The sequence below is a fragment of the Xyrauchen texanus genome, chromosome 30 (assembly GCF_025860055.1).
Source record: "Xyrauchen texanus isolate HMW12.3.18 chromosome 30, RBS_HiC_50CHRs, whole genome shotgun sequence".
NCBI classification, from domain to species: domain Eukaryota; kingdom Metazoa; phylum Chordata; class Actinopteri; order Cypriniformes; family Catostomidae; genus Xyrauchen; species Xyrauchen texanus.
In genome coordinates this window covers 10,331,120-10,445,828 of record NC_068305.1, presented here as the reverse complement: position 1 = coordinate 10,445,828, position 114,709 = coordinate 10,331,120, and the positions used below count along the sequence as shown (strand labels likewise).

General features: G+C 38.3%; 4 protein-coding genes across 4 annotated transcripts in view; all 4 read right to left on the bottom strand.

The window, feature by feature from the left end:
- Positions 1-10,218, bottom strand: part of rd3 (retinal degeneration 3, GUCY2D regulator) — a 12,516-nt gene extending 2,298 nt beyond the window's left edge. The window contains exons 1-2 of the mRNA XM_052099226.1: positions 10,075-10,218; positions 6,567-6,910 (exon numbers count right to left, since the gene is read on the bottom strand). Coding sequence (XP_051955186.1) covers positions 6,567-6,853 — 287 coding nt within the window. The 5' untranslated portion in view covers positions 6,854-6,910; positions 10,075-10,218. The remainder of the gene's footprint in view (positions 1-6,566; positions 6,911-10,074) is intronic.
- Positions 10,219-25,548: 15,330 nt separating this feature from the next.
- On the bottom strand, positions 25,549-33,001 carry LOC127624154 (zinc transporter 1-like). The gene is made up of 2 exons (XM_052098837.1): positions 32,187-33,001; positions 25,549-28,037 (listed from the first exon to the last, which is right to left on the bottom strand). Exons 1-2 carry the CDS (start codon positions 32,767-32,769, stop codon positions 27,127-27,129), a joined length of 1,494 nt encoding a protein of 497 aa, XP_051954797.1. The 5' UTR covers positions 32,770-33,001; the 3' UTR covers positions 25,549-27,126.
- Positions 33,002-33,261: 260 nt separating this feature from the next.
- Positions 33,262-51,737, bottom strand: nek2 (NIMA-related kinase 2). Its single transcript, XM_052099225.1, has 10 exons — positions 51,601-51,737; positions 51,391-51,504; positions 49,023-49,240; positions 42,719-42,959; positions 41,679-41,761; positions 41,438-41,564; positions 40,663-40,885; positions 34,057-34,111; positions 33,820-33,890; positions 33,262-33,716 (listed from the first exon to the last, which is right to left on the bottom strand). The coding sequence occupies exons 2-10, from the start codon at positions 51,487-51,489 to the stop codon at positions 33,505-33,507; spliced, it is 1,329 nt and encodes a 442-aa protein (XP_051955185.1). The 5' UTR covers positions 51,490-51,504; positions 51,601-51,737; the 3' UTR covers positions 33,262-33,504.
- A 2,681-nt stretch (positions 51,738-54,418) lies between these two features.
- lpgat1 (lysophosphatidylglycerol acyltransferase 1) lies at positions 54,419-114,392 on the bottom strand. Its single transcript, XM_052098668.1, has 8 exons — positions 113,443-114,392; positions 110,052-110,304; positions 96,363-96,481; positions 87,340-87,435; positions 86,658-86,934; positions 74,073-74,199; positions 60,973-61,079; positions 54,419-57,821 (listed from the first exon to the last, which is right to left on the bottom strand). The coding sequence occupies exons 2-8, from the start codon at positions 110,287-110,289 to the stop codon at positions 57,670-57,672; spliced, it is 1,116 nt and encodes a 371-aa protein (XP_051954628.1). The 5' UTR covers positions 110,290-110,304; positions 113,443-114,392; the 3' UTR covers positions 54,419-57,669.
- Positions 114,393-114,709: the final 317 nt, after the last annotated feature.

Below are 114,709 nucleotides of genomic sequence, written 5' to 3'. Positions count from 1 at the left end.
GACCTCCTTGGTTGAGGTCAACAGCGTCCCATCTTTGCTGTATACAGCTTGGATGGTTCCCCGTTTCCCCCTCCTAAGGTGGCGGACGGTTTTCCAGAAGCACTTTGGTGCGGACCGAAAGTCCTTCTCCATGGCTTCTCCAAACTTTTCCCACACCCACTGCTTTGCCTCCCTCATTGCCGAGGCCGCAGCCCTTTGGGCCTGTTGGTACCTTGCAACTGCCTCCGGAGACCTCCGGAGATCTCCGGGACAACAAATCCTGGAAGGCCTCTTTCTTCAGTTGGACGGATTCCCTGACCACCAGTGTCCACCACGGTGTTCGAGGGTTACCACCCCTTGCGGCACCTTAAACCTTGAGGCCGCAGCTCTCCACCGTGGCTTCGGCAATGGAAGCTTTGAAAATTGCCCACTCTGGTTCAATGTCCCCAACCTCCGCAGGGATGCCTGAAAAGCTCCCCAGGAGGTGTGAGTTGAAGTTCTTGCTGACAGGGCCCTCCTCCAAACGTTCCCAGTTGACCCACACTACTCGCTTGGGCTTCCCAGGTCTGTCCAGAGTCTTTCCCCACCCCCTGACCCAACTCACCACCAGATGGTGATCGGTTGACAGCTCTGCCCCTCTCTTCACCCGAGTGTCCAAAACATATGGCCTCAGATCCGACGACACGATTACAAAATCTATCATCGACCTTCGGCCTAGGATGTTCTGGTACCACGTACACTTATAAGAATCCTTATGTTTTAACATAGTGTTTGTTATAGATAACCCATGACTAGCACAGAAGTCTAATAACAAACATCCACTTGAGTTCAGATCGGGGAGGCTATTCCTCCCAATCACGCCTTTCCAGGTGTCCCTGTCATTTCCCACGTGCGCGTTGAAGTCACCCAGCATCAATATGGAGTCCTATTCAGGAATACGAATACTCTGAACTGCTGTTCGGTGCATATGCACAGACAACAGTCAGAGACCCCCCCCCCCCCACAACCCGTAGGCGTAGGGAGGCGACCCTCTCGTCCACCGGGGTAAACTCCAACGTAGCAGCGCTCAGCCGGGGGCTCGTGACACCCTGGGAAACTCCAGAGAATAATAGAGTCCATCCCCTATCCAGGAGTACGGATCCAGAGCCAAAACTGTGCATCAAATTAAGCCCCACCAGATCCAACTGGTAACGCTCCACCTTCCTCACCAGTTCTGGCTCCTTCCCCCCCAGTGAGGTGACATTCCACATCCCTAGAGCTAGCCTTTGCTGCCCAGGTCTGGACCGTCGAGGCCCACAGCCTTCACTGCCACCCATATGGCAGTGCACCCGACTCCAGCAGTTTCTTCAATGGGTGGTGGGCCCAAGGGATGTAGAGGAGGGTTTCACGTCGCTTCTTCAGGCTGTGCCCGGCCACCAGGCCCTCGCCGACGAGCCCTCCATCTGGGCCTGGCTCCAGACGGGGGCCCCGAGCTTCCTCCGGGCAGGGTAACTCCTCCTTTTGCCGTTTTTTCCATGGAGTCTTTGTGAAACATTCTTAGTCTGGCCCCTCACCTGAGACCACTTTGCCTTGGGAGACCCTACCAGGAGCACCTGGCTCCAGACAACACAGCCCTCAGGATCATAAGGGCGAGGCAGAACTAAAATAATTTTAGAAAATTCTGTTGGCCAACTTTTCAACACCTCCATTATTACTCAATTATTTCTCAATTATTTATACAAAAACAGCAGACTCTCTTTTCCAGTTTAATTGTCTCCTGTGTTCTCTGAGAGAGCAGAAAATGAGCACTCAGGACCTGCAGGTTCTTACTCCAAAGACTAAATTGTTCTTATGGAGTCTTAAGATTTTTCCAATTATTTCAATGAATTATTGTTTTCCTAATCTTCCTCCTCCTTTCTTACATCAATGCAAATCTCAAAATGCCATGATGGAAGGGAGTAGATTACAATTGTTTTAGCTAAGTTCTAGGACCTTATAATGTGCTTTCAGGGAAAAAATGGGAATGGGAATGATTTTAAAAGTATTTTTGAGTATTTTGAATAATGTGCATCTTAATTATCAAAGATACAATTTGTTTTGCGTGTGGTCATTATGCTTCTGGTTGCTATGCCTTTGCTATGCTCCTGCTCTCTGCACAGTGGGGTACAGTTTAGTAGGTTTGTCTGAATTTGTCAGGTGTGCATCCCGAGGGGCTTGTGTGTGATTTACAATTATCACTTCAGCACAGAGTAATAATCTCAAGTCAGAGCTGCTTGGTTGTCCAGCAAGGGAAAAACAAGGCTCTCTCTGTGCGGTGCTTAGTAAAGACATCACAAAGATGGCTTAGTAAACTAATTACCCAAGCCACCCTTCCCTGAACCTGCACTGATAAACATCCTAATGCTGTAAACAAAACGTGCAGTGTGGAGCATCCAACGAACGAGTAGTATTAACCATCTGTCTTTAGGCTGGATCACACTGCGCCAACAAACCATTTTCTTGTTTTTTCTTTTTTTTTGGAGGAAAGTATCATTCAAGTGTGGATGAGAGGAGTAAATGTAGCAAGATTACTGCATTTTCAAATAGAAACGAATCAGTGTGGACATGGCCTCAAACATTCTCATGTTGACAGTTGGATTTAGAATGTTGAACCATAACTGTCATTTTCACACTCCTCCAATAAACACCAACAGGCTTAATGGTGTGCTCATGTCATATTGGAATTACTGTAATTATGAGTTTCTGATTTGTAAAAAAAAAAAACAGTTCACATCTCTGTAGAACTCATTATTGGGTGTTTCTTCAACTTCGGCAGATTCAAGTCCAAGCCCTGATGACATACCCTGATAGTACACGAACATCACCCAGACATCTATTTGATGTGTGTTTACATCTGGAAGATGTTTTTAGGTTGTTTGCTCATCTGCAGTACATCTATAAGACGTTACCAGAAAGTAGTTTTTCTTTTGGAATTAAAGGAATATTCCGGGTTTAATATATTTTATCAGCTTATCTTATTCCCAACCACAGGACCGTTTCTAGGCATAAGCAAACTAGGCAGTTGCCTAGGGTGCCACCTGCTGGGAGGGCGCCAAAGATTTTTATTAGATTCAGTAATTAAATGGGTCCATGTAATATATTATATAATGATCCTACAATTAAAATTATGAATAATGGACATATATTAAAATATATACTTTATCAAGAGGTGGATGTCAAGGAAACCCCTTATCTGCATATTTATTTATTCTCGTTATAGAATCATTGGCTTTAAAGATCAGAAATAATCAGCCATTAAAAAGTATAAAGATGTATGTACAAGAGGCAATCATTTCTTTGTATGCTGATGACATCATTATTTTATATTAATCCAGATTATTAATAAATTAATAAATGAGTTAGATGAATTTTCAAGTTGTTCAAATGAAACAAAGATATAAGAGATACACGTGTGCTGTCTGGGAGGGGTTCATTTTTACTAAAACTAACAGATTTAAACTATTTTTTATTTTTGTTCTATGAAGGTCACGTTAATATGGTTGTTAAAACGTTTTCCCATGCCATCATCATCGTCATCATGTTCGATACTTATCTATGCCTTCCATGTATAGAGTTTACGGTTTACTGTCCTAGACCCAGACTTTCGATATAAAACTATGAAAATCCATGATAAAAATACAAATTATTTGATGTATAAAGATAATCTAAACAAAGAGTAATACACATAAACCATGTCAATATTTAGTATGTGGAAATTTATATCTATCAGTATTTTAAAAAAAATATGACTGTTCTCAGTTGTCATTTCCACCACACTAAACAATTTCACCCCTAACTACAAAAGTGTCAGTGAAGAGCATGTATGAGATACAATATGAGATCAGTGATGTTTAAAGAAAACAATGAAAAATCAAGGTAAAGATCACTTTTTGTGAGCAGAATATTCAAGAATATCAAGCTGTAATTTTGTCAAATTATGCAAAAAGTGTTAAAATACTTTTTAATTGTATTTAGGGTACATAAAATGTTTGTTATCAAATTAGCCTTAGCAAGACAAAATACTCATATTAAAATACATCACTGTTATTTACGACACAGAATTCTGTGAAACACTATACAGAATTTGAGATGTTCTGGAAATGAGGTGGGAATGTCCTTGACCTTTGAAAAAAATGACAAGTATGCCATAAATCTTCGGAGGTGCATGTACATACTTTACACTGTTAGACATTGTTAATAGACAAATTAAAAAAATATTGAGTGTGTGAAAATTTTTTACGTTTCTAAGGAAACTTAAAGGGATAGTTCAGAAGAATATCTCAGCTCTGTTGGTCCATAAAATGCAAGTGAATGGGTGCCAAAATTTTGAAATCCATATGTCTCCAGTGGTTAAATCCATATTTATTCAATAAATCCAATATTTAAGTCATTTTTATCATAAATTCCCCCTTGCCCAGTAGGGGGCGATATGCACGAAGAATGTGAATCACTAAAAACAGAAGAAAGAGAAAGTGAAAGTGAAGGAAAAAGGACTTAAATATTTATCCGGTTCTCACCCACACATATTATATTGCTTCAGAAGATTTGGATTTAACCACCAGAGTCATCTGGAGTACTTTTACATTGCCCTTATGTGGATTTTGGAACTTCAAAATTTTTGCACCCATTCACTTGCTTTGTATGGACCAAAAGAGCTGAGATATTATTCTAAAATTCTATGTTTGTGTTCTGCAGTTGAAAAAAAGTAATCTGAGATGGTATGAGAGTGAGTAAATGATGAGAGAATTTTTAATTTTGTGTTAACTAACCCTTTAATTAAAAAAAAAAAAAATGTTTTACGAAAGCTCAACAGTTTAAGGTAGTTTTTACACATACAGTATTTCTGTTTGATATGACATTGTATTACAACCTATGTTATCTGGTGTGCTTTGTTTTTGCAATGATATACAGAGATCTTATGAGAATTAATGTAGTGAATAAATACCTTCTTTGCTGTCATCAACAAAAAAAAGGCCATATACACTCACCTAAAGGATTATTAGGAACACCATACTAATACTGTGTTTGACCCCCTTTCGCCTTCAGACCTGCCTTAATTCTACGTGGCATTGATTCAACAAGGTGCTGAAAGCATTCTTTAGAAATGTTGGCCCATATTGATAGGATAGCATCTTGCAGTTGATGGAGATTTGTGGGATGCACATCCAGGGCACGAAGCTCCCGTTCCACCACATCCCAAAGATGCTCTATTGGGTTGAGATCTGGTGACTGTGGGGGCCATTTTAGTACAGTGAACTCATTGTCATGTTCAAGAAACCAATTTGAAATGATTCGAGCTTTGTGACATGGTGCATTATCCTGCTGGAAGTAGCCATCAGAGGATGGGTACATGGTGGTCATAAAGGGATGGACATTGTCAGAAACAATGCTCAGGTAGGCCGTGGCATTTAAACGATGCCCAATTGGCACTAAGGGGCCTAAAGTGTGCCAAGAAAACATCCCCACACCATTACACCACCACCAGCCTGCACAGTGGTAACAAGGCATGATGGATCCATGTTCTCATTCTGTTTACACCAAATTCTGACTCTACCATCTGAATGTCTCAACAGAAATCGAGACTCATCAGACCAGGCAACATTTTTCCAGTCTTCATCTGTCCAATTTTGGTGAGCTCTTGCAAATTGTAGCCTCTTTTTCCTATTTGTAGTGGAGATGAGTGGTACCCGGTGGGGTCTTCTGCTGTTGTAGCCCATCCGCCTCAAGGTTGTGCGTGTTGTGGCTTCAAAAATGCTTTGCTGCATACCTCGGTTGTAACGAGTGCATATTTCAGGCAAAGTTGCTCTTCTATCAGCTTGAATCAGTCGGCCCATTCTCCTCTGACCTCTAGCATCAACAAGGCATTTTCGCCCACAGGACTGCCGCATACTGGATGTTTTTCCCTTTTCACACCATTCTTTGTAAATCCTAGAAATGGTTGTGCGTGAAAATCCCAGTAACTGAGCAGATTGTGAAATACTCAGACTGGCCCGTCTGGCACCAACAACCATGCCACGCTCAAAATTGCTTAAATCACCTTTCTTTCCCATTCTGACATTCAGTTTTGAGTTCAGGAGATTGTCTTGACCAGGACCACACCCCTAAATGCATTGAAGCAACTGCCATGTGATTGGTTGATTAGATAATTGCATTAATGAGAAATTGAACAGGTGTTCCTAAAAATCCTTTAGGTGAGTGTATTTCTGAGGACATTCACAGTGGTCATGTCAAGAAGAGAAGCCTCAATTTGTGAACAGTCTTTCAAGAGTCCTGCAGAAACCTAGTCTCGTGTAGCCAGACCTTTGACTAGTGCACAGACTGTGGTCATGTCGTCTGAGGCTGAGACTAACAGAAACCCTACACCTACCCTTTCCCCTAAACCCAACCAGAGAAGGAGCAAATATAGCTCTCATAAGACACAGGTGAAGGCTTGCCTTCTGGACACAACCGTGAATCACTTAGAGTAAAATCTCTGAGTTTACATTTATTTATTTATTTCTATAATTCTGACATAAAACAGTGATCCAATGAAACCCAACAACCATGCTTGTGTGTGAATTAGCCTTTACCTCTGTATTACAGATCCACAGTATGATGGTGGCACTTTGCTACAAAGGTCTTCAAGGCCCAGTCTTTCTCCTTGGCTGATGTTATATGTGCTGCGCGGGGTGCTCATGAGCCAGCTATAGTCCACGCCACTCTTCAGTCTCCGGTATTCATTGTCCCGCTCGTGGTGCAGCCTCTCAGCCTCTCTCATCTGCCAGCTCAGCTCCAACATCAGGGTGTCCGTCACCACTTCAGATGGCTCTCGTCGAGGGCTCCGACAATATGGCTCACTCCAGCTGAACCACGACATGCTTGTTTATATACCTGCCTCTGACACCTGCCCTCTCCAGCTCAATTTCACTCTTACCTGTAGAGGTGCAGTAAAGGTTGTCATGGTTACACAAAACAAAAAGCAATCTGAAAAAAAAGTTACAGGGCTAAAATAGATGCTTGCTGTCTTATGTCACTTATGCGATATGGGAATTGTATTTTTGTTTTGGTTTATTTTCATGAGGCCTTTAAATTTTAGTTAGTTCCATCTCATCAAATGTGTCCCAAAATATGTTCCTGTTTACAGGTTTAAAGGTGCACTCAGTCATTTTCCCTCATTTAAAATGTGTAACCCTTAAAAGTGCAGTATGTAAGATTCAGAACCCCTTGTTATTAATGACACCTGTGGCTGTTAAGTGAACTGCAGCCTGTTGCTCGTCCTCAAGCTCGTGCACACACCCCGTAGGGATGCGACTAAAACAATGACGTAATGTACAAAGAGACTGAACTTGATTTACCAGCATCATGCTGACAGATTAGGTAGCATAATTATAATGACACAGTACATGGATCGGGACCCATGACCAACTGAATTCTACTCACTTTATCTTGGTAATCCCCGTTATTGGACACTTTCGCTTTTAAAACACTATTTCAGAAAATAAATTCCATCCCTGTCCTCTAAGGGGCTCTGTACAATTTGAGCAATGGCTTTAGATAACATTTGCTTGGTGCTGCATCCATACTGCCTGATGTCAGTATGAGTCCAAGATGACTGCCATAATGGTCAGCACAGCATAAACCAAAAATGACTGAGTGTACATTTAAGATCTGCTTCACTAAACATGCAAAAATAATATTTGTTTTTAAATTGGTTTCTTGAACACTAGCTCCATCAGTCATTGGTTGGACAACCACATGTTATTGTTTAAGCCAATGTTGCTGGTCGCTTTACACTTTTTTAAACTTTTGTGTTTATACTTTTCGAATTAGTCAACCTATAAAATGGCTATCTTATAGATGTCACTGCATATTAAGCTGAAGAAAGAATTTTAATATAGAAATTATCCAATTCAGCTTCAAGGTTCTTCACATTTTCAACATCATGTTGTTTACCTCTTGATGTGGTTAAATGTTACTGTAGAGCGGAGGAGGGTCGGGGCAGGGCTGGAACAACGCACGCCCAGTCCCCAATCCTCCTCCTCTGTACAGTTACTAAACCCAAACCCTCAGTGCACAGATGTTGACAGACAGGCATTGAGATCTCCACTTATTTCAGTCGAAGACTCGGAGAGAATGGTAAACAAACCCATTTCTTTCTAAAGGTTTGGATAGTATATTTACCTTCACAGTGTAAAACATTAGTTCTCAACTGGTTTTGCTTCAGGAACCAGCTTATATACTGTATTACAGTACTCTAATTGAGTTGGTTGGTGACCCAACACAGTGCCAAAATTATTTAAATGCATTCATATTACCATAAAGTGCACAGGCCCAACAATATGCCAAATTATATGATATACTGAATAGTAAACATTTTAAATTTTTGTAAATGTATTAACAAACATATATTCCAAATGCAAGGTCAAATGTTCCATTAGTATTAGGAAAATTATCAACTGACATATGTGTCTGATATGATACATGGCCATTGACGTCAACAACAAAAGATATGGGAAGTGTTTTCTCTACCCTTTTAAGTGTTGAAGATCATATTTATTTTATTATTTAATATAAAACAGTTAGTTCCGGCCCTCGAATTTGATTGGACGAGAGATGTTCCATGAGCACTGACACCATCAGTACTCCCTACGCTTCACTGTGTGTGTATCACTCCGATAGTGTTCATGCTGTTCTAAACTAAAGTGTATCTGTTAGGAGTTACTGGCTTTATTTTTTAAATTACATATGTTAGCCAGCAGGTGGTGGCAAAGGATCATTTTTGTGTGTAATATGAGCCAGTTGGTGACATGAAGTGAATCCGTTAGTCATTGTTTACATAGAACTGTGCTCCATGATCGCTCGTATTACCAATATATTACCAAAACTAGAAAATAGCTTTAAACGGCTTTAAACTGACAACTTCAGGATTAAGGCTCATGCTAAGAGACACAACAGACTGATTTATAACAGAACTCAAGTGCTTACCTTTTATCTGAGTTTCCACATTGGCTACATACTGTTTAAAATGGCGGAGGACATCGCTGTTTCTATAGTGAATGACTCTTGTGGTCCAGCTACTACGAAATAGAGAGGAATACCCCCTCTTGGATGTCTATTTTCCACTGTTAAAGCTGACAGCATCTCTGATTGGGTGTGGCAACATGTGATTGCACACGCTCTCTCTCTCTCTCTCTCTCACACACACACACACACACACACACATCCAACCGTCTATCCTTGTTTATCCAATAACTTGTTAGAAACAGCAGAAGCCGTGATACTATTTCTGAAGTGAACTTTTTGAATGACTAATGAAGTCTTGCAAGCATCATTTTATTTGAACCAGCAACAGCAGATTCTGATCCGTCGCGTAATAAAGTAGCTCCATGCACAAATGCGTTTTTATGACCAGACTCGTTTTTTCCTATATTTTTTTTTATGTACTTGTTCATTGAACTGTTGTATTTAAGCAATATCACACTCGCAATCATGCTATATGGCCCTACATCAGCACTGCTGTAATTACCTACGGCACTCGGCCAAATCACAGCAGTGCTGATGTAGGGCCATATCACACTCTTGCTCGTGTGATATTGCTTAATTAACAATGCACAATTATATGGTTAGTTGCATTCTATAATAAGCATTTATCGTTGTTTTGTTTTTGGGCCTTTCAGAACAAACCTGTAACCCACCGATGAGAACCACTGATGTACAATTAAAGCAGATCAATACTTCTCATAGACTTAGTAACAAAAAACAAAAAAAACATGTTTCCTTAAATGGAAACCCAGATTAGAATGAGAGTACAGCACAGTCAAAATGTCAAAGCATGTAAAAATAAGATTATTGTAAATGCATTTAGATACATTAATAACATCGCTTGACAGTTTGACAAAGCAGTGATTTTCTAAATGACGGTAAAGAATAGTTCACCCAAAATTATAATTCTGTCATCAATTTATCACCCTCATGTTGTTCCAAACACATGTTTTCTTAAATTGTCCTTTTCTAAGCCCAAACTCCCACCCCTTCTATCTGCTCTTTCTCTTTTCCTCTCTCCTCTATGTTTATTTCTCAATCGCTCTTTGTCCCTACCTTTAGAAGTGATCCAGTTGTCTTGTAGGGCTTGTAGATGTGTAATGGCCCAGGTCACATTTCCTCTCGGAGCTTGCTCTGAAGTGACTTACAGTTTGCGGTTGCTATAGTGATGCTCCCCAAGCCTATTCTGCAACGTGCATCATCAGCTTAAAGGCAGGCAGAAGTGAGGGGGAGGAGGGGTCATGCACTGTATAAAGAGATTATGAGCAAGTGTGGGCTATAAGGTCATGTGACAGAGGTGTTATCTGTTAAAAGGCTAATGCTGAAACCTTTTTCTCTTTTTTCACAATAAACAACATTTACAGGGAACTACTTGAGAAAACTGGCACTTTAGAAAACAATCATGTCATTTAAACTGCAAATTGAAATATGTAGCCACTAGCCACCATAGATGTCAAAAGAGACACGTTAAACTTTAAGATTTGTTCCCCAGCTTTCTTGAATATCTTTTTACCTCCTGGGGCCCTTAACATATGGGGTTCAAAAGTCTGAGACCACATTGAAAATATAGGATTTAAATTATAATTTAAAACTGGAAATTTAAACCTTGTATGACTAATTGCTTATGATCCTTATAGTGTAAGTCTCTTTGGATAAAAGCATCTGCTAAATGACTAAATTTAAATGTAAGTGAAATAAACAGGAAATATTGGGATTTTGAACCATTTAAAATAAAAGAATTTTATGATGTAAAAATGTATGTACTAATAGACACTAGTCACTAATCAAATCAAATAATTTGTGGCATTGGACATATAAATTCAGATCCATTTCTTCCAGTAAAGCACACAAAATGCTATTTTTTCTCTTTTTTCTCAAACCTTGCTAAAAAAAACATGGATCATCTGCGTTTGCACAAACTTGAAGTACCAAACTCTACTATCTACTATCTCTATTATCTCTTGACCAGCCCCGACCAGTAGGTGGCGATATGCATGAAAAATGTGAACTGCCAAAAAACAAAGAAGAATGTGAAAGTGAAGTGAAATGCATTAATTATATTGATCTGTTTCTCACCCACACCTATCATATCACTTCAGAAGAAATGTATTAACCAGTCACAATATCAAATCATATGGATTCATTTTGTGCTGCCTTTTATGTGCTTTTTGGAGCTTCAAAATGTTGGCACCCATACATTTGCATTGTGAGGACCTACAGCGCTGAAATATTCCTCTAAAAAGCTTTGTGCTCAGCAGATGAAAGAAAGTCATACATATATGGGATGGCTTGAGGGTGAGAAGATTATGATAGAAAATTCTGGTGAACTATCTCTTTAATAATTATAATATGTATTTAGTGAAAATGCAAAGTAGAAGCATTATCTCTAGTGGATTCCTAATGGATTTGGATCCCACTCTATATATTTCTAATGATTAGTAATTGGTAATATAGTGTATGTTGTCATTTTTAAGGGCTGATGTAATGTTTCCACTACCAAGAAAACAGATTGGCTCAGATGTGTTTACAGTATTTTACAGTGGACTGGAGGACAGCAGATGGAAAGGGTTTAATCCAAGCAGATGTCTCAGCTTAGCTACAGCAGTAAAGCCATGACACAGATGAGGCCAGTCACTCAGTTTGGGTCCCTTAATAAGTCTAACAAAAACACACAGCTTGCAGGAGGTTTATTGTTGTCTTTATTAAAGGAGTAATTTGCAATTTTTTAAGGTTTCTGTTTGATGCTAATGTAATGTTTTGACTTTCATTTTAAGTAATTGCTCAAAACTATCATAATTCACTTACCCTCATGCCTTTCCAAAGCCCATGACATGGCACCGCCCAGTGGTTGCTCAGGAAAACTGTGGATACAATAATAGTAAATGGGGACCTAGGAAATTCATGTCACCATTCACCCTTCACTTTATCTATTTAATTTATTTTTCTTGTAAGGACTGTAATTTGTAATCCCTCTCTCAGATTCTGATTCTATCTATATATTTTTTGTTAATCTTAACATAATCATTTATTCATAGACACACATATTATTAATATTTACCCTTCCTTCCTACCACAGTCCACTAATTATTGTCGAGCCAATCAGGATCCCACCTCTATTGAGAAAGAAAGAAAGAAAGAAAGAAAGAAAGAAAGAAGTGATTTTCCATTTCCCTATCACTAGAGGGAGACATTTACCACAATTACACAGTGACAGCAGTTACCAGTTGGCTCTGGTATTGGTTGTTTTGAAGTTGTGGTTGAGAGAAAGTATATCAAGCCAGGATCAAAGGAATACGAGCTGGGTTTAAAGGGATAGTTCACCTAAAAAATTAAAATAAATCTCTCATAATTTTCTCACCCTCATGCCATCCCAGATTTGTATGACTTACTTTCTTCTCCTGAAAAAAAAAAGATTTTTAGAAAAATATTTCAGCTCTGCAGGTCCATACAATTCAAGTGAATAGTGACCATTTGACTCCAAAAGTAATCCATTTGACTCCAGTTGTTAAATCCATGTGTAAAGAAGCTATATGATAGGTGTGGGTAGGTGCATAAATAGCCCTGGGCTTCCGGGGCTGTAGTGCTGAATCTTTTTCTCTTATACCCAACAGTTTCTACCTCATTCCCGTGGCGTGCATCTATTTTCCCTATGGTTGCAAGGTGCTGTAGCATTGCCCCTCCCCGCTTGAACACGAGCAGAAAGTTGCTGCACAGACTCAGTTTCTGTGTTCACAATAGCATACAACAATAGGATAAAATGAGGTAAGAATAGGGGGTCAGGAATTGGCTGGTTAGCAGGTCCCTGTTTCCACCTGCTGGTAGATGCTGGAACTACACCACCTGATGGCAAAAAGCATATTTCTCCATAGACAGCCATTCAATGTTTTATGATGAAATAAAAACAATTTCCAAGAACCATTTCAATTTCAATTATTTCATTACATTATAGCACATCGTCATCCAGTGACAGATTGTTTTTGAAGGGCTCTTAAAAGCGTGAAATTGATTTATATTTTTCCCTATCTATTCCCATTGACGAGTGATCAGTCACATGACACCCGATCCCAGAACTGAGCACACATGAGCAAAGATGGTAGCCTCCATTTCACTAACATTCTGGGAATCCTGCGCTAGCTGAGCACAGTCATAGAGATGAATGGGTATGCTAACAGATAGTTCTCTCCAGGTATTTTATAGCTCCATGGGTAAGATTCCCCCCTTAAGAACGATGTTCATTTACTTTCAAATTGTAACATATATAAACTTTTACCATGTGCAGGATGATAATGCATCATCCAACATATTACCAAGGGAAATAAATAGAAACATTTGCTAAATTTGATGTCATAGCACAAAATTAAAAATAATGAAAAGGGGCCATCTTACCCCACTAATGGGGTGTCAAATTGGGAGTCTCACTCCCTAGGTGTCAAAGACTGAAGCTGTGTTCACACTGCAATCTACAGATGACAAAGGGCCCTCTGGCGTCAGTTTGACGACGCATCCGGAAAGTGCGTTCTTTTCACATCTTACACTGTTGAATTGACCCGTTTCATTCCGGGTGTATTCTGAGTCTGACAATCATTTTATGTGAAGAACAAACCTAAATGTATGTTTTTAGTCACCGATCACGGTCACCTGGCATCCACTGTAACACATCCTGCACAAGTTTTGGGGAGGTCCCGGGTGTCCCGGCAGGCATCTTACCCTACTGTTTCTGCTATATACAGATATAGCCAAAATAGTAAGAGATATATGTTAGTATGCGGTTCCAAATGGTGAAAGAGACACTACCACATGCACCCATTGCTCTCGAGTTTTTGAATGAGAGACTGAAAGCAGAGTGCATTGGAGAAAAAAGGCGATCAGAAATCGATATCCAACTGTTTTGTGTTAAAAAAATACACACCACACAACTCATCAGATGAGAAAAACAATAAAAACCTCCTCATGGTTCGGACAGCTTCATCCCCAGCCTGAAGATTCATCTGACAGGTAGACTGTGCTCGGGCAGGTTAGCGTGTTGTTCCAGAGCAGCTTTAGTAGGGTTCAAAGCTAAGGATTTTTTCTACTGGCCCTTGAAGTGTTGCTTAATGGTATATTTTTGTTCTTAGTTCAGCTGTGAAATTTCACTGGTATTGATACCGACTACTGAAATTTTGGAACCGTGACAACAATACTCTGTACTGTGATGAGGCCTAAATCCTGACTGAAATTGTTCATATATACTATTTCTCTGTAGAAATGAACATATTTGGGAGGATACTACCTTTTCTAGTATTTTCGACATAAACGGGAGATTTGAAATCTGTGTTTAATTAGCCAGTTCTCCAGGATCAAGTTGTGGCTTCTTAATAAGCGGTTACTTGGGACATGTCCTATGGATAGCGAGGAATTAATAATATTAAGGAGATGTTCTGAAATTACAGGAGATACCTCTTTTAAGAACCTAGTTGGTATTGGATCTAACAAACATGTTGTGACTTTTGATGTGTCGATTAGTTTTGTTAGCTCTTCTTGACCTATGACAGCAAAGTATTGAAGTTGCAGGTGAGGAAAATTATTAGACACTGTTTTCTGAGGTGCTATGACAGATGATTGCGTAACTCGCAATCTCAGATTAATTTCAGATTATTTATATTATTTCTGTAAATAAATTCATGAAGTCATTACTCTACTTGTGCTCTACTATTCCAAACTAATTTAGCCACAGTAATGAATAAACACCTAGGATTGTTGTGGTTATTTTATATGAGTTTACAAAAATATGCTGACCTGGCAGCCTTTAGTGCCTCTCTGTAGCTACAGACACTATCCTTCCATGCACCACAAAATACTTCTAATTTTGTGTTGTTCCACATGCGCTCCATTTTCCGAGCTGCTCTCTTTTTTTGATCTCGGTTTGCTCACCGTATGATATGATGCGACACTCACTATAGGGAAGTGGTTACGCATAATGTGTGTGCTTTGAAGAGGAAAAAGGGGCTCTTTATTGAGAATGTGTGAGCATCTCGTGCATTTGCAACAAATGTTGTATTCTTTTTTTCACTTATTGCATTTTTTATTGCATTTATTTGAGTGCAAGCCACAGAAACAACATTTTGAACAACAATATCCCTAGTGGGGAGATGGGGAAAAGTGTTTTGTGTCTTTCCAATTGAGCCTTTTTTGGAGCAGACCCGGTGGGAATTGCGGGCTCTGCTTTCTGCTTCAAAGGATTTTGCCTGTCAGGAGCGCTTTTGCTGTGCTTACTGATACATAGGTGCCTGTTAGGCAGCAGGTATGGGCTTTTAGTCAGGTGCTGGCTCAAAACAGAGTGAGGGCGATCCGGCTGTGATATACTCTGTGTGGGCATAAAGTGTCACATAGCCTGTGACTGCTGCTGAATCATGACATAACGCTCAGCAAACCAATTCATAGAGCCGCCCAAAAGGCCAGCTGGAGACACTGGAGCATCCAAAAGAGTGGCTTTTTCCTTATCACTCATTTCTGCCATGGAGCACCACCATTGTGTGAAGTGCTGATACAGCTTGTTCTGCTGCTGAGTAAGCTTTTCCCGCCAGTGCGGACGTTTGTCGACATGGTTTGGAAGGATATATATGTTACTCGCTGGGCAGAGGTGTGCCGCTACCGCCTCCTCCACAGGGGGTAATTGGGCATAACCGTTTTCTTTCCCTTGATCCACATTAAAGAGGATGGTGTCACTGCGTGAGCATACCATATAAGGTCGCATGCCAGGACTTATATAGTTTGTGAACTTCGGGGAAGCATTGTGCAGGATGCGTCCGGACTGCTGAAACCATTCATCGAGGCGAGACTGTTCAGGTTCCTCTGGGGGAGACCAGTCAGGGTGAAGCTCTTCGACTGCCCTTGCAAGGACATGGAGCATCTCCCTGTCAGTGGCGCATGCTTGTTCCTCACCCTCGCTGGGGAAGGAGCGGAAGCATCATCATCCACTGACCATTTGCCTGATGCAGCGAGAGACATGACATCAGCATCATCCCCAGCTTCAGATCCACCAAATGAGACGAGGCCGCACGCTCCTTCAGAGGGTCGGAGCTCACCTCGCACATAGCGTATGGAGAAATATGCACTACATGGAGATTGAGGGGCTCGTGGGGCGTGTCCCAGCATGACATTCACCTCAAGTTCGTCCTCGCGGCACCTCGTGTGGACACTCAGGTATCACAGAAAAGGTGGGTGGGAGGGCGCGAGAGGCTGAATCATCCCTCAGAACGAGGGCGATTCATGAGCGAAGCGACTTGAGACTCATGTCCTCACAGTGAGGACAGTCTGTCTCCATGAGAGCTGACTCTGTGTGGGCACGGCCCAGACAGAAAATGCAGCTCTCATGCTTGTCTGACGGCGGGACGTGTCTCTCGCACAAGGAACACTTATGGAATGACATCTTGAAAAAGACGCGATCACGTAAGTGGCACTTCTAGATATATAAATATAAATATAGATTTATATTTATTTATATAACTTATCTAACTTATATTTATAACAAACAAGTAACATTTTGCTTTAAAAGGATACTCTACACCTGCCGACGTACTGCAGAGAATCAGGATGCTGAGGTACGTTCACCAGAGAAGCGTCAAGCGGCTAGGCGGAGTGATGTTCGCCGGAGCACTGCAGGGGAGCGGAGAGTCTTCTCGCTGCCGTGAAGATTCCGTCCACTGACCGGTGTGTATTGGTAGGGAATTGTTGTCTTGAAGAAATTCTGAGGAAATGGTGTCTGTGAACCTGTTTTATAGTGGTCAGTTCATGCCGAAACGAGCGGTCAGTTTCGCGCTAAAACAGGCGGGTCTCAAACGCCATAGCCAGAGAGGTAGAGAGGTTTCAAATAGGTTGTGTATGAAGGCACTCCCCATATGCGTTAGTAAACGCAATGTCAAGTGGACTGAAGTCGTAAGGCAACCATGCTTCGCTTTCACCAAAGTGAGCTTCCCTCCCTCCAGGACATATATAACAGGCGGTGTGTGAAAAAAGTTTGGAGGATCATCAGAGACTCCAGCCACCCGAGTCATGGGCTGTTATCACTGCTACCATCAGGCAGGCGGTATCGCAGCATCAGGACACGCACCAGCCGACTATATGATAGCTTCTTCCCCCAAGCAATCAGACTTTTGAACACTTGATCTCTCATGATCAATATACATCAGCACTGCACTTTATTATTCTTATATCTCACACTGGACTGTCTTAATTATATTCTCCACAATACAACTACTGTATATATATTTTTTATATACTCTTTATTTATTTATTTTTTATTGTATGTGTATTCTATATTGTGTGTATTGTTTACTGTACATTGTATATTATTATTGTGTTGTGTAAATATGTTGTTTATTGTAATTGGTATATGTCTCGTCACTGTCATGACTGCTATGTTGCTCGGAACTGCACACAAGACTTTCACCTACTGTTGCACTTGTGTACATGGTTGTGTGACAATAAAGTGATTTGATTTGAAATTGAACTTCTTCTCTCCTCTTTCCTGGCTTTATACAAGAGGAGGAATGCAACATAGAGTCCCCTAGTGCATGGTAGTGGCATTACACTTAAAAACCACATCAACCAAATTCTGGGTGGTTACAAAACACTAGGGCAAGTGCTATAGCCCTTTTATAAAAGATACTTCTCCTCTTCCACAGTTTACATTCGTCCTCATACATAAGATTAATATCTGTTTTTGGAGTATTTCTCTTCTTATGTCTGTATAATTACAGACAAAAGAATAGAAATACTCCAAAAACAGTTCCCTTTTTTACTGTAGGATAGTCTAAACCCTGTGGTTTATTATTATTTATCTATCATTAAGACCTCTCGTGCACCAAATAACTTTCGGCGGGAAATGTTCATTCATGTAATATTATACATTGATGTACAGATATATTACTACTATTACTATTACTATATTACTACAGTGGAAGTGACCTTTGTCTTTCATTACCCCCTTCATCAAGGGTATTCCAAACGGCCATACATGAGACCTGAGTGCCATGCTCCCTCCAGAGTTCCCACTTCATGGACTCAGCCCTTCGGAAGGAGTATGGCATAGTGATGCTCACTCAGTGGTTAGCACTTTCGCTCAACTGGATCTTGTTTCCTCTGGGTGCTCTGGTTTCCCCCACAAGTCAAAAACATGCAGGTTAAGTGAACTGGAGACTCTAAATTGCCCCATAGGTGTGAGTGAGAGACTTCCAGCTACTGGGGGTTGCATCAGGAAGGGCATCTGGCACAAAACCTGTGCCAAGACAAATATGCAGATCACTGATGGTCCGCTGTGGTTACCCCTAACAGGTACAGCCGAAAGAAGATATTTTAAAAGAAGAGTTGTCTACTCATGTCATGTAACATGTTCAGTGTGGTGATGATTCAGACTTGTGAAGTGCCTGCATCAAATAGCAAAAGACATTGTGCTGAAATATGTACATGTCACTGAAATATGTAAGTCAACTGGTGTCTTCTCTTTAATTAGTGTTGACGTAGTTCCAGAAGTGATTGTGAACCCCACCTCCCTTAGTCCTGTGAGGTTTTGATGGAAATGTTAGAGAAAGAGAGCAAAATGAAGTTCATTTTCTCATTTATAAGCTTGAAATTCTCACCAGGTTTCAATGCCATATTAATACAACATATTCATATTCTTGTAACCATTTCCATTAATATTATATTTACAGCAGGGTTTTTAGGATTATGTCATTTACAAAAGTGTACTATATCATTTATTGTTTAAATAAATGTGGATAATATTTTAGGGTACAATAGTCAAATTAATAAATTAAAAACCTTGCATGAGAGATAGGAAGTGTGAATGTAGATCATGGGAGCAGTTTGTGCCTGTGATTGAGGGGGTTCCCAGCATTTGCTGACATTAGTTTTTTCATTGGCCTTTGCCCAAGGACCAGTTTCATCTACAAACTGAGCCATTTATGATCCTGAATGGAGCATTTGAGCTTTATCACACTGATCGTTGATAATGGGGAATGATTAGGCATACACTGAGTAAACGATAATATACGGTATGGAACTGTAAAGGTACCATAATGAATCTATAGGTACACTATAGTCACTGTTGGGTTTTAAAGTGTTTTAAATGTTTCCTCGACAAATGTAGAACCAAGTGTTACTCAATATGGACCAATAGAGCTTTTCGTCATCTGACGACGTGAAAACTAATCCATTCAATTTATTTCACCATTCCTATTAAAAACTCTAGATTTTGCAATTCTGACTCATTAAAATTGACTAACCAGGAAGAAAGAACTTGTGATTTCTAAACACTTCAGGGCTTTCTCATCTCAGATAATTTTGTTGCATAACTCTTGAGAAGAAATTCATAGATAAAATGCCTTTCACTTTATGCCTACAGCTTTATCAGTGAAATTGGGTTTGTGGCGTTTTTTTATGGCCAATGCAACTCTATGCTGAGGTTGACAACAATGAGTCTCTGTGGTTTGTTTTGAGCAACTGGTCCAGCTTGACATAGCAACATTGACTCGTTAGTGGGCGGGACTACCTATTTTTTGATCAATGGCAGTTAGGGGAAGTAGTCGGGAAAGCTGTTCGAAAACAATGTTTATTTTTGCAATTCCATTTGGTGGCACAGCGAAAATGCTCTAGTCCTTTGCATCACAAAAAATTGAATTACGTATTTATTCATGTAGTTGGTTATGTAATGCAAACATTGAAATTATCACCTTACAAGTGTATCGCTTTAGTGCATGAATTCAAATTAATTACATTTTCTTGACAAACAATTATTTTGTCAGAATACGCAGCTCCTTTTGTATTGCTGTTTGATGTGGGGTAACTGCCTGTACTAACTTTGATCCCTGAGTGGAGCAGTAACTTTGGGTGGTCTGCTTTGGTTTGCTAACATGCGGCTTTACACTCAGAATCTGATTCTAAGCTTTTGTCTCTCCAGACTTACCATGTTTATTTTGTTTGTGTGAAAGCTGATCACTATGAACTTCTTGGACCTACTGTGATTTGACACTGTAATCTTAATCTGTGTCTCTCATATCAGCTGTGAGAGGAATGTGTGAGATTGGATGAGGTTCTATCGCTAAATCTCCCGTTCATTGTGATGCATTTACATACAGTGAATATCAACGCACTACTTGAATAATCTAATAAATGGTCTTGAAAGTTAGGACACATCAACTCATTTTTCATTATGACTATTTTTTATATTTACATATAACAGAAAAGTCCTAAAAATTTAGTAGCACAAATGGAAGAATAAGAATTGCATTGTAACCAAAAAATGACACAAATGAAAACAATCTTATATTTTATCTTTTTCAAAGTAGCCAGCCTTTAGATTACAGCTCTGCAAACTGTGGGCACTCTCTAAAACAACTTTGTGGTACTTTTTACAACAGCATTGAAGGAGTTCCCATATATACTACTATTATGTCCAACTAATAAAAAATAAATAATAATACTAATAATTAATAATAATAATTTTTTGCAAGATCTTAAGTAATCTTAAACGTATTTTAACTAGTTAGTTCTCAATTTCATAGTAAGTCAATGTACACTTCGAGCTAGGGATTAGAGGAATTCCTCAATTGTGTTACATGATTAGATCTGAAAACTGATGTTCTGGCATGTTATGTCACATGAAGGTTGTACTCGTTAACCTCAGTGTGTGATCAAAGTCTGTAGATGACTGAGGTTATCAGCAGGCTGTGAAGTCTAATCTCTTATTATTACTCTCCTCTGATTTCACCGTCTATACCAGAGACTACTTGTCAATCTGATCAAATTCTTCTCTTTTTAGCAGTATAATAGGTGTGGGTGAGAAACAGAACAATATTTGAAACTTTTTTTTACTCTAAATCTTTACTCTAACTTTCACTTTCAGATGTTAAAGTGAAAGTAAAAGTGGAGATTTAGAGTAAAAAAAAAAATAAAAAAAATAAAAACCTTTGATCTGTTTCTCACCCACACCTATTAAATCACTTCTGAAGGTATTAATTTAATAACTGGAGTCAGTATGGATTACTTTTATGTTTCCTTTATGGGATTTTTAGGGCTACACAGTTCTGGCAGCCTTTCACTTGCATTGTATGGACCTATAGGGGTTAAATATACTTCTTAAAATCTTAATTTGTGTTGAGCAGAAGAAAGAAAGTCTTACACATCTGGGATGGCATGAGGGTGAGTAAATGATGAGAGAATTTTCATTTTTGGGTGAACTATTCCTTTTATATAAAGATTTGGGCAGATGGTGCTTGGCCATTATAAAGCAGGCATTTGCTAGACCCCCTCGGTTAAGAGAGATGTGTCATTGTGACATGGCTTTGATGAGGGCAGAGTGCTGCTGTGTGGGATTAATTATCAGGCTGCATATGGCTTTCATGACTCTATAACAGTGGAAAGACCTCTATCTCTCTCCTGTTCTTTTAAATGCTCTAGAGCTAGTTTCCATCATGACTCGAGATTCTGCAATAACTGGCTGAATGGATTCTTTGTCTCTCAGATTTCAATCACACTTCCTCAAAACAGAGTAATACTAGTAGTCTAGGCCAACAAACATACTGACAAAACTAGAGGTGACACATACGTTACAACTGGTGACAGTTTTCTATAACTGCAAACCATATACCTTACCTACTGTTTTTCGTTAAAGTTACTAAAAAATGTAATGTATTCTGCATTCTAACACAGATCATGTAGCATCATTTTTCTCCTGTCGTTGTACCTAGAATCCTAACCTAAAAGCCCTTTTATTAAATCATTTTAATTCATTTTTATTATTACTTTACAGGCAGACTTTGCTGTATTTGCATTCTCCCAAATCGGAGCTGGTTGTTTTTATGCTATGTTGCAGATTTCACTTCATGCTTCCCATTGTTTAGTGAAAATTGGAAAACCTGAATAAATATAATGTTTAAAAAGCATTTTCACAAAAATAGAGCATACTGTGTATCTGTTCATTTCGCATGTTTTTCAAAGACATTAGATTGTTCAAAACAGTTAAAGTCAGTGGCCCTCTGAAGTGCCATTGTGTTCCTGAAACTGCATTTTCTGCTGAAAAAAAAAAACTTGAAGCTGAAATGTAATGCTAACACATTCAGCTCTTAAGAAAGAAAAAAAAAAAAAACACTGACTTCCTCATAAAAGTTGTTATTGTTATTAAAATGGTTTTCAGTGAAATGTCACAATGACCTATCCTTAAAGAGTGTTAAGCCAATCATCTTCCACCACTCAACTGTCCAATGAGAGCAGGTCATCTGGTAAATGGATCTCACCTGAGTGAGTAAATCATATGCAAAGAATGGGAATGTTTTTGGGGCAGAGGACAAAGTAGGAATACAATACTGGCAGTAACCAATGACAGAACTGATCTTACAGGCTGAATTCACGGAAGAGTTAATATTGCTATACATTTACTAACATGAGGCGTCATAGTGTCAACGAGTCATGGGTGATCTGACAGCCATTAAAGAGTTACAGGTTTTGTTAACAGTATTTTATTCATAAAGGGATGGTGTATGAAAAGAACTCATTCGACAATTCATTCTGCATCATTAAAAGTCATCATATACTGTAATATTGCTTACCACTACATAACTATCTACTATCAGTATCATATCATTGGACTTGAGTCCAAGTCAACTCTCAATGGGAAGTCTATGTCAAGTATTTTGTCATCCTTCCAAGTTAAGTCTCAAATCTACACTGCTAAAAATGTCTGTAATTGTATTGGTAAAAGAAAAAAGTGAACTGATTAACATGTATTAACTGTAAAATATACAGTAACATTTTTACGTATTTTAAAAGACTATACAGTAGTTTTTACAATAAAATGTCAATTTTTTAGATGTAATAAGTATGATTTTCCTGTATAATTAATGGTAAAAATTTAAATTTTGTTTAACAACAGAGTACATGTCGTTTTTACAGTAAATTATTGTTAAAATTACAGTAAAAAAATAATCGGACATTGCCTGCATGACCATCATATTTCATTATATTTTATGGGAATAGTTATGTTTTTTCTTATTTTTAATATCAGTTACATACATCGGGGTGTTTTGTGTTATATATAATGTAGTTTAGTTAATGTTTATTGCATGATTTGAATTGCCCTGATTATGTTTAGTGTTTGTGTGAGTCACTCTGAGCAATGTCTCTACAAGTTTATTGATCATTGCTCCTGGAAGAGTCACTATTGATGAACTTCATGTCATCGTGTGCTCTTCTGTAGTTACTACAGTGATTACAAAATACCTTATAAAGTAAAAAGCAGATCAGAAGGTTAATATCAAGTTTATGATGTTTTTTTTATAGTGCCAGCGTGGTCATGTAAATTACAACAGTTTTAAACTGTAAAATGTACAGGTTGTATTTTTTACATAATTATTCTGGCAATCACAGCTGCCAGAGTAGTGTCAGTGTAAGACTGTCAATTAAAAAGATAATTACATCATATGGTGAGTAACAATCAAATTAATAAAATTTTTGGTTTGTCTCACAGTGGTTGCGTCACATTCCACTGGGTTTCAATGTCTCTGGCCATAATTGCCACATTTTTAGAATACTGTGTCAAGTTAAATGTAGTTTAAAGCTTAAAAATCAAATAAAAAAAAACTTGTCTCGAGACCCCTGCATTTCACTTCATCCAGCGATCAGTTTGTTGTCTGTACTTCTGCACTTGAACTTACTGCCCCCTGCAGATTGAGGCTCACAAAAACATGGAGGTGGAACTTCATGTTTGAACTGCTCTGTTGGAAGAAAAATCCCTTGTTTACGTAGCGTGATTAATTATGTTATTATTTTAGTAACTGATTGCACTGAATAACACATAAAATATTTACAGCCTTACTCAAATCCCTTTTGATAATAGTTATTAATACACGATTGGTTACATTTCTAAACCTTGTCTAACAGCAATCAATTTTATGTTTTCTGTTTGCAAATCTCGAATTTGGAATCTAAGTCAAGTCTCACATCAACTTGTTTACGAGTTTATTCTGCTTGAGTCGCAAATTCAAGTTTCTTTTCTTTTTGGAACACAAAAAGGGAAGTCTGAAATCATTGTAAACAGTAAAATCAAGACATATTTGAAAGTTTTTCCACATTTTCTGGAGCATGTCCAGAAAATTTCTCAATACCTCAACACTCATAACTCTGGCCAGAAACATAAGTAGCTGATTAGTTTGAAAAATAAATCAAATTGATTTATTTACATGCCAACCTTTAATAGATGTTCTAAACAATCCTTACTCACCAAATTTGATAAAAAACAATTTATCTCATTACCAAAACACACCTACCAATTTCACACCATGTTTCTTTAGACGAACCCAAACACATTTAAAAAGGTTAATGTGTAATTAGCATAATTGTCAATTAATTATTGTTCAAGTTTCTTGGCTGTGTTAATTAGGTATGTTAGGTATTTTTATGTGTTTCGGTAATGATAAAAAAGTTTTGGTAATGAGAATTCAATTCACGCTTTAGTTCAATACTATTAAAAAAACTGATAAGACCTTCAGTCCACCCTGAAGCACCTAAATCATTGTATGCACATTAGTGGCTGTTAATATAAATATGAGAGGATTTTGTCAACCTGATACCTGTTGAACATGTTACAACCAGATCACTTGGATAGCCTTTAGAAATTGTAATATCTCAAAGCACACAAGTTTTATAAAAAAACAAACTTGGTATGTTTACAGTAGAGAAGCTAATGACTTTTAATGAAAAGGTTAAATTACAGCACTATCTGAACTTTTTTACATTTAAATACAGATTACTGATACAATTTTCAAAGAAACAGGTCTTTCCACAGGGCCTAGTTAGGATGATGAGCGACATCGGAATGTTTTGCTAACAGTAAATAAGCTAATGACTCAGCAAAATAGTCAATTTATGTTTTTTCTTTATTTAAAAAAAAACAAAAAACATTTAGTATGACATGGATAAGTTTGATTTATTATTTGGTGTCACATATGGAGACATTGTTTAAATGAGAGTTTTATTGAAAAATATCAATTTATAAAAATGGGCAAGACAAAATACATGACTATGTATAATTGTATTCAAATTTTTTGGGTAAACATACATTATTGAAATTTCTTTAAGTTGTTTATTTTGATTATACTACATTTTCTAGTTCTAATTTTGAAGCTGGACACGTACCGGCAATGAGAATTTAACCAGGAAATGCTTTCAAAATCTAAAATAAAACATGACATCCTTTGTCATTTTTGCAGCACATGTATATCTATTGTATTTAATTATCAGAATATAATATTTATTGATTTTTAGATTGTTGAAATCCTCATCTAATCCTTTGCTAACAAAACTGTGAGAAAACTACAATTTGTTATGTGTAGGCAAACTATACATGAGTACACATTACATCACTCTAATAAACAAACTATTGAATTGACCTGTAAGCTGATCCTCATTTCAATTAGTTGTTCAATAGCATTATAATTTCTTAAATGGATTAGACTCTTAAATCATGATCAATGTCATTTAAGATCTTAAATTGGTCAAATTAAGTCTGGTGTCCCCCAAGATTCAGTATTGGGTCCTCTCTATTTTGAATTTACCTCTTGGTTAGCTTAGTTCATTTTGCCCAAGTTCTATTCATTGTAAGATGTTATAGTCTCTTGTTCTATTCATTATTTTAAAAGCCAAAAAACTGCGATAACTGTGCATGTCAAAATAAACTCGGACTGAATCAGCTCCCTTCAAAAAGTCACAAAACAAGCATGTGGATTGAACAGTATCAAACAAGCATGTTTAATTCACAATGACACATTTGACAGGAATATATCAAAAACATTGGGACACTTCAAATCCTCAGTGATTCAAACACTCTTGTCTGCACATATATACTGTGAGCTGTGAGTTTACAGACTTTTAAGGAAGTCACTAAACAACTAATAAAGATGCCTTTGTCATGTTTTTCATGAATTGCATATTTTTACCCACATATTAACAAATGCTAGTGTTTGCAGATATAAACTGTGTTGTGAAGAGCTGATTATCTATTGTCCAACGAAGGCCACTGAGAAGATTGTGCGATACCAAAAATCACGATCAACCCAAGCCTGTGTACTTCCCTGTGTGAAAGAATCTCCTTTGTCTTATGGTTTACAAAAGTTGCTTGGTTTCTCCCTCAAAGATTTCATTACAAACTATTATATTTGGTCATGCACAGTTGCCATATGAATGTTTGCAACAAGTCTGAAAAGTTCCATTCATTTTAAATAACTCGTGGAAAATCTCCCGTCGCCCTCCTGCAGTTTGACAACATATACACATTTTTCAGCATTTTCAACACTGGTTTTGATTGACAAAACAACAGAATGAACAAGGCATCAGTTTTTATGAAAACCAATAAGAGAGGGTTGTCTAATCCCTACCCTGATTAGATTCAGTGTTATAACAGCAGTTTGAATTATAGGCTTGAAGAACTGTTGACACATCTTCTGAGGTCTAATAAAAGAGATCATCTAAAAAGAGTGAAAGATTTAACAGCAATATTTAAAAACATCATATCTAAAAATACTCTGGGTTAAAGCATAGATCATTTGTGTGGAGAGGCAAAAAGAAAATCCACATTTTCTTTACCTTTAATATCATATAACCAAATCTAAATCTTACAAACAGCTCTTTGAAAAAAATAATAATACAAATAATTACCAATAACTTAAATACATAAATTACTACATCTCTCACAAAATTTTAATGTTGAATATGACTGAGAAAACAAATATGTGAAAGATAAAACGGAACAGATGGGTAGAAAATGTGGTCCAGCAGACAAACTTGGAAATTGCATGTCATTGCATTACATCAACAGGAATGAATGTCTGAAATCTTGTATGAAGAGAAGCTTTGGCACAAACACCAATTAGACGATGCGGTAAACACACATGCAGAAGGCCTGGCTCTCCCGTCTTTTCATATTGTCTTCGTTGAATTGGTGGCGTGGAGACAGGACAGTGTGTGTAATGATGAAAGTGTGTTTGGACCCTTCTCACAGCACTGTAGGAATCAGTCAGCTGATCCAAAACACACCGGTACCCTTAACCAAAACTATTATTTTCCATCTAAACTGCTATTTCACAGCGATGACTCCACTTCCTTGGTGATGATCACAGGCCCACTTGTGGTCTCCACAGACTCATTGATGACCTCTAGAGCAGAAGCTTCTCCTGGGACTATCGGGATTTTGGCCTCACTTGGTTTCTTTTGGTCCGGAGCACCATCAGGTTGCTTTACGGTATCAGCTGCGCCACAGCAGAGCTTTGGTGCGCACTGTGTTCGGCAGGACAGCTCGCAAAGTGACGCTCGAGACTCAGAGTTCATTGTGACAAATTCCGGTTGAATGGTCGTGGCGTGGATGCCCTCGTCATGGAAAAAGTCCTTGATGCGCTTAGCAACGTCCATATAGGAGGTGGGGTCGTGGCATTTGATGTGCGCTGTGGCAATAATTCGACTGCCCGCCAGCTGCCAGATATGCAGCTCATGCACCGCCAACACACCCTCCAGGTCCTGCAGCCGGGTGTTGAGCTGATGCATGTCGATCTGCTTGGGCACGGTTTGCAGCAGGATCAGCGCAGACTCTTTCAGCAGTGGGTAAGTGGTGTAGAGGAGGATACAGACCATGATGACACAAAGTGTGGGGTCAAGATAAAGCACCCAGCAAGGCCCTACTTTGAACATCGTGTGGTTGGTTCCTGCACTGCTGATATTCTCAACGGCATCCTGAAGGGAGGAGCCGAACGAGTGGTCTGCGCAATGGTTATCAGCACAAGGGTTCTCGCAGACCGTGCCGGGGGCACATGGCTTCCATACGAAGGTGAAAATGAGGGCGTTGACCACCACGATTACAGAGCCGAGAGCATCACCCAGGACGTGAAGGAAAACACCCCGCATGTTGAGCTGGGAGGACGAGTCGTGTCCTTTTTCAAGTTCTTCGTACGGAGCGTTCCCGTTAATCTGCAAATCAAGGCTGTTGCTAAGACACACCTCTGCAAGACAGAAAGAAAAGCACGTGTGACTCATCCTGCAAAGCCAAATACATCAACATGATGCAAGTCAATCTTTAAAGGTTTAATTCACCCAAAAATGAAAATTCTCTCATGATTTACTTACTTTTAAGCCAACCCAGATGTCTATGACTTTTCTTCAGAACAGAAATGAAGATTTTTATAAGAAGATTTCAGCTCTGTTTGTCCATACAATGCAAGTAAACGGATACCATGAGACTGCTGGCTGTTTGATGGTCCAAAAGGCATATTTAAGCAACATAAAAATAATCCACACGACTCCGGTTGATCAATTAATGTCTATTGAAGCAAACCGATAGGTTGGTGTAAGAAACAAAATGATAACTAAAACGTTTTGAAATTGTTGCTTTTGACCAGCACTGGATAGGCATTTGAAATGACCCAAACCTCGCATGACGTTCGATCCTCCGTTGTGCACAGTGTGCGCGTCCAACTTCTCGCATGAACGCGCCATTGGGCTTAAGCCACGCAATGCCAACATGATGAGTCGACTGCTGGCAGGAAGTGATTTTTTAAAGTGAATTAAGTTTTAATGATCAATTTATTTTTTACACAAACGCTGAAATGTGCTTATAAAAATTTTCATTTTTCAAGAAAGTCATACACATCTGGGATGGCTTAAAAGTAAATCATAAGAGAATTTCGAATTTTGGATGAACTAACCATTTAAATACCCATTGAATCTGGCAATCGAACCTTACTACAAAATAGCAAATCTCTTAGTTTTAAAATAAATTAACATACATTAAAGCAATAGAACACACAAAAATAAAACTTCGATAGCATTCCCACCCTTTCTGACTTATGAAATTCCATAACTTTTCCAGTCATTTGTAATTTCTGGAAATTTCAATTTCCGATTTTTTTAAAATCATGTTGATTCAGATGTATACTTTATTTGTGTGTGTTCTGGATCGGATTGCACTGCCTTGCAAAGTATACTTTTCTGTAATAATATGAATGCATTTGACGCATGCATACTACAACTTCTTTGTGATGCTCTTTTGGTAAAGATGCGCACAGACGAGGACTGTCCGCATGTTGATAAAATCGGCCATGCACAGACGGTGCCGATAATGAAACTTGCATCACCCATACAGTACTGTGGGTGGAGCAATCAACATGGACAACCAAAGTATAATTTGTCCTCAACTGAAAAAAATAAACTACTCAAAAGGCAGATTCACTCACAAACTGGATAGAACTATTGCTTGCGAGCAACTTCTACAAGCTCAGGAAGATTCAGAAAGCCGTTTTGAAAACCAAGTTTATTTCCGTTTGGTGACAGAGAAATAACACATTTCAGATTAACCAAGGTACAGTATATTTAAATGTGTATTTTCAGACCCTACAATACTGAAAATGTCTATAGGCGATATCACATTTGTTGTAACTTGTACTCTGAATTACTAAGTTATTTGCATTTTTGTTTTTATTATTTATAACTAAATTTTACTGTAAAGAAATAGTTCACCCAAAAATTTTAAGTCTCTCATAATTTTCTCACCCTCAAGCCATCCCAGATGTGTACGACTCTCTTTCATCTGCTGAACACAAGTAAAGCATTTCTCAGCTATTTTGGCCCAAACAATTCAAGTGAATGGGTGCCACAAGTTTGAAACACCAAAATTCACATAAAGGCAATGGGGCTGCGTGGTTTACTGGTACTAAAGAAGTATCGCAAAACTAGAATAATATAAACGGTATGATATCATCTTGTTGCTAATTTCAGTCACATATTACAGTATGCTGTCAATAGCAAAATTATATGAGATGTGATGAGATGAAATCAATGACAATTTGAAAATAAAATAAAAATCCTCTGGATATGGCCAAGTGTGATCATTAAACAGCAGAAGGATGTAGCTAATGTAATGAAATATTATACAGTCCCATGCGCTGCGCACTACAGAATGAACAAGAGGTGCCGCTCTGCTCCGTTATCTGCTTCACACACTGGTGCTTCATTTTCATGCAGTGTGTTTAGAGTATAAACGGCTGTTAACACTTAAATGAACTCCTCCGGTGCAGCTCAAAGATTTCAGCTGGAGTCGCAACGGAAGTATCCCAGCATTAATGGGAACTTAGATATATCTAATCCGTAAAAACAGGAACAACTCAAAGGTCTGTCAAAATAAAAGTCCCACTAAAATGAAAGCCCTCTTCAACTGGATGCGTGAAATTGAAGACAGAAAAATTTAACTACTGTATAAAAATTTTATATTCATAAAGTAGCAATAATACTCATAATAAATTAGATAATATTAAATGGTTGTTTTATTATTATTTGTAATCAATATCATAAATACAAGTGCTTTTCAGCATGTTGGGATTCAGTCAGAGCAGCCTTGTGCCACAGGTAATTAGATTTTTTATCATTAATGTTTTCATGAATACTGTTAAGCTCTGTTGTGCAGTATTTTATTTTACCAAAAGTAAAATTACAATTAAAAAAAATATAGATATATATTTATATTATTATATTTTTATTTGATTAAACACCATTTGATCATAACGTTTATTTAAAACATATAACATGGAATCCAGAAAAATTTTACCAGAAAACTGTGAGACTTTATGCATTTCTTTTAATCAAGTCATTTTCTGTGTAATTGCACCAAATATTTTTGTCTTTTTATTTGTGGATTATAGTCTCGATATACTACTGATACCGAGGTACCAGCGCTGTTATTGTACTGAAGCCAAAATTTTGGTATTGAAGCAACCCTAAAACGGAACATAAAAGTACTTCAGACGACTCTGGTGGTTAAATTAATATATTCTGAATATGAATATGAAGTGATATGATAGGTGAGAATCAGATCAATATTTAAGTCCTTTTATACTTTTTCTCCCTGCTTAGACAATCTCCACTTAAACTTTCTCCTGTTCTTGGGGATTCACACTCGTGCATATCGCCACCTACTGGGCAGGGAGGAAAATTTATAATAAATTACCTAAATATTGATGCATCTCAGCCACACCTTTCATATTGTATCTGAACACATGGACTTAACCACTGGAGTCTTATGGATAACTTTTATGCTGCCTTTATGTGGATTTCGGAGCTTCAAATTATTGGCACCCATTCACTTGCATTGTATAGACCTACAGAGCTGAAATATTCTCCTAAAATAATTAAAATTTGTGTTCTGCAGAAGAAAGTCATACACATCTGGAATGGCATGAGGGTGTGTAAATGATGGTTTGATGCAACACAAGTTGAACTCTATCATAAATGATGACTGACCTAGGCTATGCCACCTATGCAGTTTTTCACAGAACAGCTCTCAATACTAACAGTCAAATACACAGAAGTCTGAGGATGTGGCTACTATTCCAGACTTTGTCCATAATATAACAGATCTATAGCGAGTTGATCATTGATGCCTGGGGTGATGTAACCCAACTATTCATGTCTCATCTGGGCTGTTGTTTGTGTGAAATTCCTCTAGATAAGCACAGTTACTGGCTGTTTTAACTTGTATTCAGAACAATCTGTATTTTTCCTCAAGGAACCTATCAAGTAAAGGCACCACTATCAGATAAAACCTGATAAAAGGAAAGAAAGTGTTTGCACACACACAAAAAAATATATATATAGTATGTGATGATAGACTTTTAAGAAATGAATTGTCAGCTGACCAGAAGACTGCACTGGTTAGACTGGAGGCATTATTTGATAGTTGTTAATTCGGATAAAATTATAAATTAAGGGATGTCATAACACTTAAATGGGTTTTCAGTCTCTTGCAGTCATTTCAGTTAATTTTTGATGAAAATACCAGTTAATCAGTTGACTGTAGGAAGACTGGCCTGTTGTGGCTAACGGTAACTATGGTTACCACAGCACAATTTTGTCAGGGCCTGTTTTTAAAACATGTCCAACGAGAAACAAAAGTCATTTTAGGGCAGATTTGCACACGTTTCACAAGATCCTGTGCGCAAACAGTAAAGACACCCGCGCCATCACCACATATTTAATACATAATACACATTTAATCACGTGTGATATCATCAAGTCTATTAGGGATGACGAACTATATATTTCCATTATAAATCAGTCGGCTCAGGTTTCAGAAAACGGTCTTTAATTATAAATAAATTTACCAGCTCTCCTCCGGTCCGGATTAACGCCGTTCGGGCTGCTATTGTGATTCCCGACCAGGTTGTTGGTCTCGTCCCCCGCGGACCGGCTATCCTCCAGCGTCGTCTTGTGTTTTTTGTGTCCCCCGTGGCTATGGCCATGTCCTCCGTGTGAATGGCCGTGTCCACCGCCTCCAGCGTGCCCGTGGAAGAGACAGAGCCCAAGCAGGTTGACCACCAGCCCGGCGGCGCCCACCCCGATCACCACCCAGGGCTTCTCGATCTCATGCGGCTCCGTGAAGCGCTCGATGGCCTCCAGAATGATGGTGAAACAGAGCGCGGTGAGGAACACGGCGTTGACCAGCGCGCCCATCACCTCGGCCCGGATCCAGCCGAACGTGTTCTTGTTGGTAGATTGGGTCTGCTCGGCGAAGCGTACCGCCACCAGAGCCACGACCAGCGCGATCACGTCCGATAACATATGAAATGAGTCCGACAGCATCGCTAGCGACGACGTGACCCGGCTCACCACAACCTCCACGATAAAGAACCCGAAGGTGAGCGACAGCATGCATAGCAGGCGGACCCGGTTCGGCGTGCAGGCCATGATTCCAGCGTAAAGCGAACACAAAACAATGAAGCTTTATCTAAACACCGTTATCCGTGGGCTAAAATCTCATGTCTGGACTCGTTCCGACCGATAGACCGTAAGCAATGCGTCGATCCGTGTTAAATGAGCGCTGGGCACCGGAGAATAGTCCGGTTATACTGACCCGCAACTCCAGATGGATGAAACTTTGCACCCGGACCGGCGAACTTTCCACACGGAACTCGCTCGGCATCAGGCCACGCCCCTCCTCGACCGTGATTGGTTAAATTAGGGATCGAGGAAAACTCCATCACTTGATTTTTTTCCAGCATCTCCCTTAACACTGAACAGCAGTTTGTTTTTGAACTTGTACTGACATTTATTCCACGTTTTTTTTTTTTTTATGATGAAAAACAAGAAAAAAAAAAAAGAAAAAAAAAATCCCAAAAGGCCAATACAATAACTTTATTCCAAAGAAACAATGAATCCATATACATAAAAAAAAGTCTCAGTAATACACTTATAAAATGGCAAGAATGTTAGCTCATTATCATTTAATAAAATCGTCTGGTGTGATTCCCATCTCAAATGCATTAAATGAAAATCAACAGCCTTATACTTTTGCCGCTGTACTGTACAAATGCTGTCGCAAATAAATTAAAGCGTCCTAATGTACACTGCTAAAAAGCCTCTTCACTTGATTGACAGCATCAATGTTTTCAGTAGTAAATTGCTCTCGTTTGATGCATGCGGTTAGCGAATGCCCTGCATTTCTCTGGGCTTTAGTGGGTACAGCTTTTCCTTTTCATCAAGAGCCTGGATATGCATGTTTTCCCACTGGTGCCTCTTCACAAGACACTGCTCTTGAGATTTAGCAGACGGTCTCCTTTCAGGTTTGCTGTTCTCCTTGCCGTCACCTGCAAAATGAAGCCTCTTCTTTCCTGGAGAGACATTCTCTTCATTTTCTGTTGAAACACAGAGTGATATCTCATCCAACATTTCAAAGCATTTGCTGTCAGTACAGTACTTATATGGGGTTAAATGCTTACACACAATTTTTTTTTATACCTGTGTCACTGATTAGAGATGGCGTCCTTTGCTGGCGCATCAAATTATAGGCCTTCAACAAGTTCTCAGCTCTGTTAGTAAGACACATAGAACGATAAAATAGTAATGGCTAGTTATGCAGCCCACCAGTAATGTAAGGGCAACCAGTAGTAAGAAAACCTCCAATGACCAACAACAGCAACCTCCATCGATACAATTTGACAGTGTGTCAGAATTAAGCAACAGCTGTATATTTACCTGGCCAGCTTTTCATTTGATTGTTGTTCTCTGACACACAGCTCCTGTTCCCTTTCTGCAAAAAAGGGAAAGGTTAGATGCAATGAAATCGAACAAGCAGTTATTGATTTGTACATCCAACAGTTTTGAACTTTGTGTTCCACTGAGGAAAGAAATTCATGTGAGTTTAAAGGTGCCTCAAGAGATATTTTCATGGACAATTATGCCAAAAATGTTCCTACTACCTTAAAAATATTAATGAAATGAGTGTCCAGAGATCTGACTGCTGTAGATTTTGTAAACAGCAAACAATAATGTGTCCACGGACACTGGCACTTTTCACCTGTCAATCATTTTGCTTGTTCTCATAGTGTTGTATTTGAAGCGGATCGTTGAGGCTATGATTCATAATGTTTGTCAGTTGAGGGAGCTATTGTGCCACTGTTGATTTGACAGCCACAGGAACAAACAATGCTGCTCTTTTGCTCGGTTTTGTTTTCAAAATGATTTTTGAAGAAGTTTTTTTTTTTTATGAGGGGGTGTGGCTAATTCAACGGCTCAGACACGTGAAAGTTTCAGAATGCTAAAATCGCTTGCAGCACCTTTAAGGTGGCATAAAGGCCCCGGCATTATTCATAGGAAATCTAATGAACGGGTGTGACGTCATTGAAAACAAAATCTAGGGGTTCACGTGAAACGAGCGAAGCAATCATCTGCGTTCCGCAACTGCTTTCGGGTCCTTGAATAACGTATAACGTGCGAGTAAGGGCAGCCGGTGGACTTTAGGTGCCCCACGCGGACCGCGTAGTATGAGTGTAGGGAGCGGCAGTACTGACAATAGAATATTCCACCATATCAAAAGAAAAATAAATAATTTGTAAAACTGCAGCATCCCACAAATTGAAATAAATGTAAAAAAGAAGGATGCTATTACACAAGTGCATTGAAAGTTTTTAATGTATATAAACAGTGCATTTAAATGTAACGATTCAAAACGAACACAATCTGAACAACATAAGTTGGCTCCGCCCTCCCTCACGCATCTTTGTTTCATTGGTTGACGCTACGTGTCTGGTTGACAGGAAAAAAAGGTGAGGCTGTTAGTCTGAGCAGACAGTCAGAACAAATGTGTGCGCTTGAGCATTTAGGCTTATATTATTTTATTTCTTTTTTCATTCTTTGAACAAGTTATTTCTATTCATTTAAAAATTTTGATTATTCATATCTTAATTTGTAAAATATTTTAATAAATAGATTCAGCTCTTCTGATATGCGAGCCGGCTCCCAACGTTCACATACATGAGACGGCTATTAGAGCAGACTCGTTCGCGAACAACCCGTCACTAAAATGAAGGTGTTTTTGAGATAGATTCGGTGGTTCGTAACAGCTCGCCAGGGCAAATTTTTAGGAAAACTTCTTACCGGCTGCTAAACACTTAAGGCCTCGATATACTTCTGAAGAGGTGGTTCTTCGTTCTTTGTTCAGGGGTAAAAATAAGTTCTAAACAGCTGAGCAACAGTATACTGTTTCCGAACATTCAGAAAACTATGTTTTTTAAGGTTTTACATGTCAAAGTCAAAAGTAACAGTCAGTATCTTATGTGGCCATCAGCTGCATTAAGTACTGCAGTGCATCTCCTCCTCATGGACTGCACCAGATTGGCCAGTTCTTGCTGCGAGACGTTACCACACTCGCAGCAAGAATTCTAACAAGGCACTAGCGAGTTTCCGGACATTTCTGGGGGGAATGGCCCTAGCCCGGGCTCTTCGCTGGCTATGGCAGAACACTGACATTACTGTCTTGCAGGAAATCACACACAGAACAAGCAGTATGGCTGGTGGCATTGTCATGCTGGAGGGTCATGTCAGGATGAGCCAACAGGAAGGGTACCACGAGGGAGGGGGATGTCTTCCCTGTAAAGCACAGCGTTGAGATGCAACGACAACAAGCTCAGTCCGATGATGCTGTGACACACTGCCCCAGACCGTGATGGATCCTCCACCTCCAAATGGATCCCACTCCAGAGTACAGGCCTCTGTGTAACACTCATTCCTTTGAAGATAAACGCACCATCACCCCTGGTGAGACAAAACCGGGACTCGTCAGTGAAGAGCACTTTTTGCAAGTCCTGTCTGGTCCAGCGAAGGTGGGTTTGTGCCCATAGGTGACGTTGTTGCAGGTGATGTCTAGTAAGCACCAGCCTTACAAAAGGCCTACAAACCCTCAGTCCAGCCTCTCTCAGTCTATTCCTGGTGTAACTCGGGCAAATGTTGTTGCCATCCTGTACCAGGTGTGATATTCGGATGTACCGATACTGCGTAGGCGTTACACGTGGTCTGCCACTGCGAGGACAATCAGCTGTCCTTCTTGTCTCCCTGTAGCGCTGTCTCAGTAGGAACATTGCAATTTATTGCCCTGGCCACATCTGCAGTCCTCATCCCTCCATGCAGCATGCTTAAGGCATGTTCAAGCAGATGAGCAGGGAGCCTGGGCTTCTTTCGTTTGGTGTTTTTCCAGAGTCAGTAGAAAGGTCTCTTTAGTGTCCCAAGTTTTTATCTGTTATGCTACAAGCAGCCAGAATATGTGCCTGTTACACTCTGTTATTGTAATTTATTATGACACTAATACAATTGCAAAGATGTGTATAAAAGTGTTAATGTGGAGAACAAAGCATAACAATGATAGAGGCATATCTTAGTTCAGACAGATGTGTGAATGAACACTTGAGTAGGGTTGCGCGGTATACTGGTACTAATGAAATATCATGACACCAAAGAATTAAAAACGATACAATATAATTTTGTTAATTTCAGTACCATATTAAAGTATGCTGATATAAGCAAAATGAAAATGTAATGTGTGAGTTTTGAGATGAAATCAAATACCATTTGAAAATAATAATAAAAAGCCTCTATATGGCCAAGTGTGATCATTAAACAGCAGAAGGATGTCATTTAATGTAATTTAAACTGTAATATTCAAAGCAGTCACAATAAAACTCATAGTAACAATAATATAATAAATGCTATATTATTAGTATTATTATTTGTAAGCAATATTGAATAAGCAAGTGTACTGAATATCAGCATGTTGTGATTCAGCCATGGCAGCTGCATGTTAATCAGACTGTTTTCATTTAAGGTTTTCACCAATACTGTAAATCTCTGTTGTGCATCTTTTCTTTTCTTTTTTTTGCTGCCTCCGGAGGTTGTTCACTACGTTTTGGATAAGACTCATAGAATTAATCATGAAGTAATTGATCATATATTTTAATGTCACATTTCTTATTGTTTTACATCTCGTTTTGAGGGTCCTCAGTGGTATATGTTTTTGCTCAGCATTTTCTGACTTTTTGGCTCGGAGCGAAAAATTAAGTACTTGAGTATGCAGGGGCCTTAAGGGTGAGTACATGATGAGAGAATTATGCTTTTGGTGTGAACTATCCCTTTAAGAAAACCACCTCTAATACAAAAACTTTAAACCTAACGATCACTACAAGAAAGAGACAACTAGAGTCAACTAATGGGAAAACAAAAACCTTCTAGTGAGTTAAAAAATATTTTAACTTTTTTTTTCCACATTCTTACCAATAATGAACAAATTATTGACCTGAACTATAGTTGATTGAAAAGCATTGTCTTACGTAATACTGTGATGATTAAAAATACCCAAACAAGATGTTTTTATGCTCAATGACAATGAAGGGTAGGGATTTCATTTTTTAAGGGCTGAAAACTAGAAAATCAGATCTGAACCCGACTCCTCTAAACTATGGTCTACCCCAATTGGTTGAGAAGACTATTAAGAACATACTTGATAAAATTGGTTTTGAATAAATTGCGTTTATGTACACTGGCAGCCAATAGTTTGGAATAATGTACAGATTTAGCTGTTTCGGGAGGAAATTGGTACTTTAATTCACCAAAGTGGCATTCAACTGATCACAAAGTATAGTCAAGACATTATTGATGTAAAAAACAGCACCATCACTATTTGAATAAAGTCATTTTTGATCAAATCTAGACAGGCCCCATTTCCAGCAGCCATCACTACAACACCTTATCCTTGAGTATTCATGCTAAATTGCTAATATAACATCACTTGTCAATATCTCAAACACAGTTGAAAGCTATTGTTTCGACCAAAACAATAACACAACCGCTAGCTGTTAGCTACTAGCTCATTGTGCTGCATAAAGCAGTTGTTGCATGGTGATTTTGCACAAATGTAACCGATAATTTGGCCTGGTTGTTTTAGAAGCAAGCTTCCAGTAGCTGGTCAACTAAATTGAAGCTTTCAAGCAGAGTATAGAGTTAACGTAACAAAACGTATCATCCTCCATCGTGGCCAGGGCGCTCTCCCTCGCATTGCTCGCCGATTTAGATAGCGTCCATTTGGTCGAACCACTTCCACTTTTCCTTGATGGTTTTGTAGTCACAATTCATTTTATTATTTTACCTTTTCCTATACTGTTGGTAGCAGTGTGCAGCCAACAGCTGAGACACTCTCTGAAATACTTTTTCGTTACGCCCATCGCTAACGAGTGGACCGTCTGCACCTCGTTTATTGACCACGGTGTAGTTTTGCGCACAGCCATTTCTTTTTTCACAATTTGAAAGTCACGTGATCAAACGATACTGCCATCATGGTTACTAACTTTAAAACTAGCGGATTGTTTCCGGGTCAGAAATCCAGTGATTCTGGTAGTGACGATGCTCCCTGAACAAGAAGACATTTGCAGGATTTTGCGGTCACATTTAGTATCGGTTCAGCTGAAACCTCGACTGAGGTGGTACTAAAAAAGTACACTGTGGAAAACACCAAAAAAGCGAGTAGAGTCGTACTGTGTAGTGGAAAAGCCCCATGGGTGTTTGTTTTTGAGTTGCCAGAGTATGCTGTGCATAGACTGGCATGTCTTAAGGTCAATATTAAGTTTAAAAAAAGAAAAAAAAAAAGGGCACAAAAAACGGCTTTTTCAAGAAACTCAGTGTTTTGAGAAATTAAGGCTATACAATGCTTGAAATTACCTAAAAATTTCATGAACACTACAGTCTTCAAAGACAAAGGACAACTGGCTCTAACAAAGATTTTTTTTTAAATCTTATGTTGCAGCCTTATATTAAAATGCTTTAAATTATTATTTTTTTCACATCAATCTACACTCCATACCCCATTATGACAATGCTAAAAACAGATTTTTGTTAACTTTGCAAATTTATAAAAAAAATAAATAAAAAAAAACTGAAACCACATTGACAGAAGTATTTAGACCCTTAACTCAGTACAGAAACAGAACAGCGATTACAGCCTCAAGACATTTTGGGTATGATGAAACAAGCTTTGCACACCCGGATTTGTGGATTTTCTGCCATTCTTCTCTACAGATCCTCTCAAGCTCTGTCAGGTTGGATGGGACTGTTGGTGGAAAGCCATTTTCAGGTCTCAGATGTTCGATTGGGTTCAAGTCCAGGCTCTGGCAGCGCCACTCAAGGACATTCACAGAGTTGTCCCTAATCCACTCTTAAATTGTCTTGGCTGTGTGCTTGGGGATATTGTCCTGTTGGAAAGTGAACCTTCGACCCAGTCTGAGGTTGAGTGCACTGGACCGGGTTTTCATTAAAGATATCTCTGTATGCTTCAACCCTGACCAGTCCCCCTGTACTTGCTGCTGAAAAACACCTCCACAGCATGATGCTGCGACGACCATGCTTCATCATTGGGATGGAATGAGTGGTGCCTGGTTTGCTCCAGACATGATGCTTGGAATTGAGGTCAAACGGTTCAATCCTCGTTTCATCAGACCAGAAAATCTTGTTTCTCACAGTCTGAGACTCCTTTAGGTGCTTTTTGTGTCTTGCACTGAGGAGTGGCTTCTGTCTGGGCACTCTGCCATAAAGTCCAGATCGGTGGAGTGTTGCAGTGATGGTTGTCCTTCTGGCTTCTCCCATCTCCACAAATGATCTCTGGAGCTCAACCAGAGTGACCGTCGGGTTCTTGGTCACCTCTCATACCAAGGCCCTTCTCATCTGATTGCTCAGTTCTAGGAAGAGTCCTGATTGTTCCAAACTTCTGTTTAAGAATTATCGAGGCCAATGTGCTCTTGGGAATCTTCAATGCAGCCAAATTTTTTTTGTAGCCTTTCCCAGATCTGTGCCTCGACACAATCCAGTCTCTGAGCTGTGCAGGCAGTTCCTTTGACCTCATTGCTTGGTTTTTGTTCTGATATGCATTTTCAGCTGCGAGACCTTATATAGACACATGTATGCCTTTCCAAATCATGTCCAATCAATTGAATTTGCCACAGTTGGAGAAATGTGATGCACCTGAGCTAAATTTCATGTGTCATCGCAAAGGGTCTGAATACATTTGTCAATGTGATATTTCAGGTTTAATCTTTTTATTAAATGTGCAACGTTATCAAAAATCTGTTTTTTGCTTTGTCATTTTGGGGAATGGAGTGTAGATTGATGTGAAATATTATAATAATCCTTTGAAGCATTTTAGCTTCAACATAACAAAATGTGAAAAAAGCAGGGTCTGAAATCTTTATTTATAACACTGTAAAATCACATAATTCCTGTAAAACCATGTAAGCATCCAGAATGTTTAACTACAAGTGGACTCACGCTCTAATCGCTGCTCTCGTTCTTTGAGGGTCTGCTCGCGCTCACGTAGAATCTGCTCCTTCAGCCGCAGCTCTGCCAGAAGTGCCAACTCTGTCTGTTTGGGCTGCTCAACATCCACTGACTTGCGGCGCTGTTTCTCCAGCAGCTTCTTCTGTTCCTGGACCACATGTCCCGAGATCAGGCTGTTCTGCAGAATGGACTCCACCGAGGGTCTCAGGTAATCCTAACAAAAACAGCAAAGCAGTTTGGGCCAAAAGAGCTTTATAGGACAACAGAAAAAAAAAAAAAAGAAGACTTTTAGGAGAATTTAACCAGAATGTTGGGCAGGCATATTGGCTGACCCATGAGTGCTTACCAGATTCACTGTATAGGGTTGTTCGAGGAATAAATTCATTATTAAAATATTGTTTGCTCATGCAAAACTTCCACAATGCTAAGATGTTTTGAGTGGTTCCCAGGCATTGATATTTGGTTGCTAAGGTGTTCAGAGTAAGTTTTTAGCAGGCTGCAGTGTGGTTGCTAGGGTGTTCGGAGTGGTTGTTCTGTGATTTTAGAGTCCCTATATATGGATTGAGTCCCTCCTTCCATGTATGACTATAGGATTTTTTGGGCTGCTGTATGGCTGGCCAGGTGAAAATTGTACAATTGCTTAGAGAATAGCACATTTCTCAATAGCACAACAAATCCCTAAACCAATATATAGTATAAGTATTATAGTATAAGCTATAGTAATAGTGACGCTTGCCTGATCCATTTCCTGCCAAAACTATTTTACCTTTAAGTTAAGCATTCTTGACAGGAGTGTGTTCAGATCCTCAGAGTATCGGTAAGGAATTCTTCTAAACTTCCCTTCTCTGATTTTTCCGGCCAACTCAGTTTGGTTGTATGCTGTGAATGGGGGACTTAAAAAAAAAAAAAAAGAAATTTAAATTGAATCCAAATTAAAGGCAATTTATTTGAATTCAGTGTAAATCACAGTAAAAATATGATCGTAAAGATGAAGCATTTAAACTTACGATAAAGCACATAGCTCATAGAGTAAACATCCCAACGACCATATATCAGATTTTTCGTTGTAGGACATTCGATTAATCTGTTCCTGTGAAGGAAAATATTAATGTTTACATTTAACATCACAGCAATTCCAAGTCTAGACAGAAAGAAATACAATGAAGAAACTGTGGCATTTCCAAAACTTTTCATATGCAAATCAAGACATGAACATTTTACAAAGCTTTGAAATACAGCAGAAAAAAAAATTATTATTCAAAAAAGGTAGAACTCATTCCAGTCCCTCAGGAGTGTTCTTAAGGAGAGTTGGGTCAAAAAACAAAACATGCCATTGATGTGTGTAACAATATTTGTCAGTGTAAATATGACCCCACATTTGTAATGTCCTGTGCTTTGCTTTACCTGCAAAACCTTTTGCTTCTCACCAGATCCCCTGGGATATTTCATCCAACAGTAAATCCTGTTTCTCATTTTTTATTTTAACGAATTGGTGACTTAGTTTCAAAGATTTTTAGAAGAATATTTCAACTTTTTAGGGCCATACACAGCAAGTCAGAGTCAAAAACTTTGAAGCTTAAAAAGCACAGACGCAGCATAAAATAATCCATAACCGTGAGTTCACACCAGAGGTTGCGAGAGCATCAAATCGACCGGAAGTCATTCATTTTCAATGACAGCCAGCTGATTTCTCACCCACACCTATCATATCACTTCTGAAACATGAATTAAACCACTGGAGTCCTATGGATTACTTTTATGGTGCCTTAGTGTGCTTCTTGGCGCTTCAAAGTTTTGGTCACTATTCACTTGTATTGTATGGACCTACAGAGCTGAACTATTCTTCTAAAAAATTTCATTTGTGTTCAGCAGAAGAAAGTCTGTCATCTGGGATGGCATGAGGGTGACTAAAGCTAATACAAAATAATATTTTTTTATATAATAAGAAATCAGTAAACATGTTTAATAAAATCCGTAAATGGTAATAAATGGAGCATAACATCAACTTATAAAAAAAGACAATTGCTTGAGATTAAAGTACACTTACTGGTGACATATAATATGGAGTTCCTACAAATGTTTTGGCGAAGCTCGTGTCATGGTTGAGTATTCGAGCCAAACCAAAATCGCCAAGCTTTACATTCTGTTTGACATCCAAGAAGATGTTTGCAGGTTTCAGGTCACGGTGCAGAACTGTACTGCTGCCGTCACTTCTACCATGACACTCTTTTAATGCCAGAGACAACTGTGCCAAAACACGCAAGATAAATTCCTCCTCTAGGTATCGTCTGCAAAGAAAGTGTAAAAAACAATGTTGTAAAGCTCAGAAATTACTGCTCAATTCACAAATTTGTGCTGAAACAACAAAATAACCTGCAGTTTGAAAGTATTGCAGGTTGAAGCGTTCACACAACTCCAAACATTAGTAACTGCTTCAAGTTATTATACAAATCTACAAACTAAGCACAGTATAAGAGAGTAAAAACGGCTGTTTGGATGAAAATATGGTTGAGCAATTTTAGGGCAAATACATAATTTTGGAGAGATATATATATTGAAAATGGAGTTATTTTAGTTTTTTCCCCAATCAGTTTTACCAGGGACAAACTGATGAACATCCAGCAGCACATACCAGCCAATCATTTTCCAATTTAGACTATTCTGAAGTTTTGCTAGACATTTTAGCTGGAGGCGCAGCTGTGTTGTTCAAGTGCACTATGAGGCGCAAGTGAGGGAAGTGAGCTAGCATGCTGGTCATGCTCCGATTGAGATAAATACTCTGCCGTGCTGACATCGCTCTCTTCCTAACAAAACGGACTAACTACATCTCCTCACCCATACAAACAAGGACTTTTCCACCTCTGCTGCCTTGTGCTTCATAGAAACCAGCCCAAGTGAAGCCATTCCGGACAGCCCGTTACATCTGTCGGGCTTTAAACTGTTCAGAGAGAGAATCGCATTGCGGATTTAACTGGGGAAAACGAGAGGCGGGAAAACGTGTTTCTATCAATGAAAATTGGTGTATAGAGGTGACAACGTTAAAGAAGATGTGCTGTCCTAATTTGGAATTGCTTTTTATCAACTGTAAGCCGTTCAACTCGCCATGGGTGTTTTCATTCCTCCACAAACGTGTGAGCGCAGAGCTGCAACAGCTGGCTGATCAGATCACAGACATGGAACAACAATTTCCAGACTCACTTATTAATAATCTCTGTGAAATTAACATGGTCAACCTCACCCGTGAACTGCCAAAATATAGACAGCACATTACATGCCCCATCAGAGTTGAATCATTGCTACACAACAATAAAGAATGCATATCACTCTGTCCCACGTGCAGCTTTAGGACTCTCTGATCACTGTCTGGTTCATCATCTTCCAACCAACAGACAGAAACATAAATCTGCTAAACCTGTAGTAAAGATTGTAAAGAAAGACCAATGAAGCAGAGCAGGAACTACAAGCCTTCTTTGACTTAACTGATTGGAGTGTATTTGAAGCTGCAGACACCAATCTAGATGAGCTCACATATACTGTGACATCATATATCAGTTTCTGTGAGGATATGTGCATACTAGGACTTATTTAACATACAATGACAAACCATGGTTTACAGCAAAACTCAGGCAGCTTCGTCAGATCAAAGAGGATGCTTACAGAAATGGGGATAAAATCTTGTGCAATCAGGCCAGGAACACACCGAATAAGGAAATCTGAGTGGCTAAAAGAAACTGTTCTGATAAGCTGAAAAACAAGTTTAGCTAACGACGCTAGTTTGGAGAGGCCTGAAAGACTTCACCAACTTCAAGACACCATCCCCCAACACTGTAGGGAATCAACAACTGGCTGACAACTTGAATGTGTTTTACTGTAGATTTGAAAGGCCCAGTCTCACACCCCACACCCACTCAGAACTTCACTTCAAATAAACAACACCTCCTGCAACCCCCCTCCTCCTACTCAATCTGCACTTAAGATCTGTGAAGAGGTGTACCTTGTCTTCCGGAAACAAAAGACAAGGCACAGGGCCCAGATGGTGTTTCACCCACCTGTCTAAACTCCTGTGCTGACCAGCTGGTCCATATCTTCACACAGATCTTCAACAGATCATTGGAGCAGTGTGAAGTTCCCTGCTGGGTGTGCTCTCCCTACTACTCTCTTCCCTGTACACAAATGACTGCACTGCCAAGGACCCCTCTGTCAAGCTCCTGAAGTTTGCAGATGACACTACTGTCATCTGCCTCATTCAAGATGACGATGAGCCTGTATACAGAAGGGAGGTTGAACGGCTGGCTCACTGATGCTGTCAAAACAAAGTGGAGCTGAACACGCTCAAAACAATGGAGATGATAGTGGAACACCTCAGCATCGATCTCGCTCACCATTCTAAACAGCACTGTGGCAGCAGTGGAGTCATTCAGGTTTATGGGCACTACAATCTCACAGGGACATGAAGTGGGAAACCCACATTGACTCCATTGTGAAAAAGGCCCAGCAGTGGTTGTACTTCCTTCGCCAGTTGAGAAAGTTCAACCTGCCACAGACGCTGCTAATCCAGTTCTACTCAGCAGTCATTGATTCTGTCCTCTGCACGTCAATAACTGTCTGGTTTGGTTCAGCTACAAAATCGGACATCAGAAAACTAAAAGGACAGTTTAGACTGCAAATTAGTGGTTGCCTCCTGCCCTCCCTTCAAGATCTGTACACCTCCAGATTAAGGAAAAGGGCTGGAAAAATCACTCTGGGCCCCACTCACCCAGCCGACTACCTTTTTGAACTGTTGCCTTCCGGATGGTGCTAGAGCACTGAGCAACAGAACAGTCAGGCACAGGAACAGTTTTACCCCTCAGGCTATCCATCTCATGAACAGTTAAAACTGCCCCATTGAGCAAAATTTGTGCGCAATACACAGCTTAGTCTATTTATATTTATCAAACATACCCTGCCTCTTCTGCCATACATTCCATTGCATCTGTATATAACAGATTTTTATTTGTATTTCATATGTATATATACACTTGAAGTCAGAAGTTTACACACACACACCTTAGCCCAATACATTTAAACTCATTTAAACACAATTCCTGACATTTAATCATAGAAAACATTCACTGTCTTAGGTCAGTTAGGATCACTACTTTATTTTAATGGTGACATATGCTCTGTGTAACTTAGCAACTAGTCCCTAGCTACCTTATTCCATAACAATGAAGCTGTAGCTCCGTTTCAGTTACTATATAAACTGATTGGCATCATCCACTTGAGTGGTCATGCAATAAAGATTTTCCATGTAATAAAACCAGTCATTATTTCAAAAACGTTTATGAAACGATAGTGGCATTTTCGCCGTTTTTCATATTTCATAACTCAACCTTTGTTATGCAAAATACAGTAAGATGATTGACAGTGTGTTCTCTGTATTATTAATAATTTTGTTATCCCAGGTTATCCATGGCACCAGCAGGAAAGGCACAACTCCCTTCTAGAAAGGGGTATGGGGACCAGCAGCTCCTTAGCTACAGACATTAAAACAGCCCATTTGGAACAAGGGTATAACAGAGCTGAAACTTGACAGACACATTCTGGGGACACTTGAGACTTATATTACATAGTGTAAAAAGGGGCATAGTATGTCCCCTTTAAGAATGTGAAATGTCAGAATAATAGAAGAGAGAATTATTTATTACAGCTTTTATTTCTTTCATCACATTCCCAGTGGGTCAGAAGTTTACAGAGATTCCAGAAAGTATTCACAGCGCTTCACTTTTTCCACATTTTGTTGTGTTACAGCCTTACTATAAAATTTATTATATAAATTATTTTCATAAAAATTCTACAAACAATACACCATAATAACAATGTGAAAGAAGTTTGTTTGAAATCTTTGCAAAAGTATAAAAAAAAAAAAAAAAAAAAACACATGTACATAAGTATTCACAGCCTTTGCCATGACACTCAAAATTGGGCTCAGGTGCATCCTGTTTCCACTGATCATCCTTGAGATGTTTTTACAACTTGATTGGAGTCCACCTGTGGTAAATTCAGTTGATTGGACATGATTTGGAAAGGCACACACCTATCTATATAAGGTCCCACAGTTAACCGTGCATGTCAGAGCACAAACCGAGCCATGAAGTCCAAGGATTTGTCTGTAGACCTCCGAGACAGGATTGTATCGAGGCACAGATCTGGGGAAGGGTACAGAAAAATGTCTGCAGCATTGAAGGTCCCAATGAGCACAGTGACCTCCATCATCCATAAATGGAAGGCATTTGGAACCACCAGGACTCTTCCTAGAGCTGGCCGCCTGGCCAAACTGAGCAACCAGGGGAGAAGGGTTTTTCAGCAGCAGGAACTGGGAGACTAGTCAGGATCGATGGAAAGATGAATGCAGCAATGTACAGACACATCCTCTATGAAAACCTGCTCCAGAGTGCTCTGGACCTCAGACTGGGATGAAGGTTCAGCTTCCAACAGGACAACGACCATAAGCACACAGCCAAGATAACAAAAGAGTGGCTACGGGACAACTCTACGGGACACTGTGAGTGTCCTTGAGTGGCTCAGCCAGAGCCCAGACTTGAACATCTCTGGAGAGATCTGAAAATGGCTGTGCACCGACGCTCCCCATCCAACCTGATGGAGCTTGAGAGGTCCTGCAAAGAATGGGAGAAACTGCCCAAAAATAGGTGTGCCAAGCTTGTAGCATCATACACAAATAGACTTGAGGCTGTAATTGGTGCCAAAGGTGCTTAAACATAGTATTGAGCAAAGGCTGTGAATACTTATGTACATGTGATGTGATTCGTTTTTTATTTTTAATACATTTGCAAAATTTCAAACAAACTTCTTTCACGTTGTCATTATGGGGTATTGTTTGTAGAATTTTGAGAAAAACTATTAATTTTATCAATTTTGGAATAAGGCTGTAACATAACAAAATGTGGAAAAAGCGAAGTGCTGTGAATACTTTACGGATGCACTGCATGTACACTTTGTTAGTATTTGGTAGCATTGCCTTTAAATTGTTTAACTTGGGTCAAACATTTTGAGTAGCCTTCCACAAGCTTCTCAAATTAAGTTGCTGGCATTTTGGCCCATTCCTCCAGACAGAACTGGTGTAACAGAGTCATTTTTGTAGGCCTCCTTGATCACACAAGCTTTTTCATTTCTGCCCACAAATGTTCTATTGGATTGAGGTCAGGGCTTTGTGATAGCCACTCAAACACCTTGACTTTGTTGTCCTTAAGCCATTTTGCCACAACTTTGGAGGTATGCTTGGGGTCATTGTCCATTTGGAAGACCCATTTGTGACCAAGCTATAACTTCCTGGCTGATATCTTTAGATGTTGCTTCAATATATCCACATCATTTTCCTTCCTCATGATGTCATCCATTTGTGAAGTGCATCAGTCCCTCTTGCAGCAAAGCACCCCCACAACATGATGCTACCACTCCCATGCTTCACGTTTGGGATGGTGTTCTTCGGCTTGCAAGCCTCACCCTTTTTCCATTAAACATAATAATGCTCATAATGGCCAAACAGTAAGATCTTTGTCCCCATGTGAACATGGTACCTTCAGGTTTTGGAAATTACTCCCCAAGTATGAACCAGACTTATGGATGTCCACAGTTTTTTTTTTCCCGATGTCCTGGCTGATTTATTTAGATTTTTCCATGATATCAAGCAAAGAGGCACTGAGTTTAAAGGTAGGCCTTAAAATAAATCCACAGGTCAACCTGTCCTATCAGAAGTTAATTGAGTAGACATGATTTTCTGGAAATTTTGCTGCTTAAAAGGCACAGTTATCTTAATGTATGTAAACTTCTGACCCACTGGAATGGTGATATAGTCAAATAAAAGTGAAACAATCTGTAAAAAGTTACAAATAACTTGTAATGCACAAAGTAGATGTCCTAAATTAATTAATTTTTTTATTATTATAACTGTCTTGTTGTATTGTGTGTGCACAGGAACCTTCCGTCACTAAGACAGATTCCTTATGTGTAAAAATACTTGTCAATAAAGCTCGTTCTCATTCTGATCTCGTCAATAGGCTGAAAAATATCGAGATATCTTTTTTGTAGCCATACTGCCCAGCTTTGAACTGGGCCTGAATTTCATTGCATAGCTTTGGCAAAGTGGAAGATCGTTAGAGAATAACAACTTAAATTTCATATAGGCCACTTTTATGCAATAATTTTTGGAGCTTGCAAGCAGCCTACAGACTCCTCTCAAATTCTGCTTTTGGGTCGCAAGGAAAAAGCAAAAGCATACGAGTTTGAAATGACATGAGGGTGAGTAAATTAGGTTAGAATTTTCAATTTGGGGTGAACAATTCAAAGTGTACCTCTCTTTGATGCATCTGTTGATGAGACTGGCAAGATCTCCACCCTCACAGTACTCCATCACTATATATAACGTTGTATTTGTCCGGTCTATAATTCGGTCGTAATATCGAACGATATTTGGATGCTTCAACTCTCGGAGTAGATTGACCTCTGACACCAGCATCTGTTTCTCTGCCTCGGCCATGGTGCCATAGTCCAGAACCTTCCATACCAGAATCTAGAGAGATCATACCATCAAAAATAACCAGCTTAAAGACAAACCAGTGACTGCAATGCGATCATTCACAGTAGCCTCAAAACATACTTAAGCCTCAATTAGAATACAGAATTAATTCCCATATAAAGCAAAATTATAAAAGCAAATGGGGTCTGCAAACAAGACCTTTTTCATAACTATTATGAACTGCTATTATCTAATGCAATGGCATTCATACATTTATTGGAATAGTTCTCCCAAAGAATAAAGTGCTCTCCTCATTACACACCCTCATGTTGTTCCAAACCTATATGATTGTCTTTCCTCCATGGTCATTCTTTACCATATAATGAAAGTGAAATGGTACTGGGTCTGTCAAGCTCCAAAATGACAAAAACGCTTTGTACACAGACTCTTAAGGGTCGCGTCAGTCAAACACAAGCCTTTCAAAGTATACTTAATTTAGTTTATGCGCATGCATAAACAGGTGATTGGCGCATGAACGCTGCGACTGCTTTGAAATACTGGACTATTTCTCTTCAGGAGCGAAGACCGATAAAGATGTCTTCATTTTCCTTCAGAATGCAGGTATCCCCTGACCTCCTCACAAGTGCGCTCTTTACGTGCACATCCAATTATGTTGTTTCATCTTTATGCTATTATTTAACACCGATTAAAATGAGTGCTTTTTTGTGACAGAAATCCCTCAGTTGTGAGTATTGCCTCCTTTTGTACACACCAATTAGTGCAAAATATTCCAGAAATGTGCATGTTGCACGTTCAATGTAAGCAAGGATAAAAAAACAACAAAAAAAAACAAGTGTAACTGTCTGCATTCTGCAAGACTACAAGGAACACCTACTTCATGACATGCCCACTACACGTAACGCCCCCTTTGGATCATAAAGTGAATCTATTGGCTACAAGAACTTCCTATGCAATTGCTGTATGATTCATTTTCTCTTAACTCTTTAAATATGACTCTGAAATTATGTAATATCATATTATTAAACAGAAGATATAAATGGTAAACTTAACTTACTTGTAAAATGTGCATTTTTTTTGGAAGTTCTCTTTACTCTTTTCCTGAAGGTGTTTGTACAATTTCTGCTTGTTCAATAATAAAGAGACATAAATGGTAAGATAAACGTTTATCTGTTAGCTAACAGGATTATCGGTTAGCCTATTAGCTTAACATACCGCTAGCTTCTCCACTTCACTTTCATTAAATGTCACCTACTGATACGGCAGTATGAATCAATTTAAAATAACTTTTACATTTTTAAAATCTTTGTGGTTATGGTTAGGTTTAGAGTTATGAATAGGTGTAGGTGTTTATGGTTGCTGCGGGACTCAAAATAAACAACAAACAGTGTATGAATTTAGCATCTAACTGTTCCGAGATTTCAGGATCTCGTTGGTTATTTGGAGTGGGCGTAACTTGTAGTGGGCGTGTCTTGTAGTAGTCTTGCAGGATGCAGACAGACCACTCTTGAAAAATCGTGCCACGTGAGTTCAGTGCTTAAGCACAGCTGTACTGATGAAATTTGTGTCAAGCAACCTGTACGCAGAAGCCTAGTGTTTGCATCCGACTAAAACATACTTTGGAATTTTGTTGTCAATTTCAAATCTTTGGTGGAGGGGAAGATTATCAGGGAAAAGCGACTGAAAATGAAAATCTTTTCCTAACACAAAGCTATCATAGGATTTCAGAAGACCTAGAATATAGCATATAAGTCATATACACTACTTTCAAAGATATTATTTTGTCATTTTGGAGCTTGATAGATCCACTCCCTAATCATGTTCATTATATTTTCTTCAAAATTCAGCTTTTCTGTTCCACAGAGCAAAAATGTCATACAGGTTTGGAATACCATGAGGGTAATTAAATGATGGCAAGTGTCATTTTTGGGTGAACTATCCCTTTAAGTATTTCCTTTTTGGGGTCATTGCATAATCTTCTCATTTTGATTACCACAAGTGACTTAAAAAGCTATGCTCGTAATGCTGTTAAAATATCGAACAGCATTCATCTAGAATGTAATTATAAACAAATAAGAACTCTAATAATAAAACAATATTCCAAATTTTTCGAATAAAAAAAAAAATGCCATGCACTTCAAGGAGTTTTTTTTTGTGAGAAATCGTTTGATCGGAATTTTATAGACCTTTCCATCTGATCTCCTCTTAATTTTCTGGCATTTCCCATAAGATCCGCAGCCGATGGTGAGCATCACCTCATAGTCTTCAGTCTTGGATGGCATCATACATGCAGGAACAGACTTCAAACAAACACAACACAGCTCTATTATTAAAACATGTAGGTTATACAGTATACAAACAACCGCAACAGGGTCCACACATGTAGTTTCACTTACATTAACTCACTACCGCAGTTTGTCTTTACCTCGGGTGACTGGAATAGTTTTAAGTGCAACTGGCGTTTGATGGGTTTTCGATTTAAAAACTCTTTACTTTTTCCATGCTTGTGTTGAGAAACAAGCAAGCCGATTTCAAACGTGCACACAAACTCTGCATTCTCATTGGCTGGGATTGTTTGCTGGCGGTGATCTCATTGGCCCATGTAAGGATACAGTTTGCACGTTGCCAAGCGCTAAAGAACCGCGAGACAGCCCGGGAACAGCGGAACAGTTTTTCTTAAAGGCACAGACACACATTATAACGAGCGCAAGCCACACCATTTTAACCTTAAGTTTAAAACCTTAAGGAGATTTAATAAGTTTCATCACTATCACATGCTTTGTTTATTTAACAGTTTTCCTCATCCGAGTATGTGTATTCTGACGCAGTTTCAAATGTGATTATTAAAACAATTACTCATGAAAAAAGTACAGTCTGCCCACTTAGTTTTTGTTGTCTTTTTTAAACTTACATGCAGCACATTGACTGTTCATCCACTTGGTGGCAGCAGCGGGTTTGTCGTCAGGTGTGGGTGTGGCAGGGGCAACGTTTACATATAAAACTTTTCCTCATTTTAGATTTGTTTCTTTTCATACATACATATATATACATATATACATACACACACACACACACACACACACACACACACACACACACACACACACACTGTTGGGGAGTAACAGAATACATGTAACGGGATTACCTTTATTCTTGATAATATGTTTTGTATTGTTTTCCTGTAAAAATATAAAAAAATCCATAAAACAAGATCAATTTGATTGATCTTGTTTTAGAAACAACACTGCATAATATATTCAGGTTTTTCAGAGAATATATTTTTAACATGTGTATTTTGTCTTAATGTACTTACAGTTTTTATAATCAAAACAAGTGAAAAACATCTACCAGTGCTGAAGTATCATTTAGAATACGTGTGTGTATATATATAGGCAATTTCAAGTATTGTAAAGCATTCATCCCTCAAAACAATGATTGACTGATGAGTTTCTAGAGAAAGCGGTTTCTTTTTTTGCAATTTTTTTTTTTTTACCTAATATTGACCTTAAGACATGCCAGTCTATTACATACTGTGGCAACTCAAAAACAAAGACAATGTTAAGCTTCATTTAACGAACCAAATAGTTTCAACTGTGTTTGATATAATGGCAAGTGATTCTCTAGTACCAAATTAGCAATTTAGCATGATTACTCAAGTATAAATTGTTGTATTGATGACTGCTGGAAATGGGGCCTGTCTAGATTTGATCAGAAATGAATATTTAAATAGTGATTGTGCTGTTGTTGTTGTTGTTGTTTTTTTTGCATAATGTCTTGACTATATTTTGTGATCAGCTGAATGCCACTTTGGTGAATTTAACTACCGATTTTCTTCCGAAACAGCAAAATATGTACATTACAAACTTGTGTCCGCCCATGTGTATATATAAAACATACATAAATACATGCGCGCGCACGCAAGCACGCACACCATATGCAGTTAGCTGTTTGTTCTGAGTCCATTTATTTACTTACAATCCTGTATTATATTTATTAAACAAACTAAATCTCATACACATGGAATTCGCTAATGGGTACAACATGAGAGAATACAGCTTTAATAGGAACTGCGAACCAATTCTTTATTGGAGTTCAATACATTTGTAGGGGAACCCGGAAGGATAATTCGCCACTGGTTCCCTCTGGATTTTCATAATGTCCGTTTTGGATTTATGAGGAGAAATAAGGTCTGTGGTAAACAATACTTGAAGATGTTTGGGTGTTTTGTACTATAACATACCCCAAACGTGAATTTTGAAGTCGCCGTGTGTTGTAAAAAATGTGTTTCTAACAGGTTGATAAATAAGGACTACAAATGCCACAAGCATGTAAGTGGGCGTGTCAGACGAAATTGAAAACCACGGTAGTTCTCATTTAGCAACTTGTTAGCTATATACTTTTTAAAACAAACAGCTTCAAAATTCACGTTTGAGGAATGATGTAAATTCGTGTAATTTGAATTATTTGTAATGTTGTAGAACAAATCGTCAACGTGTCCTTAATGTTTACCACAGACCTTATTTTACTCATAAATCCAAAACTGCAATCAAAACCCAGAGGAAACACATGGCTACGAAATAGGCTACAATTTCTAAACCCCGTTTTTTGAAAAGCTCCACAGATGATAACTTAAAGTGAAATGTGCCTGAGGTTATTCTGTTGTAGCAAGTGTATTGAGCTTCTTGTGTAAAACAAAAAAGTTATTTTAGAAACCACATTAAAGGACAGGTTTATTCCGCTTGTATCCATCCTGCCCAGGAGCGTTCCAAAAGGTGGCCGCCGAGTGGACCGACTTGCCTTTAAAGGGACTTTGCTAATATACAGAAATAAACACAACAATTAGGCCCATATTACATTAATTAAATCCTAAAATAATTCATTAAAAACATTTGTTTGCTCATTTTTCTTTCAATAACAGGGCTGAATGGTTCTGCTCGAATCTAGCAGTTTGATGGATACAGTCTGTGTAAACCTTGAGAAAATGGAATAGGATTATCATCTCCCTGCCATGCAGTAAAAACGGGTACAAAGGATGTTACTCCCAGGGTGTCAGAAATGTACATTTTAAAGTTAAAAACTGTCATAAGATTTTAATTATCAAGACACATTTGAGAAGGACAAGATCATTTGATGTGTTAAAAATTAGGTACTTCTCACGCTATGATAATTTCGTTAATATGTCATCTAATCATTACTTCAGCAAAGAACATGGGGTTTATGTTTTTATTGCTAAAAAGTAATAAGTCACCAACAGTTTGTAGCCTATTAGAGCAAAGTACCAATTTTCACCATACCTTTGCATACACAAAAGCAGCTGAGAAACATTAGAATTTTACTGAACAAAAGAGCCAAAATTCTGATCCAGGATAGACTGATGATTGCAGCCCAATGAACAAATGCAACAGCAATAAATGTTTCAGATCAATAAAACTCAAAGAAGAGTCTGTGGGTCACTGCTGCGCATGATTTTTATTCCAGCACAATTTAATTGTGTTTGTAAAATGGCTGGGTAGCTAAGAAGAGAAACAGAAGTACAAAATGAAAATTATGGACCATTCTATCATAATTTGGTTAAATTGCTAATATACAGATATATCTCACACTGTTTTTTTAAACATAAAACCATACTTAAGAAAACAAAGTTACGTCTCCATCCGACAAACAGCGAGAATGAAATGAGGAACCCAATGTCTCTCACATTGGAAGAAGTTTGTGGTGACGTAGCCTGCTCTGAATGCAGTCAGCATCTAACTTATCTTTAGTCTTCTGGCATCATTCACATTTCAATCTGGCAAGCTATGAAAAACAAATCCATTTCATCATTTCTACAAACATCTAAATTTGTACATCGAAACATTGCCACAACATGGGTATTTTATTTTTAGTGCGTTATTGCTGGACCACACCTATATTCCCTTTCAACATGAGCACACAAAAAACGATGCAATCATGGCATTCTCCCCATCAACACACACAGACAGATCCAATTTCACACATGACAAACATTAGGCTTTCAACAATTTTGTTTCAAGCTTGAGGAAAATGTTTCCTTTTAGCTTGTTAAGCTCGGATCCATTTTTCTCAAGATAGTCAAAAGCTAGTCTCAAAAATGTTGTGCCTTTACACAACATTTCATCTTTGATCCTTCTGTTCAAGAATGGGTTATGGCTGATATAAATAGACAAACAGCTGTTGAAGGAATCGTTCACCCCAAAATAAAAATTCTGTCATCATTTACTCACCCTCATGCCATCCCAGATGTGAATGACTGACTTTCTTCTGCTGAACACAAACAAAGATTTTTAGCAGAATATTTAAGCTTTGTTGGTCTATACAATGCAATGAATGGTGACCAGAACTTTTAAGCTCCAAAAAGCACATAAATACAGTATAAAAGTAATCAAAATGACTCCAGTGGTTTAATCCATATCTTCAGAAGTGATATGCTAAGTGCAGGTGAAAAATCAATATTGAAATCAACATTTTTACTACAAATCTTCACTTTCAAACAGCCCTCCTAAGCGCACCTTTGTTTTTGGAGTCACATTCTTCATGCATATCGCCACCTTCTGGACAGGGAGGAGAATTTATATTAAATAAATATCATACTGATCTGTTTCTTACCCACATGTAATATATTGCTTAAGACGACATGGATTAAACCACTGGAGTCTTATGGATTAATTTTATGCTGCCTTTGTGATTTTTTGGGTATTCTAAGATCTGGCCACCATCACTTGTATTGTATGGACCTACAGAGCTGAGATATTCTTCTAAAAATCTTCAATTGTGTACTACAGCAGAAATAGTCATATTTGCCTGGGATGGCATGAAAGGAAATTTCATTTTTGAGTGAACTATCCCTTTTAAGGAATATTTTGTCCAAAAATGACCACTGACATTCACTGTATGGAAAAAAAGTTGAAAAGTGAATGGTGACTTAGGCCATCAATCGGCATCTCCTTTTTTGTTCCACAGAAGTCTGTCAATGAGACTCACAAGATGCAACAGAGATGTTTTCTCTCAGAATTATGACCATAATCCATCCTTGATTCTGTCCGGCAGCAGTTATGAAACATTGTTTCATTTGATGATCCAAAATGAGCGAATGTGATCACCCCAGAGGAGCACAAATGGCAGCAGAGACGACGCTCAGATACCGAGAGCAACTACAGCACCTGCCGGGACAGATGCTCCATCTGCTTTTTCTGCTTTCTTGAACATTGATGATGTTTCAAAACTAAAAATGCTTAAACGGACTCGATGAAGGGCTGCAGTTACAGCTCAGACTCCTTTCTGTGCAGGATTAAACACCCCATAAAAATGTTTTTAAAAAAGAAAATAGAATGAAATTAAAATCTCAACTAGTAAACAGATATTCGCTGGCACTGATATAACATGAAAGCTACCAGACATTATGAGCATCTAAAAATAATAAAGGAAATGGGCAGTCACACACAATCACACAGGCAGGTTACGCTGTCACATTTACAGATATGAGAAAAAAAATTAAAAATAAACTAAAATTTAAAATCCTTTTTAGGACAATAAACAAGTTCATTCATTAGAATGTCTGACCCCTCTTTGACCCCCAGATATAAGCATATGGCTTAAATATTTGTAAAACGTTTGAGTTGAGGGGTATTTGTCCTATTGAATCGGTTGTGTGGCAGCTGTTTGGTGCACCTGGATGTGTCTGTATGGCGTTGACAGTGGAATGTCCACCAAAGGATACCATCTTCTGGCCAAGATATTGTTTGTTAACTAAATTCCCCAGATTTCCTCTTCAAACTATAGGCGCAGAGTCAGTGTAAACATCACAATTATTCTACCATTGCGCAATACTGACAAAACACAAAGAAAACAGCATCCAGTCGACAAAACAAAAATGCCATTTGGGAGAAATAACATGTGTGCAGCACAAACCGAGGGTCTTCCGTTGGGGGGGCACAGAATGGGCGAACAATGATTCATAGTGCAATGAAAGCCAAAGGAGGCTATTTCAAAGAGGACAGCAGTCTCAGAAAAATTCAGTCATCCTATTTGGGAGTTAGTCTCTTAACGATAAAAAAGGGGGGTGGAGATGCTCACGTGGCAGGACATGAAAATGCGAGAACATAACAGATCTATCTCTGGCTTATTCCTGAGCCTAATTTTGATTGTAAGTAAAAACAAAACACAAAACAAAGTGTGTCCACATGTGCATGAGTAAACATTGAAATGTGCATAATCTTCTCTCTGCATGTGAGCTCGCATGTTTAAACGTACTGGTTCTAATGAAGATCTAAAGGATAGACAAGTCTGCGCAAGCAGCTGGGATTGGGTGGATGTCCAAAGTAAGGATGAAACTAGAGTCGATTTGCAGGTTACATTCAACCATCCAGCAGAGGAGAACGGCAATCGGAGCTCTTGGTCTCTGGCTTTATCCCTCCTTTATCCCACGTGTCAGGGTCTCCTCAGAGATGTCAGAAGAACCAACAGTAGATGTGATGTAGAATGCTGTACCACATGTAGCCTGAGGCAAAGGCAAACGTTTGAACAAAAAACAGCCAAACGTAGTCAAGGGTCATATTTCGGGAAACCAACTCCTTTTGGCCATCTAGTGGAGGGAAAGATCCTGCAAAAAATGTGACACAATGAATAAACAAATAGAAGCGAGTGTCAACAAGTGTTATTCAAATTTAAGAAAACTAAAAATGATAACTTAAGGCCGAAACATAATTCACGTAGGTACGCAAAAGTGAGCGCTTGGTCAACGCATGGCCAATGCGTGATCCAGTTGTACATACATTACGTGCACTCTTATGTTGCTCTGGCGGTTACAAACATCAGACCGCAAGAGGGCAAATAATTTTTTAGGTGTGACCACGAAACCGGTGCCACATCAGAAAGCAGGAAAATGCTGCCATCGGAGGCTGTATACGGAGGCAGGATGAAAATAAGGTACTTTTCAAACTATTCATAGACCAGTTCCTTATTAGTTCAATTCATTCAAAACAGCTGTCAGTTCAGCCATTAACTGATTAGACAGCAATTCAGCTGCCTACATTTTCAGATGCAGCTCGGATGTGGTAGATGAGTCGAGTGGGGAGACATGGGAAAAAACACAAGTTTGTTTGTCTGGGGACAAAATGTTGTATATATTTTTCGAAAAGATTCAACTCAAATTGCTGACCGAGTCCGCCATGACAGTTGTTGATTGAAAGAAGAAAATTTGCTCTAGTGGAACTCTGAGAATGCAGCGTGTACTTATGTTGTGTTATTTGAGCGCGGACACATAGAGTATGTTTGGCCCTTAAATGTTAACTGAAGCATAAAATTGAACATAACTGCACAAAACTGAAACTACAAAAAAGAACTGCATTATCTAAAAACATCTGTATGACTCCATATATATCCGGTTTAAGTCAGACGTTTACATACACCTTAACCAAAAACATTTAAACTTTTAAAGTTTTTCACAATTCCTGACATTTAAATATTAGAAAAGTCTTAGGTCAGTTAGGATCACTATTTTAAGAATGTGAAATGTCAGAATAATAGTAGAGCAAATTATTTATTTCAGCTTTTATTTCTTTCATCACATTCCCAGTGGGTCAGAAGTTTACATACACTTTGTTAGTATTTGGTAGCATTGCCTTTAAATTGTTTAACTTGGGTCAAACGTTTCAGGTAGCCTTCCACAAGCTTCTCACAATAAGTTGCTGGAATTTTGGCCCATTCCTCAAGACAGAACTGGTGTAACAATCGGGTTTGTAGGCCTCCTTGCTCACACAAGCTTTTTCAGTTCTGCCCACAAATGTTCTATTGGATTGAGGTCAGGGCTTTGTGATGACCACTCCAAAAGCTTGACTTTCTTGTCCCACAAATGTAGAGGTATGCTTGGGTTAATCGTCCATTTAGAAGACCCATTTGCAACGAGCTTTAACTTCCTTGCTGATGTCTTAAGATGTTGCTTCAGTATATCCACATAATGCCATCTATTTTGTGAAATGCACCAGTCCCTCCTGCAGCAAAACAACCCCACAACATGATGCTGCCACCCCATGCTTCATGGTTGGGATGGTGTTTTTCGGGTTGCAAGCCTCACCCCTTTTCCTCCAAACATACCGATGACCATTATGGCCAAACAGTTAAATTTTTGTTTAATCAGACCAGAAGACATTTCTCTAAAAGTAAGATCTTTATCCCCATGTGCACTTGCAAACTGTAGTTTGGCTTTTTTATGGTGGTTTTGGAGCAGTGGCTTCTTCCTGGCTGAGCAGCCTTTCAGGTTATGTATACATAGGACTTGTTTTACTGTGGATATAGATACTTGTCTACCCATTTCCTCCAACATCTTCACAAGGTCCTTTGCTGTTGTTCTGGGATTGATTTGCACTATTCGCACCAAACTACAGTCATCTCTAGGAGACAGAATGCATCTCCTTTCTGATCTGATAGAACATGTGTGGGCAGAACTAAAAAAGCATGTGCGAGCAATGAGGCCTACAAACCTGACTCAGTTATACCAGTTCTGGAACTAGACAAAGTTCCAGCAACTTACTGTGAGAAGCTTGTGGAAGGCTACCCAAAACTTTTGACACAAGTTAAACAATTTAAAGGCAATGCCTTAATATCAAATATTAACAACTTGGATGTAAACTTCTGATCCACTGGAAATGTGATAAAAGCAATAAAGGCTGAAATATATAATTCTCTGACATTTCACATTCTTAAAATAAAGTAGTGATCCTAACTGACCTAAGAAAGGGAAAGTTTTCTATGAATAAAAGTCAGGAATTGTGAAAAAATGAGTTTAAATCTATTTGGCAAAGGTAAACTTACGTAAATGTAAACTTCTGACTTAAACTGACATACATTTATATATAGCATTTATTAATCTTGGTTCATTTAAATCTTGGCGAATTATTAAAATACTATTCTTTATTGCTCGTTTAAATTAGTTCAGCATTAACTAATGTGTAATTTGTGTAGAAATTAACACACCACCTTCAAATTTAATGTATTGACTGCCAATATTTATCAGCCAATTGTTGACCAAATTAAAACCATCAGCATATCGGTTATAAGCATTTTAATTTTTTTTATTTTTCCATAATGTGGTTGGCATTTCTGTGGAATTGCCAAACATATATGTTTTATCATATACAGTACATACAAAAATGTAGTTCTGTTGTTTTAAACTGCAAAAAAAAAGTACTACTTTGTTTTAGAAGTAGAAAATAACCTTTTCATCAATCATCATGTTTTCATATTTAGTTATTTTTGTATCGTTTTAAAAATATATATTTTTATCTTTAATTGTGGCTTTCTTTAAAATTTTGGTCTGTCGTGTGTTCAACAGATCAAATTCATGTTCAATAGAAATTATTTATTGTTAGAAAAGTAAAACAAAAATAAAAAATATTTAACATAATTCTACAGTAAAACTGTGATCTGATGACAAAATGAGGTCAGTGGCAAAATATCAGTATCGGCCTATAGATTGTTTTGTTCAAATCGGTATCGGCCAAAACTTTTCATATTGGTGCATACCTTGTATTTGACCATTTCACCCATATTTCAGTAATAACAACTTTCTAAACTATTTAAGGGTGTTAACATGAATGCCAAGTTGGTAGGATTTGGTCTTGGCAAACTATATCAGCTATGCTGCAAAAGAGTAAGTATGAAGTATAAAACTTCCATACACTTGTGTCAACATGTTTGAATTTAATGAAGAATATTTACAAAAAAGTGACAAAATTCAATAATTGACAAAGTACCTGTCTTGTAGAAGTGAGCCAGAAGTTTCTCCTTTTCCACGAATCGCTGATACAGCCAATCTGTAAGAGCGTCTGGCTGAACTGGGACGTCCTTGATAGGGTATGTCCTAAAAATAATAAAGTGAGAACTCAAAATGAATTCATAAACAGTCACAAGCAGAATTATAAAACGCACAGTTCCTGCTCTGAATATAATTGATAAATACAGCGTTCCAGGTGTGCAAAAATAGATGACATGCTATGATTTCAAACTGTTCAGTATCACGGCCAGCACCTACAGAGGCCAGCTATTCATCTAAGTTTACATGTCAGGAATGAAATTATATTGCGGAAGGTGCTTAATGAATTTGCTTAATAAAATAATGTTTGAATGAAAATATGTAGTAACGTTACATAAAAGCAATAAAGGTACAGAGGCCATACTATATAGAAAAAATATTAATTCTGTTCCATGTTATACCTAACAATGCCCTTTAGCATGGCTATATTTACAATATAGCAAAGCTTTTTACACATACTGCTTAAATATAGTATAACAGCTATGATATGACCTTTTCGAACACTTGTTCTACAAGCTACTGTGTAACACCATAGTCAAATCAGACACGATGCGATTCCAAGCAATTTGTCTGTCCGAACTAAACGCAATAACGCTGTGTGACAATCACAGCCAATCAGACAATTTTTGATGTTTAGTGTACAGTTAGGAGTCGAATTTTGAACCAATGAGAGTGTGTGGGGGGGGCTACCTGGTGGACGCAAAAATGAAAGCCAAGCCATCGGCAGAATGTCCAGATTGTTGACGTGGTTTGGTAGGACTAAACCTCTGATAAATATGGAAGACATACCTTCTAACGAGTTTCGCTTTATTACATTTGGTAGCTTTAGGATTTGATGTAAGAAATGAGGCACTGTTTGCGATAGTGCAAGCTTGCGATATTCACTGATCCTGATTTTGCCCTCTTTCTCAGTCATCTAATAAAAATGGAAAAAACAGCAAACAGCTAAAATCTGATGAGTTGAGGAACAAAGTAGCAGGTGGGACAGGCGGACAAGGAGTGTGAGAGATTACGTAAATTAGATCACATAAAAAACAAATACTAAATTAAATTAAATAGATGAAGGGTTGTTTAGGCAGGGAATGAAGACAGCTTGAGCGCGAAAGTCTAACGGGCCCTGAAGAAAACAGATGAGCTTGAAGTACAAATGATCCTGATGATCCGTCTTCATCAGATCTCCTGCAGTTAGTTTGGTGAATTGGAGAGCTTAGCTCTTTACGTTTCTGAGCCGCGAATGGTGTGATGGCCTCAGCGTTTGTGCTGATGAGATGTTCAGGCTGATGACAGCACGTTTTGCTAAGACACTGCCCGAGCTGAGACATACAAACACCACTGACTGCAATGCCTCTAACAAACAAACAAATACTAGAGAGGGTGGGATGCACAAAACATTACAACATTGCAAATTACAATTTCCGGACTAATCCAGCTTCTGCTTTTTCCCTTTTGTTGAAGAAACACAGTAAGCTTCCTTTTCTGATTGTACGAATACACATGACCAAATTCAGTAACACATTATATTGATGTATGTGGCTGTATGAAACACCAATGATACAGTGACACTAATGATAATGGGAGACCGGGGGCAACTGTGATATTTTCTTTTTACTTTTAAGCCATCTTTTACTCATGAAACCTATAGACCATTTCAAGCATGTAAACAATAACAATAAATTCAAAAGCTAGTTTTCGCACAGCACTTCCGGTATCATTAACGAATCCTTTAACTAGGATTCAGAGTTAACATTTTCCTCAAACAACATCAAACATCTGAAGTGACTTATCTAGACATTTTGTTGATACAGAGCATCTTGCGGGAGAGGCGATGAAAATATATCATAGTTTAGATCAGGGGTGACCAACCCTGCTCCTGGAGAGCTACCTTCCTGCAGAGTTTAGCTCCAACACACCAGCCTGTCATGTTCAATAATCCTAAAGACCTTGATAAGCTGGTTCAGGTGTGTTTGATTAGGGTTGGATCTAAACTCTGCAGGAAGGTAGCTCTCCAGGTATGAGGGTTGGTCACCCCTGGTTTAGATGCTAACAATTATTTCCTCTGATATGGGGATGCCTGGGTAGCACAGTGGTAAAGACCCTGGCTACCACCCCTGGAGTTCACTAGTTTGAATCCCAGGGCATGCTGAGTGACTCCAGCCGGGTCTCCTAATCAACCAAATTGGCTCACACTGGTTAACCTCCTCGTGGTCGCTATAATGTGGTTCGCTCTCGGTGGGACGCGTGGCGAGTTCTGCGTGGATGCCACGGTGGATGGCGTGAAGCCTCCACACGTGCTATAGCTCTGCGGTAACGCGCTTAAGTCATGTGATAAGATGCGTGGATTGACGGTCTCGGACACGGAGGCAGCTGAGATTCGTTCTCCGCCACCCAGATTCTGGTGAGTAACTATGCCACCACGAGAACTTAGAGCACATTGGGAATTGGGCATTCCAAACTGGGAGAAGAAAGAAAGAAAGAAAGAAGTATTTTTAGGTAAGTCAGATCACTCGGCAGACATCTTTGGAATGCTCTCGGGCAGCTATTTGCCATGTAAACAAGCAGCATACTAGTGAGTTTAAAGTCCAAAATCTCCAAAACAGTTAGACAAGATTACGATCAAAGAACATATTTCAAATTAGCAGTAAAATCTGACAACACTGGTATCATAAATGGTGCTTCTTTACCTCAGATTACACTAAAAAACTAATTTTGCTGGCTAGTATAGCTAATGCACGTACATTCTCAAGTTAATTGACAGATGATGTCTGTATGTAAATGGCTCTTTTACTTGTAAGGCTGAACTCTTTTCTACATCAATTGACCTTTGGGCACTCCAATTTCTCCCATTAATTTTAACAGAAGTGGCCTATCTTTGCTAAATAGTCTCCGATTATAATCAATGAAGCTGTTCAATGAAGCTGTCTGTCAGCATGACCAGCAGACAAGGTAAGGATTTCTTTTTTTAATGATTGAAATAATTTCTTGTCTTTGTTCTGGATAAAAGCATCTGCTAAATGACTAAATGTAAAAGTAAATGACTTGCAGAGCTTAGTAATCATGCTAAAGTCACCATGAATGAAGTGCCTCATGCTTTTGTTTTGAACGAGGGAGCGTTCTATTCAGAAGTAATAATCCCTATGCACTACGAAGACTTAACCATTCACTGTGAGAGCTTCGAAAGGCTAAAAAGGTGTGGTGTGAGTCATTCGGAGCTAATTTCTGAAGTAATTTTTATAATTCAAAGTGCCCTTCAGGGCGATTTATCCTGTTTGGAATGCACAACTAGCAGGAAATGTTCAAGCAACAAAAAAACGTCACTTCCTAAAACAGTCTATATATGCCAATATTATTAGCACCGTTAGCATATTTACATTAATAAAGACTTAATTATAATATTGAATTTAAAACCCTGTTATGGAAATTAAAACACTTGTAAGATAAGAAAAGGATAATGTACAGTGAGCCGGTTATTATCACCAAATAAACCTCAACAGGGTGACCCTGACGCAAAGCAGATTGATACTTTTTCTCTCTACTTAAATAAATGGACATGAAATATTGATTTGAGCTCATATTATTTTATATGGTTAGAAGGAAAGCTGCAAAATGATACGAGAGACATGAAAGCACCGCTACAGTAAGTAAGAAATCGGTTGTCTGGGACAGCAGTCAATTATATAGTTTAGCGGTCATTACACGATTATGTATATGCAAAATCCAGCAATTGACCAATCAGAATCAATAGTGTTCCATAGAGCTATGTAATGTATACATTTAACCGATTGTTTCTCAAATAACAGCACACCTTAAAAGAAATAGAATTACCGTTTAATCATATTACTGTATAGCTTTCTCTCTTATATGGTACTATTTCTTACGAGTAACATGCATTTAAAGAAGAGTTCTGGAACCCGACGGGACCCGAGAACCCGTCAAGTTTGGGGCCGGATTCAGGTCAGTTTTTCCAACTAGGACTTTGGGTCGGGTTTGTAATTAGCAAAAAAATAAACAGGCTTCCCGAACTTGTTTCCCCACATGTACTCACTCGCAGTCTGTTCTGTTTTCCCATCGTTTAAACACATGCTCTCTTTCTGTGGCTACACAGATTGAGCAGATTGTTGAGGCGCGCTGACTGTCCACTACTGACGTGGCTTGTAAAAACAATGTACTTCAATCCTGATTTGCTCCTATGGTAGGAAAATACATACATTTATTACAGAATTTACACAGTGTCATGGAGGCATAATTAATTCATTATGGCCATTTTATTGTGTGCAATTTTTTTATATAATTATTTCACACTAAATTACTGCATGTACTCTGCATGCACTCCATGTAGGCTACTTATTTATGACTTAATTTGTCCCAGTAACTGGATTCTAAATCTGTGTTGAAGGTACCACTGATATTAACGTGGACACATACAAAGCTGTTAAATAATTTTTATACTGTACATCCATTCATCTTATCTTCCTTTCGAATAGTTTATCTTCTCTTTTTCCTCGTACCACATGCAAATCAATAGGTGTGGAGTAATAAGGGCCCAGGGGACAAATTCCAGGAAATGGCTGGCAATAAAACGAGATAAGAGCCCCGTAACACAAGTCACCTGAGGTGCATGGATGCATCTATGGGTCAGATCTACAGTATTCCTCAGATCACCATTAGAGTATATGGGACCATAAAGATCCTCACACACACTGTTTCACATGTCACATTACTGATGCGTCGTCCAAGTGTTTTTTTGTTTTGATTTTAACATTTCAACAAGTTGGCACAAATTCTTTTTCAAGTTGTATGTTCTATAGGGTGGGTCAGGGAATGGCTGCCTAGGGCAGGATTAAATTCAAATAATAGACAAATTGTGAAGGTAATGTGTTAACACTATGGATTGCAACACGTTCTCAAGACACCTCGAGTCTTCGTTGAAATGAAGCATCTTCTCCAAACTAATTAAATCTCTCGTTTGTTTCCACTTACTCCCTTTGCTGATGTGATGATTATGTTGACTAGAGATATCGGTGCCTAATAGCATGGATCTGGTGCATGGACTAGGGATGGGACAATATACTGAATTTCGATACATCGCAAACCAAAAAAAAAATATATCATATTGAAGCAAAACTTTATATTAAAAAATTTGCATCATAGTTTTCTGCCCATGTGATCATACATTAAATTATCAAAATAATCTATCACTTGATTTTACCACACTGTGCTTATTTCTACACTATTTACAGGGTTCACACAGGGTCCTTGAAGTGCTTCAAGTGCTTGATTTTAGCTTTTCGAAATGTAAGAACTGGAATGCCTGGAAAATTGCCTTGTTAGGATAAAAGATTTATAACATTAAAACCGATCACTTCTTCCGTGTAATGTGTGTCCATCAAAGATGAGATCCCACACTCCACTTTCATTGAATACTGTGTCTTTTAATATCATTCTTTACAGTAAGATAAAAAAGTAAAGTAATATTAAATTTTAAATCACAAGTAGCACAGATGCACTAAAGAACTGAGACTTCACTCATTAATAAAGAAACTGGAATAACCTGTGCAAGTCTGAGATGCACGTTGATCTCTTAATGCTCCTATTATTATTATACATAAATTATTTCTGTCAATTGCATATGATATTCATTGACAGAATGTAGAATTAAGTTACCATGTGATGATAATGATTACAAACAAATTAATGTTAATTAATTAATTTTCAGGAGAGGATTTGTTCAGTTCTAACAGCTGCTTGTTCTGCACCTGATCAGCCTGAATGTAGCCCACTCATTTGTTTGTGATCTTTTCTTACAATAAAAGGTATATGAGAAACTCTTATTATTTATTAATTTATATTGTGTAATAAATCTACAAAATTTGTGACAATGTTACTTCCATTGTAGGTGCCTTGTTTAAGTTTTTTTTTTATATTTTTTTTATAAATAAACAAGGCATACCACACTTTGTTGAGGTAACCAAAATGATGCCATAAATGCTGTCGATTGAGTTAAACTTGTATTGAACCCGAAACATTCATTATCTTTTTTTCTTAAGTTAGAAAATAGCTATTTTTTTCTTAAAAATGTTTCATGAATCCGGCCCCAGGACTGGTAGCATACAGTTTATTATTTATTAATAACTAATTATCAGGGGTGTAACACTTTACCATGGCATGATAAATCGTGGTTAAAAATGTGATATGCATCACAGAGATGGGGTTTATATATATTTTTTTAATATATAATTATTTTGGCGTCTGTTCTATCCAATACGTGTGATGTCCTAAGCCTACAGAACGTGGGTATACAAATGGAAATCACTTCATTGCACACAAGGAGCTATAAAACACATTGCACACTTGCAGCCACAGATGTTGAATGATGAGTTCTGCTGAAACTGCAAAAACTGAAACCAGTAGTGGGAGAGAGACGTGAGCCTTTTTAGTATGAGGAATCCAATGTCCGTTTGAAGTGCGAGAGTGATCTGATCTGACAGCGTGGGAGAAAATATGTTTATTGAGGTTGATAGTGCAATATTAATCTACTAATAATGCTGAATATTATGTATAATAATGATACGGGTGAATATAATCCTAATGTCATGTCTCATTTGATTTAATCAGTTAATTATAATTTAATTGGAAAAGCATGCACTTCCATTGAATATGCATTAATATTCCGTATTTTGAGTAAGCATAATTTAATTATAAGATAATATGTTCATTTTGTGTCACCATTTCCCTGTTCTGTGTGATTTTCCCAGTACATCTCTGACGGATCATTTAACACTTTTAAGAAAAGTGTTTTTTTTTTTTTTTGCAAAAAATATATTTATATATTAAACTTTTCTTGATTAAGGCTTGGTTTATAGACTTGTGAACCAAAACATTCTGAGAGTTCAGTCTCGTGAAATAGGGCTGTCAACTGGGCAGAGAAACTAAGTTTGAATTTTTAACTTAAATATTTTCAAAATTCGAATAATATTCAAATGCATTTTTCTATAGACAGTTCACATGGTGTTACACTTACTGATGCCACAGTATACTGCCCCCATTACCACATTGTATTTTATTCAGTACAGTTATATGTAGGGTAGCAATATTCACAGATAGCAGTGGTATTTGGCTGAACTAGGTGGTAATGCAGCTCAGACTATGAGCCCAGGCCAGGGGCTGTTCAAACAGACTGGAACTAAACGCGAGGATCTCGAGAGACACATTTTCAAGTTGAACATCTTTCCTAACAAAGCATTTAAACAACTCATTGCTTAATCTGAGAAATGCTTACAAGAGAGCAAGACGCAAGGCCAAAAGACCTCCATCAACTGTAAGGGCCTTTTCACACCGAACGCATTGGCAACAATCCATTTGTTTTTCTATGTAAACGTGCTAGACGAACGTCTTCGTTTCCCTTTGTTTTTGTTTATTCAGCGCCTCTAAAGGTATCGAGACACCAGTTTTCTGTTAAACTGTATTTGTTGCACTGTGTCTAGACTTTTTAGGTGCGAGAAGGCAATCGATCTGAAGTCATCGTCAGTGCTTGGCACAAATCCAAAATTCAAATGCACAGATTTTAGCATTCGAATGAGCATTTTTTTCAACAAATATTTGAAATTATTATTTTAATTTGACAGCCCTATCATGAACCAAACCGAATCGTGAGAGTTGTAAATCGTTACACCCTTAAAAACACACATTTTTATGGGAAAGTAATTTTAAAAAGTTCCTTTTGACTTGAAACAATCTCCAAAGCAAAGGTAAGCCACATGACATATTTGAAGGACACTTAAAAATAAATAAATATAAATATGGCAGATGCTATTTGCACCCTGGAGCAAATAATGGTATATGCTATTTAGACCCCAGCGCAAATAGTGGCAGATATTATTTTCACCCCAACCCTGGTGCAAATAGTGTCAAATACTATTTGCACCCATATTTAACACAGTATATGGGCATCACTGCAGTGTGTTTATTGTGTTGCTTTAGAGTCCCACAGACACACTACATTAACCCCTAAACCTTACCTTGGAAAAAGTAACCTTGGATTTACTACAGTAACCATGGTTTCACCATGGTATTTTTTGTAAATTTACAGTAACCACAAAATTAACCATGTTTACTATATTACTATTGTAACACCATGGTTAATTGCATTAAAACGGCGGAGTGCAAATAGACGCATAAAAAAAATATCAGCTTAATTACAAACAATAAAAAAAAAGAGGCTTCTATCTTTTTAAATAACTGTGGTGCATTAAACTGTGACTGTTGGCATTAAATCATCACTCTATCATGAATAAACAATAATAGCAAAGCTTGACGGCATTAGCAACAGTCACTAAGGAAGTTCAGCAGAGGCTCAATTCCACACAATACAAGCTCTTATTTTACTTCCGCAAGTAATTAGAATTTCCTTTCTCTACCATGTGGAAGCATTTTGAACAACTGCGATATAAACTCAACTTGAACAATTCTACAAGCGCACCCCTAACATTACTTGGTTTATACTCAGTGTACTTAAGCAGACCATGGTGCTATGAACCAAGCAACACTGTTTGAACATGTATGAGCTCATTGTGTTTGATCTCACAGATAGCCGTAAAAACCTGTTTGAGTGGTCAGAAATTTTTTTTCTGCATATCGTGGCGCAGTTTTGTGGTCCGTTCTGCATAACGTGGTGGCTCATTTTAGCTTATTGCGGCCCATTCGGCATGTTTCATGGCCAACACACCGGCCCGCTTGGTTCTCATGATGGCCAGTCCGTCCCTTATCACCCCCAAAGTGCGTCAGCCCACCGGGAAAATGCCCGGTATGCCAGATTACCAGTCCAGCCCTGTCCCCCACTCAACAACTTTTGGGCTGGTTTCTATGTAAAATCCATGGCTGATTTATCTTCCCTGTTTGCCACTATTTTGTTAAAGTGGCAAAAATAAACTATGTGGTCTGTAATATATACTTTTTTGTGAAACTTTATTAACTTCACACTTTTGCTTCTTGTTTGCCCATTCCAGGCTGTTCTATGGCAGGTGTGGAGATGGAACTGCATCAATTGAGCTGATGAGCACATAAACAGTGAAGTGCTCATAAATCACAGTTCTGCTGCCTGAACTCTGACTGAATCAGCATACAGAAAGCAGAACAAGAGTGTGTGTGTGCAGAGAGAAGCAAAAAAAGTATCTGTCGCTGTGTGGAAGAAAGGCAGTTTATTGGCACAATGGCCAATGTTTAATTTCTAAATCATGAGGTCTCAGAATAAGAATGGTTGCTGGATCCAACAGGTTTGGGAGGTGACAGTTCTGGCTGGTTGGTGCATGGAACAAGTATATTTAATGGGTAAATTTCATGAATTTCGGTTCCGTTAATGGTTACCGCACAGCATAAAAAACACAGTGAATCCAATGTATTCCAATTCACCAATAGTCTTTTTGAACAATTTATTAAAAGAACCAGTTCATTAGAGCCATTTTCGACTACACTGGATGTGCTGTCTGTTTTGATTCACTAAAAAGAATCTGTTCATAAGAGTAATTTGTTTGTGAATCAGAATACACATGCTGGATGTTGTTGTGTTATTTCGGCCCACGAGGACAAACTCATTTGAAAGACGCGAATCCTTGAATTATTTTGTGGTATATAGTCTTTTTATCTCACCAAAAGGGCTGTCAAGATTATGAAAACTGGCTTAAGATTAACTGACAAACAAATAATTGCGTTTATGATGATTAATAGTCTGTTTAGTGCTATGACAATTAATTGTCACATAGATGTTGATTAAGTCACAGGTGCATGTGTGCCTCATAGACATTTTATCATACTTGACTTCAAAATATAAATCAATTCAAAAGATAGGGATAAATTATTTCATTTTACAACATTAAAATGTCTCTTTCTGTGGTCTAATTCAGTGATGCGAAAAAGATTTTGCCCCTTCATGATTTCTATTTTTGTGTATTGCTCATACCAAATTGTTTTGGATCTGTGCAGTTCAGCAAGATAAATAGGGATGTCCCGATACCATTTTTTTGAGAATGAGTACAAGTACCAACACTTCATTTTTGGTACTCGCCCATACAGTCAGATACCGTTTTTTTCTCTCTGAACTCCATTTCAACAATTTATAAAAATGTTATCATCAAAATGGTGTTTAAATAAATGAATTTAGTAAAACTTTAAATCAAATGAAAAATAACAATTTATTTCCAATATAATTTTAATTAGTTTAGTTTTAATTACTATAATAGTGCTTATATACACTGCACAATCCAGAATACAACGTTGGAGTTATATTTTGTCAAAGAAAGTGTTGCATAACAGAGCATCACAGATGTTAAATACTAAAGTATAATATATTTATATTAATATACTGCTGATTTATTATTAGTAGTCATAGTAGTAGCAATTTTACAGTGAATATTACATAATTTTACAATAGTGATATATTTCAGTCATAATTATTTCCAATACATTTAGCCTTTATTTTGAAGTGTTTCTGTCTGGATTTGACCAAGGAGTTCTGACGTAATGATGGCAGTTTCCCACTCGGGAAAAGCCCGTCACTACATGACTCAAAGTGATTATTAAACTGCAATTTAATATAATATGTCCTCTATATGTGCTTCATGCTACAACGTGAATTTGCACTCCGTTTACTATCATCTGCAACAAACAGAGCGTCATGGGCAACAAAGGCTGCCCGTCATGATTGAAGCAGTGGGCAGAGCTGTCTGCACTCAGACTGGGTCTATGAACCAAAATATGGATAACATCATGGAGAAGCTCACAGCTTTGCAAAGGCAAATGGATCGTTTCAGAGACCAAAATGGACAAGAGGAATAGCCGTGTAAATTAGAAGCGGCTACTCGCCTCAAGACCAAACAATCCCAATCTTATCAGTTTCGGCCGCCCTCAACCAGCACTGGCCTTGGCCAAGGCCGCTGTTGGAACAACAACTCCCCCGGAAGAGCACTGCAGTGAGCCACTCTTGCGTTCCTTCCCCGACTCCCCAGACACCTGGTGATTGTTGACTATGTCTGGGACCTGATCAAGGTTGTCTCCATGGCAATTTGCTGTGTATCGCTATGACAACCCTGCGGACTGAGGCACCTAGATTAGATGCTGGCATAGCGACTGTCCAGGCCTATACACACATGAACTCTTACACATATATACAGATATGCAATCATCTGCCCGATACCCTATCCCTCGCCTTCGCCGCTTTGTACCCCCAGTCTAACAGGCGGGTCTGTGACCAGCGCCGAAAATGGCTGCAGGACCGGATGGCTGCTTGCCTGTGCTGGGCCACCTCCACCCCCCAATCCCCTCTCCTGTTGCAAGTCTTGTTCATGTTGTAGAGTGTACTGATTATGTGCTAATGTTGCTGAGGTGGTTTTTTTTTCTTCCTGTTCCCACACTGTACTTCTTAAGGAGCACAGTCTGGGGGCTGCCTTTTTTCTCCTCACCTCTCCTCACGTCATGCTGTAATTCTTTCCAATTCCCTGTCTTCCTACCCCCTTGTCATATGTGTGTTTGTATGGACAGGTCGATGGCCAATTTCACTGGTTTACTAAGTGACAATAAAGGACTACTACTACAGCAATTATTGTGAGGTGGAAATGTGATACTGTCAAGTGCCTATTATATTACATTATGCCATAGTAATATATTTCTGTCCTAATTTCTTCATGTTATTTTATAGCTCTCTGATTAAACCTATTTCAGTTTCATCATTTAATCACTCCATGTGTTGTTGTGTCATTAGCAATGTGTGTACGAACCCGCTTTGACCAAGAACATTTGCCATTACACGATTGTTAAATGAAAGTGAAACCAGAGTGCTTTCCATTCACTATCAAAAGTTTTCATTTGTTCGTTTACATTTTGAGTTTAGAACAAGCCTCTGCTGACAGTGTATGCATCAAAGCACTTGAGAAGCGATTGGCGCACTCCTCCAGACAGGAGCTGCTCTGGCTGACATCTCGAAGTTCAACTAAATGACACACAAACGCACCTTTCATGGAATTTATATTTGCTTAAAATTCCCTTATTTGGGCATTAAAATATGACTGAAATTTGAAGTGCACAATAATAGTGGTTCTCTCACATAATCAAGAAAGCAAAAAAACGCAATCAAACAATTATTTTCTAATCACGACATACCTACTCACCAACATTCAATTAAGACTGCAAATGGGAAGTACAGATTGCTTGGAAAATGTTTTCTTGTGCCGTGGGTCTGTAGATTCTGCAGCAGTTTAGCACCACTGCTATAACATGGTGAAATGAACAGCCTTTTCACACAAAGCTGAAAAGTGCAGATATGCCCCTTGTATAATCCTTCTTTTGCCTGTAATCTACCCATTAACACTCTTTTAGACACCAATCCTCGCAGTAATATCAGAATCATCATAAATGAGTGTAGATGACGCACACTATGGCATGTTGGAGCATTAGCGCACTGGTTAAAAAAGGTAAACATGACAAATTACACATCTACTGCATATATATTACTTTAAATCATCGTTGAGTAGTTGAGACCGTTTCTTACTGATCTTGTGTGAATTCTACTCACAGAATGAGGCATCAAGTCATTGATAAAACATTATGTCATATTAGTTTGTTTATGTCTTGTGCTTCCTCGTATTTAAATGTTCCTCTAAACGCCTTCCCAATCAATGATGCCAGTGTCAGTATCTTTTCGATATATAGTCAGTTGTTTATGTATTGATTTTCATGTAAACCATAAAACAAGTTTTTATAATGAGGTTTTTGATGGTTACCAGTGTTTTCTGTCAACACACTCAATGAATTTGAATTATGTTACAAAACAAACAAAAAAGACAGTATAATTCAGGTCAATAATGCTTCAGCTTAAAAAGATCCATGCCTGAACTGTTGTCATGAAGGTAAATAAAACTTGATACCTACTGCACAACATCATTAACATTTCCTCTTGCAGTACCAGCAGTCAGAGATTATGTTACAGCTGCTGTATTGCCTTTGTAGCTTTTAAACAACACTGGTAGCGCTATTAGAGTTGGACACATTTCTTACCTGTAGTGCACGTGTGTGACTGTTGGATCTCTATATCCAAAAATCCATGTCTGAATGTCCATGGGTCTTGCATTAGGATAGGCTATGGTCACATCTATTACCCACTGTAGTCCTTTAGATCTATTACCTGAAAGTGGGCAGATACAGTGACTTGAGTGAGTGAATGAGTCCAAGAAAGAGCTTTACTAATGTTAAAGGGTTAGTTCACCCAGAAAAAAAAAGAAAATTCAGTCATTGTTTCCCTGTGTTGTTATAACCCTATATGACTTTATTTTTCTCAACACAAATGGAGAAATTGTGAACAAAGGTTGTGATCAGTGATGTCATAAAATGGCAGTTATGGTGACCACCTCTTCAAGCTTCAAAAGCACACAAAAGTATAATTCAGGAATCTAATAAATTATCCCATGAGACTCATGATTGTTATGAAAGCATACGATGAGGTTTGGTGAGAAACGAACAGAAATGTTATGTATTATTTAGTGAAACTGTTGACTGAAAGTTGCCCTGCCCTACTCTGAGAGTTCATGAAACTGCACGAGACCAAGTTCAAACAGCCTACCCTTGCAAAATAGAGCGTTCAAGTGAACACTCGTTTTATTCATCTAAAAAAGCTGGTCCACCACAGCGATAGAAACACAGCTGCACACAAGACAGAGAACAGAACTAACTAAATATGTCTGTGAGTTTGTCATCAGAGGGCAAATTCCAATCGAAAGGGATCATCACTATGCCCAACTCACTACAAAGGACAATAATGTGGGCTCTCCAATGAGAGCATGGCATTAAAGTTTGAATGTACCCTTCACTAAAAGTTGTGTAAAAGGGCCCTTTGTGAAAAAATAAACTCTTCGTTTTGTTTGGAACGACTCTTCGAGTGGCGTCCCATTTCCGAAGTGCACTTCAAGGGCACAAAAAATGCCATATGGAAAAAGGCCAGAGAATCCACCTTTTTCCTACATCCCGTGATGCTTACCGAGAAATTTGGGCATAATCAAGTAAACACGGCTGTTGTTGCAGCGTACATCCATTCATTCTTTCGTTATGGTGTTGGGATTTTGAGGAGATTTCATGAGGACATATTCATCAATCATTATATCCGTGTGTTACTGAATGATAATAAACTGTAAATAATTCATAAAAGCCAAAAGGCAGTGCAAACAAAACCGCCCCGCTGTTTCTCTCAGTTGCACCTGAGATTTAATCAAAGCATAAATGCAACATTTCGGGCAAATTTATTGGTTGTTTTAGTGGAGCACCTATGTTAGTTCAGTTTCAGATGCATGTGTGTGTCATCATTTCACCCTGCATGTTCAAATCAGAGGAAGAGCCGTGAAGTTCTCATACATGGGTATGTAATCACTTTGTGGCGGGTGATTGACTGGTGAGAGGTGGTGCTTCGCTGCTGGTCCGGGACGCATCAGGACAGTGTTTTAAATCTCAAATGTGATGTGGTTTTTGCCTGCCTCTGTAGGTTTTTTGTGATCCAATCAAAAAACCTTTTGTACCCCGTTTACAACTATATTTACCACTGACCATTTGCGATAGGATCATCCGAAACACATCTTATAACAACCGTATACAGGGTCTAAAATGAGTGCCGCCAAAGCAAGGGAATGAAAGATTTCTGGCGAGAGCTCCGCCCACATTTGTTTCCACAGTAAGACCCACAGGAAAAGGTTGGATAGATTCATTTCTATGCCCTGTCTCATTTGTTTGAAATGGAAGACTCAATCAAACTGAGATGTAGAGGTGGAAAGTCTTTTCTCCATTCTGAATGGAATGGGCATTTGTGACAGAGATATAACTCAGCGAAAACATTCAGATGTGACATTCTGGGCCAAAAGCAAGTAGTTCAACTGGCTAGTGAGATGCAGGCTTCAACATTCTGTTATGAGAACGTTTTTGGACCGGTGCCAATTCACAGAGTGCAGGGCTGCACGGCACAAATCGTGCATTGCAGAAAATAGAAATCAAGTGATTGACAGAATGTACAATCGCTCGTCACAGCTGGTTAGGACAAAAACTCTAATTAACATAGAAAATATATCTAATCACGTGTCGTTTGCCAGCAGGTTAGGACACTGTGTGACTGTGGCTGCCTTCTGTCTCCTCAGTCTATCTCTCTCAGTTTGATTGAGAACTCTGTTTAAAATAAAGAAGGCTGGGCATAGAAATGCATCTATTCTCAGACTACAAATTCATCTCATCAGACATATTTAGAAAATTCTGTTCTCTGGTTTATATACAGCTGTGTTGTATTCTGTAGTTTATATCGCTGTGGTGGACCTGTTTTTAGATAAACAAGTTTTTGCCTGAACGCCCCATGTCACGACAAATACTGCTCTTGTGCGGTGTCATACACGTGCAGAGGAGAGCAACGGTCAGTCAACAGTTTCACTAAATAATACATTCGATTTCAGTTTGTTTCTCACCACACCTTAGCGAATGCTTTCATAACAATCATGAGTCTCATGGAACAATTTATTAGATTTCTGAATTATACTTTTTCATGCTTTTTAAGCTTGAAGATGTGGTCACCATAAACTGCCATTGTATGATATTACTGAGCACAGTCTTTCACAATTTCTCCATTTGTGTTAAGGGAAAAAAAAAAGAAAGTCATATTGGGTTATAACCTAACAGGGGTGAGTAAACAATGACTGAATTTTCATTTTGGGGTGAACTATACCTTTAAATTCAAGGCCTATTCACATCAAGAATGAAACTAAATAGTAGTATGGTCATTCACATGGTTTAATGCAAGATATCACACTTCCCTCGTCTATAGCTCTCAATCTCATGTCAATGATGCCAAACATCAATGGTTGTAATGTCATGTGACTAATTGCGATGCATTTGAATGGTTTGAATTGAACAAGTGCAAATGAGATTTGATAGCAACAGTGAAAGGAAACATTTTCAGTGAATGAGTTACATTTTAGTCTGTTCCTGACAAAAAGCAATCATGTGGCTTTAGAAGACAAGGAGTCAGGGTATAAAATTAAGGGGAGATCAGGGGAAAAATGCCACTGAAAGTGACAAAAAATGCCCCGCAATTTAACATACAGGGGCAAAAAAATTCCACCCTCATTAATTCCTCTATTTATGCATAATTCTACATATTATTGTAAAAAGTATGAGTAGATTTTGATTGAATTTATGCTTAAAGGGATAGTTCACCGAAAAATGGAAATCCTCTCATCATATACCCTCATGCCATCCCAGATTTCTGTGATTTTCTTTCTTCTACAGAACACACATTAAGATTTTTAGAAGAATATTTTGGAGCTTAAAAATTTTGGCACCCATTCACTTGCATTGTATGGACCAAAAGAACAGAAGTCATACACATCTAGAATGGCATAAGAGGTAGTAAATGATGAGACCATTTTCATTTTTGGGTGACCTATCCCCCCATAAATTCTCGATCTAGTTATTCATATTGAGAATTTGATAATCGATCGATTAGTTTTGACATGGAAATATGACACCTTGTATTCTGTATTTGGTTATACAAAATGCCCTTTCAAAATTAAATCCAAATATTGTCCCATAATGGAAACGTTCATTTCTGACCCTGCAAGGAATACAGGACTACTTTTACAGTACTTTTCTGTCATTCTTTGGGCTTGACAGTCCACGGTCACTTTATTCTAGCACTGAATAGAAAAGATCAGCATGAACATTCTGCATGTACTCCTTTTTGTTCCATGGAAAGTCATACAGGTTTGGAATGACAATCATGACAGAATTGTCTTTTTTGGAGGAATCATTACTTAATCTTCATTTTGGGCAAACTTTCTAGGTATTATAATCAGGTTTATTTCACACAATAGGACATAGGACACACAAACTAGAAGACCATTACACCAAATCACAGCCCACTTTCAGTCGAACAGTTCAACAATAGTTTCATAAATTAAAAAGTGGGTTAAAACCAGCTCAACTGTCTGTTTTTATTTTCAACATGTGCACAGCATACACTGACAAAGACTCAAAAAACATAATGTGTAAAAATTAGGGCTGTCAATCGATTAAAGATTTTAAATCAAACTAGAAAAAGTTCGTCGAGACAAACTTTAAGTTGGCTTGTGAAAGTTTGGACCAGAAAGTTTGAAGTTTAAAGTAGTTTGAAGTTTAAAGTAGTTTGAAGTTTAAATTAGTCTAAAGTTTAAATTAGTTTGAATTTTAAAGTAGTTTGAAGATTAAATTAGTTTGAAGTTTAAAGTAGTTTGTAGTTTAAAGTAGTTAAAAGTTTAACTTAGTTGCTAGATAGATAGACACTCAGATAGATAGATAGAGAGATAGATAGATAGATATTTACCCTCAGATAGATAGATAGATATAGATAGATAAATATTTACCCTCAGATAGATAGATAGATATTGACCCTCAAATAGATAGATAGATAGATAGATAGATATTGACCCTCAGATAGAGAGAGAGATAGATAGATAGACAGACAGATAGCATGTTTTAGCACTCCGTTAGGCGATGCTAGCATGTGTTAGCATGATGCTACCACGTTTTTAGCATGTTTTAGCACTTCGCTAGGCGATGCTAGCATGATGCTAGCACGTTTTTAGCATCTTTTAGCACTTCTCTTGGCGATGCTAGCATGTGTTAGCATGATGCTAGCACGTTTTTAGCATTTTTTAGCACTTCGCTAGGTGATGCTAACATGTGTTAGCATGATGCTAGCATGTTTTAGCACTTCGCTAGGTGATGCTAACATGTGTTAGCATGATGCTAGCATGTTTTTTAGCATGTTTTAGCACTCCGCTAGGCGATGCCATCATGTGTTAGCATGATGCTAGCACGATTTTAGCATGTTTTAGCACTCCGTTAGGCGATGCTAGCATGTGTTAGCATGATGCTACCACGTTTTTAGCATGTTTTAAGCACTTCGCTAGGCGATGCTTAGCATGTGTTAGCATGATGCTTACCACGTCTTTAACATGTTTTAGCGACTCGCTAGGCGATGCTAAGCATGTGTTAGCATGATGCTTACCACGCTTTTAGCATGTTTTAACGACTCGCTAGGCGATGCTAAGCATGTGCTAGCATGATGCTAAGACGATTTTAGCATGTTTTAAGCACTTCGCTAGGCGATGCTAAGCATGTGTTAGCATGATGCTACCACGCTTTTAGCATGTTTTAAGCACTTCGCTAGGCGATGCTAGCATGTGTTAGCATGATGCTACCACGCTTTTAGCATGTTTTAGCACTTCGCTAGGCGATGCTTGGCATGTGTTAAGCATGATGCTAGCGACGTTTTTAGCATGTTTTAGCACTTCGCTAGGCAATGCTATGATGCGTTAGCATGATTCCCAAACAAATGACTCTAATGAGCCGGTTCTTTTGAATCTACAGTGTGAAACATACAGTGTGACCAGTGTAGTCTGATTCCCAAATTAATGACTCTAATGAGCCAGTTCTTTTGAATCTAAAATGTGAAACATACAGTGTGACCGGTGTAGTCTGATTCCCAAATGAATGACTCTAATGAGCCGGTTCTTTTGAATCTACAGTGTGAAACATACAGTGTGACCAGTGTAATCTGATTACAACATTAATGACTCTAATGAGCCGGTTCTTTTGAATCTACAGTGTGAAACATACAGTGTGACCAGGGTAGTCTGATTCCCAAATGAATGACTCTAATGAGCCAGTTCTACAGTGTAGTGTTAAAATAGTTTATCTTAGTTGATAGATAGATAGATAGATAGATATTGACCCTTAGATATATGAGAGATAGATATAGATAGATAGATATTTATCCTCAGATAGATAGATAAGATAGATAGATAGATAGAGAGAGAGAGAGAGAGAGAGAGAGAGAGAGATTTACCCTCAGATAGATAGATAGATAGATAGATAGATATTGACCCTCAGATAGATGCTAGCACGTTTTTAGCATGTTTTAGCGTGTGGCTAGGAAGATTTTAGGTCATTACTTTTTGGCTGCTTGATAAAAGAAATCCTCTGAGGGAGAGAGAGAGGGAGAGATGCAGGGCTGACAGGCCCTTTTTGTCTGTGTGTGTGAAAATGTCAGTTGGAATTTGAATTTCTGAACATTCCGCAATGTTAAGTCAATGGGAGTTTTTTCCGAGTTTGATCGTCATTTTTAGGAAAACCGTAAGTCCGATCAGTTAGAAAAGATATAGCACACTATTCGGGATTAGTCTGAAGGTCTGTGCCGAGTTTGGTGCCTGTAGCTTAAAAGCTCTAGGAGGAGTTAGATACCGAAATTTCACCGCTAAGAAGAATAATAAGAAGAATCGGTATAATAATAAGTTTAAGTAGGATTTCAGTAAGTTGGCTCTCACAAGCCAACTTAATTAATTACATGGTGTCCCGATTAATTAATCGCATATACAAATATATGCTGAGAAAGCCCTCATATAACAATAATTCAATATATAATGATTAAATAATTATACATAGTTTTATATATATATATATATATATATATATATATATATATATATATATATATATATACACACACACACACACACACACATGCATGCACTCACTCACTCACTCACTCACTCACTCACTCACTCACTCACAGTGAGTACACCCCTCACATTTTTGTTAATATTTGATTATATCTTTTCATGTGAGAACACTGAAGAAATGACACTTTGCTACAATGTAAAGTAGTGAGTGTACAGCTTGTATAACAGTGTATATTTGCTATCCCCTCAAAATAACTCAACACAGCCATTAATGTCTAAACCGCTGGCAACAAAAGTGAGTACAAACAATCATTGGCATACAGTTCACAGCAATCCATTTCACAAGTGAATTTGTCAGTCAGTTGGAGATTTATTATGACGGCTTGTTTAAGGACGCGTCAATGAACACCAGCGTCAGACATGCTTGTGTAGTATCTCGGGTGCATTGCGTCATAAACATAAAATGTTTAGGTCACTGTGTCAAGTTAAATATAGTTTAATACTTAGAACACATCTTGAGATCACTTAATTCGGATTTGCGCTCCAAGTGTTTTGAACGCAAGAACGAAACGCATGTTTTTGTTGTTCTGCCTACTGAAGTGTTGTTTTCTTCACTGTATAAACTGCACATTGCCACACAGTTGAAATTTCACTTACTGCCCTCTGGAGTAAACAGGTGGTACTACAAGCTTGCATTTCTCAGGAATCTTCCTTATTACGGGCCAGGGGCTTTGCGATTAATTGCGTTAATTTTTTATAAAATTAAATCTCATTGAAATAATACATTAAATCGACAGCCCTAATAAAAATCAATAGCTTCTACTCAGAAATTTACATATTTACGTTTTTAGCTTTGCTTCATTTTAAAGTATACAATGCAAAATTTCTATCACAATCAAGTACAGAACTGAGAAACAGAATTGGCTATATGGCCAGATACGCTTACACATCCAAGGAATTGTATGTGTATTGAGGTTGTGAGGAGTACCCATAAGAACTTGTGCTTGAATAATTTATTATTAAATTATAAAAGGTGCATTTTTAAACTGTCAGCAACTGTGGCAATGGTTCAAACCTGTTTTATATCCAACCATTATACTTCTCTTGATGAATTTAAATAAACCTGTCTTACGGTCTTACTTGAAGCGAGAATCAGGAACATCTGTCTCGCGCGTTCTTAAGAGTGTGTGCGACACAGAAGCAGCTGTGAAGTTGTTCTAAGGGAAGGCTGAATAACACTTTTTATGGGGTGAAAATGCTAATAGAGAATGCACCGGACAGGATAATGTTGATAACACAAACCCCCGATGAAATACTGCACTCGCAGAAGTATAACCAAGTGAAAAAAATACACTTATATTTAAGATTCTCTTAAAGCAAGTCTAACTACCTTATGTTGCTTCTCAAGTATGTGTCTTGTTTTAAGGATTTTTAGAGAATTTTAAATGGAAAACAAGACAAGCACTTGACAAAAATAGGATTTTTTGCAGTGAATTTCTTTACTGAATTAAACTTAATAAAAAGTATTTTCCCCCCTTTTATTCATATATATAGTCATTTAGAGATATTTTTCAAAGATGATTTTGTCCTCTTTATTGTTCGTAAGCATGTTCAATACAACCATTTAAGTAGGAGCACAAGCTGAATAATCGGTCACAGAGAATCGAGTTGATTGCATATGTATAATACTATTAGGTGGGGAATCTGTCGTAATTTTAGAAAACATACAAAAGAAAATTTGACATGTCTTATTATCTCTGGACAAGTAACCTTTTTACTTGGACAAGTGAATGATCAATTTACATCACAATGCTTAATGTCGAGCCCTGAAAGCAGATCCTCTTCTGTTGGTTTGCATGACTCCAACAAGAACCCAATACAAATAGAGTAGAATTCAATAAGGATAACAAATTTCACAGGAATGTCCTTTTAATAAAACTTAACTTTGCTTTAGAAGCCATTATACATCATCTTCCTTCATCTAATACCACAACACAACATGTCTCACGCAACACCCCGTTGTGGAATTCAGCGCTGCTCACGGCAGGGAAATACAGAAAGGAAAATTAATAAGCGATATTAGAGTAGTGTTTTTAATACTTGACCAGCTGGTGCAGAGGAGTACTCTATTCCTCATTCACATCCATCATTTTTAGCATTACTGATGCTGTTTTACTGTAAATAGCTGTTTCATGTAAAGTTACAATTAGGGTGATTATAGTGTTCCATAAGTAGTCAACGGTTTTCAATCAATGCAATTTTTCCCTTGAGTGTGAATATGCTTCTCTGAAGTGCAGCCTTATGTGCACTTCTTTGTGGAATCATGTTTAATGCAAATTAAGTAAAAACGGTGATCTAAATGATCATTTGAATCCACGTGATGTAAATTGTTAAATCTTATTCATGTGACATGCATTTTGGCGTAAATAACGTTGAATGAACTGATACCTGTGTGTATATCTAACTAAGGTTTTCAATTGTGCTTGCATAAAATATGGCAGTATTTTCCAGGCAATTTTCAAAACAAACAGCAAATATTATTTTCAATTTTCAATTCTTGCATAAATTGTGACCTAACCCAAATGCAATTGCAAATCGCACATTACTGTTTGCATTTTCGTTTGGACAAACGTACAATGTCTGCCAAATTTCAAATGGAAAAGTCCATTTGAAATTGCATTTCCCATGTCTTACGTGTTATGACCCAGTCATATCGAAATAGTAACCACCCTGTTTGCTATTCCACTTCCTGTGTTTTTAGCTGGAAATGATCGGTCACAACAGAGCGCATTTTACATTGAGCGCAGAACATCTCCATTAGTTAACTCAATGAAATCAAGCCCTCCATTAAGCAAAGCATATAAATGCTCTTAAGAGTAAGCAGGACTGTGCTCCAGATCAAAATGGAAAATCCACCAAACTTCAAGCATGTACTAATTAGATGTATTGGGGAAAATAAACCTAATTAAAAATGAGGTTTATACTACAATGTAGTTCAGTTAAAACACAGTCAATACACACTAAAGCATGTGTACATAAAAGGATAGTTCACCCAAAAATGAAAATGCTCTCATTGTTTACTCATCCTCATGCCATCCCAGATGTGTATGACTGACTTTCTTCTGCTGAACACAAATTAAGATTTTTAGAAGAATATTTCAGCTCTGTTGGTCCATTCAATGCAAGTGAATGGTGACCAGATCTTTGAAGCTCCATAAAGCACATACATGCAGCATAAAGTAATCAATACAACTCCAGTGGTTAAATCCATGTCTTCTGAAGTGATATGATAGGTGTGGGCGAGTTATTTTGCTTTTGCCAATTTGCATTCTCATGAATGTCATAAACTACTGGGCAGGGAGGAGAATATTTATTAAAAAAGGGCTTAAATATTGATCTGTTTCTCACCCACACCTATCATATCTCTTCTGAAGACATGGATTAAACCACTGGAGTCATATGGATTACTTTTATGCTGTCTTTGTGTGCTTTGTGGACCTTCAAAGTTCTGGCTAGAGGTCGACCGAAATTGTTTTTTTCAGGCCGATGCCGATCTTTTGAAATACGGGTCGGCCGATGGCCGATTAATGCTGCCGATTTATTTTGGCCGATATGTGCTTGTTTTTAACCTTTTATTTGAAAGATAAAATGTAACACAAATAATTACTTAAGATAGACAACATTTCTCAACAAATACATTTATTGAACACTTGACCAATCTGCACTTGTACACTTAAAATTAAAAATGTATAATGTAAAAACATATTGTATAAATAATGTATAACAAATATATTAAATAAACAAAGCAGGTGTTACAAACTGCTCCGAGACACGAAGGTTGAGATCCAAATGCAGCTTTAATTAAGGGGCAATCCAGACACGTAATCCAATATTCAGAGCATCCAAGTGAAGCACAGGCATAACTAGGGATGGGTATCGTTAAGGATTTAATGGTATTACTATCTTACCGATACTGCTTATCGATCCGGTACTTTAACGGTATTCTTAACGGTTCTTTTTGTTATATATATAACATTTTATTTCAGGAAGGTCTACTAACATTACTGTTAAAATAAAGTAATCAATTGTAAAATAACACTGCATAGTTTATCATAGATAGATTAATGCTTATTAATGCAGAAGTTATTCATTCAAGAGCTGTAAGTGATTTTCTCTTTGCCTTTTATTGTTTGATTCGCAGTAATGGCTCAATCGTCAACATGTTCATTAGACCGCTTCCCCTTCAAGACCGAGTTCAGATCTAATAGGCTCCTGATGCAGCATATTTTCTCCCCAACTATTTCCATAACTACGTCCATTTAAGACATAAACTGTGTTTAAGTGAATCTCCAAGCCTGTCATTTTGACATATTTTTGTGTATAGTTGATCGTTTAGACGCGCACATGAAACCCAAAATAGTCTATACTTTGCTTGTCTCTTTGCGGTGTGTTTCGAGCGCTACGCCTTGGGACCGGTATCTCTTAGCTCTTTTTATTATTAAACGCGTCCCGCAATTTAGCAACAGTAGCATTTTACAACAATCACCGATCGTGCTGATTCTGACGTTAAGTTTTAGTTTTAGGGAGAAATGTCAGTGCACCGCTGTGAAGGGAAGGAAGTTGTGCTACAGAATGCGGCTTATGTATAAATATTCTTTTTATAATCTTTGGAAGGCGAAATATAAAATAAAATCAGACTAATATCACAGATCTAAACCAGGCTATGTCTGAATGTTTAGTTCTGTCACTCATTAAGCAGGGCTCGTGTTGTGCTCGTGTGGCACCGCGTGAGCGAGTTCTCTCTCTCTCTCTCTGATTGCGAATAGCTAAATTGCATCACAGACAAATGGTTTCATATTATTAAACATAGAAATGGCTGGCGAGATAAAATAACTTTCTCTTTATAGCAATAATAAATGTATTTTCTTAATTTCTCCAGTACTGACAGCAGAACCGATAACGTCCGAGCTTACCAAAGCCAGTCCTTCAATAGCCTATACTGCGTTGGTATATTTTTATTACTTATTTATCTGCATTGAGTGACAACCCTCTCAAATATAAGACACACAAACAGAACAAATAAAAGTCTCAGATTCACTGTCTGTAATTGCAAAATTCTTGCTTACTTATTGTGACATGATAGCAACCCTTCTGCTGTGATAATGCAACTTCAACTACGCTATCAATATCCAAAGTAGCCGAACGTCATGTCAACTATCGCGTTTGTCACGTTTTTTTCTTGAAGTTGGCAGTAACATATCAAAAGTTTTTAATTAAATCTAAAGGAGTTATACAAATTTAATCCTTACTGTTTTCTCCAAGGAACTTAGCTCCTTCCTTAGGCACTGGATGAGGTCTGCTCACTCTGCTGGAAAATGACTTTAGGGGCAGCGCGCGTCGAACACGTGTTCCACAACAACACTAGGCTGCCCACAGATGCGCCTGCCTAATAATCGGCTTGATATGCGTGGATATTGGCCGATGCCGATTATGTTAAAAAACGCAAAAAAATCGGTCGACCTCTAGTTCTGGCCATCATTCACTTGCATTAAATGGACCGACAGAGCTGAAATATTCTTTTAGAAATCTTTAAGTTCAGCAGAAGAGAGAAAGTCATATACATCTGGCATGACATGAGGATGAGTAAATGATGAGCAATATTCCTTCAGGTTATTATTGTGCAATTAAAGGGATGGTACAATTAAATTTAAATGGTCCATTTACTGACCTTCATGTTTGTTTGTTTGTTTGTTTATTTATTAACTTCCCGGAATGTTAGCAACAAGGCTATTCGCATGGCAAGCACAGGGAAAGCAACAAATATACACAATTTACAAAGCTATATAAGACATTTACTGGCCTTCATGTTGTTCCAAACACTTATGACTTCCTTTCTTAGGCAGACCACAAAAGGAGATGTTTTAATGAAAGTGGCAGACTGTTTAAAGCTTAAAAAAGGATCCAAAAGTATAATAAAAAGTAGTCCATGCAGTTCATACATCATATTCTAAGACTTCTGAAATCATACGACAGGTTTTTGGAAGTTTGGACAATAAAGTAGAAGAGCCATAAAGCTGTTTAACCATTGATAATTGAAAAGTGATTTTTTTTTGCTTACATTGATCTGGCGGACTTCCTTCTGTTCCCAGGATGCCGTTTTCCTGCTGGGGTCCCAAACTCTTCAGGATAATCTGTGTGGCCCCCAACCGTGGCAATGTTACGTGAGTCAAGTTAGGCAAGTCATTCTTTTTGGCAAAGGACTGACTTGTCTCTCGCCTCTTCCTTAGGAACCCGCCCTCAGGAAACAGCACAATCCACTTCCTGTCTCTACTGTAGTAATACTTGTCCAGGTGATCCTTCAGGTAAACTAGCTGTTTTTCTCGATACGCTTTGCCCTGTTGGTAATGCAAGACAAGTCTGTATCAGTGTCTAGTTCGACTACATTTCTCTTTTGCATTAACAGCCATTTCAATTGTACGGGTTTCCCTGAAAAGTGGCAGATAACCAGAGAGTAAGGAGATGCCCTATACTTGTGCAATTCAGAGGTCTGAGGACCAAACCCCTTAAAGATTTGGTTTAGGAACTAAACAACCAGCTCAGAGTTGCTACAGTGGAACTGATTTATGTCAAGGTTAAAAGAAGTAGACCTTTTGCAGTACTAGCATGAGAAGTTTGAACATGATGTAGTGGTGAAAATATTAAGGTGTAACCTTCAGGTGTTAAACTAAACTTGGCAAAGATGCAGTATGAACTCTCTTTTTCAAAGTCGAAAATTCTTATTTACTTTCCAGTGCACTTACCTGCCTGATGAAGAAATCTCCATGAATCAAGGACACAAGCCCAAAATTGGTATATTTAAAAACATGGTCCATCAACCACATCATCTTTCGTACAACCTGGAAAAGAACATGAGGATTAGTTGTGCTATTATATTACAATCTGGAATATTATCAGCAAGACAAGCTTCAAAAAGTAGTAACAATTTACAACATAGTAGTTTGTTACCCCAACCCAACCATCAGAGCAAAGCTGTCAAATTAAAATATTGAATCAAAATTTCTGGGACAATTCCAGATTCAAGATAAGTTCAGCTCAATCGACAGCATTTGTGGCATAATTTTGATTACCACCATAATTATGACTCGTCCTTCCTTTTCTTAAAAACAACTTACGATAGGAGTGAATGGTGACAATATTTGGAGGGCATAAAGGCCGACATTTTCCGTTATGCAAAAAAATTGCATATTTGAATGTAAAAACGGTGCATTCGAATTTTAGATGTCATGAGGCCATGTCCACTTTCTGTTGAAAACTCTGTTTTCAGTTTTTCAAAGTATGCTGTTCAATGTGAAGAGGAGTAAATTTAGCAAGAATCAATGCATGGTCAAATGAAAAAGCAGGTGGAGGTCTTTTGCCATTCCATCTTGATCTCATAGCATCTCGCACCACAGTCAACGCATTGTAAAGATTTGAAGCTAACCATGTTCTTTGTCATCCTGTTAAACTTGGTCTAGTGTCCCGTATGAACAGTACAGGATTTAGATACATGCCGTTACTGAGGTGAAGTATAGTCTGAGCTGCAAATGCCGCTTCACAGCCAAATTCCATGGAATACAACTACTATCTGGGCATATTACTACTGCAAATACAACTGTGATAAATGAAAACACTGCGGTACTGCGACAGCATAGCCCCTACATTTTCGTAGTACGTAGTAGGATTGCAGTTCTTGAAACAAAGTTATTTACAGGACCACCATACCAGACGGAACACAAAACAGAGCTTCGTCCTGGACGCCCTCAGCATACAGCCGGTGAGTCCCATGAATCTAGTGCTCCTCAACAGGCCATACTGAGTGTAGAGAAACAAGCCGATCGACTTACAAATCGATGGCAAAAACAGGGAGCGAGACCAAAAGGCACTCGACAAGGATTGCAAACACTGGTTTCCTACCACCGCCTATACATCTTGAGAACAGATTTGAAGTATTAATGAATGAGGAATCCCCAAACGTGATGAATGTGATCGAACACAGACTGAATCAGCCAGTAGCTAACACTGATGTTAACTGGCGCTCAAGGTCAAGCAGACAGTGGCATTCAGCTCAGAGCGCAGCCGGGCCCAGGACTCTGATAGTGGGTGACTCCATAATCAGAAACATTAGCAGCAGGGATACAACTACATGCTGCCTTCCACAAGCAACAACCTCGGATGTAAACAGGGAACTTCAGAACATTCTGATGAAACATAAGACTGCAAATCAACTCATCATTCATGTGGGGAAGAATGATATTCATAAAGAGCAGTCAGAACTCCTTAAAAGGATTTCAATGAACTTTTTGAAACACTTAAAAGACTGAAAGTTCAAACATTCATCAGTGGACCACTTCCAGCAAGAGGAACAAACAGGTTTTCACGGTTGCTTGGGCTTAAGACATGGCTGCAAAAAACCTGCAATATAAAAGGAGTGAACTTCATTGACAACTTCAATCTTTTCTGGAGTCAGAGGCAACTGTTTCGACAGGATGGCCACCACCCAAACAAACTTGGTTCAAGAGTGCTAAAGGACGATATCTACTTCTCCCTCAATCATCCTTCTGCAGTGTGTGCCAATCCACTCAATCTGAATGGCACACACACACACACCTGGACACAGTATGAATGACCACAGGACTTCACTTCAGCACCTGAATGGCCATGCAGTTGACAAATCACACAAGGACAATGATAACACCACTCAGCCACAACAATTTCTGCTCATGGACACAATCTCATCTGAGCCTTGCCCACAAAGTTCACAAGGACGACTTTCTGGAAAACATCCAGGGAAACCAGGACAGCATATTACAGCCTCCAATAACACCAGAGCAACAGCCCCTCTCACCAGACACGTTATCCCTCTCTCCAGCATCTCCACATCTGTGTTTCTCAGAGAAAATGGAAGAACTGGTGTATGCTGGAACCAAACTATCCCACTCTTTTGCTGCAAGCCCCCAGATATCAAGCAAAAAACGTCAGGCCCCTCAAGCACCTGCGGGCCCAGCTCACCCTCCCCCTCCTCCTGTGAGAGCTCTTCGACCTCTGCCACAACGCCAGGGCTCACACCCTCCTCCATCTGCTCGAGGTGAACCAAAAACAACTGATACCAGCTCTCAGTGATATTTTACATTTACATTTACATTTATGCATTTGGCAGACGCTTTTATCCAAAGCGACTTACAGTGCAATTATTACAGGGACAATCCCCCTGGAACAACTTGGAGTTAAGTGCCTTGCTCAAGGGCACAATGGTGGTGGCCGTGGGGTTCGAACCAAGGACCTTCTGATTAACAGCCCTGTGCTTTAGCCACTACTCCACCACCACTCCATATATGATATGTGTTGGGTCCCCGCTATGATAACAGTAACTTTCTCAAATGTTTACAAAACAAGCAGGAACTCACTGTGCCTGTATCTTTCTCTATTGCTGTTCGATTACATCATAGAAAGTCTAAGGCCTTCAAAAGCCGTTCAGCAAACCCATCTAATCTGGTGCCTATTACACGCCAAACTAAGATTGCTGTGGGGACAAAAACTGTTAAGTTAGCACTTTTAAACATCCGCTCACTTAAAAATAAATCACTTCTAGTCAACGACTTAATAAGCACATACAACCTGGATTTTATGTTTCTAAATGAAACTTGGCTAGAAGACAGCTGTAGTGCAACAGTCCTTAATGAAACATCCCCTCCTAACTTTACTTATTTGAGTGTCTGCAGAGAAGGTAGTAGAGGTGGGGGTTTAGCTGCTCTCTATAAGATGTCTATCAATGTAAGCAAATATCATTTGGGAATTACCAGTCTTTCGAATATCTGGGTAGTGTGTTAAAAGGTGCTCCACGAATTTTACTTATCATTATTTACAGGCCTCCAAAATACTCTCCAGCTTTGCTGAGGACTTTACAGAACTGTTATCAACAATTACCTCAGAGTTTGACTGTTTTGCCATTGCTGGAGACTTTAACATTCACATAGATAATGCAGAAAACAATATGACAAAAGAAATCATAACTGTTTTAAAAACTTTTGATCTGACTCAGCATGTACATGGACCCACACACAATCATGGACACACTCTAGATTTACTTATCAGCAAGGGTCTAAACATTTCATCGATTGTTATTAAGGATGTAGCACTGTCTGATCATTTCTGTGTTTTCTTTGATATATTGATCTCTCCTGCCATTGAAGCTAGATCTGTGTCTGTCAAGAAGAGATGCTTAAATGAGAACACTAGTGTACCATTTATGAAGGCTATATCTTTAACACCAAGTATATTTGCTGACACTGTTGATTTTCTCCTTGATTCTTTTAACTCAAAAGTTAAAAGTGTAATTGATGATAAAGCTCCTGTGAAAGTCAGGAAGAAGAGTGGCAGACAAAAAGCACCTTGGAGAAACTCAACAGCAGTGCAAAATATGAAAAGACAATGCAGAAAAGCAGAACGCATGTGGCGGAAGACAAAACTTGTAGTCCATTATAACATCTACAAAGACAGCATCCATGCTTTTAATATGGAACTAGGCAAAGCTAGACAGACTTTCTTCTTGAATATTATAAACAGCAACTTAAACAACACACGCACTCTTTTTACAAACCCCCCAAGCCAGATTCCCAGTGAAATGCTCTCAGACAGCAAATGCAGTGAGTTTGCTTCTTTCTTCTCTGAAAAAATCAATAATATCAGAAAGGTGATCAGCACATCCTTGAGTTGTGCTGGGGTCAGACAATTCAAACCACAACCTGAGAAAGTAGTTACTATGTCTGATTTCAAAGAAATTGATGGCAAAATTTTGGAAGAAACCGTACAGCACCTTAAAACATGAACCTGCGTCCTTGATGCACTTCCCACATCTTTTTTCAAAAGTGTGTTCAACTGTTTAGAAGCAGATCTCCTAGAAGTGATAAACTCTTCACTTCTCTCTGGGAGTTTTCCAAAACTCCCTGAAAACTGCAGTTGTCAAGCCCCTCTTGAAAAAGAGCAATCTGGATAAGACCATATTAAGCAACTATAGACCGATCTCAAATCTTCCTTTCATAGGCAAGATCATTGAAAAAGTTGTCTTCAATCAGCTGAACAAATTCTTGAAATCAAATGGATACTTTGACAATTTTCAATCTGGTTTCTGATCGCATCACAGCACAGATACAGCGCTCATAAAGATAATAAACGATATTCGCTTAAATACTGATACAGGCAAATTATCAGTACTGGTACTACTCGACCTCAGTGCTGCATTTGTCACTGTTGATCACAACATACTTCTTGACAGGCTGGAAAACTGGGTGGGGCTTTCTGGGATGGTCCTAAAATGGTTCAGGTCATACTTAGAAGGGAGAGGTTATTATGTGAGTATAGGAGACCATAAGTCTGAGTGGACGTCCATGACATGCAGAGTCCCTCAAGGCTCAATTCTTGCGCCACTCCTGTTCAACCTGTATATGCTCCCAATGAGCCAAATAATGAGAAAGAACCAAATCGCTTACCACAGCTATGCAGACGACACACAGATCTACTTAGCCCTATCACCTAACGATTACAGCCCCATTGACTCCCTGTGCCAGTGCATTGATGAATTAAACAGTTGGATGTGCCAAAACTTTCTTCAGTTAAACAAACAAAGATGACGTTCTCAAGGTGAATGCATATCTTGACGCTAGGGGTCAAACAACTAAAAATCAAGTCAGGAATCTTGGTGTGTCTCTAGAGTCAGACCTTAGTTTCAGTAGTCATGTCAAAGCAATAACTAAATCAGCATACTGTCATCCGAAAAATATTGGCAGAATTAGATGCTTTGTTTCCAGTCAAGACCTAGAGAAACTTGTGCATGCTTTCATCACCAGCAGGGTGGATTATTGTAATGGACTCCTCACTGGCCTTCCCAAAAAGACCATAAGACAGTTGCAGCTCATACAGAACGCTGCTGCCAGGATTCTGAGCAGAACCAGAAAATATGAACATATCACACCAGTCCTCAGGTCTTTACACTGGCTCCCAGTTACATTTAGGATTGATTTTAAAGTATTATTACTGGTATATAAATCACTCAATGGGCTAGGACCTCAATATATTGCAGATATGCTCACTGAATATAAACCCAACAGATCACTCAGAATCATTAGGATCACATCAGCTAGAAATACCAAGGGTTCACTCTAAGCAAGGAGAGTCTGCTTTTAGCTATTATGCCAGCCGCAGCTGTAACCAGCATCCAGAAGAGATCAGATGTGCTCCTACAGTAGTCACATTCAAATCCAGACTCAAAACACATCTGTTTAGCTGTGCATTTACTGAATGAGCACTGTGCCACTGTGTGTCCGACTGTTTGTACTGTATTTTATTTAATTTTATTCTAAACGGTTTCAATTATTCTTATTTTAATCTCTTCTATGTAAAGCACTTTGAATTACCATTGTGTATGAAATGTGCTATATAAATAAACTTGCCTTGCCTTGCCTTACCTCCCCCACCACCGAAAATGACCAAATGCACCCTCTTGGTCAGACGAAAAGAGAATCTATTGTCCACCCTAACGTTCAAAATGTACAAAATGCTGATGTGGCCCAAATCAGATTTTTTTCACTCGCATGTGACAATTTTTTTTAAGGTATGCAGAGGTTTAAAGAGGAATAAAGTGTAAGAACAACAATAATAACTTGCCATCCAACGTTTTGCAACTCTGCTTCCCGCACCACGACCAGTGATCTCCATTGATACTTCTGTGAGAGGACATTTTTCAGCACGTGCCACAAGAGAAAGGGATCAGGCTGGAAGCAGCGCGTTTTTGCACTCACTGCACGTGCTGAAAAATGCAACATTAAAGCACTAAAGCAACATTTGCGCCATGCAATGGAAGGTTGAATAACACTTGTTTGGGTGATGAGTATTAGTAATGCACAGTTGATATGAAGGTCCGATGAGATGAAGGTCCCACGCCTTTTAATTTTTTAACAGATTAACACAATTCACGTGGGTCACAATGTTAGGTAGGAAAAAAACGGAATTGCGTATTAATAAAATCCCATCCCTGGCGCTTGACACTTGCGACATCACAAGATGAGAACGCATTCTTAAGTTCAGTGCAATTCAGAATTCACAAATCTCAAGACATGTTTCAAACCATGTGTAACTTGACACAGTGACTTAAAAATGATGCGTTTATGGCACGACACAACCAAAGTGAGATACGCCAAGTGTTGTCCTTAGAAAAGCACATTGACTAATTCAATTGCAAAATGGATTACTGTGGACTGCAGGCCAATAACAACATTATGTTCCATAATATGGAAATAAATTAATAACCTTCTAAAGCCACTTTTGGTCTTATCAATGCTTGACTTGTCTGCCACAATAATGTAATTCATTTGAATGAACTGAAAGGGGCTTTCTCAGCAAATATTTATATATGGGAGAAATTGCGTTTAATTCAATTATTCGCCATATCATGTAATTATTTCAAGAAAAAAAAAATTTGAATAAATTCATTCTTTTCCTCAAAATTCTACAAACAATACCCCATAATGACAACATGAAAGAAGTTTGTTTGAAATCTTTGCAAATTTATTAAAATAAAAATCACATGTACATAAAAAGTATTCACAGCCTTTTCCATGACACTCAAAATAGAGCTCAGGTGCATCCTGTTTCCACTGATCATCCTTGAGATGTTTCTACAACCTTGATTGGAGTCCACCTGTGGTCAATTCAGTTGATTGGACATGATTTGGAAAGGCACACACCTATCTATATAAGGTCCCACAGTTAACAGTGCATGTCAGAGCACAAACCAAGCCATGAAGTCCAAGGAATTGTCTGTAGACCTCCGAGACAGGATTGTATCGAGGCACAGATCTGGGGAAGGGAAAAAAAAAAAATCTGCAGCATTGAAGGTCCCAATGAGCACAGTAGCCTCCATCATCCATATATGGAAGATGTTTGGAACCACCAGGACTCTTCTTAGACATGTCTCCCAGCCAAACTGAGTGATTGGGGGAGAAGGGCCTTAGTCAGGAGGTGACCAAGAACCCGATGGTCACTCTGACAGAGCTCCAGCGTTTCTCTGTGGAAAGAAGAAACTTCCAGAAGAACAATCATCTCTGCAGCACTCCACCAATCAGGCCTGTATGGTAGAGTGGCCAGACAGAAGCCACTCCTCAGTAAAAGGCACATGACAGCCCACCTGGAGTTTGCCAAAAGGCACCTGAAGGACTCTCAGACCATGAGAAACAAAATTCTCTTGTCTGATGAAACTCTGATGAACTCTTTGTCCTTAATGGCAAGTGTCATGTCTGGAGGAAACCAGGCACTGTTCATCACCTGGCCAATACCATCCCTAAAGTGAAGCATGGTGGTGGCAGCATCATGCTGTGGGGATGTTTTTCAATGGCAGGAACTGGGAGACTAGTCAGGATCAAAGGAAAGATGAATGCAGCAATGTACAGAGACATCCTTGATGAAAACCTGCTCCAGAGCGCTCTGGACCTCAGACTGGGGCAAAGGTTCATCGTCCAACAGGACAATGACCCCAAGCACACAGCCAAGATAACAAAGGAGTGGCTACGGGACAACTCTGTGAGTGTCCTTGAGTGGCTCAGCCAGAGCCCAGACTTGAACCCGATTGAACATCTCTGGAGAGATCAGAAAATGGCTGTGCACCGACGCTCCCCATCCAACCTGATGAAGCTTGAGAGGTCCTGCAAAGAATGGGAGAAACTGCCAAGAAATAGGTGTGCCAAGCTTGTAGCATCATACTCAAAAAGACTTGCGGCTGTAATTGGTGCCAAAGGTGCTTCAACAAAGTATTGAGCAAAGGCTGTGAATACTTATATACATGTGATTTGTTTAGTTTTTTATTTTTAATACATTTACAAAGATTTCAAACAAACTTCTTTCACGTTGTCATTATGGGGTATTGTTTGTAGAATTTTGAGGAAAAGAATGAATTTAATCCATTTTGGAATAAGGCTGTAACAAAAATGTTTGGAAAAAGTGAAGCGCTGTGAATGTTTGTACAGTGCATCTGGAAAGTATTCAAAGTCTTAAAGAGCACCTATAATGGTTTTTCAAATATTATCTTTCATGTAGTGTTATATAGCTGTTTGTGAATGTAAAAATGTCAGCACAGTTTAAAAATCAAATTGCACGAAATATGAATTTATTGACACCCAAAAGAAAGAACCGATTCTGAACACCTGAAACGAGTCGCTAGTAACTCCAGACTTACTTCCTGTTCTAACCTATGTAATTTGGTAACTAAAAACCATCCTCTGGTCCATTTACGTGTTAGCCTCTGCTAAGCGGCTAACTCACGTTATTGTCAAACTACATATATACTTACCACTGAGAAATGTCCTGTTCTCATTGTGCTTGGTGGTGGTGGTTCGGGTTGATCTTCCGATGTATCACTATCGGACTCGGGCTTAAATTGTTAATGTAAAACAGAAATTGTTTCAGATGGAAAAACTAGAAAAACTCAGAAACTCTGATATGGTAGTGGGTGTTCCTTTCAGACACACGCTGTAAGCGGTAGACCAATCACAACAGACTGGGACATCTGACCAATCAGAGCAGAGTAGGCTCTCTGAAAGGAGTTTAGAATGAATCCTTTAGAACAGGATTTCCATGACCATACGAACCATGTCAAATTAAAATAGAATTAGAATTTTGTAAATATTTAAGTGAAAAGTTCAAATTTAGTTTCTTAGCCCTATTGACAGCATTAGTGTTTACCAGTACCCAACCATCAAAGGATTGCTTACCCTAAACAAACAAAGGGAGTGCTTACCGTGCCCTTGTCCTGCAAGCACATCATTAGGGTGCAAACATCTCCTGTAGCTTGATGGTTGACTATAACCATGGCTTCATCTTCAGACATAGGCTTCACATCATCACCCCATTCTGTCACTAGAGCCAGAGAAAACAAAGTCAAGAGAAAACGTATTAATAACAAAGAAAGTACGTAAATATCTGAGACCAACATCTCGAGCAGACCAATTATCTGGTGATATTTGATAAGTGAGCCTCCCCACTTGCCAGAATGGAAGTGGTGGTTTAAGCTTAAGATTTTGGGATGCATTGCGATGTATTGAATTATTGTGGGCATGTATTGTATTTTAAAGTAGTTTCCACATATCCAGCCAGATGAACTACACATTTATTCAAGTCTTGTAAGTCTTAAGGCCTTTGCACACCAAAGGCATGGTCATTATGAGAGTGAATCTCTACGAATGGCTCTTGCACATAGAACGTTCTCCATTAGCACATTCATGCCTTTACAATAGGTGGCACTAATCGACAAGCAATTTTACCATGGTACAGTAGGTGGTGCAAAACACCTTTCAACTGGGGCTATCTACTGGTGTAATACATTTGCTAAAAAATTAAACGTGACATTTAAACACAAAATCCTCAGTCTGACCTATAAGATAATTTAATACTGTTAATGGCAACACAGCTGTTAATGACTTAACGATAGCACAGCAATATTGATTACATAATTTTTTTTTTTATAAAAAGGCACACAGAATGCACTGACAGTCACAGCAGTAGTATTAATATTAGGCGAAGAAAAACACGCGAGATGCCATCTGTAAAGTGACGAGAAACGCTTAAATCAGACTTATGCACCCGTTACACTGTACACCACTGTTATATAATTTATTAATCTTGGTTAATGTTAATTCCAATATACAGTATATTAATATATTTTCAGACACTAAAATAAAAAGTTGTATATATGTTAACATTAGGTCATGCACTAGGAACTAACGATTTTTTGTAACACTAAGATTGATAAATACTGTAAAACATTGTTCATTGTTAGTTCATGATAGATAATACATTATCTAATGTTAATGGATGGAACCTTATTGTAAAGTGTTACCAAACATTCGGTCATCATTACTCGCCTTTATGTTGTTCTTAACCCGTCTGACATTCTTACCTTCGTGGAAGTAAAAAGGAGATGTTTGGGAGAATGTTAGTTTCAGTCTCAATTCACTTTTATTTCATGGGGGGGGGGACTGTGACTGTGACTAACATTCTGCCAAAAATCTAATTTTGTGTTCCTCAGAAGAGAGAAATTCATACAGGCTTGAGGGCGAGTTATGATTTACCATCTTTCTGCGCCGTCTTCTAAATGGTTCTTAGGTGTAAATGATGATTATGGAGTCTTTTCTTTTTTCTTTATGTCCTTCCTTTTGTTTTTGTAACTTTTTTACTTGGACAAGTGAAGGATCAATTTAATTGTCCAAAGGACAAGCACATGGCAATGATTAATGTTGAGCCCTGCAACCCTTTTAACAACAAAGAGTATTTGCTTACAAAAGATATGGGGTGTTTAAGGCATGTTGAGAAGCGGCAGCAACTACAGTATGACAAAAGACACAAACCTTCAATTAATAGCTACATTTATTAATAATTAGTAGAATTAGGGCTGTAGATCAATACATTTTTTATCAAATTAATTACAAGATATGCCAGAAGACTCACAATTCAATTACAAAACGATTCTCGATGCATCATGATTTTTATTTTTTTTTTCAATACACACTCAGTATTAAATAGTATTAAAATATTAATTTAGAATTAATTGATCCCTAGCCTATAACTGTAAGCACAACTATTGGTTGCTGGTCCATGCTGGCTACATGAGATATCTGCATCTGTGACAGTGCAGATGTCAGATTCTCCTCCACAACAAAGGTGATGGTAAAGTGGCACATATAGCTAGGTTACTGGTTAAGAAATCAATCAAGCATCTTGTATCAGGGTTTCTGGAGGTTTGAAGAAATGAAAGTTAAGACTTAAAACCTTTTAAGGACAAATAAAAGAAAAATGTAAGACTTTCGCAATAATAATACAATTTAACGCGTTAATTCAGTGCGATTAATTTGATTAGAAATAACGCGTAAAACATTTTTTAAATGTTTAAAAAATGAAGAGCAAGACGTGTAGAGAGTTGTTTTCAGCTGTACAGGTATTAATACAATGAAGAGAAATGCCTGTTTTATAAAGTCTAACACCAACCTAAACCTACGCCTAACCCTAACCATTAGTGGAGCAAAAATGTAATGTAAGATGTCCGAATTTCGATTACTCTCTGGTCTCGAAACGGGATCCGAACCCTGGCAAATGCTCAAAAGGAAAATCAATTTTATGTATTCAAGTAGTGTTTTTAATAGTATACTAGTTCGAGATATAATAGTACACTAGTACGAGAACCCGATTACTCATGCACATCCCTAATTTCTAATATTTGCTTTTCTGGAATTTCATAATATCTCACGCATAACTTCCATTTCAAGACAAGCTGTAGCAGCTTCTAAATGATCTATTGCTGTTCTAGTCATGTAGGAGACAGGACTTGGACCTCAGACAGATCAGGACGTCAAAGCACACCAGCTCGAAAGATCAAGCCAATGAGCTGCATCAGCTCTCTAATAATCTTATTTGTAACCAATTAGTGCAAAACTCACATGAACAAAGATAGAACTATACAGTCTGGCTAACAATACTGCTTTAAACAAATCTGGGTGGATTGGGATTATCCACTTTAGCGAGGACCGATTATGCACTTTGGATATACATGTTGATTTCTCATAATTTTGTATAACAGGTTTTTACAGTAAACTGTAACAGATTTTATAAATGTAAAATAATTTTGATAAATCATTAAGTTCCAATAAGATAAGCAAAATAAATAATTGTTACCAAAAAGCTAATTACTTTTATTGGACCTTTCTTTCTGATTTTAAAGAGTTTTGTACTACCCTTAATATAGTTGAAAATATTCTGTCTCAAAATCAAATCCTGTTTTTAAAGTGTGCAACAGGTAATGCAAAGCCTTTAGGATCAAGTGCAACACAACTCTCTTCAACACACTGTTCTACTATTCAAACAAAGAGTTGAACTGTGTAGTAGTCATAACATGAATCTGTAATTAGTAAATTTAATAGAACACATTAAGCCCATATTTTAGGCCATATTCATAAATATGCAGGAACAGTCACAGAGTATAGGCAGTGCAAAATATGCTGTGCTAAAATCAAGTGAATAAATATTAGCATGCAGTAGGGTTGTGCCGTTGGACGATATCATCGTCCATCGTGATGGCTGACCAACATCACGATGTAGAGCCACCATCGTGATGCCACGCCCCCTTTTGCAAGTCTTGCTAGTGTGACTCACTAATCCTAGTCTCTTCTATAATTAACCTAAAAACTTTGCAGGGATTGCTCTGTAAATTAAATTGAGAATATAACTAATGCATATATGCTATTTTAAATACTGTAGTATATGCCAGAGACGTGACGTGTTAGTCTGTGAAAATACCGTGTCAGGCAGGCTACACAAATATTGATCTTGACATTGTTAGCTTCTTGTCTTTTTTTTACATGTCTTACACTGTACATTTAGATTAAAATATTTTATGTTGTAGGCTACAAGAAAATAGACTATTAATTAATTATTAGTAGTTGTAGTGTCTCAGAAAATCTTGCTCATTGTCACATAGCTCTTGTATACACTGAAGCGGCAGTTTAAGATAAACCCAAACCAGCTTAACGCCAAATCACTTTTGTCTGGTTAATACTTTTAAAGAAAAATTTCCTTGGCCATGAATCCATAATGTCAAATCAAATGAAAGAAACAAGGTGAATATGAATAACACACATTTATTAAAACATAGAAGAACAACAAATAAAGAACAAGGAACAACACTCAGACCGAAACTCGGCATTAACATTTCACTTATAATTAGCAGCACAATTAACTTCAGCACAGGCTACAAAATAAATTATGTTATTGAAATATTGTAAAGTGGTCATATGAACTACACAAATGAACGCTTAAAAAATAATATGCAAAATCGAATAGCTCCAAGAACGGATGGCTAAAAATGCGTAAAGAAGTCTAATATCTTTCACCATAGACCATGTTTAAATTTCGATGTTTCTGGCCAGAAATACCAACATATTCACTTTATCTGGTTTTAATAAGCTGCGGATTGGAGTAACTACACTACCCGCTGTGCTGAAGACCCGCTCTGATGGAGTACTGGTAGCACATATGCACAGATATTTCCGTGCTAATCTTGCCATGAACGGAAACCTTTGTCGCTCGCTTTCCACCAAGTCAGCTGGTCCTCTTCCCCATCAATGGCCATTTCCTGCAGGTACATGGTCATTTCTGCCTCGACCTTTTGCTCATCAGTGAGTAAAATAACTAAATTATAGTTTTTAAGTGGAAAATAGTATTTATGTAAAGAGATATATTAAAATAAAAAGTGCACAATTCTTCTTAAGTGAAAGCTAAAAAAAAAATGCTTCACGTGTTGTGCAACCTACTGATAAAGCGCCGACGAGTCATTACTTGGGTTAGTAAAATAACGAAATTATAATTTTTCATAATTTTTGAAAATTATATGAAATTATATAATCCCCCCCGCCCCACCCCACCGACGATATCATCGTCCATCGCGATGTTTTACTGTCAACATCGTCAACTGCCAATTTAGGGGACATCGCCCAACCCTAGCATGCAGTTGTGTTTTCTTAATATAGTTAGCATAACTCACCCTTGCATGTGATATTCCAATACCTCCAATGCAGATTTTTTGGCATTTTACACACCTCGGTCGAGAGCAGGGTATGGAACTTTTGACCCATTTTTATATTCACAGCACATGTACATTAAAATACAAACTGCTGGATTTAAAGTGATTTAAAGCTCATCAAAATGATTGCGCTAGAATAAGTATCCCATAAAATTACTATTGTCGGCTATGAATGCATTTATTATTATTATTATTATTATTATTAAATTGCTGATCAAGAAGGCCATTTTCAGTGTGCCGACTGTTTATCTGGCTTTTATTCGGTGCGCACATCCTGTTTAGAACAGTATACATTTCTCACATGCCTTTTTTTTGTTATCCAAGCAATTTTATTCCATCGTAACGGTTATAAATAAACATTCTTAACAAACACGTGTCATATTAGATCATAGGCTAATGCACGTCGTGAAATATGTGCAAAGTTTCAGCGCATTGATTTTTTTTATTCTTGTAGGATTGGGTGCTTAATATAACTGACTTGTTAATTCTTTGCAACAAATGTCCTAACTGGGGGCCTGGGTAGCTCAGCGAGTAAAGACGCTGACTACCACCCCTGGAGTCGCGAGTTCCAATCCAGGGCGTGCTGAGTGACTCCAGCCAGGTCTCCTAAGCAACCAAATTGGCCTGGTTGCTAGGGAGGGTAGTCACATGGGATAACCTCCTCGTGGTCGCTATGTGGTTCGTTCTCGGTGGGGCGCGTGGTGAGCTGTGCGTGGATGCTGCGGAGAATAGCGTGAAGCCTCACTATGGGCTATGTCTCCACGGTAATGCGCTCAACAAGCCACGTGATAAGATAAGCGGATTGACAGTCACAGACGCGGAGGCAACTGAGATTAGTCCTCCACCACCCGGATTGAGGCACTACGTCACCACGAGGACTTAAAGAGCACATTGGGAATTGGGGAGAAAAAAAATATATAAAAAAAATTTCCAGACTGTTTTACTTATATTAAGTAACTTTTACTTGGTAAATTCCATTTATAACATGCTATAAAAGTTGCTCATGTTCTATTTTTAATTCTATATTTAAATGTACAATGCTCATAATGCAAGACAAGCGCATATATGACACTTTCCAGTGGAATTTAGTGTCGGATTTGGCTGTTGGAAAAGATTAAGTATTTTAAATGGGCTGCAGAAACACACAATGATTTTTGATTGTTTTCTGAGGGTTTCTTACATTTTAGACTAGACTAGGGATGCACCGATCTGACATCTGGATTGATATCGGCTGGATGTGCCTGATCCAAATCCGATACCACATGTTAGTTATGATCGCTAGAGTCAAACTCAAAGAATTATCTAAAAGAACCTTTAAAGCACCATTAAAGGAGTCCATATAACTTTGCTCAAAGACTCTTGAAGACATACAAGAGCTTTGTTAAATCGCAAAAGATGCGAATGAAACATTCAGTTTGCATACACCGCACGCTTCCTTGAACGAGCAATATGTGGGTGCTTCACACAAACTTAATCTCAGATGAGAGAGCTAAATAGTTTGGTTCACTTATAACCTGCGGTGAAATCAAAATAAAAGCCCTAAGAAATTACAATGGAAATGAATCACTATTGTATATAACACTACTATAATATGGTTCGCTCTCAGTGGGGCGCGTGGCGAGTTGTGCGTGAAGCCTCTACATGCGCCATGTCTCCGCGGTAATGCACTCAACAAGCCACATGATAGATTGACTATCTCAGACACGGAGGCAACTGAGATCCGTCCTACACCTCCCGGATTGAGGCGAGTCACTATGTCATCACGAGGACTTAACCACGTTCACACTGCCAGCGACACAGCGACCTCATCTCATTCATTTTCAATGAGAGCTGGAGACTTCCGGCAACACGAGCGATGCAACTGTTGATGACCGGATGTGGGCGTGTCAAGCGAAGCAACAAAGTTGAGACATTTTTAACTTGATGCAAATGAAGAGCGACTTTTGGGAGCAACAGCCAATACGAGAGAAGATGGTCGAGCTCACGTGATCCTAATATTATTTATAATATTAATTGTAAAAGAAACAGTGCTGTTTAGACTCTCCATACACACCACTAGCGGCCTAACCGCAAGCCACTGGCGACACACAGCGTTAAGTAGCTGGCAGTGTCAACACAGCTTTAGAGTGCATTGGGCACTCCAACTTGGGGAGAATTTAGTTATTTTTTTAAATGTGTAAAAGAGAAATGGCTTCTTTTCTACTGATTTTCATTGGATAGTTTTGAAAGTTTATTTTAGCAATTCAGTTTGCTGGCATAGAAATGTCATACTTTAAGTACTGTATTCTGATTTAGCTCATTTGACCTCTGCTACTCTTTGCAGGTGTCATTCGAAATCAAGAAGTGTCAAACCAAGCACAGAACTGGATTACCACAATTTGAACAACATGTGGGTGAGTAAATGATGATATAATAAAAATGTGTGGGGATACTATCCCTTTAGTCAGGTGTAAATGGTCTGCCCATATATAGTACCTTTTTAACCTCAGCGGTATTCAAAGCACTTTACACTGAGTCTCATTCACCCATACACACACACACACACACACACATCACACACAATGACGGCAGAGCTGCGATGCAAGGTGCTAGCCTGCCATTGGGAGCGACTTGGGGTTCAGTGCCTTACTCAAGGACACTTCGGCATGTGGAGTCATGTGGGCCGGGAATTGAACCACAAACCTGCGATTAGTGGCCAACCCGCTCTACCACCTGAGTGAAATCCTTTCACTTTCTATCATCTTTCTATCTGGGGAAAAAAAAAAAAAAAAAAAAAGTATTCCCTTTGTGATATTTATGTTAGGTTTTTATCAAGTTCATGTTCCCTAAAGGAAGCAGTGACTCAAATTTGACCTATACTCGACAGTTATCTCTAGCCACATCATCAGGTCAACCTCTAACACCTGTCTGTCTGATGAGGCAGCATTTGCAAAATTCTACACAGGTGAGAAATTACAACAAACTACTTGGACCTTGACCGATAATTTATAGCCCTTTTATGGTCAACACTTATTTTCCCCGTTTTCCTTATAGGGTTCAAAGATGAACAGACACTGAACACATGACATGCAGCTCTGCTAAACATGAACCGGTCTTCAATAGAATAAAATCACTATTAATCATCTAACATAATCTTTCCAAAAACTGTTCATTCAAATTAGTGAGCGTTTAACTCGAAGTTTAGTGTGACAGTCTGTAACACTCTGTTCCCGTGAGAAGACAAGTGGAAGTAGACAGGTTTTGGTTTGGCAAGCTCTTTTCCTCAAACACAATCATCTGTAATCTCAAACAGTGTTGCATGTAATCTGATAATGAAGTAATTAGTTACTATACCCAAATTACTTTTTAGATAAAAAGTAGTGCAACAGATTACATTTTATATTCAGATTACTGTTACTGACTTTAAAGTAATTACTTTGATTACGAGGTAATTACTTATTTACTACACATTTTTCATTGAGGTACAGTTATTTGTTGGGGTAGTTAAAAATGCATCGTGAACTGCATTTGAACGATATCGATTCTCAAATCCCAAGAACTTTTACTCTATGCGCAACCCTCTAGAGGAAATCATTTGCAACCAAATTTCACACCATGTGACTACAATGAACTTGTACATGTTTACATTTCTCTCAATGGTCATGGTGTTGTACAGTGGTGCTGAATGCAGCAGCGAGATCCTTTCAATGCGTGTTGAGAGTAAAAGTTGTTCCATGTCCAAAGAAGAGATCCACGCAACACATTAGTTATTGAATTTTGTCTCTTTTAATATCTTTTCTGTTCTTTACAGTCAGTTGTTGATCAAAAACAACAAAAAAGAAACCTTTAATTCTAATAATTTCATTTGGCATATAGCAATCACACATATCACAGATGGAGGTAAAGCCATTCGAATCTCTCTCATTAGCATGCACTCATTTACGGATTCTCTTATGTCAATAAACATGTAACAAAAAATTATAAAATGTAATTTTTTATCATATTTATTGACTGACTACAAGGATGTTAGCCTGCAGATTACAACAAAAATGACTTGACTTCTTAAATAAAAAAAAAACACTCGGTCACAGGGAGGCATTTACAATGGAAGTGAATGAGGGCCAATTTTTGGTCGCACCAAGCAAACACAGGAATTTGATAATGCCACAGCGACAAAGCGTTTACATTTTTCGAGAAAATGAACCTCTTGATGACTACTTGAGACTGGACGTCTCTGCATATTAAGCTGGGATAGAAAGAAGTATTTTAACACTGAAAAAGTTACATACTTCACCTTTAAGAAATCCAATGTTCACCAAATGTGAAAACAACAAGCCAACTCAAAAGCATACTTTAGACAGTTGCTCAGCAACATATTTTATATTAAATTAAGCAATAATCACACAAGAATGATTATGTGCTGAATATCACCACTGGTCATTAGGGCTGGGCGACGTGATGATGTGTCAATCGATAGTGTTTTTTGGTAACGCTTTACAATAAGGTTTCATTCGTTAGCATTAGTTAATGCATTATATATACTTTTTACAGCATTTATTAATCTTAGATAATAAAAATACAATTGTTAGTTCATGTTATTTCATAGTGCACTAAATACAGTGCGTTCATAAAGTATTCAGACCCCTTCTTTTTCACATCAATCTACATTACATACCCCATTATGAAACAAATAAATATTTTTTGATAACTTTGCAAATTTAACTGAAAAACTGAAATTACATTGACATAAGTATTCAGACCCTTAACTCAGTACTTAGTTGAAGCACCTTTAGCAGCAATTACAGCCTCAAGTCTTTTTAGGTATGATGTAACAAGCTTTGCGCACACATGGATTTGGAGATTTTCTGCCATTCTTCTCTACAGATCCTCTCAAGCTCGGTCAGGTTGGTTGGGGACCATCAGTGGACAGACATTTTCAGGTCTCTCCAACAACGTTCAAGTGGGTTCAATCTAGGCTCCGGCTGGGCCACACAAGGACATTTACAGAGTTGTCCCTAATCCACTCTTGTGTTGTCTTTGCTGTGTGCTGTGGTCACTGTCCTGTTGGAAGGTCAACCTTTGGCCCAGTCTGAGGTCCTGAGTGCACTGGACCAGTTTTTCATTAAGAATATCTCTGTATTTTGCTGCATTCATCTTTCCTTCAACTAGTCCCTGCGGCTGAAAAACACCCCCACAGCATGATGTTACCACCACCATGCCACCATTATCGGCAATGTTGACAATAAAAATTGTCTAAAAAGTTTTTAGTTGGCGAATAGTCATTTGATCTCATTTAACATAACATGAGATCACATTAAACGAATGATGATGCGCGAGAGCAGCACTGCAGTTTGTGTCTGACTGAGGAGAGGAAGAAATTTACCGTTCACTGTCCAGATAAACTCTACATTTTCTAAACAGCAACAGGTAATGTAGATTGCAAAGAATGAGGAAATGATAATGCTAAAATACAAAATAATTAAATACAGAAGCACTCTCGTTGTGGAATAAGCAGAGCCAGAGCTCTTTAAAGGAAACACCCCAGTGTTACATCTAAAATGCAGTTATGTTTAATGTGTTATAGCTTTATTAAAAGTTCAAATGTGGAAGTAGATCATGTAAATAACTACAAACTCCAAAACTGGCATTTCTCTGTGCGGTCAGCGCTTCTTCTGTGAGTTGTGCAAAGTTTCCTGATCTGAGGGGGAGTGAATGAAACTGCACCCGGCTGAGGCACACTCTGTCACGAAGACGCTCGTTCCTCGAGCAAGCACACTTAATGCAGCTAGATTATAACGTGATGGCTCGTGACTTATTGAATCATAATGTGTGTGTCACTGTGCGTTTCTTATCGTGAAGAAAATTGGCAATACGCAGCTTTATTAAAAAGAGAGCTTTTTTTTTTTTTTTAGTTAAAGATGAATTGAAGTGAACAAAGTGAGAGAGGGTAGTCTTCGCCCCATTATACACTGCAACAAAAAACGCTTTTGATTTGGCTCGTTTTCCAATATAAATATCTAGAACTCCTTGTGACAGGGCAGAGCCGGGTCATGATTATACACACCCGGTCCCTCATCAGGCTAATTAAGCCTCCGAGAGGGATAAAGGCCGATTGCGGATGGTGGTACGAGGAGAGAGAGATAGTTTACACACACACACAGATAATTAATATGCATTACATTCTTGTTGCAGAAGAGTTAATCACTGATAAGACAATACAAAAAGCAGCTTTAGAATACAATGTGTAGTTTACTACCATTTTATTGAACATAAGCCAAGCATTGGCACACAGTTCACAGCAATCCATTTCACAAGTGAATTTGTCAATCAGTTCGAGACTTATTATGAGGGCTTGTTTAAGGACCCGTCAATCTACACCTGCGTCAGACATGCTTGTGTAGCGTCTCGGGTGCGTTGCGTCATAAACATAAAACGTTTAGGACACTGTGTCAAGTTAAATAGTTTAATACGTTGAATTAAAGTTTTGAACGCAAGAACGTAATGCATGTTTGTGTTGAGCTGCTGCTGGATTGTTGTTTTCTTCACTGTATAAACTGCGCTGCGTGTTACGCCCTCTGGAGTAAACAGGTGGTACTACAAGCTTGCATTTCTCAGGAATCTTCCATATTAGTCCGGGAGCATTGTGATTAATTGCGCTACTTTTATTAACGTGTTAGAAACAGCATATAAGATATTTAGACTTGCTTTTAGAGAATATATCTTCAATATTAGTATATTTAGTCTTAACTGCACTCACTGAAGAATAAACAAGTGAAAATATTACACATATAAAAGAGAACTTTTTAAAATAAAATAAAAATAATTACACACAAACACACAAAATATTAAAATATAAACCAATTCTTCTTGGTTTTTCAGAAATCAATTGCAATAACTTAATATATTTCGTACATATTCCATATAGTCTTTCACTTAAAACAAGGTAAAAAAAAACTAAAAACAAAACTGCATTTATGACAATCGTTCAAGAATTAGACAAATGTCGTTTGTCTAATTCGTTTTTGATAAGGTATAGCACGTCACACTGCAGGAAACTGTTCTCACTGCTTGACATGTCAGGTCAGCAACCCTTCACTGAGATCCTGTAAAAAGATGACAAATGGTCTAATCTGTCTCCATGATCACCTCAGCCATTGTGCCCCATATTCCACACACGTCAGTCAAGTCTGGAGCTTTCGGTGTTCAAATCAACAAACTTGCTACTTTTAGTAGCAGCATGCAACAAAACAAATTACCAGTTGACTTTCAGAGTGAACAGGCTGATCGTCAACACTTAGAGCCAACCTAGACAGCATTCAAACTGGTTTTACCCAAAATACTCTGATGAAAAAAAAGCCTCAGGCCATTAAAAAACACACACACGAAGGAGCAATACGGGCCACTTACGGTCTCTGATGAATGATGATGCGGATTCACCAAGAGAGATGTGAGGTAAACAAAAATCTCCCATGAGATTCTCCTGGTATATAACTGTGTAAATACACAATATAAAAGCCTAAAAGGCACAGTAACACCTTAGTCAAACTTGTCTCCAAAATAAGTTACAAAAATCAATACAAACACAGGAAACACTACAGTAAGAGTCAATAAAGATTAACAGTGTCAATAGATGTGCACTCAGCAGTGAACTTTTGGCACCATATGATGATATACATAGACACTGGCTGAAGAAGTCCAGAGCCATGGAAGACTCAATTGAGACCCAACAGAACCACAAAAAAAAGGATGTTTTGCACTTTGAGGCAGTGAAATGTAAGATTTAGGGCCCACACTGACATTTAAAGAGAAAGTCAAGGAACAGTCATCATTTACTCAGCCTAATGGTATCTCAAACATGTAAGACATTCGTTCTTTCTTGGAACACAAGAGGAGATGTTAGGCAGAATGGCAGCCTCAGTCCACATATTTTTTAGGGATGCAGCAATACCCATTTTTCTCTTTCAATCCAATTCCGATACCCTGTTTGTGTGTGGCGCTCACATATTGCGTGCCGCTCTAAGAGCTTGAGTGCATCAACAGCTTGTGTGTGCTATGTATGTGTGTTAACAGAGCCACCCCAATTACTAACGTGCTGCGAATGCATGCTATACGTACAGTATATTTAATAATTAAATACAGCCTTTTGCTATACACAAAGCTATTGCATGTCTTTAAGTGGCTTTGAATAAAACAAACAAAGAAGTCCTATGGACTACTTTAATGGTGCTTTTATGGCTCTTTTTTTGTCATTTTTTAGCTTGACAGTAACAAACATGAAAAACATATGGATTTGGATTAACTTCTTTGGACAGATACTAGGGCTGCACAATTAATAAAAAACGAATCGCAATTACGATTACGGCTGCCACGCTTATGTAATAGTGAAAACTGGCGATTACAGCATTCAATTAAAGTCTGCTCCTGTTGCATCAATGGTTTAGATTTACAACGTGTTTTTGCAGCGGTTGAGTATTCTAACCAATCACTAACATGTCTGTTGAGCAATGAAACAGCAATGACCAATCAGATCCACTTAGAATAGTCCTCCGTCCTATCAGTAAAGACAACTGATCCTAATGCACAAGCTTTAACCCGTCTTAATGACCAGATGCTTCCTTTATGATCTAGCTCTGTTCGCGCGACACACAAATAATAATAATGAAGAAACATCACCTGACACTTGAAAAGAATCCGCAGAACAAGAGTGAAAAGAACTTTGGATTCATTGCATATTGCACCACTCGCTTTGAACATAGATGTTAAGTACACTGAAAATGAGCAACATGACAAAACTAAAGTGATCCTGTTCTAATCAAGACACAGTTGACGACATTGGTGACTAAAAAAAGTCAGGAAAGACATGATGAACTTTGATCTTACCTGTGTAGCCCGCACACCAGCCCCAAGATGCCACCATCGCCAGTAACCACCTGAACATCACCCCTTCAATGAACCAGAACGTGTGGGGATCCAGAACTCTTAAAGGCTGCAGGACGATCAGGTAGAGGCAGTAGGACGGGATGGCGACACAGTTATTGACAAACATGAAGGTGAAACGGAGCAGCGACTTCAGTAAAATCCAAGCCAGTTTGCGGGCCACGTCCAGATGTGGAGCCATTCTGTACTGTCCTGCCTGCAGAAGAGAGGAAAGCAGATTAATCCAAATTCTCTAGCAATCTCTGCAGCTGCTGTTTATTTAAGACAATGAAGACAATGAATGGAAAAGATAGAGTTGGCTAGTTACTGGCAGACTTTGAAATCAATGTACAGAACTGTATCGTAAGTAGGGGTGTAACGATCCATCGATCTGGATCGATGCATTGATCCAATAACCAACGATCCAATGTTATCGAAACAACGGGTAAATATCGACAGACAATTTTTTTAAGACGTACCTTTATTTTAATACTCTCATTTCAACTAAGTAGGTACGCATTTCTGTCAGGCGATGAAGCAACCGAATTACATCAATTTCACTTTGAGTGCTACATAAGCTTTTCATCTGGGACAAGGATGTGCGCAGGGTATGCAAAGCCAAATTGCACTCTGCTATCTGTGAGTGTGCATCAACTGAGCTTCCTGCGAGCTCCAGACCAGTGGCAGGATCAGTGAGAGCACGTCAACCAGGCTTCCCACTAAACATGAGCTCCAGACCAAAAAGCGAGCTCCAGACCAGTGACAGGATCAGTGTGAGCACGTCAACTGGGCTTCTGGCAAAACGCAAACTCCAGATACCGATACTGATCCGATACCACTGTTATAATGTGTTATGATACCAGCATAAGACCCACATCACCAGTAATCTCTGACATAGTTCGGGTGCGAGTTCCTGGGCCAATGCGAATTCTCGAACTGTGCCGTGCATTTCCACCACAGAAAAGTACTGCGGTCATCTTATTTTTGGCATTGTTTTGTTCTCTAAGGGGATTTATGACCAGCTACTCACTAAGTTTGGAAGATTTACTCTGTAGAGTAAAACGGTGGGATTCTCAATCAATAATATTATATACTATGGCCAAAATTCAAATACAACCATCTGCTAAACTAATGTTAATAATGATTCCACTGTAAAAGCTTACAGAATTAAGCAAGTTAAGCCATAGCTCATACATTACCAGTCGTCTTTAGCATTGATGTCGTTTCTGACAATATTGTTGAGCAATTTAATATGATGTATTTCATTAATCCACATGTTTACATATGTCCTCAAAAACAAGAGTAAAAGCTGTATTCAAACACACTGTGACACACCATGTTTATGTTTGAGGTAGTCACGTGAATCTACCATGTAAACAGTAACCCATTACGTCACCGTTCGGCTCTCATGTCAGTGGAAATGTACGGCCAGTTTATGATGATCCAGCAGAGCACAGGCTCGGCATGAGAACCATCGCAATTTCGGTGGAAAAGGGCTAAGAAACATCTGTTTTAGATCTTTTCATCTGGAAAACATCACAATCGAATTAACATCTGTTAAATATCTTAAAAAGATCAGATTTACAATCATTCTAAATCACAAACATCTCAAAGACATCTGCTGAATGTCTTATTGACATCCGTGAGCAACATCTTATAGATGTATTGCAGACAAGCAAACAACCTAAAAAAACAAACATGTAAACACACCCATCATGGGTAATGCAAGTGTGCTATCAGGGTTCTGGTTAATCACAGTGACAAAAAGATAGCACACATCTCTGAGATGTCAGTTTTAGATTTTTTCATCAAGAAAGCATTGCATTATGATTAAAGGAATATTACAGGTTCAATACATGTTAAGTATTGAGTTAAGCTCAATTGGCAGCATTTGTGACATAATGTTTATTAAAAAAAAAAAAAATTTCGACTTGCCCCATTTTTTCATAAAAAAAAGAAGCAAAAATCAAAGTTACAGTGAGGCACTTACGTACAATGGAAGTAAATGAGGCCAACCGTAAATGTTAAAAAAGTCACCATTTCAAAAGTTTAGCCACAAGACATTATACATGTAAACATGATTTTAATGTGATAAAATTACTGACTAACCTTTTCTGTGTAAATTTATAGCCAATTTTTTTAACTGTTGCCATGACGATGTAATGTCAACAAACCCCAAAACTCTCAAATGACAATGTAAAAAAATCTTCAGCTCAAATTATACAAGTTTTAACAGATATACTAATGTTAGTACTTTTATAAGATCCACATTTCTTCCTTTAAACCCTCCAAAAACTGTCCCAATTCACTTCCATTGTAAGTGCCTCACTGTAACCTTGATTTTTGCTCTTTATTTTAAAGGACTGACAAGTCTAAATACATTTCTATGCCACAAAAGCTGTCAATTAAGCTTAACTTGTATTAAACCCAGAATATTCATTTAACATCTGCCAAACATCTTAAAAAGATCAGATTTACCAACTAAAATCACAAACATCTCAAAGGCATCCCTGAGAAATGTCTTATAGATGTAAACACACATCAAATAAACATCTGGGTAATGTATGTGTGCCATCAGGGCAGGTAGCCAGAATTAATTCAGTATTTGTCTTGGATTTATTATTAATGCTGCATCATAAAAAGGAAATTGCATTTTCATATTTATAAAAACATTATCATAGTAACCACTATTCACAACATGGACAATGTTTCCTATCAAATGACATAGAGATAAGTTACAGTTTGATAGCACAAGAGAAGGTCGTGGTTTTGTTTATCAAAATAAAGGTGAAAGTTTGGAATTAGTTGTTGAATAAAGCGAGAACACGGCTAACATGCTACAATCAGTTTTAACCATCGCCATTCTCCATCAAACAATTGATATAGTTGTGGCATTCAATTATAAACGTGTGAATTAATAAATTAAAGTGGTATTGATTCAGACAAATGTGGTATTGATTCAGACAAAAGCGGAACGTGTTTCTGTGTGCGCGCGCTGCTGTCTGTTAGCATGCTAAGCTAACGTGAGTTCGGGTCATCAATTCAGTTTAACGGTCAGTTTAGCTCATCTGATCGTTTATTTAGTTCATTTATGTCTTTTTTGGAGTGATTGCTTCATTATGTGTGAGCGTACACATTTATTTGTATCTTCTATCGTCTGTCCTGTGGTTAAAGTGGTCAGACTGATCCGGGTGTTTAATGAGATTTGGACACAAGTCCTTCACGGATCCGTTACCCACCCGAACCGGATCAGAACAGGAATCCAGATCTAATAAACAACGGTTCAGACGACATCAACACAGCACAAATCTCTCATTACGAATCATCTAATCCGTGTATGTGTGCGCTTTCTCACCGTGCTAACGCGCAGCCCGTTGGAGAAGCTGCAGATGGGTTCGGGCGGTTCGGTCACATGTATCGGATGATGATCGGTGAACCCGTGAGCGTGAGATCGTTTGCTCCACGGCTTGCTTCGGTTCCGACAGTCCGTGCCCTGATCGGATGCATGCGCTTCAGTTACACACACGCATGCTGCTGCTGTCTTTACCGCTGGAGTCACACGGGCGGCCGAACCTCTGGATCTGCTCTCAAATCCCCGAATCCAGCAGAGCACACGCCTGAGATTTAACTCATAAACTCATGTTTCTGAAACGGATGAGGCGTGTCGGGCATATATTCGCAAGGCCTCTCCTCCTTCAGGATAATGATCTTTGCTCCGTTATTCTGGATCACCAACAGGCCGCGGGCACGCGCAGAATGGGTGCACGCGCACATCACTGGTACCCCACTGGTACCCCAGGGATATATAAAAAATATAATCCACATTTCTGTAAGCGTACTAAATTGGGCAGGTTCTTAAAGCGCACTGCATAATCACTGTAGATTAAAGGAAGCTCAAATGTAACTAATTCCTAATCCAAATCTAAAAATAAAATGAAAAGAAAAACAATCAGTTGTGTTGTACTGTTCCGCTAAATGGAAAAAGTTGGTAAACTCTGACCCCCAGTGGTCGCTCCAGAAACGATTATTTAAAGATTAAAAGATTGTAAATTGGGTATTTCTTTCGTTTTAGCAGCAGATAATTTACCAAATAAATTGGAAGTATTTTCAATTTATTGATGTATATAGATTTACACCCAAGGCTTTGGAGAACGATTGAAGAGTTTGCAGAACTGTAGGAACAAAGCAATATCATCAGCTAGATATGTTTCTGTTATAATGCAACATTTATGATGTCATAATATGTCCCCATAATGGTGCCTCTGTGATGTCATGATGGGTCTTTATGATGTCATAATGGTGTCTCTGTGATGTCATAATCAGTGTTGGATAAGTTACTCTTAAAACGTAATTAATTACTAACTACTAATTACATCTTCTAGATACTGTACTGATCTGTCTGAAAAGTAATTGGATAGTAATCCAATACAAGGATACAAGTAAATACAAGGATAGACATGAAACTGTTCTTTTAATTCTTTCAAATAAATCATATAAAATCAAATCAAATATTCATGAACCGGCCAAATAATTTAAGGGGGCAGCGTTAAAATAGAAAACATACATTTTAACATTAGATGTCACATTTCAGTTTTATATTCACTATTGTTTTATATGGAATT

Coding starts and splice junctions, on each gene's coding strand:
- nek2 (XM_052099225.1), bottom strand. CDS start 51,489: ATGATGCCATCCAAGACTGAAGACTATGAGGTGATGCTCACCATCGGC. Junction 41,762..42,718: donor CTCCATATTATATGTCACCA/GTAAGTGTACTT, acceptor TTTCCTTCACAG/GAACAGATTAATCGAATGTC. Junction 34,112..40,662: donor ACGAGAGCAGCGATTAGAGC/GTGAGTCCACTT, acceptor CCTTTTTTGCAG/AAAGGGAACAGGAGCTGTGT.
- LOC127624154 (XM_052098837.1), bottom strand. CDS start 32,769: ATGGCCTGCACGCCGAACCGGGTCCGCCTGCTATGCATGCTGTCGCTC. Junction 28,038..32,186: donor TCCGGACCGGAGGAGAGCTG/GTAAATTTATTT, acceptor TCTGTCTTGCAG/AGGTGTGTCTTAGCAACAGC.
- lpgat1 (XM_052098668.1), bottom strand. CDS start 110,289: ATGGCTCCACATCTGGACGTGGCCCGCAAACTGGCTTGGATTTTACTG. Junction 96,482..110,051: donor CTGGTGTGCGGGCTACACAG/GTAAGATCAAAG, acceptor CTCTGGCTCTAG/TGACAGAATGGGGTGATGAT. Junction 87,436..96,362: donor GCTTGCAGGACAAGGGCACG/GTAAGCACTCCC, acceptor GTTCTTTTCCAG/GTTGTACGAAAGATGATGTG.